The sequence below is a fragment of the Condylura cristata genome, unplaced genomic scaffold (assembly GCF_000260355.1).
Source record: "Condylura cristata isolate star-nosed mole 26May11 unplaced genomic scaffold, ConCri1.0 scaffold00001, whole genome shotgun sequence".
In the NCBI taxonomy this organism is placed as follows: Eukaryota; Metazoa; Chordata; class Mammalia; order Eulipotyphla; family Talpidae; genus Condylura; species Condylura cristata.
The window spans coordinates 68813229-68932679 of NW_004567102.1; the positions used below are offsets into that span (position 1 = coordinate 68813229).

A 119451-nucleotide genomic window follows, 5' to 3' on the forward strand; every position below is an offset into this window, starting at 1 on the left:
CCTCTCACCCTCCACATCTCTGGCCTGTACCCCAGTTCTGTATGAATAAATAAATAAATTTTAAAAAAATTTAAAAAAAATGCAGCTTCCATATGATTCAGCAATTCCACTCCTCAGTATCCTTTCCCATTCTATTTCCACTTCTTCCTTAAACAACATGTTCATTCCAGGGAAATGGGCTTGCTCCCTTGTGCACCTTTTCATTATGCCTAACATATTCCCACCATTTGGGTTACCTTTCCATTTTGTAAACTGGAACTTTCTCAACACTTCAGCTTGGAGGTGTTGGCCAAAGTGTAAAGACGATTGTGAAAAATTAGTCTAGTGAAATAAGCTAATAACTGAAAGACTTCTGCTACATATCAGACTAACTTATAACATGTCAGACCACCATTGACATTGATTTGATAGTGGAATTTATATATGTGGGCCATAGGCAGTCTGACAAAAGGGACATGATTGTCCCAGGAAGAAGTGACAGGAGGGATATTTGGGCGCAGAGTTTATGCTAGAATATAGTTGATCAGGTTTTCACAGAGGAAGATCTGTATAGTCAGTGTCAAACAGAGGATACAAACCATATCACTTGAACAAGGAAAGTTTAATTTAAAATATTATTAACTACAACAGAATAACTAGAAAGGGAAAGCCTGGGCTAAAGCAGTCTATCCCTGGGGTAAACAAACTTGGAAGGAGACCCCTTTCCAAGGCTTTTGTGGAAAGGACAGGCTCTTGACCTGTTAACTACAATGTGGCACACTGGAAAGGCTAAACACCATTCCTAAAAACTACTATGAATGAAATGACCCAAGTAAAGATGAAGGTCTTTGCTATAATTACAGGTACCCTTTTAGAAAGGGTCAATTCCCCCAATAAAAACACAATTCCTGGGTTGTTCTAGAACAGAGCTGGCTCACAGCTGGTCTGAGCAGAGGCTGGCAAGCGAGCAATTTCTACTGTGACCAGCATGCCAAGTACACTTTTTTGGAGTGGAGCTAGCAGAGCCTGGTAAACTGGAAACCCTGGCTGAGACTCACCAGGAACTTATACTTTGGGAATTCTACACCAGAAAGCAGCCAAAGGAGGTGCAGTACTGCCCTAGGTGAATCAGAAACAGGCGCCCCTGTCTCTTGCAGTGTTCCTCCTGCGCCCTCTACTGACAAAGATGAGCATCTACCATCAGCAAAAGGTTACAAAACCCAGCTCCAAAAAGAACAGTGGATTTAGAGTTGAGCAGGCAGTAAGGTTGGATTTAGAGTAGGGAGACAATAAATTAATGACTGTACCGCTGTTAAAACCATGCTCTGACCCTCCCTGGTGGCGCATTGGGTTAAAGCACAGCACTAAGAAGCTAAAGCCACTTCCACATGAGTTTGATCCCCGCCTGTCCTGGAGGTGACCCAGATGGATTGGCAGACCTCTCCTGATCAGTCCGATGCTCCCCTCAGCAGTGTAATTCGTTTGTCGGCCTGTTCTGCTCCCCATTCTGCCTCTGGTGAATCCACTCACCGCCCCTGTGTCTCTGGCCTGTACCCCAATTCTGTATGCACAAATAAAATAAATCTTTAAAAAAAAGAAAACCTTGCTCTCCCTGTGTTTTTATTTTTCTTTTCTTCAGACAGAATGGAATTGTAAATCAACGTCCCAGATAATTAATCTTGGAGTTTCTGAGACTGCTATCATTATCAAATATTCCAAACAGAGTAAACTTCATGTATTAAGATTTGCTCCAGAATAGATGCTTAAGTGCATTATCTACATAATGCAAAGTAATGTAAGCACTCTACTCTACACTAAGCAGTACATGAGTGCATGCTACTATTTTTATTTTAACATATGAGGAAACTGAAGCTCAAGGGCACACAGCTAGTAAAAGATGGCCCTGAGAAATGCAAGGGACTATGGTGATGGCACATGGGTGATTTGGTGATGGGAAACCCAAAGGGATTGCAACTGAGATGGAAAAATGCACAAAAATATGTAAAAATAAACTATTATAAAATTTAAAAAAAGAGAGAGAAGCTGACATGAAAATCCCCTCCCCCCCAAAAAAGAAGGCCCTGAAAGTCTCATCAGGGATCATCCAACTAGAAAATCAGTGCTCTGTTCACCATTTCAGTCTGAATATCTTACCATGCAATTTTTTTTTTTTTGATGCAGTGGACTAAGAAATCCCAGGTTCCAGAGAAACACATCACTGAGACGCCTTTTAGAAGCCCACTAGCAGCACCAGTTACTTTTAAATGACACACCTTTTCCAGGGGTGCCTAAAAATTACAGTAGAAAGTAGGTTTTCTTCATGACATTTCATAGCTTCATTGTGAGCGCACATGGGGTGTGCACACATCTCTGTGGCCGGGTGATTGCATCAGCCTATGTTCCAGCACCCAGTGAGCGCTAGGCCCTGTGTGATGCAGCTAGCGACAAGTTCCTGTGTGATCCAGCGGTTAGGTAGAACTAGTCCCACTTTCCAGATGTGGAAACTTATGAATGGAAGAGTCAAGTATATTGACCAAAGTTACCACTTGGGATTTCCATCCAAATATGTCTAGCTCCAGATCTCAAGTTCTTGACAACACCATGCGGGAAGCACCCATCCAGTTACCCTGTTTTATATTTTCAAATATTCTTCATTATTGTTCCAAAAATATATAATGATGCTAATTTATTCTTCAGCTGTTTTCAGTTAATAAAGGAGTTTGCACCTCTGTGGTGGTTAGGTTCCTTTAAGATGTTAAAGTCTGATGGGGAGAAGCCCTGGTCTTACCCGTTAAGGCCCCTAGGCACACAGTTGCTGATTTGGGGTCCATGGCTCATTCTCAGCAATCCAGTAATGTAGGGCAGACCCATGGGTACTTGGTATGAGCCATTAGCAAGGTAAGCATAGCCATTGCGATTGGTAAGATAAGAATACAAACTAATGCAGTAATTTTTTTGATGAATTTACTTTTTATTCCCTTACTTCTTACCCTACACCTGTTTTCCAGAAACATCACATCCACAGAGCTGACCTCTATATAATTCAAACAGGAATCCCCTGTGCCTCCACTTTATGTTTAACCAGAAATAGACTTCAGCACACATTTCTGTGGCTGTCTAACTGGAGCAAAACTTATGTAACCACTTAAACAATGTATTAAAATTTAATATTTAAATATTTGCTTTGTTTAGCATTTATTAAATCTTATTTAGTTAAATTAACTCATTGATACAATGTTTTTCATGCTAAAAGGATCTGCTGTGAAAAAAGATAGGACCAGAGTTTTAAGAATATAATACACTATGAAACATTATTTTACTTTATTTGGTTTTATAAAATAAATGCCTGTGTATACAGACCTGTATTAAGGACACAGACATGTCCCTAAGAGCCTAATGAATCTCTCTCAATCCGTGGACATCTATCAATTATATATTCCTGGGACTTCCACAGCTAGATCTATGGCTGTGCTGAGAGTTCTTGAGATAGACCTGAGAGAATTCCACTTCACTGTACATACCACTAAGTTAATCATAACAACAATTGTGACAGTTGCAATTAGCCGTATAATTACGGGATATTCACCTTGCCGTTTTTCCAATTGTTCCTGCTATTCAAGTTTCACACCACACGGTGGCAGCCTTGCTTCTCATTTTCTCCTGTGTTTCCACTGGCAGCGAATTTCATATTTACAGAGTCGGTAGTGGGGTTCAGAAAGGAAACAACTGATGCAGAACCATGTTCCGGAAGAAACTAGTAAGAAAAATAGTGTAAGCTTGATTTTCTTATTTATAAAACTGAGTGGTTCGCCTAAGTCCCTTTCCACTCCTCAGCTGATTTGACGCAGAACCTGTCTACTAATATGGTGAGAAGATGATAGTGGAAGAAAACCATGAGCAAGCAGAGCAAGCAGAAGACAAAGAGTAGGAAATAGGGGGAAATGTGAGAGGTGAAGAAGCTCATTTTTCAAATGGCAGATACGAAGGCAAACCTCGTTGAAAGTTTGAGGGTCTTGGGGAAATGGATGGTTATATCAATTATATATTCCTGGGACTTCAGGCAATTCCACAGCTAGATCTAATGGCTCTGCTGGGAGTTTCTGAGATAGACTCAAGAGGATTCCACATCACTGTACATATCACTAAATTGATCATAACAATTGGAAGAATGACCTAGAAAATATGGGTTACGCATGTGTAATTTGCGTAACTAGAAACGGTGCTAAAACCAGCCCTTACATATGAAACTGCCATCTCACAGAGGAACACTAGAAGGAATCCACTCCTAAGGAGCCAGAGGAGAAGCAAAAACATTACAAATCCAGTCAAGGCTTGGTTTCTAAGTGGGGAACCAACCCCTTGTAGATAACTTGAACTTCTCTGAAGAAAAAAAAAAATCGACAGGAAGATGACAGCCTGCACAGGGAGACAAAGCAGAATTTGAAATGTCGAATTTGAAATGTCTTCTGTAGCACTGCTCAGTACATACACGACCCATATGAGGGGCTATACTTTTATAGAAGACAGATACCATTCGATAATGCCTGCCATGGAACAGGTTTTTTTTTTAAAGATTTATTTATTTGTGCATACAGAACTGGGGTACAGGCCAGAGGCTCAGGGGCGGTGAGAGGCTTCACCAGAGACAGAGTGGGGAGCAGAACAGGCAGATCAACGAAGTACACTGCTGAGGGGAGCAGTGGGCGGGTCCGGAGAGGTCTGCCACGCCATGTGGTCACCTCCGGGGCAGCCGGGAATCGAACTCTTGAGGAAGCGGCTTTAGATTCTCAGTGCTGTGCTTTAACCCGCTGCGCCACCCGGGAGGGCCGGAACAGGTATTTTTTTTAATAATGAAATTTATTTATTTTCTTACATCGTTATTTATTTTGTCTGGTGTTCGATTTCTTCCCTCAGGTGTAGTTCTCCCACCACAGTGGAACCTGTGACCCAGCACTGTAATCCCTTGTGCTCTTCCCTCTGGTTTTGACCCTACTCTATCCTTCTGCCCTGCGGTATACCTCAGATCTATGGTCAGCGTACAAGTTTTGTCTTTATCCTAAATTTTGGTTCCATTTCTCTATACTCTATGTCTAAGTGTAGCCATGTGATATTTATCTTTTTCCTCTGACTTATTTCACTTAGCATAATCCCTTCCAGCTGCAACCAGCTTACCATGAAGGCATGAGTTTATCTTGTTTGATGGCTGATTAGTATTCCATTGTGGTGTGTATACACACCACACCTTCTTAATCTATTCTTCTGTTTAGATTGTTTTCCTTGGAATGTTTTGAAGCATTTTTCTTTGGAGAAACTTCCTAATCACCAGTTATGTCCCAACCTAAGGTTGGAAAGTTTCCTGTTCAACTTTGTATGATTCAGTTGGAAAGTTTCCTGTTCAACTTTGTATGATTCAGTTGATACTGCTCTACCCTTCACTTAGTGAGGACATCAAAATTCTCAACATTGGTAAGTGCTTACAAAATGCTTTCTGATATTCAATTACCTGTCTCGATTCTTCTTTATTCATTTTGATTTTATAATATATTATTTCTCTTTTTAGTATTTTTGAAAGAAAATTTTCTAGATGCTTCTTCCAGGATTTTTAATGGTTATCATTTAAGAATTGGTTAATTACCAGAATACAGAGATTATCCTTTTCTTCTTGTGTCTATATTGATAACATATTTTTTAGAAAGCCATCCCTTTCTTCAAATTATTCACTTATTCTCATAAAGTTCTTCATAGTGTCTCTTGATCTTTTTAATATTTATAAACCTACAGTTAAAACTCCCTTTTTTATTTCTTTTTTTTTTAATTTGGCCTTTATTTCTTTTTCTTCTTCTTTTTTTTTTTTTTTTTTTTGCTCAGATTCTTGCCAGGGTTGTCTGTCAGTACTCTTAATAATTCATAGAATCTTCTCCATTTTCTCTGTATTTTTCGACCTCATTCATTTTTCTTTATATCTTTTTTTTTTTTGATTACTTGGAGTTCCTTTTGCTTTTCTTCCTTTAATTTCTTTTCTATAGACAGAGTGGGGAGCGGAACAGGCAGATTGACTGACATGCATTGCTGAGGGGAGCAGCAGGTGAGACAGGAAAGGTCTGCTATGCCATGTGAGTCACCTTCCTGAGCTAGGATCAAATTCAGGCCTTAAGTAATAGTGCTAAAACTTAGCCCCTAGGCCACCAGGGAGGTCATCTTTCTCTAATTTAAACTGAATACTTAGTTCATGAGTTTTCAGACTTTCTTCCTTAAAGCATATAACAAGATGTTCCGTTAGTTATAGCTTGTAGCCCTAAATCCAATAACTGGTATCCGGAAGAGGAAGAAGAGGGGCATTTGAAACAGAGACCCACAGAGGAGCCGATGACATGAAGGTGGAGGCAGAGATCAGTACCGAGGATTCCAGGCAGCCAGCAGAAACAGGGAGAAAGACATGGAAAACCGCTCCTTGAAGCCTCTCAAAGACACCAAACCTGCCAACACTGATTTCAAAATCCTGGCCTCTGAAACCATGAAAGAATAAATTTCCATTGTTGTGAAACAAATTGTATACTTTGTTACAGCAGTTCTAGAAAATTAATAATAACTCTGACAACCTGAATATAAGATAAATAAGGGAAGGAGAAAAAGGAAGAAAGTGTTAGTGGATATAAATAAACATATACAGATAATAAACAATATAAAATATGCAAAAATACTGCAGTCCTTATTTGTGTAACTGTTCACAAAGCCACAGTTTGTACCTATGGCTTCTATTGTCCTCTATCCACTCTATTTAACCTCCCTGAGTCAGAACCTCAGCTATTTGGGATTCTTTGCTTGATGGAATAACCCAAATCTTTATTTTCAAAGAATCTGAGACCTCAAGCTCTCTGAAGTTTATTTCTGTTGCTATAATTTTTCAGTAAATTTAATATTTGACCTGAAAGGACTAAGAGACTCTTCTTAACCATTATCCCCAGTTCCATCATGCAGAAGCAAGTCAACTTCACCTTGGTAATGAAGATCAATCACTTCAGCAAGTAGATTAACCCCCTAATTTTTCTTCTTGCTTCAGAGAGATAAGGAATCCCAAATGATCAGTTGGTAGTCTCATTTTCCAATATAATGGAACCATTGTTCCATCTTCTGAAGACAGCATTCTCGTTGGGTAATAAGTTTTTCAAACATCTTCCAGGTAAGAGGGGAAAGTTCTGACAGCAGGTTATTAGGGTGAAAATCTGAGAAGAGCCACTCACATTCTCATACTTTGATTAAAATATATTCTGGTCACAGAAAAGAGAGTAATATACAAAAGTCTATGATTCAAAACATATCCCATAAAACAGAACCCCATTTTTCCATGGTATTGCTTCCCAACTAGGTTATAACTGAGTCTTCATTAGGTCATTTCATTGTTCAGTTAAGACATCTGCTTCCAAGTGTAGTGTATGTGGCGTATCAGTTAATTCCATAACCATGGACCAATCGCTGCACTGCCTTTAACTGTGAAATGAGTTCCCTGGCCAGATGCAGTGTTGTGTAGAATGCACTGATGGAAGATAAAGCATTTTTGTGAGTTCACAGATGGCACCCATGGAAATGTTATGAGTAGTAAAGGCTATTCCATTTCCAGAATATGCAAATATTCCACTGAGGATGATTTTTTGCTCCTTCCCTGAGGGAAGAAGTCCAATGTAATCAGCCAATCATCAAATGTCTGGTTCATTCCCCTGGGGAGTGGGGCTACAGGGATTCAATATTACCATCTGCTGTTGACAAATTAGGCATTTGATAGGAATGTCGGCAAGATGAGCCTTGGTAAGGGGAAATCCAGGTTAAGTACCTGCTTTGCCTGTATCACTACCACTATTTATGGGCCCATTGAATTTATGGGAACAATGTTGGCTGAACAATGTGCCACTGTTCACCCACAGAATATTCACTCCAGTGGATACCTTTGGAGTACATTCAAAAGGACTCAAATATCATCACAGTGTGTGCCCCTTCAGAGGAACTGATCCATATACCTCCTCCCCACACTTTCTTGTCACCAGTCTTCGGACTCAAGTCTTTATCTGCTTATTAAAAAATGGGAAACTTCCCCTTAGAAGATTTACCTTCACCTCTGCCTGTCCTTCAGACTCCTAAATGGGGCTAGAGAAGCCACCTCTGCTGTAGGAGGCAGATTCCAGAAAGCTGACCGTGCTTCAGGAGACTAACAGGGGAGCACACTCAAACTGGGGAGCAAAAACCTTTCCTACAAGTGTTTCTCTAGCACTTTCTACTAACATACCTTAGCAGTGTGATAACTCGCAAAAGAAAAATACACTTAAAGGGCCCAGATCCATTTTCACAGAGCAGACACAAAGAGTGAATTTGGAACAGGAAACAATAAATTAAGTTCAGTAGAGGAACTATAAGTTGCGCCAGCTTTGCTCAGAAACCCACTCGTCTACTAACCTCTGTGGCTATTTTCGCTACCATTTCATTGGACAGAGGCCAGGAGTCAGAGTACACTTCCCAAAAGAAGAGAGAAGTTCTGGTCGAACAAAACAACCAATGTTTCTTACACCATTTGGTTGTTCAGAGCATGCACACACCCATAGACTCCTCACGGCCACCTCCACATACAAACAAACACTGCTTAACACATACTGACTTTTCCGTACCTGTCGTTCTTCTTAAAATAATTACCCTATATGCAATAGAAAGTGTTGAAAGAATAAAACTCAAAATCATGTCCAGCCACTGAAATCAGCTCCAAATTCAGGATTTTTGAGGGTAATCAATCCTGGTAAGGTTCAGATGTGGCTAAAAGGTGAATAATGGATTAATTTATCTCCAATCCGAAATGTACAATAAAGGATGAGGGGGTATGATAACAAAAACTGACGAGAAAGGGCAAAAGTCAGAGATGTTTAATGGCTGTAGGTGTATAGACCATTTCCTGTGAGACAAGAGTAATCGACATAAAGACCTTTTTTCTTCAGTACAAAATTGAAATCATTGATCAATCAACAAGTTGTCAAGTTTCCCGTTGTCCATTATCTCCCAAACCCCTGTCCTTAGAGGGATAGTGAGAAGGTACTTTGTGAGGCTGACTAAACACCCAGATTCATCTTTCTATAGGATGGGAACTGGGTGATTGTTTTTGCAGTACAGTAGATGTCTTTTTCTGGTTCAGGACTTTCTGGTAATACTTTAAAATTTACTTGGCTGTCTGTCAGTCATTTGGGGGAAACCCATTTGCTAGGGTTGTTATCACAGTGTCATTGAGACACCAGCTTTGAACATGGACTCTGCCCTTCCTGCTGCTAGCTCTTGGAAATTGGCCTGGTAACTCTCTCAACTCCCTAGTTCTTAATGCAGTATCTTCACCATGGACTATCTGAAAGCTGGAGAAGGAAACTTGCTGGGGCGATAAAGCCAGGTACTGTTCTGGATTTCTCTCCTAAGCTATTGACTGCTCAAATAGCATAATGGAATTATCTTTTTCAATTATAAAGGTGCACAGCTAAAGATATTTGGGAAGAACTGAGAAGAATGAGATATCTGATCCCCTTGTGTCTCTGCATTTCTAAATAGTGTACTACCTATGAGGCTGAAGAGTTAGTTTCAGTGGGCAGAACAGGTATTATCTGGTCCTTATCAGTATAATTAAACCACTGGCAAAGATGATTCCTTTTAACAATGTTTCATAAAACTTGCCTCTTGTTTCTTTGAGAAAGTTTATACTGAACATAGCCTGCTTCTCTGAAATCACTAAGGGATGTAAGAATTCTAGCCAACATATTCTAGTAGCCTGATATTTTTTAAACCAAGTTCATAAAAAAAAAAAAAAAAGCTAAAGCCTTTATGGGTGTAACAAATATTATACCAGTGTCTCAGGCCTTGGCGGTGTAGAATCCATTTCTGTTTATTTTTATTTTACCATCTCATCACAGATAACTGTTTTCATAAATACAAAATTGGACACTTACATATCACAGAATCATCAAATTGTGAAAATTCTCAAAATGCTCCTCTCAATTCCTATTCCTATTTCATTGCTGTTCAGTACATTTTCCAGTCTGGCTTTGATCTGACATCATATTTTAGCACTGCTCTAACTGATTCAGTTCACCACTTCACTGACCTGGAATCAGTGGCTCCTTCCTGCCCCCACGACACCTTGACTAAGCCAGTTTTACTCTTTATGGCCAGATAATTCAGTTTGCTAGTTCCAGGTATTAATTTCTGTATTAATCCAGAAACTTGGCTCAAAATATATACTTTGTATTCAAACTTACTGACACCTGAACTAATGGAATACATTAGAAGGTCAGTAAAACCCATATGCTTGATATCATTCATTTCTTAATTCAAATGAATTCTTTGGTATGATATATGGGTTGAAGTGATAGTGTATAAACCTCCATTAAGTCTATAAAGAATGGTGCTTGCAGCAAAATCAAATCCATTTGCAGAATGGGGAACTATTGTAATTAATCAGATTGTTGATCATCTATGGCAAAATAGAACCCAAAGTAACTGAAAATTTAGTAACAGGTATCTTGTTGGGCCCCTGGAAGGAGGTTGCCTGATGAATTCCTTAGAATGTGGTCACTGTTGCTGTAAAAATAACTTTGTAACAGCTGTAATATCTCTGGAAAAGAGCATTTCCCTGGTCCAAGTCCTTGGTAAATTGCGAGACCATGTTACACTACCCTACAAACATTCACAGTCCTCTACACTTGGAAAAAAATTCAAAGTCCTTCTAGAGTTGACAAGACATTGAAAGTTCAAGGTTTTAACTTTTTCCCCACTTCATCTTGTGTACCTCTTTTCCTTGCTCTGACAGGATACCCCAGCATGCTGATACTCTTAGCATACCTTTTTCCCTCTGCCTGGAACATTGGGCAGATGCCTTCTAGGTCCAACCCTTTTCCATACCAGCTGAAATAGTAACCTCTACAAATCTGTTCCTACTGCTACATAGATAATCATTTTCTAATAGTCTCTTCACTTTCATTATACTCAACACAAACTGTAACACTTAAGATAAATTAGTACAGCATGTGAAAACTATTTAAAGGCTATAGTTCTACAGCTTTTTGAAGTTCAGATAATTTTCCTGTACACGAAGAATGGGAAACAAAATAAATAAATAAAGATACAGTCCTGGAGACCCTGTAAATAAATATCCAGCTGACCTATTCCCCAGGCCCCCAGAATTCAACCATAACTTCTCTTCCAAAAGGAAGTCGTAGTAATATTTTCATTGACAATTCACACCAGAAACCAGGTACTATGGAGTCCATCGCGGTGGCTTTTTTTTTTTTTTTTTTTTTATTAAATTTATTAAATCAAAGATGTCCCCTGGCCTCATCTAGGGCCGAAGCCTGCGCGGAGACGCCGGAGCAGGTCTGGCTGGGGGCTCCTGGCGGCACCGCGCGGCTCCATCGTTGACTTATGACCCCAGAGCCGTTACCTCGAGTCTCGTTCCAGCTCGCAGCACATCTCCCACCACCCCCGCGGGCCCCGCGGTCCTGCTCGGCCACAGCGCGGCGGTTCAAACTGGCTAGTGCGCGCCCCTCGGGGCCCTGATCATTGCAGATTTGGGCACGGAGCCGCGGACAGGTCTCGGTCCCCAGCTGTTGATGTGAGCACCCTCAAATGCCCCACAGCTTTTTCTTCTGCCACTTCCCCACCTTCGTGAATCTGCCTTTGCGGCGCAGCTTTGAGGTGTCTCCAGGTTACCAATATAGAGTTCCGACTGCAAACCCAAGTTGAGTAAGGAATATCGAAAGGACAGGAGAGGGGAGTGTGACTTAAATTCTCTGCTGTCTATCTATCCATCCATTCATCCGCCCAGCCGTCTGTCTACCTCTCTTATATCTTTTCCATCTGGCCACTCAATGTCCATTCATCCTCATCCATCATCTATTTTAGTTCTAGGATTAAAATTTTTTAATGAAAGCTTTATCACGACGACGTAAACTAGTACATTTCTTCTAAATGAAAAAGCGAAGACTTTATCAGAAAATGTCTATGAAACTAAATTTAAAGACTAGTTAATGATGTTAAATGGTGAAACTTTTCTATAACTTGAATGAGCTAACAAGGAAGTTCCAAGGTTTGGGGGTGGGGGAGGGAGTCCATTTATATTATAATTCACTCCAGAAAATACATGCTCCTGTTTGCAATATCACCGAAAAATGTATAAGGCATTGACAGTTTGGTCGACATCTACTAAAGCGTTTCTCAAGCGGGGGGATGGGGGCGACAACAACAAAAAACCCCTGGCCCAATAGCACCCAGCCTCCCCATTACGCCCACCTCGCCAAGCTCGTGGGCAGGAGGGGCTTGACTGGAGGACCAGGAAGGAGGAAGGGAAAGTGGGGGAAGGGGCGGAGGAAAAGTGACGGGAGCAGTGAGAGCCGGAAATGAGTGGCTAGCGAGGAACCTACAGGCGGCCTGTCCGGCGGCGCTCTAGCCTCCACGCTCAATCTCTATGCTCCCCCGCGTCTCTTCTATTTATTGTCGCGGGGAAGCGGCGGCCGCCCTGTACCCGGAACAACAAAGCACGAAAGACGGAGCCCGAGCCTCGGGGGCTCCTAGCAACGGGCCGGGGCGGGAGTTCCATGGAGACTGGGGAGCGCGCGCGCTTCATCATCATCCTTGTGCTCCAGCTTATTCTTCGCGTCCGACGCAACCGGCAGCAGCGCTGCCGCCGCGTCCTCTGCCGCCGCCCCCTCTTCCCACGGTAACCCCGTAGGCGACCGGGGCGGGGGCAGCGCGGGCGTCGGGGCGGCCTGAGTGCCGGGTGTGCGGGGCGTCTCGGTTCTGGGCAGGGGGTAGCGGAGCCGGGCTCTGGGTGGGGTGCGCGGGGGCAGATGACTGGAGCAAAGAAGCTCTGGTGGGTGGAATTAATCTAGGGGCCGAAGGAGGTCCAGTTCGTAGGAGGACATGGTAATATTTGGGGATCTCACTGGGGATAACGGGGTGGGGGTGGGGCGTCGCTCCCTGGGAGCTTTATGAGCGGGGTGTGGGGTAAGAAAAGAGGGCTTTTATTTCTCGTGTATCCACTACTGGGGAAGACTGGAGAAGGGAGAGTCCCCATCTATCTCTTCGTAGCCCTCACCCAAGGGAATGGGAACGGTGCGAAGATGCTCGGGGTCCGTTGCTTCCGGAAAACTTCGGCGGCCTCTCTGCCTCGGGCGGAAAGGCTCCCAAATAGCAGCTTCGCCCGTTCCTGATTCTGACAGTACCAACAGCCTGCGTTGTTACTATTATTGTTATTATTATTAGCTATAATTAGATTGATGGAGAACTGAGGTAGATGAAATGTGGGAGGAGGACTCAGCAGGGCTAAGAGTGAAAATAAGCGATCAGTAATAGCTAGGAAGAACCTTAAAAGTAAATTTATCAGAGAATGACGGTTTTTGAAAGTCTTTTCTCTGCCGAAATGTGCATCTGCAGGCTCTGTCAGTGTGCTAGTTGCAATGAGACTCTGACTTCAGCCAATCCACAGCTGTGAGCTAGCTGACTGCATCTGTCACCTGCAGTTCCAAAAAAACACTGGCAGTGGGCTTGTGTATGGAGGGGAAGAACGGTGCCTAAAAATTGACTCAAGTAAAGAAAGGGCAACAAGCTTGGTGTGATTTTTGTGTGAAAAGCTGTAATAGATTCTCTGGGAAATTGAAAAAGAGGAATGTAAGCCGAAGATCCAACTCTGTTAACAATAATCAGCAGTCTTGTTGAAAGTGAAAAAATGGTATTTTATTCAAATTGAGAAGGGACTATTTATCTGTTTTAAAAAGTAGTTCAGTTTGCTATGTCCAGTTAAAGGCACATCAGTTTGTGCTATCTCTTTAAGCCTTACATCACTCTTTGATGGTTTTAGATTTTCCAAAACCATTCTGGGTCAGTAAATGAGGTTTTCTTGAGGTACACTCAAAAGGCCACAATATACATACTGCAGTAATACAGTGTTTGTATCCAGTAAGAGCAAAGCTCTATATGTTAGTTAAAGTTTAAAGGTGAAAGTAGAACTGATAAATCACAGAACCACTATGTCAACTATAGCTTCTGTTTGTTACCATCTTTTTTGCTAAGTCTAGCTTTTCTCTTAAGCTAAAAGATATTATCCTTAACCCCAGTACCCTTTCTTTGTACTCTCCGCCCTGAAAATCATTTTCAGAAGCATGTAATGATCTGCTTCTGTGTGCTCTTGACTGACTGATACAAGCATTTTAAAAGTAAGCATAATATATTGGAAATGAAGTTTATTATAAGTCTCCTATTAAAGGAAGTTCAGGTGTGTGCAAAGAGATGGACAGGTTCCTTTAACATTGAAAACTTAGAATTGCATTTTAAGACTGAAGAAAAACCCATTGTTGTCATCTTTAGGTTAATGGATTGAGAATGTGCTTGGTCTTTTCTCAATAGCTTTTCTCCCATGAGTGATTTGGCAGGGGATGATCACACTTGAGGCTGTTCGATATTGAGGCCCAGGATTTTCATAGTGCACTGAGATGTTATGTATTCCCTCAATCTCAGGGTTGCCATCATACCTAGACCTTAATGTGTTGTTTGCCTCTGTCCCTTTTTGTTTGGGGGGAAGGGGAGGGGTTTGTGAAACCCTGGCTTCCACTTTTGCTAACAATCCAGTTCCTACTTTCCCTGCTGTCTGCCCCAACACTTGCAACCTTTGGTATTGTTGAGTTCCTTTCCTAAATTGTGGTGTCCCAGTGAAAATGATTTTCTAAGTTATTTGTATTATTGCTCTTCCTTAATGGAGTTTTCAAACTATGTTCTTGACCTTTATATCCTTTTCATTAATGTTAATATGTTGCATTTTCCTTTTGTATCCCTCCCTTTTATTTTTGGAGAATTGAAATGGTGATGTTACATTAATACATGTATTAATTCTGAACAAGTGTTGGTTGTATGGTACAACAGGTAAGAGATTTGTGCTGAACATCAAGACTGTTGAAATAGAACACTTAAGAATATTTGATCTTTTAGAATAGTGTGTTTTAAAAGCCCAAGTAGTAGTAATACTGTAATTGTAGATTTTTTTGGTAAGAGTCAATTTTTTAGAGGTAAAAGAGTTTTATAAGTCTGTTGTGTGTTTTAAATTGAAAGTTTTATTTATTTTTATAATTACAATTCTAAAAATCTCAACATCATTTTCATTTGATCATTTTTCACTTAAATATTTACTAAAATTGTTTTTGAGGTAACTAATTGATTTCTGCAGATTTTCATATGGAAAATTACCACATGAATTTGTGTGTGTATATGTGTGAATATAGATGTGTAATGTGAAGAATTTGCTAAAAAATAGAACAAATGAAATATGCAATCGAACTTTTTGGAGAATGTATTTCTCATTATGGAAGTGCCATATTAACATTTTGCATATACTGTGTACTCTAACTGAGTGGGTGTAAGTGTAGCTTTTAGATGAAGCAGGCCTCATAATAACCCAGTGATTGATTTCTTTCTGTTGCATCATAGACGATGTGATGAAATTATTATTGATATGAAAATTAGTTTAAATTGATTTTAGAATTTATAGAATGTTTCTATAACATCTGGATCAAAACTTGTAGTATCTTGAAAATTTAGCTGTATTGTGACACTTGAATAAACATTTTCTGAAATTTATACCCATTTTTTGCACTTTTTTTTAATGCCTCATGCCACATACAGTGTACACAGCTGGGTGAAAGATTTATGTCTTCAGGGCTTTTTGTGCATTTATAGGTAGCATAGAAACCACATATGTGGATACCAAAATATGGCAGACCTAAATTTGAATTTTAAGTCCTTTATTCCATACTGCCTGGTCCTATGTAGTTATTGTGTGGATTTCATCATGCCCACTAAATTAGAATTGTTTTGAGGCACAGGGCTATGAGTTGCCGTCATCTTGTGCCTTTACCCATTGTGTGTGCTTGAAAGAGTCACATCTTAATAGGATGATGTGTTTTTACCATTCTACTCCTGGGACTTAACCTCCTGGATAAGAGAGACTTTTAGGCATCTAAATCAAATTAGGGATCTAATTCAAGGTATCTAAAATTACAGCTTTTTATACTGGGTGAGGGATGCAAGTTATAAGTAGCAAAACTTTGTCAGACATGCTGAAAGCTTTGCATTAACCAATTCAAACACTAAAAATAATGACTTACTGGCTTGAATAGATACTGTATTTGCTTTTGTCGCATGATTACCACTTCAGGAAATTTCAAAAGGGTGAAAGAATATATGTGTATCTGAGTTCTTTTTAAGCCATTTGATTTTTGCATTGTGACACAATCAGCCTTTCATTTAGAAGAGTGATAGAGTGTTTGTATAGATGTGAAAAAAAAACAAAATTACAGAAAAATATCAGTGGAAAGGAATCTGGCCACAGAAGATAGTATCATCTGATCTTGTGACTCAAAGGGCGGCAAATTCATATTTTGGTTTAAAATGTACACTATCCTGAATTCTGACGCAGGCCAAATCTCTCGTCTAACTTCAGGTGGAAGTCAGTAATGAAACTTCTCCAATTTGACTAGAAAATGAAGCATAAGTTGGGTGATTTTTGACACTGCAGTTGAAAATCAGATTGTATTATGTGTTTTTCTCTAGACAGATGTGTGGATGGCATTAGTACTTTGTGTTAGCACCATATTTCTGTAGACATTTGTTCACGACACATTGCATTTTAACTCCCTAAGTGAAAACTTACCATATCTTAACAGAAGCAAAATTGTTTTCACTAGTTATATGGTTCCAATAAATCAGGTGATAACCTTCCTCTTCCTGATAAAATACAAGTGTTTTCATTGTGAGACATGGTTTTGATCAAAATCAGTTGCACTTTCTTGGGATTAGAGACAGTACAGCTAAAGAGTACATGGCCTTTGTCTACAAATTGCCTCTATGTGGCAGGGTGTCTGTGTTGTTTTTTAGAGGCATGGCCTTGAGCTAGTTATCTCACTGCCCTGATCCCAGTTTCTTCACCTACCGCGTGGGGTTAGTATTAGTACTGCCTCACATGATTGCTGTGAGAAGTATCTAAAGCACCTAGAGTAATACTACCTAGCTGGTGTGAGTAGCAGTGGTGTTGGCTATGGGTAGATATTTCATTAAATGTGGATCGTTAGGCCACTTGAATGCTTTGTTTCTTAAATTTGGTGACTTTCTATTCAAACTTTGAAATTCTTTGTGATCACTGACTATAAGATTCCTCTCTGCTGTTAGGTTGTGGGAGGGGAAAGTACTTTTGTTTTAATTTTGAATTGTCACGCTGGTAGCTAGGTGTCATTTATAGCAGAAGGACAAAGTAAAAAGAGACATCTCTGTTTTTTGGAAAATGAAGAAAACGTGACCTGGCACAGTGCAGTAGCTATTGAAATGCTGTTTCCCTATGGACTCCATTGCTTGTTTGCTGTATGGGAATTCTGAATAAAAGGAATAGCCTTCAACAGTTCAGTTTAGCATATTATTCTTTCTTCATAAGACACTGTTTTCACTTTTATAGCTTTAAACGATGGTAAACTTGAAACTTGCTGAAGTCATCAAGACATTTAACTTGTTTTCTGTGTCACTATCAGTGTTGTATACAGTAGTTTTCCTGTAATTTTAGAAGTGGCTGAAACTGCTACATTGCTCCCATATCTCAAATGGCTCAAGAATGACTGCCTAGTACTGCAGAATTATTTGTGATAAGCCTAACACCAAATGTACCTTCCTAAATCAGGGAAATAATTTGATAATTATAGCTTTGTTTCAGTGGCCCTTGAAATGGCTAAGTTCAAATGTTTTAATATACTTTGTTAGGAAAAAAGAGTATGATTTGCTTTAGATGTATAGGGTAAAGTTTTATAATTTCCTTTTTTTCCCATGCTATGCTTGTTTTGTTGTGTTAGTTTTTAAAACACACACAGGAAATTGGCAAGTACACTTATATTTAGAGGAGTGGCTTTTGTTTTCCTGTTTGAAGAGTGAAGTCTAACTGATACTGTTTATTTAGTTGAGTAATAACTGCTTTGGATAGAGGGGATTTAATATTGATAGAATACTGGTAACATTATTCCCATAGGTATCACACATTCAAGATCTAAAAAATATTGAGATAAAAGGAGATATGGTATTTTATATATGAGCTTAGGTGTGTGTCTGTGTGTGAGTGTGTCCATATACACATAACCTTTTAGCTATTCTGGGGCTTATGGGACAGTTTTAGGAAAATAGGTCTCCAAGGTGTCAATACTATTGTCTATAATAAAACTTGTCCATTGTGAATTAAAGGTCTGTCTGACACATTGTTAATGTTTCCCTAATGTTCTTTCCAGCACACTTCTTCAGGAACAGATGTTGCTGTCCTTCAGATACTAGGATAATAAATGCAGTGCATAATCCAAAAGTGCAAATATAAGGATGCATATTTGTCTTATGACTGTGGTCAACATTTATGAAGTCTATTATTGTATAAACCTCAGCTAAGATTCCTGGTGAACCTGAAGCTTTTGTGGAATAAGAAACCACCCCTTGTTTTATAATTTGCCATACACATTTGTTGAGCTGCAAAGCCTTTTTTCCCTTTCTTGCTTATGCTACAGTGAGCTTCTTCAGTATCTTTAGTTACTTGTGCACATGTACAACCTAGTAAAGATTTAATAGTGATCCCCTTAATTGCTGGTGAGTTGATCACATCCTAGGATCTCTGTCTCAGATTAAGGTATGCAACCCTGTCTAAGACACGATCACCAGTTCATTAGACCTTCTCAACACAGACTGGATATGCTAATCTCAAAGGTACACTGAATTTCCTACTTTAGTTCTCTACTCTTTTGATGGTGGTGGTGGTGGTAGTAGGTTCTGAGATAAGGTTCGTGACATGACTCACCTCACAACTGATAAAAAGCCTTATAATTAATACTTTAATGATCACCTCAACAACTGCTAGTGTAAATCTTTTGGTCAGTGAGAAAACCTTTGATCAGTGATCTTGAAAACTCTTATCAGCTCATAGTATAGAACTGCTTGTATAATTGTGTACATTAAAAGCCTGTACCTTTTGATTTACTGTTTCATGACATTTTGTTTGAGGCCTGTTAAAGGAAGAGTTTCAAATGCTCTGACATTAAATTCTTAATTTTAACCATACCCTCACTCTCACTTTGTTAGAAAAAGCGTAATGGCCTTAATGGTAAATCCTGTCAAATTAGATGGTTAATATGTAAAAATGACTCACAGGGTAACCATTCTGTAATCAGTTATGGTGGAATGACCTTAGGCTTTAAATGAGTTAGGAACTTGAGGTTGATGTGTAGACATTCTCACTTAGGGGAGCAGAAGGGGAATATGTACTGAAAAAGTGCTAAGGATCTGCGCATATGTTTTAATTAGAATAATTCTTTCGTAAATTACATCAGAAATCTAAGGGATTATATTTTCTACTTTTTAAGAACTTTTAGAACAGAGTTACCCTTAAGGATTTGGGGATTTGAAATAAAGCTGTAAACAACTTGTTAGTTGAAAGCACACTGTATAGAATAGGCCAGAAAATGAAGTAAGGAAATGATAGGACATTGTGAAAACAAAGATTCTTATTGTTACTGTGGAATAAATGTACTCTTCCCTCTTACTCTGCACCCTCACAATTCTTCCTGTTGTTCTGAAAGTTTTCACTTAATTTAGCAACTATGTATATTGAGTTTACCAGTGTCAGCTACTGAGCCAATTTCTAAGTAAGCATTTTAAGTCAACAGTTCTCTTCAAGGAATTTGGTGCCTATAATCCAGTGAACAGTTAGAACACAAATAGTATCTTTGTATTTGCTGTGCCCTCTGCTTTTGGCCTTGCATTAGTGACTCCTCTTCAAAATCTCACTTTAAGAATATTTTATCGTTTTTGAGCAATGCCTTCTTGATCATTCCTCCTAAAATTTCTCTAGTGTCATTCTTATATAGATCACATTGTCTGATTAATTGCTTGTGTGTTTGCTGTTCTACTGGAATATAACTGCCATGATGGTCCCTTATCAGACCATTTTGTATGAGCTACATTCCCAATGTGTAGCCACAATGCTTGAGTCACTTCAGATGCATACTGAATGAATGCAACTGTGAGTAATCATTTGTTAGATGAAGGGAAGGGCATTCTGGACAAATAAAATCAGGAAAGGGCCTGCAGTTATAAGAGGAACGGTCACAAGTAAAGACTTAAGTTGTGTTGAAGGTGGAAGATTTGGTTACAAAGAGTATGTATGAAGAATTGAGGTTCACTGTCTTCTGAGCCAAGCAAATGAGATTTTATTTTGTTCCATGTAAGAGAGCTAAGAGATGTTTCTTTAAGCAGGGGTGTGGCACAGTAAAATAATTTTGGTAGTTTGTTTTTCAGATAGACTAGATTGTGGAGACGGCAAGCAGAAAATTCCATGTGAAGGCTGTATCAGATGACATTTGCAAATCTAAAATGCTGGTGCTTTGAATGCAGCAAAGAAAAGTCAACTGGGTATAGGAGAAAAAGAAGAAATAGATGATTCTGATATTTCTGATTGGGTTGAGAGAGTGTTAGATGACTAAACTAAAGAATCATAAGAACGTGTATTTTCCTTAAACCTTTCATATTTGCATTTTATAACAACTTTATTATTTTGATATTTCCATTTTACAGCTTACAAAACTGACAGAGGCTAAAATCCTATTTCTGAAGGGATTACTTAGTTTCCGATGTATTGGCTTGATTGAATAAATTAACAGGAATATGGATTCAGATCTCTGATTGGTCATGGTTGACATAAAGAGACATTTAGTAACACTCAAGGATCTTGAATTTGAGAATATGAGGAAAACAGTTGGCTGCAAATACAGATTCAAATTTATGTGTATACAATTCAGGGGATCCCTTGCTCCTGGAACCTCCTCCAGTGCTTGGCAAAGACTGTTGTGGGCTTCCAGTGGAGGAGGCAGCAGTAGTTGAGATGGGAGGAGAAGCTCTTAGGATAGAAAGTAGTGAGGGAAGAATTTTGAGGTCCTGTTGGGAGGGAGTTTTCATCTGTGATATTGGATTCAGCAAAGCATTATTTGCAGCATTTCACAGCATGTAGAGGCAGAAGGCAGATTGTGACAGCTTAGTGCATGAATCCAAGTTAGGAAAACAATGAATGGTAAATAGAGTACAGAAATGTTGATCATCTCTGTGATCACAGTCCTGATAACATAGCCCATTGTAAGCACCTACTGAAAGGGAAATTCCATTATTTTGATGACCTTTTATGGCATTCAGCCCAGTGGTTCTCAGCTTACTGACCATTACAACTGGGAAATGTTTTAGAAATTAGGGCCCTTAAAAGGTTAGTTAATCAATATCTCTTGGGATTGAATCTCTTGGTAGTTTTTAGTCTTTTCTGTGGTAGTTCAGAACCAGTGTTCTCATCAGAAAATGACCGAATCACTCTTGTGTTATTCACGTGAGCCTTTTACTTGTATGTTATTAAATTGCTCAGTTTATTATTGTGCTAGGTGGAATCTTTTAGTCCCTCTTACAAACCTTAGTTTACAAATTTAAAAAATGTATGGCTTTCTTAGCTTTAGCCAAGTTCTTCATGTTTATCTTTTTTTGAGTGATACAACCCTCCATCACTTACAGGGGCCTGACCACTTCTGTGTAAAACAAGAAGTTTTTTTTTTTTTATGCTGTTTATATGTGGGAAGGGTATTCATTTGGTAATCCTGTTTTAAGTTTGTTATATTTTTACTTTTTTTATTAGAAAAGCCTGAACTCTATAACTACTTCCACAAAGTTAATGGCACACATACTCTTACCTCCCTGTTCTTAAAAGGGCAGTCATGAAGGACACAAATGTTAAACAGTTTGCCTACATTTGCTCAAGGAAGCTATCAAAATAGGTCATTGCACCTGTTGTTTTTGCCTTGCAGTATCTTCTTTCTATTAAATTCTTTATGAACAGTGTTTGAACTTTATAGTCATACCCTTGAAATAAACATCAAAAATGCAAAGAAGCTTGAACTTTATGCATGACAACCTTGACACTAACCAGAAATGGAAGGAGGGTTTATTCCATTTCTTTAACTTCCTGCTGAATTAACATTTACACTTACAAATGAAAATAATATTGTGAAAATGATGCTGTTTTGTTAGCATCCGTTTAATGACTAAGGTTAGCCTTACAAAATATAGTTACTTATTCAGGGTAACTCAGGACAAATACCAAGCAAGATTTTATACAAATTTTTAAATATCCTAGTTTTTTAAGTAACTCCTAAAATCGGAACCCAGGTAAGAGCTGTTGAAAGAAAAAATGACACCTTACTCTTTAAGTGAGATGAATAGATAAACAGGTTTTTTTGTTGTTGTTTTTTGTTTTGCATTTTAATATCCAGACCAGTTTCATTTTGTAATATATAGTAGACTTGATTAGTGTCTTTTTCCATTTCTTCCTGTTTCCCTTCTCCCTGCCCCCCATACTTTGTTTTTGTTTTTTTTAAATTGTTTTGAAAAATACTAACTTACCACATACAACAAAATTATGCTCTTCTATGCCTTCCTTTTTGTCTTGGAGGAATATGATCTGTTTTTGTGTCTAAACTTGAGGACCACACAGAATAACTGGAAATCCTTTCCATTTTTGAGCATTTCTCTAACCATGGAAAATGAAGAGGCGATAATAATAGTAACCATGAGAATAACTAAATTTGAATGCTTACCATTCTGAGTGCTTTGCATGGAATTTCAATTTTGGTGACACTCTGTGATAGGTTGTTATTTCTTACAGATGAGGACAGCAAGGCATTAAGGCATTAATTTAATGAACATGACTACCTGGTAGATTAACCCAAGTAATCTATTCCAGAACCTGTGCTCTTTAGAGACAGTGTGTTTATTTGTAAATGCTGCTCTTTAATAATATCAAGCTAACAAACTCTTAACAGACCTTTATTGAATGTATCTGGTGCCTCAGGAACTGTGTCAAGATCCAGGTACAATAATAAGATTTGATACTGTGTCTGAGGAGCTTATTGTCTACCCTGGGGATATCTATAAATAGAAATTTCACTAGAGAGTGGGGAAATAATTTGATAGAGGCACAGTAAGCCCACTAATGGAAATCAGCATGAGGATACTCTGGTCAGTCTTGAGGAATCAGGTGTCTTTAGTTCCTTTGGTTTTTTAATCTACCCATTAAGGTTACAACTGTCTTCTGCATTGGGGTTTGCAGAACTCACCTACAGTCTACATTTAGACTTTTTCTGAGCAAATGCCTCTGACTTGATTATCTGCTCTGATTATTTCCTCCTCAGTGTTACAGAAGAAATTCCTTCATTTCAACATATCCAAACATTCTTAACCTGAAGAATTTTCTTTTCCCATCTTCCCTGCAAACTGTGCTTCATCTAGCGTTCCTGTTTCATTAAATAGTGCTTTGAGCCACAAACTTGGAGTCCTCCTCCATTTCCCTTTCCCTAATCCCTATACAGTCACAAAGCTCTTTTCACTTCTCTCCTAAAAATGTCTCTTCCATCTATTTCCATCTTCATTCTTTCTGGTCACTACTGCTATCGCTCCAGGCCTGCTGCCCTAAGCCCTAATTCTTACTCATTCTCATCTTCCAGTTGGTTCTCTTGTTAAAGAAGCAGATAAGTTGTTGTTTGTTTTAAAGTAAATGCATGTCATTTCTTGCTGCTCTTTTAGCTCTTGGCTTAAATACAGCCTAGAAGACATGCTTGCATCTTCAGCCTGGCTTTGAGTCACTTTCCCACTCAGTCTCCCCACTGTCGCCATGCTGATCTTCCTGTAGGTCTCAGCAGCTCATAGTCTTGCCTCCAGTTTCAAAGTACCTGCTGTTCCCCACCAGGTCTTGTTCACTGTTGAATCCCCACCCCTTAGACTGAGGCCTAACACTTCAATTTCTAATTTATTGTTACAGAATTGATTGAAGAAGGTGGTGCTGAGCTATAGAATAAGAAGTAAAAGTGGGCCAGGTGTAGAAGTGGGGATAGATATTTTTTTTTAAACAAGAAACCACATAGACACAAACTTAATATATTTTTAAAAAGATTTATTTATGTATACAGAACTGGGGTACAGGCTAGAATTCGTGCAGGGGCAGTGAGAGGATTCACCAGAGACAGTGTGGGGTGCAGAACAGGTACTGACGAAGCACACCACTGAGGAGAGCAGCGGGTGGTTTAGAAGGGGTCCGCTGTGCCATGTGGGTCATCTCTGGGGTAGGGGATTGAATTTGTGCTGAAGTGGCTTTAGCTTTTTAAGACTGTGCCTCAACCCACTACGCCGCCAGGGAGGACCCACAAACTTAATATTCTTTATATGTAGGAGCCTTTGTAAATTTTAAGAGATCTCAGATGGGAAGTGAACAATTAATGTGAGACAGTTAAAACAGAAGAAATCCAAGAAATAATATTTGAAAATTTAACCTCCTTAAGGAAAACCAGTCTATTCAGTATTCCTATTGTTCATATATATCAGATTGTCAAGATATTATACAAAATCCTTTCTTGACTAGCTATAATAGCATATGATTATAGTTTCAGTCTTGTTTAATATACACAATTACATGCCTGGATTTAGCAGTGTAAATACATATGCTTTTGAGGAAAGGGGGGGGAAACAATTACCACTGCGGTAGGATCAGATGGGTCAGTTTTTTGAGTATTTCTTATGCAATCAGAAAATTACATGCTGTCTTCTTTAAAAAATCAGTATTAATATTGGCACTGAGTAATATGGCATAGCTTTAATAAAGCACATTATAATTTATAAAGTACTCATCTCTCAAAACTATCAGGAGAAGCAAATGTGGTACTTGCATTTAACAAATAAGGATAGGAACAGCTCAGTTATTAATCGTTTGTCACAAAGGAACCAGAGCTAATATCTATGTTTTCTGAATTTTATACAGATACATGGTAGTAGTACATGTGGAAATAATGAAATGTTTTGACATTACTATTATAGGATGGGTATTAAATTATATAATATTCAAAATACTTCATTTTTCAACTGGAACTTTCTCATGAGAGTGGTAAACCATTGACTTATCTTGCTTTAAGTACTTTTACAAAAAATCAAAAATTAAATCTTCCTCCACTACCTTTAGGTGCCATTACTGTTTTATTGATTGAAACATAAAATACATTCCCCTTACCATTTTTTAAAGTAGATAATTGTTGGCAACCTTCAGAGTCATTAATTTCCATAAATAGCAGTATTTTTGTAGTTTTCTTAATAAATATTTTTAAAATTACAGTAATTTATTTCTTTTAATGATTTACTTATTTGTGCATTCAGAACTAGGGTACCGGCCAGAGGTGCAGGGACGGTGAGAGGATTCACCAGAGACAGAGTGGAGAGCAGAACAGGTGGACTGATGAAGTACACTGCTGAGGGGAGCAGCGGGCGGGTCAGGAGAGGTCTGCCAGACATTTGGGTCAACTCCACAGTGGGGATAGAACTCATGCTGAAGTGGCTTTAGCTTCTTAGTGCTGTGCTTTAACCCACTGTGCCACTAGGGAGGGCCCTACAGATACTCATTTTTAATATAAGGTATACACATGAATATTATAGCCTTATTAGTCTTTGTAATTGGTGCTTAAAGAGAGTCAGAGCTAGTAAGTTAACACCCATGACCAAGATTTTGACTTAATGTATTGGTTGTGTTTGCTTTTATACTTAAAAAGCGCTTGTTAAATGTTTTGTATAATATTGGTAATATATAATCCTTTCCTTTGGAAAATACAAGAATTTTTATTGCCAGACAATAAAATTTTCATCAAAATTGCTAAATTTGCAAATTACAAAAATGCCAGCTAGTCCTCAGGACTGGCTCTGAAACTAAAAGTTCTTGGGCCTGTACAAAAATGTCCTCATGGTAACATGTTACCTGACAAATAGTTTAAAAGTGTTGCAGTTCTCATTGACATACACCGTTACCGCTTATTATATGTAACATTCTGAAGACAGAATTTGCCCCTTTGAATACAAATGCATGTTGAAGGCAAATATCAATTTCAGCATTGGGACATTAATTTAGCTAAATAAATATAATAGCTTTAGAACCAAAGTTAAAATTTAGTATATAATTCCTAGTTTGTCTATAGTAATGAGTTCACCTAAGATATTCAAATCTTGGCATGTTAGAATTTGATGGGATCTTAGAAGTCATGTATTGTCATTTCCCACCTTGTAGAAGACCTCTGTAACATTCCAGCCACAGATTAATCCCCTAGCCCTACCTTCCATTTTCTTCTCATTTACCTACTTTGACACCAGCTACTTCACAGATACTTGGGTTCTAGTATAACTTAATGAAATCTGCTTCTGTGTTTTAAAAGTTTCCTTTTTATACAAATATTTGCGAACTGCATCTTTCCTTTTTTGTGCTTAGGTCCTGAGACTTTACTCACAAAACTATTTTTATTATATCTCATGCCTTCCTACTTTCCCCTAGATATCAATGTCCTCTTTAAATGGTAAGGTCAGGATATTCTGGATGTTTCAGTGCAAAAATTTTATCCCTTTGTTCTCCTGTCTAACCTAGGGCTTTTGTTTTTTTTTTTTCCCTAAGTGATATAAATAAGTTCATGGTATCTTAATATGATCTATTGTGAAAGTCTTAAACATTTCTCAGAAAATGTGAAAAATTTCAGACAGATAATGTAGGTATAGAGAGTATTGTAATAAATACCTGTGTATCTTGACACTTAGATTTAACAATTATTAAGAGTTAAAGCAGTGAAATGGCATTTTTTGGCCTAAAAATACAATTTACTCAAAACCCACATTTACTTTGTACTTTGAATAGCTCATCTAGATTTGTTTGGTTCCTGTGGCAAGATTCCAGATACTGATGGAATTGTGTGAAACTTTACCCAAATCTGTCACTGAGCTTAAATAATGAAAGATAACTGTATTTTATCATAAATTACAGGCATGACATTCCCCTGTAATATTTCTACTCTGTAGCTCTAGAAAAAGCATTTGTGTCTTCATACGCATCCTTTTGTTGTAACTAACAAAATTTATATTAATTCCCTAATATCGATAACTCAGATCCTTCACATCTCTTATAAGTGTTTTATTCAAGCTAGGATGCAGTTCAGAGTCATGATACTCAAAAATAACAAGCATTGTTGCTCATTTTAATAAAAATGTGAGCTTTATATTTACCAACATCAAATTTCATTGATAATGCCTCGTTGGGCTAGTCTGTGAATCAGCAAACTTGCTTAAAGGACTAGATAGTAACTATTTAGGCTTGTACTGAGTTTACTACCTAGTCATTATTCAATCCTAGTCATTAAGCATGGTGGTAGTTTGATGAAATCTCTTCTGGAACAGACCATGTTACCCACTGGTTTTAATCTGCTAATATGTATCTAACCTATCATAATAGTGTTTTTCTTCACCTCTTGATGTGACTATGCTCAAGTTTTGCATCAAATATGAAAATGTGCTATTTGGTCACATTATTCAGTTACTTGTGAATTTATCAAACAGTAATACCAGTCATTTAATAGCCATATGATACATGCTGTGTGCTTGGCATAGATAATCATATGACAGTGCAGTGATTTTTAACACAATTTTCCAAAAGAGCTTTCCAAAAACTTTAAAGAGAAAGTTAACTTACTCAGTTGTTACATATTAAATAAAATGTAAACACACTGGATACCCTGAAGGTGGTTGCTATACTATTAAACAGATGTAAAAGAGCATCATTCTTGTGGAGAAAAAGGAACTCTCCTGCATTGCTGGTGGGAATGCAAACTAGTACAACCACTGTGAAAAAATGTTAGGAGGTTTCTCAAACTCCTGAAAATGGAGCTTCCATATGATGCAGCAATCCCACTCCTAGGTATCTACCCAAAAGACACAAAAAACACTGATTTCAAAAAGACACCTACACCCCCTCCCATGTTTATTGCTGCTTTATTTACAATAGGAAAGACATGGAATCAACCCAAATGCCCAAAAGTTGATGACTGGATTAAAAAGATGTGGTACATATGCACTGTGGAATATTACTCAGCAGTCAAAAAGATGAATTTATGCCTTTTGCAATAACATGAATGGAGCCGGAAGGGATCTTGTTTAGTTAAATAAGCCAGAAAGAAAAAAAATACTGCATGTTTTCACTCATAACAGGAGCATAAGGACTGGGGGTAAAAATAATAATGAACAGCTACATACCAGAGACATTTTATGGGGGTAGAGTGGGGAATGGGATCAAAAATGGTGGGGGCTGAAGGGGTTGCATGGGACTATGGAGATGGCACACGGGTGATTTGGTGATGGGAAGTCGTCAGGGATTACAACTGAAATGGAAAAAGGCACAAAATGACATAAAAATAAGTTATTATAATAAAAATAAAAAGAGCATCATCTTTCTAAAAGGCATAATGTTCTCTTTTCTCCTTGGTGGTGGGCATAGACAAAATGTCTTATTCCCTAATCTGCTATTTAAGGAAATAAAGAACATGAGATTAGTTTAAATGGTTACACTTGCTTTTAGAAATTCGCCATTTTTAGAAGATCACTTGGGTTCATGCTGTTTTCGCAGATTAATCTATATCCAAATTTCCCTTCTGCCATTTCTCAAATCACAGATGGTAATTTTATGGTTAAACCCTTTGAAGCATACCCCTCCCTATTAGGTGCAATGTGAATACACTTAAAGTAGCTGGAATATACTTTTCTGCAGTTTCTATTTATTTAATTTTGTCCTTTTGACTTTTAGTTAGACGTTAAGAGTTATTTTTGCTTTGTTTTTATGATAACTGTTGTGGAGTTTTCACTTTAAATGTCTCCTATACTTAATGGGAACATTCAAAATTGGATGCAATTTGTCTTAAAAGCCAGGAGGTGGCACTGTTTTCCAGGTACTGCAGTTTGTGATGCCTGCTGAAGAAAAAATTTTGAATACCACTAAAAGGTCCAAAAAACTTAAAAGTAGAGTCTGTTCTTGTCTGTATAGTCATTGAATGAGGAAGAAGCTGCTACAGCCTCAATAATGCATTTTAATGGAATGATAGAAACATGACCATTCCTGAAGTTAGGACACTGGCAATTTTAAACTGTTTATTAGTGAAAATAGTTGACAGGCTCATACTAGATAATATAATTAAGAAGCAGGATAAAATACCTATCTTACTATTAAGGCTTTAGCAGTGGAAAATTATTGCTAGATTATATGTAAATCAAAATGTAGTTAGAGCTTTTTGGTATATTTATGCATTTTAGAAAAGGAAACAGCCCAGATTCTTCAAAGCCATAGAAGAAATGCTTATTTATTTATAAAGTATTCAGTCATAATGGTATAATATTATGCTAAATTCTTTAACATTCCCTTCTAGATAGACATGTATGTTTCTATTATTAACAGAATTGCAATGTATAATCCTAATTCTGGTCATTTGAATTATTGTTTGAAATAACATAATGCCAGGTTACCTCCTATAGAAAATTTTTGTGCCAATTTTTAAGAGAATGCTAGTTTACTCACACCTGCATCAACACTGTTTGATATTAAATATAGTATAATATGTATACATCTCATTCTTTCAAGTTAAGTAGTGAATTTAAACACCACGTATTTCTAAAGGCAAAGAATTTTTAAATCAATAATGTAAGAAGAAAAATAATGAAAATTTAAATGTTGTTAAAAGCAAGGGGTAATCAAAACATTTTAAAATTCAGCTTCAGACACCTTTAATATCCTGTAATAGTCATCTTGAATATTCATAGAAGAGTGAAAAAAGTTCAAACCTGAAGTATTAAACATCGAACTTCTAATATAAGAAATTAGAAAATGATCCATAGAAGGGAAAATGATGAATTTAGACTGAAAAATTAATAAAAAGGATCATCAAATAACTGCCAATAGTTTGTTCTTTTAAGTACTCTAACAAAATAGCAAAACCTCCTAGTAAGAATGATGAAGTATGGGGGGAAGGAATGGGTCAATAATGTAATGAAAATGATAAGTGTACTGTAGAAACGGTTTTTTAAATGTATAAGAAAACTATGATGAATTGTATGCCAGAATACTTCAAAATTTAGAAAAATGGAAAATTGTCAAGAAATTTTAATTTAGGAAAACTGACCCAGGAATAAATAGAAGACATCAGTTAACTTAAAAATCTTTAATTGATTGAGTCTTAAATTCTCCAACCAAACAAGAAACAAATTCAGCTAATTTTCAAATGAGGTCTTCCATATATTGTCTTTCAGAGAATTCAAAGAAAAAAAGACAGAAACTGCACTAACTTGTCTAACGAGTCTTGGTGTTCAAACTGGATAAAGATATCCAAGAAAGGAATATTACAGATTAATTCTATCAATGAACATAAATGAATAGTGTAACAAACCACATACCTCATTGTACTTTTTTAAAAATCATGATTTATTTGGGTGTAGGGATGTGATATGTCATAAGTTTCAGAGAAATTATGAGATTGATAAAACACCAATTCAGAGATATGTTCCTAGCTTTGGCAGGGAGAGATGAGAATTGATACTGTGTGGAGCAATATCAATTGTACTGTGATGTTTATAGTTTAAACTGGTGGTGGTGTAGGTGTGGGTTCTTCTAGCCCTTCTGTGCATCATAACTATTTTATACTATAATGTTATTAAGCTTAATCGTTTTTTGTATTTAAATGTCACTTTCAAGTATTGTTTTCCTGGTGAAGTGGCTTAGATACATCCCCCTAGGAACTGCCAATCAGTAAAATAATTCCATATTAACTTATAGTGAAGGATCTATACACTTTCATGAATATTATGGTAAGGGACTTGTAGGAAGGAAAAAAAGGCTCTCGTTAATGCTTTTGCATTCAAATGAAAAGTAGGCATGATAAATTTAGTTTTTTCCATGATTGGAAAAAAAATTAGTAAAAGAAATTAGAATTCTAAGTAGATGAGGAATTTAACATAGACTGAGGTTGAAACATTTGGTATTCTAGCATTGATATTGAACATTCTCAGAGACTGAGTGTGTCAGTTAATATTAGGTTTGATTAACTAAAACAAAATTCCAATGTATAAGGTGCTTAAGATAAAAGTTGATTTTTTTTTTTCTCACGATCATAAAATCGAAGAAAGAATTACAGGGACAGTGAGGAGTTTCTGATTATCCACGACTCTGGCTTCTTCAGTCTTCTTATTCTACCATCTCTTTACTTTATACTTGCATGATCAAAAATGGCAACTTGAGCTCCAGCTCTCTTGTCCATTTTCAGGTAGAAGAATGTAGAAGGGCAGGAAGACAAAAGAGGCCTTTACTGCCTTATTTCAGTCCCTTTAAGCAGACTTCCCCAAAGACATAAAACCATCTCGTTTCACATCTCATTGACTAGTACAGTCATGTGGTTTCTTCACTGCATCTGTTGCCAAAGAGCCTGAAAAAACATTGTGCAGTGGGACCTTTTCAAAGCCCTTTCCTGGGGCTTCAGTTACCCAAAGTATATGCACAGCAAGATATTTTGAGAGACCACATTCACATAACTTTTATTACCATGTATTATAATTGTTCTGTGTTTATTATTATTGTTAATCTCTTACTGTGCCAATTTATACATTGCATTTTACTAAGGTATATATGAACAAGCTTCCTTCTCTAGTGGTTTCAGGCATCCTCAGAGAAGGGGGAATACAGTATTTTATTTTATTTCTGCTACAATATGTCCAACAAGACACCTGGCTTCTGCTCATTGTGAGGGAGGGGTGGGATAGATGCTGGGCTTGAAATTAGGATTCTCTGTCTACTAAAGTTATCACATAATTTTTTAAGAGGCTAGCCAAATCTCATGCTGTCTAGATGTCTCAATATTTGGGTTATAATATGGGGAAATTGTAATGCTAAGCAATCTCTGCTCTTCCTGTTGATTTGAACTTAATGTATCTATAACCACTGTCTTTTTTTTTTTTTTAATTTATTTATTCATACAGAACTGGGGTACAGACTAGAGATGCGGAAGGTGAGAGGATTCACCAGGGACAGAATGGGGAGCAGAACAGGCAGATTGACGAAGTACACTGCTGAGGGGAGCAGCGGGCGGGCCAGGAGAGGTCTGCCGCGCCATGTGGTCACCTCACGGGCAGGCGGGAATCGAACTCATGCGGAAGTGGCTTTAGATTCTCAGTGTTGTGCTTTAACCCACTGCACCACCAGGGAGGGCCCACCACTGTCATTTTTTATGGTATTTCCCAGATGTATGTGCTAAGTACTTTTTACACATTTTGTGTAATTCCACAATACTATGGTACTGTGGTATCCCACAATACTGTGGGATAGACACAACCTATCCCGTGTTATAGATGAAAAAACCAAGGCTTAGACAGACTGCATAACTTTGCCCAAGTTTTGAGCTTGCTGCTTAAATAAAACTGCTTCTGTCCTTATTAATCTCTCTACATATATATATCCGTTGTCCCCACTGCAGCTCCTCCCAACCTGTTATACCTAAAAATTCTTTGAGGTTGCTCAAACATACACAAAAAAATAAACCCAGCACAACAAAAAGAGAAGCATATTGATAGGAATAGGAGATAATAAAGTTGAAGTACAGTTAAGGCACAGAATTTGATGTTGTGTGATCTACAAACAGACTGGAAGTCTTGGTCTGAGTTCTGTTCTATCATATTTTGTTTGAACCAGCACCTTTGTTGTTTTAGTTATATAATAATTTGAACCCTTAAAAGGAATATTGGTTTTTCAGATTATGGCTGTAAGAAATTTAAAAATTAAATGTCTTAAAGTTAACTAGTCTAAAATCAAGTGTAGAATAAATTGAATTTAGTGTTTCTCAGCCACATAAACATGAAATTTTATAATGTATTTTAGCTGTAACTTTATTTTGGATTTTGAAGACTCATATCAATACAACAGTATTGTTACCATTTTCAGATTTTTTTTCTCTGCGGGTTAAATAAGCTTAATTACCATTATTTTTCAAGATGTGGAAATCCAAAGAGAAATTTTAGCTGGGTATGGATCACATGCTTTCTAAAACCTAGGGTTGCCTTTTTGCTTATTTGTAGAAGTGCTCTATCATAGCTTTGAGAGAACATATATTTTGGAAGATTGTTATCTTGATAAAAATGTACTGTGCAATTGGTTAAAGCCCAAACTTACGCTTACAGATTTGTAAGCTACCTGAGAACGAAAGACCTTGCCTTAATTATTTTTCCTCAGTATCATCAGTGTATGGGTGTTCATTAAGTGAATAAAGTATGAATAACTAGTAAATGAGAAAATCTATAATAATTCTGTTACTTCAAATGTAAATCAGTTATTCTTAATACAGATAAAAATGGGTCATCCTGTTTTTTTTAAAGATTTATTTGTGCATACAGAACTGGGGTAGAGGCCAGAGGCTCAGGGGCGGAGAGAGGCTTCACCATAGACAGAGAAGGGAGCAGAACAGGCAGATTGATGAAGTACACTGCTGAGGGAAGCAGTAGGCGGGTCAGGAGAGATCTGCCACGCCCTGTGGTCACCTCCGGGGCAGGCAGGAATCGGGAATCGAACTCATGCGGAAGTGGCTTTAGCTTCTCAGTGCTGTGCTTTAACCTGCTGCGCCACCAGGGAGGGCCCGGGTCATCCTTTTTTTATAGCTCTAGCAAGTTGTCTGAAGTGGGCGTAATACCATCAGTGGGTGAACACTGGGACAGAGTCCAGCCATTAAACATTGTGTTTAGAGATTATGCCTAATTTTGATGAGCCTAGAACATAATGGTTGTGAAGGCAAATAGCAAGAGATTAAGTCTGGCAAGCCCCTGATGTGTGTGAATGTTACTTATTAATTTTAAGGAACGTAACTTAGGTCCAGATTTGGAAAGGTTTTATATGACAGTATTCTTTGAAAAAAGACATTTTTAGTGGGGAACAGAGAGACATGATTTGAGTAATTGAAAAACAATGTAGATTCATTTCTTACGTTTTAAATTTCAAGCTTATTTGTGAAAATAAAGTAACACAATTAAGTTTAATTATTCTGTTTTGTTTCATTTCTTAGGATGTGATCTTCGTGGTGGGAAGCTAAGTTTTTAAACTACCCCAATGGATGCAGACAGTGATGTTGCATTGGACATTCTAATTACAAATGTAGTCTGTGTTTTTAGAACAAGATGCCATTTGAACTTAAGGAAGATTGCTTTGGAGGGAGCAAATGTAATTTATAAGCGTGATGTCGGAGTGAGTATCTGAATTTTAATATCTGTGCTATATAACCCAATTGTATAGTCCTCTGAATGTTACACTAAAATGTGTTCATTCTGTAGATAGTTTGAGTAGCTACATGTGCTGCTTGTACTGAACTCAACTGTGAGCCTAATGAAGCAGTGATCTCTCCTCATGAAATACCAGGTTTTGGAGATACCTATCTCCAGGTCTAACCAAAGAAGTCACTGATTGCTGGACATTTTTTTCTCTGTTTTCTTTGAGGGGGACTGTTATACTTCCATGTTTAGTTATTCAGTATAGTTAGAGTAAATTTTGTAGTGGTTTGTCATGCTTCTCGAATTAGCTGAGATAGTTGGTTTTCTTCAATAACAAATTGTTGGAAATGATGACTCGTATCCTAACCTGGATATTTAAAATTTTTAGTTATGTTAAACCTGTAATGCTTAACAATAAAAGCTGATAACTTGCTTAGTATTTTGAGATTAACATTATAAAGGACAATAGGTGTTCTTTTGGTTATTACAAACCAAAGAATAATTAGATATATACATTTATCAAGAAAATTAAAAACATAATGAAGTCTCTCTATTGTTGTTTTTTTTTTTTTTTTTAAGATTTATTTACTTATTCGTACAGAACTGGCGTACAGGCCAGAGATGCGGAGGGTGAGAGGATTCACCAGGGACAGAGTGGGGAGCAGAACAGGCAGATGGATGAAGTACACTGGTGAGGGGAGCAGCGGGCAGGTCAGGAGATGTCTGCCGTGCCATGTGGATCTCCTCCAGGGCAGGCAGGGATCAAACTCATGCGGAAGTGGCTTTAGCTTCTTTGTGCAGTGCTTTAACCCACTGCGCCACCAGGGAGGGCCTGACGTGTCTCTATTTTAGCTCTAAAAATCAGATTTCAGTATACCTAAGTAAATTATTAAGTTTTGGTATTAAAACTAAGTAAAGATGAATTAAATTCAGTGAAGATTTCATTGACTCACAATTAAGGATTTTTGTTTATCAGTAATGAATTTTTCACTTTAAATAGGTTTGCTAAAAAGTTTTAAGAGAGGAAAATGCCTAATGTGATTTTTGAACTTTAACATTGCCGTATGACAGAGAAGTTTGTTTTAGAAAAATTTTAAAAAGTGGATGATCAAACTCAAACTGTTGATTTAAAAAGCAATTAAACTCAGTTCAGTAGTTTCTCAGCCATATGTGCATATGTACATGATATTTTATCATGTATTTATTTTAGCTGAAATTTTTTTTTTGGATCTTTGAAAACTTTTGTCTTTCCAGCCTAGCTTTCTCTAGTTTGAAAACATGAGTAGTTGAAAAATTAACAGAAGTTTTTTTTTTTTTTTTTTAAAGATTTATTTATTTATTCATACAGAACCGGGGTACAGGCCAGAGATGCGGAGGGTGAGAGGATTCACCAGAGACAGAGTGGGGAGCAGAACAGGCAGATCGACGAAGTACACTGCTGAGGGGAGCAGCGGGCGGGTCAGGAGAGGTCTGCCACGCCATGTGGTCACCTCCGGGGCAGGCGGGAATCGAACTCATGAGGAAGCGGCTTTAGATTCTCAGTGCTGTGCTTTAACCCGCTGCGCCACCAGGGAGGGCCATTAACAGAAGTTTTAAGGAGAAACATTTGGTTCATTTGTGTTACATTACTCAGCAAACATTTATCTTTCTCACACATAAATAGGTAACTAATAAAAATTTCCATAAATGAAAAGTTGCAATGAAAATTTAAGTTCATGTTAACGTACTCTAAGTAATTTCATACAAAATCCCTTAGCTTTAAATGCTTTTTCATGTTCAAGCAATCTAAAATTGTATCTCCAACTTCATTAACTCTGCATTCAAGATTTGTATATTTAACTTAATATGTAATAGGCATCTCAGCTATAAGATGCAGTGTGAAGTAGTAATGATATTGTAAAGCACAATAAAGGAGAGCTGGGGAGTGGGGGTGGGGTTGGTTGTGTGATCAGAAAAGACCTGTATGCTGGTGACATCCAGTGAGAGGCTGGAATGAATCAAAAAAAAAAAAAAAAACTGTGGGAAGAATATTTCAGATGAAAGTAACAGCTACTGTGAAGTTCTTGACATGTAAACAGTTGATGCTATTTGAGGATCTTTGCAAATGACAAATTCCTGTTTGGGGCACAGCGGAATCAGAGTTTAAATGTTTAAAAACTTGTAGTAAGTACATTGATTTCACATACATAATGACAGATTTATATAGACCTTCAAGATTTTTAATTAAAAGTCTTTTTGTATTAATAAGTTTGTGGTTAGAGTGGTACTTGATTTTAGAATATGTGATTTGGAGAACAGTTATTTCAATCTTGAGTAACTGTGGAATAGTATTTAAGTATAAAATGACTATATAGAGCAGAACCGTATCTGGAAGCACTCATGTAATCAGTGCTGTTCTGTTTGTTTGTTTGTTTGTTTGTTTGTTTGTTTGTTTGTTTGTTTTGCAGAAAGTATTAATGAAGCTTAGAAAACCTAGAATTACAGCTACAATTTGGTCCTCAGGAAAAATTATTTGCACTGGAGCAACAAGGTAAATGTTCCTTGGGCTTTTAATTTTTATTTCTTAATTTTCCTCTAGTGGAAACATTTTCCTAGACTTAAAAACAAAAACACATATACAGTTTTGTCATGTTCCTCAGTATAAAAATCTATTTCCTGACATTTTTTTCTTTCCCAAAAATCATAGTGAAGAAGAAGCTAAATTTGGTGCCAGACGTTTAGCCCGAAGTCTACAGAAACTAGGTTTTCAGGTAATGTTTTCAAAGAACATCCAGACTGCAGGTATTCAAGGATTTACTTTGTAAAGTTTTTAATCTAGCAAACTAACCAAATCATCACAGAAACTCCTCTAAGGATGACTGTTTTTTCCTCATGTTGTTCTTCAGTACCTAATTTTCCTGGTAAAACTTGCCCAGAGGGTCTTCATCAAGTGTCTGGGCTTTATTTCTCCCCCCAGGTTCTTTCCCGTAGGGAGATAGACTTGTTCCCTTACAAATTAAAGTTTCCTTTCCAATTCCTTCAGCTTCATTACTTCTCACAGACTGTGTTTTGATCCCCTCAGAGTGACCTTCAGGGTGACAAGTAGAGAGCTGCAGCACCCCCTAACTTGTAGAGTTGAATAAAATTGATAAGTAGTCTAGACTTATAGTCACTTGCAGATAATAAGTAAATGAAAGAAAAATAAAGATGAGCTGTAGTCCCTGAAGTAGACCTAGCATATTTGGGGTTTGGGTGAGAAGTGGTGAGAAATTGAGAAGAGTCAGTCTCCTCTGAGGTGTAGGTGATGGGAAGGCACTGAAGTGCTTCAGGGGAGACAGGATGTTCGTGCTTGGGGAGAGTGACAATATAGGGAGCTGTGATGGATGGTGCTGCCAGTTTACTCATTTTAGACTTTTTGCAACTACTGCCTTGAGCAGATACTGAGTTGGAGAATAGTTCATTCATCCAGAATTGTGGTTTTACTAAGAACTTTTCAAAAGATTTCTTTTTGTTTGTTCGAACTAAAATTATTCAAGATATTGACAGCAGAAGTTGACGTTAGTGAAAGCACATTATTTTCAGCCTTGGCACCTCGTTTTCTTACCATAGCATTAGAAATGTTGAGGAAAGTCCCAGATAGTCAAAACACAACTTTATCACTCTCCCCTGCCCCCCCCCAAAAAAAACATTTAAATAGGGCACTCCCTGGTGGCACAACATATTAAAGCACAGCACTGTGAAGCTGTCCTCAGCCACTGCAGCATGAGTTCAATTCTTGGCCAGGGAGGTGACCCACATGACACAGCAGACCTCTCCTGTCTTTCCGGCTGCTCCCCTCAGCAGTGTATTGCAGTCAAGCTGCCTGTTCTGCTCCCCACTCTGTCTCTTGTGAATTCTCTCAACACCCCCTCCTGCATACCTCTGGTCTGTATCCTAGTTCTGTGAAAATAAATAAATAAAATCTTAAAAAAGAAAACATTTAACTAAACTTACAGAACTGCCATTTACCCACTTGAGTATAAAAAACAGACTGACTTTTGGAGCTCAGTGCGTGCTCACTTATTAACCTGGAAGTGCCAACTCTTCCATTTTGACTCTTGAGAAAGAGGACTGTGCTTTTCTTTTCTCACCCTGTGTTCTCTCATCTGCCCTAGTAGATACTAAACATGGGATTCAAAAGCCTCCATATGTACTATTTTAATTATACACATACCTCCGGTTTTTTTTTTTTAATGATGTTTTGAGCTTTTCGCCCCCTTATAGGGTTAAAGAGTGACTCATATCTTAAAATACTAAATCATCCATGCTTAAGATGTTTCTGTTTAAAGATTAAAAATGATTACATATTGTCTAATGAGCAGACCTTTTTGTTTCAAAATAATTCATTGATTTTCACTTCTCTCCTGAAGGTAATATTTACAGATTTTAAGGTGGTTAATGTTTTGGCAGTGTGTAACATGCCATTTGAAATCCGTTTGCCAGAATTCACAAAGAATAATAGACCTCATGCCAGGTGAGTTGTTGAAGAACCAAGATAACTTATCACATTTCACATTGTTTGGCTGGCTGAATATATTTATATTAATTGTTAATTTCTTTGTGCGTAGTTATGAACCTGAACTTCATCCTGCTGTGTGCTATCGAATAAAATCTCTAAGAGCAACATTACAGATTTTTTCAACAGGAAGTATCACAGTAACAGGTATTTTATGATATTGAAACCAACTTGTCATTTATTGATATAATGAGTTAAGAGATGACCATTCCAAATGGAATAATGCTTGATTTTCCCCTTTCAGTCATTTGTGCCCTTCAAGGGGAACCAATCTCCTGACTTAACACTGTAAATTAGTTTACCTGATTTTATATTCCATTTTTACATCTTAAATGTACTGTTTTGTATGTCATCTTTTACTCTTCTTTATCTTAGTGAGATTCATTCCTGTTGTTCCATGTTGTTGTAGACCATACTTTCTCGTGGTCTGGCATCCATTGGATGAACATACTGTCCATAGGCATTTGGATGTTTTCCAGTTTGGAGCAGCTAGGAATATCATAGTATATATTTTCATAGTATGGTTTTTTTGTTTATGATATCTTGAATTTAAAATACAAGAGATACTCATTTTTTATTCTCATAGGAGTTTTACATAAGCAAACTACTCAAATATAATTGATACCTATTTTTTAATGTTTATTTTGTTAAGTCTTTTTAAGTATTTGGGGGGGGGGTGGTTTTAGAAGCCTGGATGTATGATATTGAAGGGTAGCACTGGCATGCAGGATGATTTTGAAAGGTACAGTGGTAATAATTGTACACAGATGGTACTTGGAAATCAGGCCCCGTATTAGACAAAATTGAGTTAAGGAAAATTTCTTTAGTGCCTTTGGATTTTTCATTTTATTCCTTTAAGGGAAAATAAAAATTACTAACACCTTTAATAAATAAGCTTTAGTTTTGACTCATCCCATGGATTTTGTATCTTCCTTGTAGATTGTTTGACACCTATTGTCAGGGCCATGCCTGAATCTTAAAACTTCATTGGTGGGAACATGTCTGTCTGTTCTTCTTCCAACTGTCTTTTCTATACTTTGGAGCCCAGACTTCTGAGAAGGACCCTAAGTCTTGAAAAGTCTCTGTTAGGCACTGAATAAAGTGATACACATATAAAATCTATATTTTTGGGGTTAATAGATAATTAAACAACACAATAACCAACTGAAGACAACCATTGAAGATAACCAATGATGTGGTTAATTAGAGCACTCTGTATACTTACATCTGAATAGCCTGTGAAATGTGAGCAAGTTAGTGACCACACACTGAATAGTTCCTGGGGGCAAAATACTGGCCTGTGTGGAGGTGTTTGGTGAGTCATTAAGGGGTGAAAAAGGGTCATAGGTGGTCATGAGTGTGTATGTTTGTTGTCAGGCTCTTTCTAAAGAGGTAAGTGTGCATTAGAGAACTTTTTATTAGGATTTTTTCTTCATTTTCTTTTTTGTTTTAGCTGTTTAAATGAAAAATTACATTTAAGTTTCTTGGCATTATATGGATGAATTTATCTCTTATCTTCTCATTCCCTTGTGCCTGCTTGATTTGTTTTTTCTACTGAGTAAACTGTGAGAGTAAAGATGGCCAGATTAGTAGTAAACATAAGTGCCAAGTTATAAATTTGTGAGAGTTTTTAGATGTATCATTTGTGGGAAATAAGCCCTTATAATTCCCAGTATTTTAATTAGCCTCATCTTTGACTCACACTGCTGACTTCCTTGATAAGTCTTGCAAACTTCGGTGATAGCCTCATCATAGGCCAGACCACAGGGTCAGAGTTGTCGTTCCCTCCTTTAACAAGCATATCCTCTTGGTGGTTTATGTGCAACTTTGAATGTAGATGTTGATGAGTAGCATTTTGTATTTCAGACTTCTAGGAAAATGTTTATTCTCGTATAATGACTCTGTGTAATTATGTAAGTGTAGATTAAAAAAAAAAATAGTACCTGATACTTCAAATGACTTGAATGTGTTTAATTCTGGGAAATTGCCTTTTCCTGGTGTTCTCTCTTACTTCTTTTCACCTCTCCCTCTGTTGTGTTTGCACAGGTCCCAATGTAAAGGCTGTTGCTACTGCTGTGGAACAGATTTACCCATTTGTGTTTGAAAGCAGGAAAGAAATTTTATAATTCATCACTTATTTGGTTAGAAATCTTAACTGAGCACCTTTTAAAACCTGCTGCACATTGGACTCAAAGCAAAAGGAAAACTGGACCAACAGTGATTGAGGAAATAGACTCTTTTATTCATTCACGGCTACAGTGTAAGCTCCAGACCCTTTGGATTTTATTTCAAACCTTGCTGTAATATAAAAAGGAAGTTTACAAGACATGACGTTGCTGCTTTTACAAAAGGACATTCTATTTATTTTCGCAGTAATTCTCATGTCCCGATAAGCAGAGCTGTCAGTGTGCACTACCTTAAATTTTTTGTTGTTATTTTTTTCCAGTTTGAGCTAATGTGTTTTATTTGTGAATAGTCTTTTACATTTTTGTATGCTAAATATGGGCACCAAAGAACCTGTAAAAGTTATCTTTTTCAATTGAATGTGCACAAATAAAAGTTTGGAAAAGATCTCTTCATATCCACTCTATAACTTTTATTCCCCATTTTTCTATTAACAAGAATTGTATTCATTCTTTTTTTTTTTTTAATCTATGCAAGCTTAGACTTTTGCTGAATCTTGTGGGGTTCTTTTTTGAAGTGTATTTTGTAAATTTATTATGCCACGTGTGTACTATCTTTTAATGCTGTGTTACCAAATATTAAATAGGAATTTTCCTTGCAGATTAGAAACATGTATATAAATTATAGGAAATGGGAGTAGAGCTTCATAGATTAAGCATAATGTTTTATGTTGCTAATTTAATGTGATAAAACATGCTGAGTATCTTAAAAGTTACAAAACTGTAGTTTTAAAAAGAGAAACCTCTTATGGACAAGTGGATATGAGAAAGAATCTGTGATGAGTTGTACCTCATGTACTTCTGATATTCTTGGAAGGACTACTCTGGTCATAGGAGAGTCATAACCTTAGATTGGTGCTCAAGGCTAAGCTGAGTCTTGTCAGGAGTTAACACATTGTGCTGTTTTAACAAGTGCCCACAATCTGCCTCTGTGCCACAGTTATAATTATTATATAGTTCAACTTGAACTCGAAAGCCATTTTGCAAGATATCTTTCCCCTTGCTGTGTCTTACTTCATGGAGCTAGAGAGTGACCATTCAGTATCTGGGAGTGCTACTCTGAAAGTTGTAAAAATATGCATTTGTAGAACAATGACCATCTCACCCACCAGCTCCAAAAGGTGATGTGGGTTAAGCTGCCACACATCAGCTTTGGTATGACCCACGATTTTACTGCGGAATAATGCTACGTGGTGCATGTATAAGCCTCTCGATAGAAACGTAATGGAGACCATGTTCCAACACAATCTTCCACTAAACCCTGAATTTTCAAAATGTGTTGAATGAAGCCTGAGAAAAATCACAAAATCTTAACCTCCATATTCTAGTATTTTCCTTACCATAGTGTAAAAATCTTAAGCACTGCACTTAACAGTACATATTTTTATCTTAATACCTTCCCCTGCCCTGCCTCTCCTTCCCTCATAAATGGGGGCAAAGACTTATATTTTCTTTCTTGTGAAAGACTTAATTGTGATATTCAGACTTTTGTTCTTTTTTTTTAAACATTTGTATTTTATTTGCTTCATTTTAAAACCCAGTAGAATAGGTAACCTCATAAAATACAGAGAATAAAATGCAACAACTGTGGGCCATTTGAGATTTTCCACTTAGTTTTAATTAATAGTAACTAAAAAATAGTGACCTCCTATTTTGCAGTGTTCACCAAAAAAAAAGAAGAAGAAGAAGAAGAAAGGGAAAAACATGGTTATATGGCCAGTGTGCAAAATTAGATATTGTAATACTTTCAGTATTGGAGTGACTTGAAGCTGGTTAGATCAGTAGTTTATCAAAATGCTTTCTCAAAAAAGAAGACAAAAAAGACAATCTGACCAGGTCTGGTTTCAGGGCTGCTTCATAAGCATCACCTGGAGAGCGGCATGGCTAGCCTGCTAAACTTTTTAACAAAACTGGTAAGAAGTGAGTGTGTCTGGTGTCTTCTGCTGGCTTTTCACAAGTGCTGTAAATTCTTTTTATAAATAAAAATTGTGAACATATACATACAAGTGACTAGTTTCCCCCCTTTTTTTTATTTTTGAAAAGCAGAAAGTATCTGGGGGCATACTGGGTAAAAATTACAGACAGAATTGTTTATAGACTCTGAATAACAAGAGTATATTTGAGATTCTAAAGTTGAAATTCAGATCTCCTAACTTCTCTTAACAATTTTAACTTGGACAGTAATTTCAGGACCAGTAATTTCTCCTCAGTCTTAGATAATACACTTGTTCCGGTGCTTACATAGATTTATAATCTTTCCACTTTGTTCTAAGGGAATGTGGTTGGTCATATGCCTACATATCAAATTGGAAGTCTGTTAAGGGCCAGTAGGAAAATTCCAAGCCACATAGAAAGTTTTGGCCTTTTAGAATTTTCTTTTCTTCAGGGTAAATCATACTTTTAAAATTATTTTTCAAGTTCAGTTGTTCATGCTGTCTTAAGTTTTATGTGTAACTCCTTAGTGTATAAAAAACAATTTAAGGAACTGCTGCTATTCAGTGGTTTGATATTCTTTATTGTAGATTTTTATATTATATCCAAATTCTATTAGTAAAAGTCCTTCAAATCCTAAAATTTGACTGGAGAAATACAGAAAAGAGCAATCCGTTGTGGATGAAAACCCAAGTTTCTTGTACAGTTGGCCATCTCTTTCATCATAGAGGAGAGCACAGTGAGGGAATTCTGATGGCTGACCGTCCTAACCTGCAGCCTTCTGACGGCATCTGTTAGAGCCTGTGGCATAGTCTGAGGTAGTGATATTCCTGAGGAGTATGAAGAATTACAGAAAACTGTGGATTGCTCTAAAGTTATCATGAAAGTCTTGCCTTCTAGAGAGAATTTTCATGAGCTTGATTTAATATGTCAAACTTTATTACTTAAAAATTTAGATAGATAATGTAATGGCCTGACTCCTTTCTAAATGTAATTACTACTAAGTAAATATAGCCTCAGGATTTTTTAATTGTCTTTTTCTATTCATACTTTCAGTGGGTGGAAAATGCTTTTCTCAACTACTACCAAGCTTTTAATACTATATTTTTACATGAAAGTAAAAGTGGGAAATTTTATATTAAATTGTAGTTCATCGAGTAAGCTGTATCACCCTTGTACTTGTTGAACTAGTTCAGAATCATCACTAGAATCCCAGCGAGGGCCCTGCCCTAACCTTGCACTCAGGAGTTGTCCACATTGTGTCCTCTGTACTTGTGCACATAGTATCCAGTGGGCTGTCACACTTACGTTAAGGCAAAAGCTGATTGCATCACTAGCTCCAAGTTTTTGAAAGGCTGCTCCTCTGTAAAACAGGAAGTACTGAACCAGCCAGTATTTTTTTTAACCTGATAACTTTGTTCAGAAAAAGATCACTGAGGAACCCGTACCTCATTTGCTTTCTGAGTTCCTTTTGGATAGTTGGAGGTGAAAGGTCTACCACTCGGGGTGCCCCATGACACTGAAGAAGAAAGAAGGCATGGGGGGGGGGGAGTGGCGCATGTGTCTTGGTACAAAGACACCCTACTCTAAGGGTTCTTACTCTGATTCGAAATGTGGAAGATTTCAAGGCCATTAGGTCTCTGGAGAAAGCTGCTTTGATGGCTCCCTACCACATAGCTTTTTACACTCCAAGAGCTGCTCTTGGGGATTTCTTTTTTGAAGTTGTTTTGGCACTAATTCCTCTTGGTGATGACTCATAAAGCAAATGTTGTTTTTCACATAGTTCCTGAAAGAGAAGGAGGCACTAATGAAAATGTCATTCTTAGTTTACAGTACTTAAAATATGCAGGCTAATGTTTTAAAAAAAATCACCCTGGGGCTTTAATTTTTTTAGCTACATACCTAAGAAATGTTTATAGCAGACATTCAGTGTGTGATGAAATTCAGAATACCACACAACTTTGTTCAGTTTCATGCAAAGGGTGAGGTGGATGTCTTCTCAGAACAAAATCATAGCATTCCTGGCTTCAGGGAAGGATTCCAAGGATATTTATTATATAGAACTACTGGAGATATCTCAGATCCGCTCATATATTTTCCAGTTCTCAAACTATCAAACTATCAACATGCCTAAATTTATTTGCACATATTCTGTCTTCTGTATTAATAGGATTTTTTCCCCATCAACATAAAGATAGTGTTCAGTTATTTTACATTTATTTAAAAAAAAATAAAACCTCTAAACTTAAGCCTCCTACTAAAACCTCTTCCTAAAATCAGTAACTCTATCAGCCATAATAGGCCTGCCGCTATGGTAGGTGCTGAGGATAGGGTAAATTAAAAACACCTGCTCTTAGGAGCTTAGGTTTTAATAGAGGAAACCAGGAGAAGCATAAGTTTTAAGTACTGAAAGTGTGATCTCAACAATTCATGAAGTGAGGCCATGCTGATGGATACTCATTGGCCTCCAGATCCCGGTATGGCCTAACATTTGTTGACGTGCAGGTACATGAAAAAGTGATCTGTGACGCAGAGTGATCACAGGGTGAGTAGGCGACTAAGTGGAGCAGTGATTCGTAGGTAATAGTCTAGATATGAGCATCCTGTTTGTTCCCTGAAAAGAGTAGACTAGCTGGTGCCCTCACAAGCTTCCACTCTTTCGTCAGCTTTGACCTCTTAACTCCAATGAGCCAGCCGGTGCCTGCACACCCTGTGGTCACCTACGTGCTCGGGCTTGCAGCAGTAGTCAACGCCTGCCAGTTCTCCCTCCCTAGAGCAATTCTGTGGGCTCCAGCAATACTTTACACCCCGGCTTTCCTCATGCTGGCTTCTTTTCGGCCCTTAATACTCTCCTGCTTAACCCTTAAGTGTTGCCTAAACAATGGCTTGGTTTTGGTGCTCTCTCCTTTCTCTCTGCTCTGACTAGATGATTTTATCTGGTTGCATAGTCTTATACCACCTATACGTGGATAACCTTCCAAATCTGGCCCTAACCCTGCACGACTCCAGAATTTCAGACTTTGCCATCTAGCTAAGAATGCATAAATCTAAAACAAGTCTGTTCCCCTCACCCACCCCCAAGCCTGGGACCTGGTCTTCTCAGGCTCCCTTTACTCACCATCTAGTTTCTGAAACAATGTTCATGTCATCCTGACTACATTGTCTTACTTTTCTATTGTCCATTCTTTTAGCAATGAATTTCAAATACTTAGCAGTTGTTTCAGGTGATGAGAAACAGCAGTAAGTAGAATGCAAAATTCCCTACCCTCTGTGAGTTTAAGTAAATGTAGTGAGAGAAGCAAGCAAAAGAGCAAGTACCAGTTTTGGCTAAAACTGAAGTAGGAAGGTGGAAGAAAAGTTCGTCATAATTGCCATCTAAATAGGTGACAGGAAACATCTAATGAAGGTAAGGCAGTGAAACAAGCGGATATCTAGAGAGAGGAAGCAAGTGCCAAGCCTTGATTTCTTGTCTTTCTGGTGTGTTTGAGAGAGAACAAAAAAGCCAACAAATGTGACTGAGAAAAGATGGGGAGGAGTAAGTTCTGCAGGACCTTGCAGGCCACTAGAAGACATGCATGTACTCAGACAGGATCCTGGCTGCTGTGCTGGGAACAGATCAGAGAGGATGAGGGTGGAAGCAGATCAGAGTCAGCAATACAGGAGATGAGGGCACCTCAGATCGGTGGCAGTGGGGAAAGTGGGCTCTGGATCTATTTTGAAATAGGACCAACAATTTCCTGCTACACTGAAGGTGGGGTATGAGAAAGACTCAGAAAAGGCTGACTAGGCTGTGGCCAGAGCAATGAGCATAAAGTGCTATCAACTGTGGTGGCCAAGACTGACAGTGGAATAGGCTTGGCAGACATCGGGGTTCAACTTACAACACGCTGAGTTTGAGGTACCTGTCAGACATTTGAAAAGCTACTGAAGCAAACTTAAGTAGACAAGCTTTGTACTTAGGAGACATTAAAGCTGGAGATGTAAATTTGAGACTCACTGGCAATGTACAGGTCATAAGTGCCAGAACTTTGAAATTGAGCCAGTGTGTATGGCAGAGAAGCAGTCGGGGAAGCCCTGCAGCAGGCTGAGGAAGGGTGACCCGCATGGTAAGAGACAGCAGGAGGTGGGCACAGGAAGTCAGTGGAATGACTGTTTCCGGAAGGAGGACATACCTCTGCTATATGTGGGAAAGTCACCCAAACAGCCACTAAGATGAGAAATGAGAACTGAAAGCTGGGTTTTGCAACATGGGGGCTGCTAAGGAGAGAAATTTCAGAGTAGTGGCCACAAAAGTCCCATTGGAACAGGTCCACGAGAGGATGAGAAGAGGAAGTGATGACAGTGAATATAGCCCACTTCTTAGGAGAAATTTGCTGTAAGTGGTAACCATTGTTGAGATGGGCGGGAAAGTCACACAGGTTTCTATGCTGGTGAGGAGTAGAGAACCAGGAGAGGTAAAATATGGGTGATATGGGAGGGTGTGGGGAGAGTTGGAGGATGCCCTGGAGAAGGGAAGGGGAGAGGACGCGAAGTGATGGGTACACAAAGGAATGAGAGGTTAACAGCACCCAGAGGATGACAGTGTACTTGACTACATGCTGATGGGTTACGGGGAATGTGGCAGGAGCGTCCTTTTTCACAGAAGTCAGGATCCAGACCGCCAGCAGGACTGAGGGAGTGGGGAGGTTTTCAGGCAGAGAAGGTGATATGGAGCAGTTGTGTAGGACAGAGGCAGTTCATGGACCAGGAACTCGTGTGATGGCCACTTGAGGTCAGTGTTTATGATTTAAAATGAGGCATGAGGTTTGTGTGCTTCCAGTGCAGTGCACAGCTTTGACTGCAGCGCTCCGCGCTCACTTGGCATGCCTTGACATGTAAATCGGATTATGTCACTCACTCCCCTGCTTAAAATACTTCAGTGCTTCCCATTTTACTTAGAATAAAATCCAAACTCAACCTGCAAAGTCCTACACACCAATCTTCTGCCTTTCTAACTTAATCTTGACGATTGCAGCCTCCTGGACTTGTTTTGGTTTCTGAAATAGGTCCAGCATGCTTCTGGTTTTCCTTTGTGCTAGCAATGCTCTCTGTGAATTCTGTATCCCCCACTGCTGAATTCTGTATCTTGCCCACTGCTCCCCTCAGTAGTGTATTTCCGTTGATCTGCCTGTTCTGCTCCCCACTCTGTCTCTGGTAAAATCTCTCACACCCTGCACCTTTGGTCTGCACCCCAGTTCTTGTATGCATACAAAATCTTTTTTTAAAAGAAACCTCAGAAGTTATGTATTCACAAACCTTGTGGGGTTTCTCTGTTTCCACTTAAACTGGGGGAAAGAATAAGTCACAGTCACAGCTGAAATAGCAAGTATGCCAGGCATCCCATTTGAGTGCATGGCTGTCAGAGCGGAAGTTCAAAATAAAATTCTTACAAATTATATTATTCTGAAAATCTCATCTGATCTCTCAGCTGCAATGCTGAAGAAATTGAACCTCAGAGGAATAGCTGTTTTTTGAGACATGTAAGCCCCCCATTATCCACACTTTTGCTTTCAGTGATCTGCATCCACTGCAGGCAAAGATACCAGTACAGTAAGATAGGTTGAGAGAGACGGCATTCACTTATCTTTTATTACAGGGTATTGTCATACTTGTTTTCTTTTATTATCAGTTATTGCTGATGTCTTGTTGTGCTTCATATAAAAATTAAACTTGGTCGTCAGCATGGGAGTCGGGGGGAGGATAAATGAAACGGGAACATATATATGGACGTGTGATGTTGTTACCCCAAATTATGTATAGTTATGGAAATGACATTTTTTACAAGTTAATAAAATTTGAGGGAAGATAAATCCCATTCAAAATAATAACTAAACCTGATAACAGATGTGTATGGATAGGAAAAAGTAGTCTCATATACAGCCTGGGACCATGCTAGCTCAGGCATCTACTAGGTTGTTGGCATGTACCCCCAGGACATGGGGGTCCACTGTAAATGAACCGACTCCAAATATAAGAGAGTAAAATGTTGAGCAATGTTGAAGTAATTTGAGGTGATAGTAGCTTTTTTAGGTCTTAGAAAAACTCCTAGGGAACTACACAGTAGAACTGTTTACCTGGGTGACAAAAGCGGATTCATTGTTTCACTAACTCCTGAATTTGCAAGACTCAGCCCAGCAGTGCCCTCTCTCAGACTTCAAGCTCACGTACAGAATTTCAGAGTTCAGTTTCTTGTACTAGCAACTTCCCTGATCTTTCAGCAGCCTTCCACCTTTGCTTGGCTAGCTTGCACACTTTCCAATACCTTATTTTATTTATACTTTTGTCTCCTATATTTTTCTTCCAGGGAAGCTTGTGTAACATATCTATTTCATACATACTTGGATCAACTCACAATTCTTCTGCTTACCTTTTCATTTTGAAAGCCTTTGCCAACCTGTAGCTCCGAGCTAAGATAGAAGACCCTCGCTCTAATATTTCACAAATAAGAGTTAGCCAAGTTTTCTGGAAGCAACTTAGTTTCCTTTTTACCCTCAGAACTGGGCTTCACCCAGAGACACACCCCTCCTCCATGCTGCTGCAACTCCATATATCAGATTTAAACGCACAATTATCTAGCCTCTGGGTCTTTCATAATTCTCTCCCTCAGTGTCCATTTCAATTTTTGTTCTCCCACACCACCTAAAATGCAGCTAGTATGTAAAGGGACAAACAGTACTTTGCTTCTCTCTTACTGTAATGTTTCACTTTCCTAGAGGGGCCTGGATTAAAGTTTGAGTACTGTATGATTCAAAAGTAACAGAAATGTGATTCTTCCAAAATCGTTTCATAATTTAGAGTTTTATTAATTTAGACAGATTCCTTCCCCACCCCAATTCCAGAGTAAGTAGATTTTGTTGAGCTTTAGATACTCATATTTTTATATTCTTAGGAAATGCCTTATTTCAGAGGTCTGCTTGATAGAAAGACCTATTTTTTAAAATTTTTCTTTCTTCAATTCAAACTTTCATTTGGTTTGAAGCTTGATTCTATTTGAAAGCATCATATGAAAAAATAGACCCAAAGACTTATTATCTTCATTCATACAGAACATTCCAGTTTCAAGTTAGACTTGAAAAATAAAAAGCAGGGCAATAAGGAGTGATAACAGAATAGGCCCTTAATTTTCCTCAATTAATTGCTACTTTCTCCCTTCCTCAATGTTTTAATTAGTATTGCTCTCAAGAAATTTAACAAACTGGCCCTCCCTGGTAGTGCAGTGGGTTAGGACACAGCACTGCAAGCTGGCCACAGCCACTTCAGTGTGAGTTGGATCCCCGGCCCTGGAGGTGACCCACATGGTGGGCAGACTTCTGTCTCATCTGTTGCTCCCTTCAGCAGTGTATTTTGTCGATCTGCCTACTCTGCTCCCCTCTCTGCGTCTGGTGAATCCTCTCACAGGCCCTGCACCTCTGGCTTGTACCCCAGTTCTGTATGCATAAATAAATCTTTTTTTTTTTTTTAAGAAATTTAACAAACTTATTTTTCAGGAATTTTGTCCCCCAGCTAGTAGATGAGTGGTTCAAAAGAACATTGTTTTATTGAGGTAACATTTGTTTACAATATTGAATATGATTTAGGGGAACAGGTTCACACCTCCTCTGACGTGTGTATCCATACTCCACGCACCACCAAAGCACCCAGAGCCCTTTATCAAAGAGGATTGGTCTTTGCTTCTCTTTACTCCCAGAGCACCCCAACTTCTCCTAGTAGCCTCAATTCTGTAGTCAGATTTCTAAAGATAACACCTCACTCCTGCAAGAATGGTCTGTATAAAAATACATATATATACAAAACCCAGAAACAACATGTGGAGAAAATGGAACTCTCACATACTGTTGGTGGAAAATCCAGCCCTTATGGAAAGCTAAGGAGGGCGTCTCACCTGCAAAGCACCCTCCAAGACCTACGTAGTCATGCCTGGTTTTCTGTTCATAACTTACATTAGTTTTTTTCTTAAGCTTCAAAAGCTTAGATTCACAAAATGTAGATCTACACATACTTAGATTCTAATGTAAACTCACACACCCGCTCTTCCTCCTCCAGGTTTACCACAAAAAATGTCCCCTGTATATACTGAGTTATCCTCTAAGTTGGAGAGAGATACCAATTCTTTCCTTTCCCAAGTAATATAGTTTCTATCTCTGCACCCCTTCCAGCTCAGTTTCCTGTCTGATTCCTGAAATAGACTCCTCCTAGGTCTCTGATCCTCAACATCTTCCCATTCCATCTTCCATCTCTTGCTAGTGCTTCTTTTAAAATTGGGTTACAGGGCGCTCTCTGGTGGCACAACAGGTTAGGACGCAGCACTGCAAGCTAGCCGCAGCCACTTCAGTGCGAGCTCGATTGGCCACCGGCCACCGAGCTGATCCACCCAGCGTGGAAGATCGCTCCTGACTAGCCCGCTGCTCCCCTCAGGCTGCCTACTCTGCTCCTACCTCTGTCTCTGGTGAAGTCTCTCACCGCCCCTACACCTCTGACTTGTACCCCAGCTCGTTATGCATAAATAAATCTTTAAGGAAAAAAAAAATGGGTTACTTTCCTCTTTGCCCTCTTGTTTTTCAAATACACCCTACTACCTTCAAAGGCACAATCTGAACAAGCAATTCCTGAAGCGGTGGTGAAGGGGATGGTATCATATTGCTAGGCGGTTTCACTTTTCCCTTCCTTCTCCATTTCTTTAAGGAGGCAGACATGACCCTTCTTCCCTGCCCTTTGCCTTCTGTTCTGGGTTCTTCTCTCCACCTCAACTCAAAACCTGTCCTCACAGTACACGATTGATTTGGTCTGCCTTCACTCACTCCCACACAGCCCTGTCTGCCCAGGTCACTCCCTCAAGATTCAGTTAGGTTTTTCTCTCAGGAAACTCTATAAGTGAAATCCTCCCATAAACATGACCTTTCTTTATGCTATTTATCAGAATGCATTGCTATCGTGTGTTTTCTTCACTGCCTGCTTTAACAAAGAAGCTATGAGTCTTTGTTCCCTGGATCTTCAGTACTTTCCGAGGACAGTATCTGGTCCCTAGTGGAGAGCTGGCCAAGTGTTGAACAAATAATGCTGGAAGTGGTGGAGAAGGCTAGATGGTTTCACTTGCCCCATCCTTCTCCATTACTTAGGTTCTCAGACATATACATAGTGTTGTAAACTAATGTTACCTCAATAAATAAAATGTTAAAATGATTTTTGAAAGAGGTGGGGTAGGTTAAACATACTTTTAAAATTCTTTGTCATGCACACTTTCAAGAGAATCAATTGCTCTACCTCTTGAAACTTGGGATTGACACGGGAGGTAGAAAATGGCATACAGGATACATAATGTAGCTTCCAAAAAGGAAACCTGTGTGGTATTTTTGGGACCTACCTGTCTGAGTGACGTGCCTGCTGATGTAGCCACCTGAGTGAGTCCATATGGGGCCAGCAGAGCACCCCCAACCAGCCAATCAAAGAAGCAGGGGAGGCATCAAATTGTTCTAGTGCTGTGATACAGGGGCAGGGAAGGCTGAGCTGTGAAGAAAGGCCAGTAGACTGGAAATAGAATCTGTCAGAAATGCTTCCAGTTTACAGATGGGTACACTGAGTCATCAAGGACTAAGACCATGAATGATCTGAATTGTGCATTTGTAATTAATAGTCTTGTTCTGAGTCTGTGCTTGCCAACAAAGCCAAACACGTAGCTTCCCTTTATAAGAGTCATGCCAGGTGATGTGCTGGTGAAACTCCCGCTGCAACCAGCCTTCCTGGCATTGTATTTCTCTTTATAAATGAGCAGTTTATTTTTTTTAAGATTTATTTATGTATGCATACGTAGCTGGGGTACAGGCCAGAGGTGCAGGGGCAGTGACAGAGTGGGGAGAACAGGCCGACTGATCAAGTACACTGCTGAGGGGAGCAGTGGGCGGGCCAGGAGAGGTCTGCCCTGCCATGTGGGTGGGTCACCCCCAGGGTGGGAATCAAACTCATGCTGAAGTGGCTTTAGCTTCTTAGTGTTGTGCTTTAACCTGTTGTGCCACCAGGGAGGGTCCGAACAATTTATTTTTCAAAAATAAACAGGGTCCCATCTCTATCAAAAATTGGTCCTGTAATTTAGTATTTGAGGTATGACGGGAGAACACCGTTCTGCTTACTAAAGTAAAATGCTTTAAAAATATAAGCCATTGAAATATGTGGGAAATAAGAGGGAACATGTTCCACAATCCTACCTATGGTACACCCCGGTAGGTGGGACTAGGTACACATGTCTGTGCACACACACCTATCATTAGCAGGTTGACTCTTCCATTAGCTAGGAAAGCTGAAGAGACCCTATACCCACAATTTGTAGCAATCATACCTTTCTCTCTAATATATTGCAGAATTTAAAAAGAAAATCACAAATCATAAATATGTAGTTTCCTCCCTTTAAAACCCAAGAACAAGTGTTTCAACATGTTCAAGAATAACGGCGTAATCTGAGGAAAAACAAGTTCCTCTTCATTCCTAGTGTCTGTGCATCTCCCTACTCTGCTCTATCTGTGGTAAGAACTGTGAGTTCTGCCCTATTAAAAAAAAAGGAGGCATTTTCTACCATCTACTTCAAAGTTACATTGTTTTGACAATATCTCTGAGAGAAATTTATTTAACCAGTTCTCTAAATGCTTATTGATATAAAAAGTGATCTTTCTAAAATTGACTGCATGCCATTTTTAGATTAATTACAGATATTCAGGTCCAAGAGTTTCCCAGAGGATCTTCCCAAGTGTTCAGGCTGAACGAGCCCTACAAGTGAGATGGAGATGTCAGGGCTGAAGTCCACAGGGTGAGTGTGATGTTCTGGAAACTACCCCAAACAACCACCACAAACAACCTTCTATGTGAAAAGAACTTCGAAGCCTCACTTGTATAGACCACTGCTTATTCTATTCTTTGACTGAGTCACCCAAATAAAATACACAGCAAAGAAATTGGATTATGTTTTGAGATATGGTTTCACACCAAAAGGAATGTCCTGAAGTCATTTTATATATTATTATTCTGTAATTCTGTAGATTGACAAAAGCTGCATGTGTGACCACAGTGCTGTTTTGAGGGCAAAGCCTGTGATACTTTGATACTTACTGATTTGCAAGTTCCATCGATATTTGTTCCAAAGAGCATCCCTTTGTCTCAGGTATAAACAGAACAACAAAAGCCAGTGATGCCAGACTCATGATTGTATAGATGAAACACACCCACGGCAGGCCAATGAGATCTATGAAGGACAAAAGATATTGTTTACAATTGCATTTGTGTTGCTTTGATCCCACCTGTGAATAGTCGCTGCTTGGAGCATATATATATATATATATATATATATATATATATACATATATATATACACACACACACACACTTTCAAAAACATTGACAGTGTCCAGAGAAATAGTAAGCACAAATTAGAAATATAACCAATCTCTGAAAATGCCCTTTTTGCAAACAACCTCTTTTGATAGCAAACTTTTTTGATAAAGTTTCTGCAGTCTTGTAAACTCAATACCATCTTTTTGGTGAGCAACTTTTATTTCAAATTGGAAATGGATGAACTCACTGCAAAAAGTGGACTGCAAATGACATAGAACATATAAAGCAGAAGGCAAAAGACTCCTCTGCACAATTTCTCTCTTGGGAATCATTGTAGCAGTTTGATTTTTAGGTGGTGGGCATTTTCCAGGACATTTGTACAGTTGGGCTTAGCTTGAGTTCTCCTTTACTCTGGCATGAATAAAATGTTTCATGTTGGCAATATTTTATCATTTCACTAGCTGGCAGTGTATTTGTGATGCCTCTTCCTGGGTTCAGAGGGAGAAAGGGGCCATCATTCTAATGAAAGGCATGAACTTGCTAAGATGCACCTGCAAGGGTCCTCAGGGTTTTTATGGAGTTTACCTGGAAGTCTAGCTTTTCCACTGGCCTCTTCCAGTCATAGGTACAGTCCCTCTGTAGTTACTGACCAAGGTCAAGGTCATTAACTGGTGAGAGGTGGCCCTTTTGCAACTGAGCCAACAATCACTTATCTGTGCTGCAGCCCCTGGCTCAGCAGAAGAAAGTCCATTGTGGTGGAGAGTAGTGAGAAGGAAGCTGACTTTTGGGACATACGCTCAGGTCAGCCACAGACTCAAACAGTACAGATAACTCCTAGCAGTCCAAGTCACAAATCACCATAAGCTAGTCACAAATAACAGAACTGACCAAGCAGTCATCTACTAGGGTGATTTTGCCAATGCAATGCAGAAAAGGGTAAGCAAATTAAGCACTGCTCCCTCAATTGTGCTGAGGAGGGGAGAAGCAAGTGGCAGGAACAGCTCTGCAGTTTTGGCAATTTTAATTAGTCTGATCTCTCTGTGCTTTGCTTGCTGGCACAGGGTTTTGTTCTAGTAGGTGTTTCATAAAGTGCTTGTAGTAGTGGTCCTTCTCTCTCTGGGGCATAAAATACAAATTTAGTAAGTGAAAAAACAGTTCATCTCATCAAACCTGTAACCTGTGCGCTTTGATTACTTTCAGTAAGTGGGAGATCACCACTTTGCAAAAACTTGTTGTGTTTTAACCTGCCCAATGGATGTGTCAGAAATGGTTGCTTACTGTGATACTGTCATTCCTAAAAAATATACTTATGTATATACTTACCAAAAGGTAATTTTCATACATATTTGGTGTTCATCATAGTTCCTGGCTCATAGCTTTGAAAAGCCTAGCAATTTCCTAAGTGTTGAGAATAATAATGACTTCACTTGTTAATGTGAGTTTTGGAGAAGTAGGTAAGGGTGGAAACTTTTCTAGGAGAAACAACCTTGTGACAAAAGGTTGGAAATTCCAGTCATACTGGAAAACCGCTGGGGAGCGAGAAAGGCTGGAGATAGAGTTCATTGCCAATGGCCAATGAATACATCAACCGTACCCATGTAAGGAGGGTGGTTCAGAGGGTTTCCAGATCCAGGAACCAGAACATTTTGTATCCTTGCGCTGGACCCCAAGCTCCACGAGGACAGAAGTTCCTTTGTTTGGGACCTGGCACTGTGTCTCTTCATCTGGCTACCAATTTGTGTCCTTGGTAATAGGTTGGTGATCTAGTGAGTAAATGGGTTTCCTGAGTTCTATGAGCCACTTTAGCAAATTAGCTGAACCTCAGTAGGAGCCTCTAGGAGCCTCTGATTTATAGCCAGCAGGTGAGAAGCACAGATAACAAGTGGATTTGAAACAGGCGCCAGACATCTGAAGGGGTGGGAGGATCATGGGAACCTCTAGTCTGCAACCAATTGAGGGAACAGTCTGGGCTTGTAATTGGCGCTTGTAAGTGGAAAGTGGTCTGGGGAGACTAAGAGGGCTCATGTGGGACCTGACTCTCTTCCAGCTAGAGACCCTAAATTGAGTGGCCTCCATCTAAATAGCAATTTACAGAAAACACAAAGGACCAAAGGTCATGCAGAATTACCACCATCAGCAAAGCCAACCTAGAGAAATCTGTGAAACAAATGATGGGATTTTCTTGGTTAAAAATGTAAGATCTAGAGATAAGGAAGGGGAAATGGAGGCAAAAACCTAAAGATGACGAGAAATCTCAATCTATTGAAAAGGATGCATTTAGAATGTAATTCAAGCAAAGTATAAAAATAATTATAAAACAATTTGAAGAAGAGGGGTATAGACTGACTATTGGACAACATGGGATTGTTATTAATAGCTCTAGCTCTGATAGTGATGTTTTGGTCCTATTTTAAAATGTTTTTAGTTTTCAGGGGTTCATGCTGAAAATTTATAGACTGAAAATTTATAAAATTTGAATGATCTGAGTTATCATTCAAAATAATGGGGTGGGGGAGAGCAGATCCGATTACAAATGAATTCAGATTAGTAACTATTTGAGTTGAGTAAAGTGAGTTCATAGCCATTTGCTCTGCTTTTCCAGAGTGTTTAAAATGCCAACAATTAAGTGCTTTCCAGGTGACAGTACTTCCCTAACATCTGCCCTAAGAGCACCAATGCCTTGAGAGGTCAACAGAGAGTGCTTACCCGTCACGGTCAGAAACGTCAGCGAGATGAGCAGGTTGATGCCCCAGTTCATGCTGGAAGTCAACGCCATGGCTCGCCCGCGGATTCCGCCCGGGAAAATCTCACTGAGCACCAGCCAGGGCACTAGCAGAAAGAAAACAGTGGATGGGGAACAGCAAAAACATAACAAAACCAAACAAAAAAAGACAAAACCTTGAAACTGAGGGGCAGCCCACGGGCATTCCCCTCACCCCGCTGGTTTGCGGTTGGCTGGCTCCAGTCCTTCCTCAGCAGGAGAGAAAGAGAAGTGCTCCCCCCTACCCCCCCACCTGTTCCAGAGAAACAATGAGAGCACTTGACCATGGTCCTGGTGTAACAGGTACAGGTTTCATGGACTCCGCCTCCACTCCAGATACTGGAACTACTAATCCCATCAATAACAAGGAGAAGCAGCTAGGATGTGAGGGCGGAGCTGAGCAGCCAGGTTGGGATAAATCCAGACATGTGGGCTCTGGGGCTCTCTTGGCCTGGTGGTTCGAGGATGATCGTTTTGGCTCTCAATCGGTTTTCAGCGTGCCGGTGGAGTCCAAGTCAGCAGAACTGGTAGGACATTCTAGTTAACTTGTATTTCTCTCCCTTTTCTCCTGGGCTATTCCTTTAACTTTCTCCTTATAAATAAACCCATTATTTAACCTTTTTTAGTGTGTCCATAATATGATTGAATAGTAAGCATGGCTAAAGACTCACAGACAGGCAACCCAATTCACATTGGGGTGCCCTGTAACACTGGGGACCAGGAGGAGGACCTAAGACATGTTATGTGACACGTGCTGAGAAATGTAAATGGAAGGGGGCCGTGAGACAGCAGGCTTGGATTTCTGTCAAGCGTAGTCCCCAGGGCCCATTCTACCTAGAGGGCTGGGCCCTTTCCTCTAATGGACATGGCCCCTGACCTTGAAAAAGTTCAAGGTCACAGCTGTTGAGTGAGTAAGCAACAGAGCTAGGAGGGTGGGCAGAAGGAAGCCAGCTAGCTACTCTCACCTCTTCCACTTAGCCTTTCTGGCCTTGGGCACGCTGGGTGGCCAGACATTCTAAATGAAATAGAGTTCCAAGATCTGATGATTACGCCAGACTAAACATCCGAATTTCTGAGTGGAGTCTTCTTGGCACTAAAACTGATCAGAGCACTTTTTATTATCTGAGAGTGACAGGGAGCATTATGGAACCTGCCTGATGGGATTAGCAAGGGCAGGAGAGAAGCACATTGACTTGTCTTCTGCTCACAGCCTATCAAACCCAGTTTGTCTAATGAAGTAGCTATGACTGGGATGAGCACTTCACAAACACTGTCTCACTGGATCCTCATAAAATCACTACCAGATAAAATTATTACTATTCTCCTTTTAACGAAGAGGCTTAAAAAGAGCTAATTTGTCAGAATTCTCAGAAGAGAATTTGCTTAATTTCTCACATGAGAAATTGAGGCTTAAAGAAGTTAATAGTTTGGGAGGTCACAGAACTCACAGCTGAGGTGACAAAGAGTCTTGGCAGCGAGGCTCTGGAAGTCATGCTTTTTTTTTTTTTTTAAAGTTTTTTCTCATACATATATTTTTTAAGATTTATCTATTTGTGCATATAGAACTGGGGTACAGGCCAGAGGTGCAGGGATGGTGAGAGGATCCACCAGAGACAGAGTGGAGAGCAGAACAGGCCAACTGACGAAGTACACTGCTGAGGGGAGCAACAGGTGGGTCAGGAGAGGTCTGCCATACCATGTGGATCACCTCCAGGGCAGGCGGGGATCGAGCTCATGCTGCAGTTGACTTAGATTCTGAGTGCTGTGCTTTAACCCATTGAACCACCAAGGAGGGCCTGGAAGTCATGCTTTTTAATCATGCTGCTCTCTTAACAATGGTTCAATAAATGTTTATTAATCTATAAATGTGGAATACAAGCACCTTTGATCCCATGGAAAACTTAAGTTGCCCCAGGCCTGGCCCCCTGTTGGCTGAGGATTCCTGTGCTGGAAAGTGCGTTTTTATACACAGATCACTGCACCATTGTAGCCCAGAGAGAAGGTGGTGGGAAGAAGAGGGAAGACATTAGGAGACACCCCACCTAGGCAAAATGGAATTATCAGCTCTGCCTCTAATTTTATAATTTGCCACTCAGAATAAGATCATGCTCTCTAGAGAACATAGCATAAATTTGCTGGTTTTTTTTTTTTGTTGTTGTTAAAATAAATTGAGTTATATTAATACTATCCAGAGAGATGCAAACACTTTTTTCTCTTCATTATCTTCTCCAAGCATACCCATGTATAAAATAACCATGAGATCACAGAGCATATTTGTAACAAAAGGAACTGCTTCTTATTGTTCAACTTAACAGGGAATTTAAAAACAAAACTCCACAGCCCTTCTTGCTACTTCCTGCTCTAAAAGACTTTCACTAGGTTCTTGCAGATTGTATCCTATGTGAAATTACTTTGTATGTAATGTTATAAAAGTGCAATACTCAGGGAACCTTGTTTTAAGCTTTGCAAGTCTGGAGGTCTGGCTTCAAGGAGAAAGAACACAACATAATCCTGATGGAGCCTTTGTAATAACCTATCCTTGGATGAACACAAGATAAAATGATAGAAATACAATTCTTGCAAATTTTACAGAATCTTACAGAGCACTGTGTTCCAAACAAATGAGCCATAAAAGCCCAAAGCAAAAGGAATGGAGGAAATCTCTGCTTCGGTTCACAGAAGCACAGAGGTATAGATTATCACATGAGGAATTAATATGTTAATGTTTATAGTAACAGGTGGAAGTATTCTTAAAATCACTTATTTTCCAATGAGATGACCTAATTTCTTCCCAAGGAAAGTAAAATCACTGCAGGGAAGGAGTAGTAGCCCTCTCTGGGCATCTTCGTCAACTCACCACAATGGGCTCAGGGGATCTTTGTGCCATTTGCTCGTGTGGAGTCACCAGAGCATTCAGGGTCACAGTGAGCTCTTCTACAGTGAATTCAACTGCTGTCGCTTAGCAGGCTCTGCAACATTCTACCTTGACCCCTGTTATTCCACCACAAACCCCATCACTCCAGGACTACTGCAGCAAGCTTGTGCCCCTTTAAATGTCAGTGTGTGCACAGATCTTTAAATATTCTGTACACTGCAGGGATTGAAAACATTTGCACTTGCTGAGAGAGAACATGTCGATGACTTGGCAAGGTACAAGCAGTACACCTTGCTCTCGGAATCAGAGAAACTAAAATATGGATTTGCCTGAGAATATGTGCAATGCTCTCCAACCAGATGTTTAAATTCTGGACTCGTAATTCTCCAAGTGAATATTCTTTGCACAAAAGGTACCGCCCCCACAAGCCACCATCTCCAGCATCAGCACTGATGAGGTAGCTGTAATTTGTTTTTATTTTTATTTATAGTAGCTCACTTCCAGCTTCTAGGAATTTTGTTGATTCCTGGTCTCTTCCAAAATACTTTACTCAAGAATATTATCTTGGAATACTTAAAGAGCAATGAAATAAAAGCCTCAATGTTCCCTAGTATTTGTGTATTAATGATTTCTGGCCAAAGCTAACTGAAATGATTACATATATATTAGGGGAAGTTGGACTACGTGGAATGTCCCACAATAAAAAAAAAATGACAACATTGTAAATGCCAGAACTTTCTTTTGAGCAGATATCATTTGAGAATAAAAGGTATGACTGATCTTCAGACTTTTTTCAGTCTTTAAAATAATTAGGGAAAAAAAAGGTCCTTAGAAGGTCCTTTCCTTCACCTATAAGGCAACATCTACCATTTCTTCACCATGAATTTAAATAATAGCATAAATGCAATTTCTATTGAATTATAAACTATAAACATTTAAATACATCACTCTTCTAATCCTTCTCAATGGACTTTAAATAACATACTAATTGATACTCATCATCATCCATTAAAAATAATAGGAATAAAGTTTTTAACATAAATACTACATTTTTTCATCCATCCTTTTTCATCAACTTAGTATTTTAACATACTGTAGTGCACTTTTAAACTTGAAAGACATTTATTTAGGAAAAACTCAATTTTCTAAAATTCTTCTCCAACTCCCTAACAATAATATTGTTCCACTAGATGAAAGCACACCATTATCTGAGAGGAATCTTATGATGATACATACTCCAAAATATAAAAATCTTTGGAATACCAGTCAAAAAGACAAATAATTGGGGAAAAGTTGGAAAATAACTTGGAAAAAATTTAGGTTTCTTCTTATTTTCTCTAAGAGCTTTTAATATTTTTTCTGTTATTAACACAACAGTTTGTATGAAAAGGATCAAAACCATAAACACATATCAAGTTTGTAGAAATAACTTACATCATAAAAGTGAAAATAATGGATAGTACCTTGCTTAATGAAATGATTGGGAAGTTGCTTTTTTCCTTCTATGTGGTGAATGGCACTTATTTCTAGAATAACTTAAATTTGTAATTTTTAAGAATACTGAAAGTAATAGAGAAGTCAAGAAATTTTATCATAGCAATGTCACCCAGTTCTCTGAGTTAACAAAAGCTATTTAAATGCAGCGTCAGCAGGTAACTTCTATTATCCTCCACTTTTGCAGAAAGGGAATTATTGGCAGGATCTTCTCTTAAGAGAGGATTGTTATAAAAACACCACAGTCATTTTCCATACCACCTACACCAATATCACTAATTGCCTTTTTGATTAGTATTTTAAAGAGTTTTATATTTTGAAGTATGCAGCATTGTTAAGATGTCTCACAGATAATGGTGTGTTTTCATTTTAGTGAGACGACAGTTACCGCTAGCGAGGTGGAGTAGGAGAATTTTACACAGCAGACTTTTTTCTAACAATTAAGAAGTGGATTTTCTCAGATGTGTCATTGACGGAGCATTCTGGAAACTTCTGAATAGTGCATATTCTAATTTTCAGACTTCTGAGCTAAAGTTCAAAATCCAAAACAAAGAAGAAACTACAAGAAATTAGTATTTACTTGTTTAAACTGTAACTTGACTATGATGTCATGCTTCGGGTATAATATTTTATGTTGTATTTTTTTTTTTTGATTGCTGTTTTAGATTCAGTCAGAAAAGCGTCAGGAATTTTAATGTTGCAAATGTTTCTTGGAAAAATATTAACATTGTGTTCTCAGAAACAAAGTAACAAATTGTGTTTGTTATTTATTTACAGATTTTGTTTTTATTTATCCATGCATACAAGAACTGGGATATAGCTCACAGTAGCAGAGGGGGTGTTGAGAGGACTCATCAGAGATGGAGTGGGGAGCAGAACAGGCGGGTCTACTGAAAACACTGCGGAGGGGAGCAGCAGGTGCGACAGGAGAGGTGTGCTGTGCGCCTGGATCAGCTTCCTGGCTGGGAATCCCTGCCACAGTGGCTTGATAGCTTGCTGAGACTACAACCCCTGCACCACCAGGGAGAACCTGATTATGTTTATTAAGAGAGTGCTAACACCTCCCTGTTTTTCTTTTTAATGTCTTTACTCTCCAATATTCATAGTTTTCAAGGGCGTTATATATATGCTCAAGGACACTTAATTGTAGTACTAGACTGAAAGGAAGGTTTGACACTGGGTATTATAACCAGTTGCAGTGAATAAGGGAAGCTGTGTGGATGCTCCAAATTGCAGTCTTAGACTCTGCTTCTGGTAGGTGCTAAAGCTGCTCGGTCTAACTCTCAGCATGAAAAATGAGGTTTGACTAGCTACAGCCTATATTTTTTAAATATAAATGTGCTTACATACAAATTTAGAGTAGAACCTTTCAGATGATTTTTTTTTGTTCACTTTGCCTTATTTTAAAGGGTAAGACCAGCATATAAATAAGTCACCACTTTAATAATCAGATTGATCTTTACCTTAATTATCAGAAAAAAGATAGCATTACCTAGGTGAATATTTTATAAATGAAATCTAATATTTAAAGGGGAAAATTTGAAAAATCTTAACCACACACCCACTGAAAGCCATTATTTGTATTTGATTGTATAATGGATACATTTGATAATAAAACTCTCCTTTTTAACAAATAATAATTTATGCAATATTCTTCTCTACAGGTATGACATTATTCCATGAGAATGTTGAAAAAAAAATGAGCACTTAAAAAACCTTTGACTGTGATGGTTCCTAGTATTAGGGTCCTGGAGTCTAATGAGGAAACAAAGAAAAATTTTCTTGAAATATTTGATGTACATCTGGTCTATAAAGCTCTCTGTCTAAGCCCAGAATATCTTGCAGTGAAGGAGTTAAGCAAGTTTCCAAATTAGAACCTGCTGTTCTACATCCCTGGAATCTTCACAATCGTGAGCTGAGCCACATTTTCAGAAGTTAGTGATTTGGGTATAAAATCTAAATTAAAATGTGTGCAGGTTCTTAGACATCCTGCTGATTACCCAAAAGGCTAAGTGGATAAGGTCAAATGAAACAAAAATCAGGCTGCCCAGTCTTTGAACTTTAAAAATTCTAATTTCTTGTTTAAACCAGAAAAGGGACTTCCTTCGGATGTGTGAATTAAGAGACAACTCTCCAGGGGTCTCCTGAGCAAAGGTGTTGGCTGCACTGTTTCCAGGCTGTCTTTCTTAAGATGTTTGCACCAAAAATAGTCTTGGAAGACAGAGGGAGTATCTCCTTGCTAATAGGAGGTTTGTTTACACTTCAGTGATTTGAAGAAAACTTTGGCTTCAGAAGATAGAGCAGACTGGTTTATTGTCCACTATAAAGCATTTGGGTTCCCTAAATTGGGATTCCTTTCCTTTTAAAGAACTTAGTATGTGTGTAGTGATGGGGTTGGTGGCATCGTGTAAAAAGTGGTATTCCAGCTGTTGTCATCATTATGGAAATTGTCCTATGTCTTGGGCCAAGGAGTCTTTGCTAAAAGTTGTTAGCAAATCTGTACAACTAGTCTATAAACCTCTCTAAACCCAGTAAGTCTTGGAGTGAAGCAGTTAAGCTTCATTGGAAATTGTGATTCGAAGTAAGGTTCAATTCCCAGCGAAATTGACAGCTAATTTGTCAGCTTGCAAATGGGTTAAAATCTCAGTCTGTTTATAGCTTATAAGAATTTCTTTACTTGTACCTATGGTGTGCCTTTTCTAGAAAAATCTTTTATCTTCTTACTGTTATTAGTTTTTGGACTTCCCCTTCCATTTGAGAGATATTAAATCTCGCAATTAAATATTTAATATTTGATTCATAAGCCTGAGATAATCCCCTAAAATATTTCAATAAACTCTAATATTAACAGAGTAAGCATAAATAACCCCCAAATTCCAGTTCAGATTTCCACCTATTTCTCTAAGGAGAATCCTGCAAGAATTGCAGCAAATCTTTTTGTAAAGGGTCAAATTTAAATATATTCACTCATTAATCAAGGTCAGAATATTATATTCTAGTATGGCAAACATTAAACTTTTTAAGGAGGGGAAATGGAGAAAAAAATTAGAATTCAATATTTTGTCTAAAACCGTAATTCTTTAAAAAAATTTTTTTTATAACAGTTTATTTTTACATCATTTTGTACACTTCTTTTCCCATTCAATTGTAATCCCCTCGGGTTTCCCATCACCAAGTCACCTGTGTGCCATCACCATAATCCCGTGCATTTCCCTCCCCACCCCCTACTCCCATTTTTGGTCCCATTCCCCACTCCACCCCTACAAAATGTCTCTGGTATATGGCTGTTCATTATTCTTGTTATTTTCTCGCCTGGTCCATTATACTTCCGCTATGAGTGAAACCATCTGGTATTTTTCTTTCTCTTTCTGGCTTATCTCATTAAGCATGATCTTTTCCAGCTCCATCCAAGTTACTGCAAAAGACATGTGTTTCTCTTTTTTTGGTTGCTGAGTAATATTCCACTGTATATATGTACTACATCTTTTTAATCCAGTCATCTACTTTTGGGCATTTGGGCTGCTTCCATGTTTTTCCAATTGTAAATAAAACAGCAATAAACATGGGGGTGCAGGTATCTTTTTCAATCAGTGTTTTGTGTCTTTTGGGTAGATACCTAGGAGTGGGATTGCTGGGTCGTTGGGAAGCTCCATGTTTAGTAGTTTCAGGGACCTCCAAACAGTAAATCCGTAATTCTTTAAGGGTCTTTTAGTAAATTTAAATTATGAAATTTTAGTCACCAAATACTGAAAATGGCCATACATCCTCAACTGAGTAGCTTTCCTCAAAAAAAAAGTGAAATGTGCATGGATTTCGCACAAACTGCATTTAGCTTTCATTCCCTAGATAACTCAAATTCATACCAGAGATCAGATACTCGTACCCAGACTAGAGAGAGAATTGCCCTTTTATCACAGAGGCAGAGAGAGTCCCAGAGACACTTTTTTGGTTCAGTTCGTCTAATAAATACTTTTTGAGCCCCTTCTGTGGGCCAAACCCTGGGTCAGTTTCCAGGAAACAGCAATGAATAGAATGGAGTTTCTGTGCACACAGAACATATGGTCTAAATTAGTTGCACCAACTAGGAGAGCGGATATCTGGGTATTTCCCAATCAAAATCATACCTTTCACTTTTCACCAAAGCCTCAGGACTTTTCTGTAAAACCTGTTTGAGGTTTTAGAGATCTCTCTTCATGGTAGGTAGGTAACCCAGAATTGAATCTTACTTCAAGTCACAAATCTTTTCTCTTTAGTCTGTACCCAACTGGAATGAAGCACTTTAGGGAGGAGAGAAGGACCGTGAGGCCATAACTCAGTACAGGCAGTGGCGCCCTTCCTGTGTGTCCTGATGTGGCTTTAAGCAAAACGCCAGCTGAGGTCAGTACTGGCACTATCGGAACTATTTATCTCATGTCTAGACCGTGGCCAGACATTTAATAGCATTAATAACAAAGTGTATTGCATCCATGCAGCATGCCAGGTGCTGAACTAAGTATACTTTCTAAAGATTGCTTCATTCAGTCCAATACTCACACCTTGAGGTAGATGTTATTGCCCCATTTTCTCAACAAGGATTCTGAAGACTAAAGAGTTGAACTGACTTACTCAAAGTCCTACAAAGTCTTGTGGAACTGGGACTCAAGGTCAGGCAAGCTGATGCCAAACAAACCATGTCCAAATTCAAACACTACATTGTACAATTCAACAGGCTCTCTTGCTGTGCTCCTGAACATCCAATCTCATATGCCCCTCAAAGGCCTTGGTCTGCCACTCTTCCTGCTACACTCTCCCTCACAGTTCTCCACATTGCTTTCTTCACGCAAGTCTGAAGGTCACTACCTCAGAGGGCCTCGGTGACCATCCGCTTTGAAATGATCCTCAGCATGTTCTTCCAGTTGTCCTTCTTTATGTTTCTTTAACAGTCCAATCTCCACCTAAATTCCAACACTTGTCTCCCCCTGAAGTTGCCTTCCTGATGCTCCTTCAGGTTGAGGTCTGGATGTCGTCCATCCATGCCTGAGTCTGCCACACCTGACACCATACCTATTATGTCATGGGTGCGGGAAGAGCAATTCTCACTGCTTTCTCCCCCCTCCTCCGCTTGGTCATGCCAAGATGCTTTCTTGTTGAAAGTCCTGCCTATTTACTTGATAGAAGAGACTAGGGGAGATGGTTTTGTGTTATCTGCCATTCAGGCTGTATCATGAGGTTCCACTGGAGAGAGTGAACACAAAGACAGTTAAAGAATGACAGTCATAGTTTCATTGCTGGACTTAACCTGTGACTTGAACAAATTCCTTCCATCTGCTTATAATGAAAATAATCAGTAATTGAGAGAGGAGATTAAGTCATTAATCTATGAAACTAGGAATTCGGGGTTAAAAAAAAAAAAACCTAGTAACTATTGCCAGAAGAAGAACCCACATACTTTTCTGAGTTATGCTGATCATTAAAGAAAGGTTGAATTTGAGTTCTATACAAGCAACACCTCAGATGACTTAACTTTAGATTGGCTTAAGAGTTAGGCAAACAGAGAGCCATAAAGTAAAATGATGTAGGGCATACACATTAACCTAAAAATAGAAACATTTTTTGGCAGGAAAAACTATGCTGTGATCAAATGAAATTAAAGAATGTTGTTCTAAGTCAACTCACATTTAAGAAGACTTAATAGAGATGGTTTAATCTTGCTTTCAATTTTACTTTAGAACTGCAAATACTTTCCCTTTATACCACTATTTATACAAAGGATTTGTTTCTATTATAAGCAACAGGCTCCCTGCATGAAATATCCAAGCATTGATCACATCAGATTAATATGTTTTCCAAGGCATTCGGACCTGATGTGAAAATCTGCTCCTAATAAAAAAATCTTCTTTCAACTCCACAGGCTCATGTAGTTCATACCAATGCTCTAGAATACAACTTTGGTGACTAAATTGGAACTCTGATGCTATGTTTTCTTTAGAAAAGAAAAACTGGGCCCTCCCTGGTGGTGCAATGGATAAGGACGAAGCACTGTAAGCTAGCTGCAGTTGCTTCAGTGTGAGTTCGATCCCCGCCCTGGAGGTGGTCCACAAGGTGCTGCAGATCTCTCCTGACCCACCAGCTGCTCCCCTCAGCAGTGTACCTTGTTGACCTGCCTGTTCTGCTCCCCACTTGTCTCTGGTGAATCCTTTCACCATCCCTGCACCTCTGGCTTGTACCTCATTTCTTTATGCATAAATAAATACATTAAAATTAAAAAAGAATAAACTGAAGCATGGATATGGCCATAAGGAACTCACAGCAAGAAAAAAAGGAATTATTGAAATCCCTTCTAAGAAAACTCTAGGAGAATTGCTGCCCAGTGATTTCCTGTTCTCTTTAGAGGGCTGGTGGGGATTCTATCTGAGACAACAGCCTCCCCACCTCACACAGAAATAACCAACCCCATCCTTGGAGTTGCAGTTACAACTGGGAGAGACAAAAGGGTGAAGGGTTACTTCTATTTCTTATATTCAACCCCCCTTCAACCTTTAGCTTCTCATCTCACTAGCATTACTTTTTGCGTAGGAGTTCTCCAAAACACTCCTCTTCTTCATGTGGTAGCAAAAAAACAAAGGTGTTCTTTCCCTAAATCTGGGACAACATTTAGAAATGATATCTGAAATTCCCAAATAACTCTATGGCATAACAAAAAGAAGTCCTAAATGCCCCCTACTACCTATTCTCTATGCACAACTAACTTCCCTGGATCCCTGTATCTTTGTGCATACAGAACTGGGGTGCAGGCCAGAGGCTCAGGGGTGGTAAGAGGGTTCACCAGAGACAGAATGGGAAGCAGAACAGGCAGATCGACGAAGTACACTGCTGAGAGGAGCAGCGGGCGGGTCAGGAGAGGTCTGCCTCGCCATGTGGTTACCTCCGGCGCAGGCGGGAATCGAAGTCATGCAGAAGTGGCTTTAGGTTCTCAGTGCTGTGCTTTAACCTGCTGTGCCACCAGGGAGGGTCCAGAAAGAGCTTTTTAGAAATTATGTCCAAGTGTGGATCATCTTGTTTTGTTTTTTTTTTTTTTTTTTTTTTTTTTTAAAAAAAAACCCTCATGATGGGGTCTGGCAGGAGTGGACGTTTGTCTGGCCATCTAAAATTTCTAGCTTGCTTCGGACTTAGACTGACATTAGATAACTTGACACAAATAATTATGCATTCTTCCAGATCTTTTCTACATCTGCATCTAATTTTAAAATCTTTCTCTCCTTTCCCTCTATAGAAAAACAAGTGGGTTTCAAACAGGCTTAGCAGTGGTTGCTTGAAGGGAGAGGAGAAAAAATAATCAGATGTTGTTCCTTCCCTCAAAGAGCTTACAAGCTAACAACCATATACCTTACATCATTAAGAACTAAATTGTGTTATCACATGCTAACTTCCGTATGTATCTGCTCTGTAAAATCTGAAACATGTGCAGGTGGTTAGTTATGCCTAATTTATAGACAAGAAATAGCTTCAGAGGAGATAAATGACTTAAAGAGCACACAGCCAGTAGGTAGAGGAGCTAGGATTAGAACCCAGGTTTTCTGATTTTAAATTCAAGCTCTTTTAACCCCAAACTGAGCTACTGTACATGAGAAAAACATTAGTAGTTATAGTAATGAAACCTTCTAAGAAATGGTATGAACTTATAGGGGAGATAAGACTTTCATGGAGTTTTAAAGGTAGGGAGGATTTAGGCAGACTAGAGTGGAAGGCAACGTGGCCACCACAGAGCTTGATGTCTCCAGACTTGGGCTTAGAGCAGGTGATCACAAAGCCCAGAGAGAATACTGCTTCATGCAAAACACCAGGAGGCAGTGTATTCCACATGGGGTCATAGAAGCTCCTGCATGGTGGCTCTAGAACAAACCTCTATGGACTACAATGTAAATGGTGCTCACCAGTTTTGGGCAGATAGTTAGGTGAGGTGATGGAGGACTTTGAAAATCATGCCAATTTTCCCTCAAAGAAGGATGTAGTAAGGGCATCGAATTAGATTTCTGATGCTTGTGATTCAAGTCTTGAATCTGTGATTTCACTCTCTCAGTTTTTCATTTCTGTTCTATAAAAGGAAAATTTTGAACTAGCTAAATTCTAAACTCCTTCTCATCTTGTAAGATGTTTGACTTCCCTGAGGTGAAAGTAAGAAGCCATGGAAAATTTTTGAGCATTTGGTGACATGAAAGAAATGACATTTAAGGAATACTGGTATGGAGGATGAGTGGGCATGAGAAGGTCCTGGAACATAAGCAAACTAGAGGAAGACTCTCTCAGGAATTCAGAATGAGACAGTAAGGGATAGATGGAAATAGCAGATATGGGAAAGAAAGGATAAAGAAAGGCCATGTGTGTGAGGGAGTAGCCAAGATCATTTGATCATTGATCAGAGAGCATTAGTCCTCATGACCAGAAGACAGAGTATTTCTGGGAAGATCCCCTTCATCTAAGAGGGAAAAGAAAAAAAAATCAGTTTTGGATTTCTTGTGTTTGGCTGCAGTGAAGCATCGAAGTGGAAAAGTCCAACTCACTGGGAAAAAAGAACGTAGCATCATGTGATATGATAGAAGTGGAGATAAGTGAGAGTCCTTAGCTCAAGGAAGATAATGATTGTTCCAGAGACAACAAATGTGAACGCTTTGATAGTGCATTAGCAAAGGGGTGTTTTCAGTTTTATAGCTAAAGAAACCAAGGCCAAGATGCTCATGAAATGACCTCATCCCTTTTATAGAAGTAGATGGATGGAAGCTAGGCATACATTTTAACAATTCATATTTTTACTTAAAGATGTAAATATCTATAAAAACAACTAAAAAGAGAATTCAGGGCCCTTGACCTTCTGAAATATTTCTTTCTATGGTCACATCTGCTCTCTCTTAGTCCAGAGATAATTTTTACTGTGTTATACTGATAGTTTTGTACTGTGTCAGTTCAGCAAAGCCTTCAGGGCTGTGTTTCCAGAGGAGGCTGCATAGTTCTGGGTAAAGGCTAGGAAAAAAAATTCCCATAAGATTTAGAAGTGACACCTCAGCTTATGCTTTTGGGATCTGTGCAGGGTGTTGAGCACCGCTGCATTCTGTGAACACGGGGCAGATGTGCTCAGTCTCCTCAAAGAGCTAGTGAGGACAGACAGCTGTGGCAGGATTCTCGGAAAGGACACCAGCCTGCGTCTTCAGAGTGAATGAAGTGAGATAGGTGGGCTAATTTCTTCCCTAAGATTCCAGTTTGTCTTGGAGAGTCAGTAATCCTTGTTATCCTTGGTCTGCTGCTGGCCAACAGGGACTTCAGGCTGCAACCAGAGGCAGAGGAAATAACCTGCAGATGTCACCGTTTTCCCTTTGGGGTTCTGATTGGTGACTATTTCCTTTTGCTCTAATCATCACCTTCCAGACCTTTGCTTCTTTGGCTTCCCCTGCAATGGTGTGTGAGATGCTTCCTGTAAGAAATGTCTTATTCCCATAACACTTACATTCCTCTCGCTTGCCTGACACAATTGCTCTCCCACTGTCTTTTTATCTAGGCTTTTCTGTTCTCTCCCTCCCTTTAATTGACTAGGCTTTGTGAAGTTTACTTATTCTCAAGGGACCCACTATCAAGTGAAGGGTGATGAAATTTTAAAAGGCATCTTACATCTTAATATTTTTAATAGCCACCGTGATAGACTAAGAACCAATATTAAAGTGTTGGCTAGAATGAGTCCTGGGAACCCCATCTATAAAATTTTGGTACCTGACCTGGGACCCTACCTCCCCACCCAGCTTCCACAGTACCCAGATGTCTCCAGCTCCAGTTGTTAAGAGGGGGAGAGACAGAAATTCTTATTTAAGTCATTGCTATCTTGGTCTTTGTTATAACTAAGTTTGAATTCTAACCAAGACACCATGTTAAAAAATTTATCTTAATCAAGTTTTTGAAGTAAATGTACATCAAGAACTTCTGTATTCTCATTACCTTCCCTTTTCATTTATTACTTATTTTTAATTAATATGTGCTTAATTACCCCATAGGGCTTGAGAAAGACAGAGAGGGAGAAAGAGAGAGAGAAAGAGTCTCTGTCTTGGGTACAAAACCATGTGGCCCTTTTATAACCACCTATGATAGACCAGAGCACATTCTTTCATTCACTCTTAATTCCAGTGTATCCTCATGGAAAGGACTGAACTAAAAATAATTAACTTTTGCTACCGATACAAACACAAGATGGCCTAGTTTTATCTTGGATTAAGATTAAGTATTAACAATGAATTTCAGAAGACAAGAGGTGTTTTTGTGTATATGAGCAAGTCACTTAACCTCTTGAGATTCAGTGTTGTCATTTGTAAAATCTGGTGACTGGCCTTTCTTCACAGACTTGTGACAGTGGAATGAAGTACTCCCAATTATGTAAATACTATATAGCATGGGATTTGACACAATAGGGGTCAACAAATAGTACTTGAATTTAAAGTTTAAACTATATTAAAAAAAATCAGTATAGAATACTACTTTAGGAACACTAAAAGGCAAATAACAAGCATCTTTCAATAATGTATCTCCAAAATCAGACTGAACATCTTGCAAAAAGGGGCTCTTACTCTAATGCAGTTAAGTATCAAGTGATGTGTGAATGGCTGAAGATTTGTCAGTTTCCAAAGTTACCTGAAAACTAATGACAATAAGGTAGAATGAATTTAGGAATCTCAAGAGGCTGGTTCCAGAATTTAAGATTGAAGTCTTCACATTAGAAGGTATGTCATGTCATAATCTGAACCAATCTGAAAAGGTCACTGGACTAAAGCAAAGAGGATATCCCTTTATTTTTTACCAGACTTGTTTTACATTCTTAGTAGATTCTTGATAGCTCAAACAAGAAAAGTAATGTCATTATTTGTGCTATGAGGAATAAATAAGGAAAAAGATGCCAAAAAAAATCACTGGTGATTCAACAATGGTGAGTGGAAGTTTATCAAATAAGCAAAATGTATTTTCTTGTTACACGAAAGTGCACAAAGAAATTTAAGTTGTTCCCTAGTGCTAGATAGTACTTATATCTTGCTCTTCTGATAGATTTTACAGAGTGGAAATAAAAATGTAAATTAGTTGCTTGCTCGTACGTCATTAGCTTTATGTATCATAGTAACCACATCAGTATTACTAAGAACTGCGTGTTTGTGTCTCCCCTAAAGTTCTTATGTTGAAATCTTAATTCCCCTTGTGATGGTAGGTGAGATGGAGCCTTTGGGAGATAATTAATCATGAAGGTGAAGCATCTGCAATGGGGCTAGTGTCCTTGTATGAAGAGGAACAAAAGAGCTAGCTAGTTTCTCCCTCTGTGTCTGTCTGTCTGTCTGTCTCTCTCCCCCTATTCCCATATAAAGATACAGAAAGATGATTTCCATCTACAAGTCAGGTGCCAAAAAGATTTACCTACTGATAGAAAAGGATATCCTCACCAATAATTGAATTTGTAGTCTCTGTGATCTTGGAATTATGTCCTCTACATTGTAAGAAATAAATGTTGAGTCTACTTCACAAAATCTTTGGTAACTTATTATAATAGTACAAACTGTTTAAGATAAATGTCTTATAATTAAATCCTGAAGATAATTAAATCCTGAAATAATAGTAAAGACCCATTTCCAGGAAACTTTTCCTTAATATTTATCATTTGCAAATCTCAAAAAGCAAAGTTAGAATTGAGAATTGAATCAGAACAACCAGAAGCCAATGGTATTGTGTGTTCAATGCAAGAGTCCCTTATAGGGACTCTGTCCACCTAGCATGTCAGAGGAAGGGCCAATTTCAGCCCATTTACTTTCAGACTGTGTGGCCCACTGCTGCCACATCTGGTTAGACTAGAAATAGACCTGAACCTATGCGTGGCACAACCCAGATTCCTTCTTTTGCTCTGAAGTTGGAACCAGTCATCGTTTAGAGACTGATTTCACGTAAAAGCAGGAGCAGGCTGGGAGATGAGGAAGTAGAGATGGGAGAGAATCCATACCAGTCATGTGCAATCCAGTTATTAATTAACTGAGATAAGCAGTCAAAACTTGCCAGTTGCCCACCAGAAAGGAGAAAACAAAATGATTATAACAGAGCATTTAATATAATCTCCTTTAAGACGGAGCACGTTATCTGTCTTGCTTATTGCTATCTCATAAGCATTTACCATAGTACCTCATTTAAAAAAAAATACTTCCCGTATATATAACACTTGAAGGAATAGTTAGTGAGCTAACAGTGCATGACTGCAATAAGCCCTACAGTAACTCTCTTTCCAGAATCGTTGTTCCCAGCACCAGGAATCTACACTTGTCCATTTGACTCCCCTTCACCATGACCTATGTTGTCTTGTTGTTCTTAACATTTAATACTTCCTTTACTTGAGCAAACTTGATCCTTGTAAATAGAAGTTTCAATACCAACGCTGTAAGAAAGAGTGATGGAGGAAGAAAAGGTTGTGGGGTGGGGGAGGAAAGAAGGTGATGTAACTGGAAGTTGAATATGGTAGAGACTTTATTTTCTCAGAAAATTTACAGAAAACCCTTTACAACTTCCCTATAAAGTTTTGTATGAGGCCAAAAGACTAGAGTACTGGAACAAACTATTCTAGCAAACTCTTAGATCTAGAGTTTGTTCAAAAGAGGAACTTAAATCATTTAATTGGAGTCGATCAAATAAAACACCCTTGTAGCTAGTCCCTTGCAAACTGCTCTCTTCAATGACAGTAACTTGTTTCCCATTCTCTTGACTCACCCTGGGAATTTACTTTAGTTATAAAAAATAAAGTTAGAATGCATCTTCTTTCCCAACTTGCAATTAATTCTTTTCTTCATTATTATGGGAAAGCATTCATTAACATTTCTTTAAGAAAATCTAAACACTTTTATCCCCCCTTCCATTTCTATGAAGAAATTCAAAATTGATATGGAGGACATTGTTATCATAATAAACTTTGCTTTCATAAAAGAATATATTCTTTGGGCAATACATATTTTTTAAGGTCTGATATATCCCCAATCAACTGGTGCTAAAATATCCTTATCTGATGGATAATGAGAAACTAACCCTTTGCTGAAGATTGGCCCCATCTCTTTCTCAAGCAGATATATGCTATGCATATCCACACTAGTAGAAAAATCAGGTGCTGTTAATATTTCCATGCATGAGTATAAGATACTAGCTCAGTAAGAAGCTCTAAAGCAATACATCACATTCATAAGAAGAAAGAAGGAAGGAAAAAGAATAAAAATACTTACTTGGTCCTAGACCAATTGAAAAGGCAGCAACATAAACAAGCAAGCTGGCTAACGATAACCATTTCAAAAAAGCAGGGATGTCCACGGGATCAGTGATTGTCTGCTGTCCAGTTGGGCTCAGCCCAGCACTTGGAAAATATGCCAAAGTTGACTCTCCTCTTTTACGCATATCATTTCTCATGGGCATTAGTGAGCTTCTGTTAGGAGAAGTGATCTCCTTAAAGGACGCTTTGAGTGTGTCATTGCTGACTGACAGGTTTCCTGAAACATAAAACACAGACTCATCCGAGGACTGGTTGAGGGGACTATGGCTTCTGCAGATATTGGTGAAGTTCATGTCAATGTTGAGATTCACAATGCCCATGGTAACCAGTGAGGCTGCCATCACAGAAGAGCCAACACAGAGGAAGGTTTTGCTCCCAATGTGGTCAACAAGAAGGGTGGCTGGGATGGTACTGATGACCTTGACCACCCCAACCCCCGTGGAAGCAAGACTAGCTGCTTCATTGCTCTGGAAGCCAACAGACTTCAACACAGTGGATGCATAGAATAATATATTTGGCTGGCCAGTCGTTTGTACAAAAAATACCAAGGTCAGGCCAATCATGATTCGGGTCCTCATGTTGTCTTTTGAACGAAACAGGTCCCCAAAACTGTACTGATATTCATCTTTCAGAGAGGATTTGATTACAGTGAGTTCTTCTGTGGTATCTGAAATGTTCCTCAGTCTTCCAAGAACTCTGCTCGCAGTTTCCTCCTGTCCTTTCATCACCAGAAACCGGGGACTTGGAGGGAGAAAATACATGGCAATGGCTTGCAGAAGTCCCAAGGGAATAACAAGGCCAAACATGTACTTCCAGCCATGGGAAACATTGGCAAATGCATAATTTGAAATGTAGGCACAAAGAATGCCAATGACAATCATCAGCTCATTCAAGGACACAAGAAGTCCTCTTCTGTGTTGGGGTGCAATTTCTGCGATGTAGACACAAGTGGCAATTGAAGACAGTGAAATGGAAACCCCAATAGCAATGCGCCCCATGATAAGAACCGTATAAGATAAGCTGAGTATCAGGACCAGGCTTCCGAGTCCAAGGAGGCAGGAGGACAAGATGATGGCAGCCCTTCTTCCGTACCTGTCGATCAGGACCCCTCCCAGGAGAGAGGCCAGGAAGGCCCCTACGAGGAGGGAGCTCACCACCATCTCCTGCTCATGGCATGTCAGGGCTAGTAAGGCCCGTATCTGAAGGAGAGCCCCAGAGATGAGCCCTAGTTCATAACCCACCAGGAGGCCACTGACTGCAGCGGTGACTGACGTCAGGAGCGTGAACGTGCTGCAACCTGCAAGCAGAGGAGAGACAGGATCAGCTCTGAATTCTCACTGCACACATTTTATGGCTGAATGGAGACTTAGTCTTGGGCAAGTTTTTTACTGTGCTGAGTATAAGCATATGTTGTGGTATACTAAGTAAAAAGCTTAGATAGGGAAGAAACATCTTTTTTTCTTTCTGTTTTGGAAGGAAAGGTTGAGACTTGGGAAGTCGTTTCCTTCTGGACTGTTTCCTTCTAGGTTGCTGAGGTTGTTTTCAGTTTTGCAAGGTCAGCAGATGACAGGGGGTGACGACTGAACAAACAACAATATTGTTTAGTTCCTGTCTTGGCGTTGGATCAGAAATTGAGACAGCCAGGCTCCTCTAGCCCATGCAGTTCTTAAAGGCAAACGGTCAGGGGCAGGACAGGGAGAGACACCCCCTGTGCGACCCTGGAGTGAGGAGTTGTGACCTCTAGGAAGCCTGCTTTCCTGTGGTTTGGGTCACAGTCGGGCCAGTTAGCTTTGGGTGAAGACAGGAGGTGTGGGGGAGTTGGTATTTAAAGTGCTGGGAAGGCTTAGCGGACACAAGAAGACAGACGAGAAGGAAAGGAGATGAAGGAGTAGGAATGGCATAGGGGAAGTCCGCATTTAGAAGAGGAGGCAGCAGCAAAGGGAATGAAGAAGAGACAGAAGTGAGAAGTGTGTAAGAAGGATGAGAGCATGCTTGGGCTCATGGTTTTTGCAGACTGAGCCACAACCATTAAACCCTATCCTGGAGGTAGGGTAGGGGAGTGAGGAGGTTGAAGGTGTGAGTAAAAATACCATGTGGCTTAAGTGAAATGAGCAGTTCAAATAAAGGTGATCTAAATCCCTCTTGCCACAAATATTCAAGATATTTTGAATCTTTTGAGTCCTGGTGGACTATGGGAAATGGAGGTGCCAAAAACAAAGTAAAAAAAGCACTATTTAGATGGAGGAAATAAAAATGCAATAATCACAACAAACTACCACATATCAATGAGCATTGCAAACACAAATTATTAAAATTGAAATTAAATCTGCAATTTACTCAGCTAATCAGAAAACAAATATTTAACCCCATTATGTGATTGGCAGTTTCCTAGGTACTGGGAGGTACCTAGTAATGAAGAAAAACTATTGGTTACTTACCATTCCCCCCACCCCCCAAGAAACATAACATTCTGGTGATAGCTGTAGTATCTAATTTTTATTATGTACTGTTTTAGCTTTTACTCGCATACTGACCTGAAAGCACTTTCTTATAGGATCATTTATTTCCTGTTTCTACATGTTCTCTTTATTCCCCCAGGGGATTCTAAAATCCTCAACAACAAACTCCTCTACCCCAAGGACAACTGGGTCAAATTCTCACATTTGAATAAGAATATTATACTGCTTAGGATCTCTGCTTGCTCATTTTATCTATGTTTGATGTGTTGATTACTGTGCATATTTTGACAGTTGATCTTTGATATTTAGAGTAGAGAAATAAATGACTTTGGGGAGTTACAAAGTCTTCAGAGAAATGAAACACTTCAGGGGAGCAGGTTGGGTGAAGGAGATCAGAATGACAGTGAGGAGACCAGAGGGCAAAGGTGCTAGAGAGTAGACACCAGAAGTCTCCAGAAGCGGAACACTGTCCAGGCTACTTTGTCCTTCTCCTTACCCTTCCTAGTTTTCCCCTTTTGTTAGATGAGAAATAGTGTTTCCTTATAAAAAAGGAAGACACCGGCCCTCTCTGGTGGCACAGTGGGTTAAAGAACTGCATTGAGAAGCTAAAGCCACTCCTGCATGAGTTCGATCCCCGCCTGCCCCGGAGGTGACCACATGGCGTGGCAGACCTCTCCTGACCCACCACCCGCTGCTCCCCTCAGCAGTGTACTTCATCGATCTGCCTGTTCTGTTCCCCACTCTGTGTCTGGTGAGTCCTCTCACCCTCCGCATCTCTGGCCTGTACCCCAGTTCTGTACGAATAAATAAATAAATCTTTAAAAAAAAAAAAAAAAAGGAAGACACCTCGAGATATTGTAGTCTTTTCCTTTGATGCTCTGTTATCCCACTTTAGAATGTGGTGGATTAAGGAGGAGTAGGGGAAAGAGTGGCGGAAGTCACCAAGTCAGCCAGCTGCAGTCTGGGGAAAGAGAGCTAACAGAAGAGGCAGGCAGCTTCTTTTTCTGCTATCTCAGTGGGCTGAATACTTTTAGTCAGTGTTCGCAGTCATGTACAAACTGGGATGTGGGCAAAGGGCCTGGAAGCCACCCCAGGTTAGTGTCCCTCTTGAGACCTAGTGGCTAGCACTGAGTCTCATTCTTCAGAGATCCCATAACATTATTTCCATATAAGTAGATAATTTAAAAATAAAATTATTGCTAAACAGTATCTATCTATCCAGCAATTTGCCTTCACAGGCTTAAAAAACAGCAACAGGATTTTCCATGAACTTATTCCCACCTTGTAAGGGAGAAAGGGGTATACCAGCCTGTGTCATCTGCTGTAGAATTAAGTTTGAGTTGTCTGACTTTTGTTTGAGGAGTATGTCTTCCTGTTGTGGGTTTTAAGAGATACTGCTCAAAACTAGCTTCTTCATGCATCTCACGACTGCTATTTATTACTGCTCAAGTCCACGACAGTCCTTAAGCTCCCCATCCAGATTGTTAAATTCTATATAATTTATGTGTTAATATTTTACCTCATTGTTCACTTGCTGCTTGCTTTCTCCCCTCAAGTGTAGTCCCTGTAAAATTTCCACCACAAATTCACCAGTGCAGCATTGCCATAATCCCCAGATTATTAAACTTCATTCAGCATGGAAGGTAGTCCCTAATGCTTCCAAGATTGCAGCCCCAGGACACATTAGAATTTCCACCCAAGTCATTTTTCCAGTGCTAGTTTTTTTTTTTTTAGATTTATTTATTTATTCATACAGAACTGAGGGTACAGGCCAGAGATGCGGAGGGTGAGAGGACTCACCAGAGACAGAGTGGGGAGCAGAACAGGCAGATCGATGAATTACACTACTGAGGGGAGCAGCAGGAGGGTCCGGAGAGGTCTGCCACGCCATGTGGTCACCTCCGGGGCAGCCGGGGATCGAACTGATGCAGAAGTGGCTTAAGCTTCTTAGTGCTGTGCTTTAACCCACTGGCCACCAGGGAGGGCCTCCAGTGCTATTTTAACATACAAACACAATGGAGGCATACAGGAGCAGGCTTTTTCCTATGTCTACTTTTTGGATAATGATAATAGAAGCAAGCTATTATCCTATGTTCACCAGAAAGAGATAATTTTCCAAGGATCTGGCAGTGAATGAGGAAAGAGGACACCACAGGAAGTAGATCTGGCACTCGCCTACACACTGTGGACTGGAAGCAACTGGCCCCTAAGGGTGAGGACTCAGCCGCCTGCGGTTTCAAAAGGCAGCTGACCTCAAGTCCCACTGAACTCAAAGGTCAAAAGGAAGTTTAGCCACCCCAGCCACTTTGCTTCCCAAGGGTCCTTCCTTTACATTCATTTCCCTCCTAAAGTGCCTTGGGGAATGTTTGACTTTGTGCAGACACCACGGAAGCGCCAAATTCTGGAGTCCTGCAGGGTCCCCGCCTGTGGCCCCTGCATCTCACTTCTTTGCTAGCTAGGGGCTCAGCAGTGCTCCCAAACCTGAGTCTTTATGCAAAGGCGCTCTGGGACTCACAGCAAGGGTACAAAGGACAGGCAGCCCCACAGTCTCAGAGGACAGCGGCTACAGCCACAATACCGGCATTGTCTGCGCTCCTGGTGAGTCCTCTGAAACTACATTGTCACTGGCGCGCACACCAAACACTCTCTTTTCCACAATATTTGAGTTGCTGCCTGCTTCCCTCTTGTCTTTCTTCCCCATAGGCCTCGCACAGCCTATGTACATAATGGCTACACAATGAAAGCTTGCCGGCTCACTAAGTCCAACTGCAGACTGAAAAGCGTGCCCAGATATTTTTGGCAGGCAGCCAGGTAATTATACAGCTTGACCGGCTGTGAATGCTTCACAAACGTAAAAGACCCTCTACTTCACGTTACTGTTAGAGGAAAACTCGCATTGTGCGCCCTTCTCGGCTTCTTTCTCCTGAATACCTTTAATCTTAACCCATTTCCCAAGAGTTGTCTTAAGCGCTACCTTCCTTTATGAGAATCACCTGCTCGGTCATGTAGTAAGGTACCCCCACCCCCTCTACGCACCTTCTCTGCTCAGAGGGCGTTTCACAGCACCTGTGACATTTTCAGTTACTTATTTATCCACTTGTTTGGGTCTTACGCTCTTAGATGGAAAGTGCTTGAAGGCAAAAATCCTCCTTTATTTTTAATCCCTGTAGCTAGGTACCTGAGAACAGATTCTTGTAAGCCCTGAACGTACCAAAATGCCTGGATGCTTCAATTCCTACTCAAAATGGCATCGTATTTGCATATAACCTACAGTCTCTCCCCCTACGCTTTACAACATCACAACTAACACAATGTGAATGCTAAGAATGATATAATTTGTTTTATTGTTGTATTGTTTAGGAAATAATGATGGGAAGAAAGTGTGTAGGTCATCAGCCTAGATGCAACTGTTGTGGTAGGCTTCACTACGTCAGATATGTTTTTCCATCCTTGGTTGATTCCAAGCATAAGAGGTATTGTGGCTTGTGGCTATGGAGGGTCAACTATATCTGTATTCTCTCTGTTCTTTGGCACAAAGCAATTACACAACAAATGTTTGTTGAGTGAATGAATGAATGAATGAATGATAACTGCACCCTAAAACACTGCTTCTTGGTCCCCTCCCCACAATTTTATCAGCCTAGGCTAATAGCTGGCACCATGTAGTAGTCAACACAGAGAACTTTATATTTACATAAGTGTTTAGCATTTGAACAGCATGCTATTAACATTTCTATTAAGCTTCTGGCTCTATTATTAGCCAGTTAATATAACACCCTAGCAGGGAACATAGTGTTTCATTGTCACCACATATTTATACTTTATTAAATGCCCCACACATGTACTTGTTGTCTGGTGGTTCAGACTCTTTGTTCAGTAGTCTCCTGTCCTTGCTTCAGATTTCAGCTCCCACAACAGTCTTCAAGCACCGATTCTCCAACCCACATGACCCCTTGCTGTTTCTGGAAAAGTCCAGCACTTTCTCAGACTTTTGTGCCTTTCATAATACTGTTCTCCTAACCACATGTCTTTCCCCTTCTGTCACAGCTTAGGGAAACTCATTTCATCTTTAAAGAACCGGCTCAAATACCCCCTCTACTACAAAATCTTTCCAGAGCTCCTCTCTTCAGTTAGCATTAATCTCTTCTCTTGCTTGACAACTGTTGCCTTATAGCACTTCTGATTAAATTTAGTTGTAATTGTCTACTCTTAGACTGGTGTTGCAGAGTGTCTCAGGGGAGTGAGGTTACCACACAAGGCTGAAGCAAAGCTCCAGTTTGGTAGAGGCTATTGGGTGTTGAATGATGGGGGAGCACTGTCGAAACTAGAAAGATTCCTCGAGTCTCCCAGAGAAAAAGCATCTCCTGTGGACTGTCACCGGGACTGTGGGGAGTAATTCCAACAGCTGTCAAAGGTCTCAAAGGCAACCTCTTTTTCCCTGGATTATGTATAGTTCCCCAAGGAGGCAAATATCAGGCACTGTCTTCTAACCATTATCCCCTCCTCCCCTGCACCTAGGTCCTTTCTTTAGCATACAATGAAACTCAGAAAATTTGGCATCCTTCTTTCCCTGTTATTTGAGCTTTTTAGGGAAAAAGGGGAACTTTTCTTTCATTTTTATTTTTCAATCCCAGGTTTGTTTTTGTCATGTCCGGTAACAAAAGTTCCTTCCCCTTGCCTTGTTCAACCTTGCTCTGCTCCTGTTTACCTTTTCTTGCAGTCAGAACCAGAAAGGCAGGCAAAACTGGCTGAAACAAAGATGGAAATGGAAGACTGGGGTTAAGTCACAAGCCTGTGATCACAGTAAAAAGCACAACCACCAGCATCTACAGACGTGGTCAGGACTAAGCTTGGTCAGGACTAAGCTTGGAAGAAAAAAGGTATGAAAACCTGCCCTTGAAACCCCTGCCAGTTTCTCTGAAATCCCGCTGACACACACCCCTTCGCCTCTGCTCTTCCTTAGTCCTTCCCTGTATTAGTCTTTGCTTCTCCCCAGTTCAGGAAGATGGTCTTTGCCACAGTAGTCACCCATGTCCTCACTTTTGCTGGCACCCTGTTAAGTCGGACTCGCTTCCACCTGCTCCTGACTCTCAAGTTTGATTTAGCTACAGTGAATGGTCAGACCCAAAAAAAACTCCTGTAATATTTTCATTGTACTTCTACAAGTGAAACTAATCTTCAAATTCGATTTCCCAACATGTGGCTTCATTAACTGTCTTTCTCTGCCTGGTGACACATGTAACATTCAATTTTTTCTTTCTTTCTTTCCTTTCTTCCCTCCTTAAGCTGGAAATAGGCTGACTAGATGCTTGTTTTTTCTGTACTATTCCCCTACTCAGAAAAGCTTTCTTCTATATTTTGGATTCCTCTCCACTATTATTTGGCAATATAAATACATATTTTCTTTCTCACCTCTCTCTTCTTGCCCTTATAAGCATCCTAGAATAGCTTTTCATGTTTATCCTTCACATCACAGGTTCCAGATATTTCTGGTCCCGCTGTTTTTGTCTCCGAAGTCTCTTGTCATGTTTATGTAGGTCCATTGTATCTCTGTTCTCAGCCAGCTGCAGCTTTACCTTCATTCTGATCAGATACTGTCCTACATCTCTTTATTTACAGGGTCCATTTAAAAAAAAATTACGAAGACCAAAGATCAACCTTTCTGATATTTCTTCTCTCTATATAGAAAAATTAGGGCCCTCCTTGGTGCAACAGGTTAAAGTGCAGCACTATGAAGCGACTGCAGCATGAGTTCGATCCCCAACCAGGGAATGACCCACATGGCACAGCAGACCTCTCTTGACCCACCCACTGCTCCCCTCAGCAGTATATTTCAGTACATCCATCTGTTCTGCTCCCCACTCTTTCTCTGGTGAATCCTTTCACCCCCAGCACCTCTGGCCTGTACCCCAGTTCTGAATGCATAAATAAGTAAATCTTTTTTAAAAAAAGAAAATTTAAAGTGCATGCGTTGCTTTTGTTTTTAAAATGTACTTACCAATAACCAGATAGACTACATTCTCTTTACCTAGACCCCATATTAATTATAATATTTTTGATATTAAGTAGCCAAAAAAAATCCAAAAAACAGGACTTGAAACATAATGGTATTTATTATTTAATTAGCAGACCAAATTGAGTTTGGTGTCTCTGAGGACTCACATGTTCTCCCTCTTCCGGCCTCCCCAGAGGGTTAACTTTCATCTTTGTCCCCCTGTGTGCAAGGTGGCTGCCACAGCTCTGGGCACAAGGTGCCCTCCCAGCAGAGTCCATAGCAGGAGACATGGAAAGAAGGCTTAGAGCCAGGGCTGGTCCCCCACCACCTCTTTCCTTTTCCAGGGAGAAAACTTGGCATTTGCCACTCTTCTATCTGAAAGGTGATGGATTCAGAAAACAGGACCACCAAATATGATACCTTGGCATGCTGGGTGTTTTAGACGGAAAGAGTTTGGGAAAAAAGAACAGGAAAGTCAGTCACTCTGGCCCCTTGAGGTACTCCCACCCCCAAGCAGTTCATGAAACTCTCATGTGGGAGCTGTCCTCCTTTTACCCGAAGAAAAGAAGCTTCCTTATGGCCATCTCCAAAGATAAAGGAAAGTCAAGAAGAATCTAAACAAACAGGTCTGGAGGAATTTTTTCAAGTTTACTACCAAAACTCATATTCCTTACTCTATCTTATTTCTCTACAATTGTCTACATTTCACCAAACTTAACATAGAAAATACTCAGTTATAACTGTTTGTTTGGGTCTTCAGTTCCTTATGAAGGCTTCTCTGTCATGTAAACCTCAAATAAGTGTGGGTGCTTTTCTCTGTTAATCTGCTATTGTCAGGTTTTCAGATCCAGGTATGTACCTGAAATAAACTTACCTCCCCTCCCCCACGAAGACTTACTCTAATGACTCATTGACCAAAATTGGTGGGTTCCATGGTCAAACTTGACTGCAAGAATGACTAAAAAGTGATTGTGTGAATTTAGTTAACCAGAGGAAGGGCCAAACTTTAGAAAGGAGTTGAACATCTTGGGTCTTCAGTGTTGGGCACTCCTTTTTCTAGCTACCTGGCTGCTAGAGTCAAGAAGAAGTCAAGAAGAATCTAAACAAACAGGTCTGGAGGAATTTTTTCAAGTTTACTACCAAAAACTCAACTTTACTACCAAAACTTATAATATTATAAGAAGCCCTGAAAGAAAAATTGATGCACCCAGCCTAGTTTCTGATGCTGGGAGCTATTTTCCAGGTATGACTCCTTTGGACAGAGGAAGGAATTTTTTCGCTTCTACTTTTGGGCTCTCTCATTATAACTAAGGACTATCATTTTTTGATTTACTTAAAAAACAGCCTGTAGGCCCTCCCTGGTGGCTCAAGGGGTTAAAGCACAGCACTGTGAAGCCATTTGCAGCAACTGTGGCACAAGTCCACCCCTGGCCAAGGAGGTGACCCACATGGCTCAGCAGACCTCTCCTGTCTCACCCACTGCTCCCCTCAGCAGTGGATTTCAGTAGATCCACTTGTTCTGCTTCCCACTCTGTCTTTGGTGAATTTTTTTCACCCCCCTGCACCTCTGGCCTGTACCCCAGTTCTTGTAATGCATAAATAAGCAAGTCTTTAAAAAAAAAAAAGAAAGAAAGGGATCTTCATTATATCAACAGCTACTGAAAGTTGGAAAAAATAATAATTCAAAAGATAGATTTGCACTTCACGTTTTCAAACCAATATGGAAAACTCAATGTTCTAGTGGATACAGGATACCTTTCTGTCATTCTATTTTTCTTTTTTTAAAAAAGATTTATTTATTTAGTTATGCCTACAAGAACTTGGATAAGGCCAGACATGGGGGATGGGAGGATTCACCAGAGATAGAGGGGAGCAGAACAGGGAGATAACCTGAAATTCACTGCTGAGGGAGCAGCAGGAGAAAGGGGAGAGTTCAAGGGCACCATGTGGGTCAGCAACCTGGCCTGGATCAAACCAGTTCTGCAGTGGCTGCAAAGAGCGTCAGAGTGCTGAGATTTAACCCCTTGTACCACCAGGGAGACCTTGTCATTCTATTTTTTTTTCTAATCAATAAATGTAAAACTTTGAATATTACTATGTGAAAATTTGAAGTTTTTTTTTATATAAAAGGTAATCTGTGTACTCAAACGTCATTGAGAATAATAATTAGGGCTTTTAAATTTCTTTAATTAAGGAAATACAATGGGGAGAAAATAAATAATATTGGAAAGTATATAGATAAGTACCTCAAGACCCATCTGGATGTTAAGGGAGAAACTCCAGATCAATTGATAAGATATAGGTAGGTTTGTGAAAGAGGGAGGGAGAGTGAGAGAGTAAAAAAAGAAAGAGAGAGATACCATTAAAAAAAGGTTGGCTAAGCAAGTTGAAAAAACAGGACAGGTGGAAGAAAAGGTCAAAACAGACTGTCAAGTTGTTGGGAATGAAGTGAGAACACAAGGAGATAAGATGCTTATGGATTTTTTGAAAGTTGTTTTATGAGAAATTCTCTAAGGTAGATTTGACAACAGAATTTTAAGGCTGGATCTACCTAATATTTAATTGCACTACAGCCTTCTCCAAATCCTCAGAGAAAATCTGTAGTTTGTGTGAGTGGGATTTGAGTACATCCGGCAATAGAGGCTGTAATCCATTCATGGTTTGGAGCAAGGTTAAGAGGGAAGACCAGCTGCCGGAAGTGAAGGGCAAGAATCCAGTGGAAACAGGAAGTACAAAAAACAATCAGAAGAATCACAAACCTCTGAAGGTACACACTGTGTGTTCAGTGGAGAGTGGAAATGTGTGGAACAAGGAAGCATATGTGGATTTAACCTGTTTTTACTTAAATGTTAATAGAATGGAGATCCCATGAGCTTAAGGGCTGGAGACATGCAGATGAAGTTTTCTGTCACAACTACCATCTCTAAACAGTTACAATCTTTTCCTAAGAATTCCTCTCTTGTGGTACCCAGCACACAGTGGCTTCCATATATGGTATTTGCTGATGTCATTCTCCACCCCCCTTCCCTACATGCTCTGTGCTCTTATCATACAAAAATATTTGCATTTCCCTGAGTGTGCTCTTCTCTCTTCTCCAATGTTCTCAACAAGCTATTTTCTCTGTTTAGAATATTCTCTGTAATCCTACTGGGTTCACTCTTCTCTCCCATCGTCATCCCTTGTCACCCATTTGGCCCTTTCTCTCATATCTCCCTCGTAAGCCTCAGGGCTCTGAAGGTATATACTAATGTCCATTACTTTACATTTAAGGATTTTTCTTTACCATCTTGTTCATTAGATAAATGTCTAGTGTTTGTGTTTACCATCCTGACTTGTTTTACTACATATAACTCTATCAAACACCCTCCACTGTGCTGAAAATGCCTTTAAGCTTCCTTATAGCGTTTTTGCACCATCTTGACCCAATTATATATTGATAGAAATTCAGGTTCAGTTATACTATCTTGACTCTGCTTAGACAAACTGTCTTCCCAGTCCTTCAAAAATGAGCAAAAACTGTGCACTCCCATAGCATTGTATACCTGGCCACCCACTCCACCTGTGTTTTTCTGATTTTTTGCTTCTCTTCAACAGATGGCAATTAGCATTGCATGGAGAACAATTGTTCCTCATTGAAACCAAGTATCTTGTCATTTTCTTAGTAGAAACAAAATTTACTAAAAGTTTGGCTTGCACTTATTTAGATCTTATCATTATGATGAGTTGGTAGAATCCACAGCTAGGAATAATGTCCTAGATATAACTTCTTACAGTCATGTATTCAGCATGTGCCTCTCATGTGGTAGGTACTTGCTGTGTACTGCTGAATTTAAATGTTCTTTAGTTCAGGAAAAATACTTCTTCATTCATTTACTTAACAATCAAGGGTGTGACCTGTGCCAGGCCCATCTTGGGCACAGATGGCTGACAGATTCAGCAGAATGGACAGTGCAATTGGGGGTTATGATGAGCACTGGGCTGACATGTTTCTTAGGTTATATGTGGATTTAATGGCACAAATGGTGGCATCTGTGCCACATGCATGTGATCCCTGGTGAAAATGCAGAGAAAAAAGCATAGTTCCTACATCTTAGGAATTGCACCACACTTTCTAGGTGTTTGCAGTCAGTTAAGAGTTTTGATAGTCACAAGAATAAATATTTTACCTAAGAGCTTATAGTATCATCAAAAAAGACAGATTACAGGGACAATTAGGGAATTGGCTGAAACAGAAGGCAAGTAAGCCCTTTAACAGGTACGCTTCAGATCACAGAATGGTCGGACACACAGATAGCCATGCCAGATGATATTATTATTATTCAAGTGGGTAAACCCAGCACTGATTGTGGGATCATTGGATTCAAGTGCCTGCTGTCTAATATCTGTGCTCCCAGGAGTGAGTCACTTTGCTGCTCTCTATGATTTACCTGGCCTTACCAATGTAGGTACAGTGTGGAATTAGAGCGCCTGATGTGTGACTGACTAGACCTTGATATGTCTCCTAAACTTTCTTTCTCCCTGTCCTTCTGCCTATGACTTTCTTCATAAAGTTGTTGTGAGAATAAATGAGAGGGTAAGTGCCCAGTGCATAGTAGTAAGCACTTGGTAAGTGTTGGCATTGTTCTGTTAGCCTCAATTACCCTGTCTTTGAACCAGGAATATTATCATCTGAATGGGTTAATGTAAAAATAAGAAGGGAATAATAGTGTGGCAATGAGAATACAGGAATCTCATTTAAAGGTGGTTGTGAGGCTACAAGAAGTTTATGTGCCTGGAGCCATTCCCCACTACAGAATCCAACTCCAGGAGCCATCCCTGCATCTCCCTCAGGAAGTGATGTTGCTTGGCTGCCTCAGAGGAGGCAGCCCCCTTACTCAGCAACAGCTTGATCAAAGAGAGAATGCAATAACCCAACAAATGAAGGGCCCATATCCTTCGAACCTTCAGTTTCTTCCAAAAGACTCTGCATTTAAAACAGCTCCTCCAAAATTTCTTTCTTCATCCTGGGGAAGTATGGGAGTTTTATGCCAGGAGGCAGCAGGTTCCAAATAGCTTTTTGTTGTTACTGAATAACCCATTTTGCTGGTGAAATAACTGGCTGCTTATTTGTTGGAGGTCAACTACAGTAATAGAAGCACTTGGTGCCCATAATCATTCGACAAAAATTTGTTAGTCTGAATTGATGAGGTAAAATCTCCATAACACTGATGCAAAATTTTGAACATTCTCTCTTGCTGATGGCAAAGGAAATAAAATGATACCTTGTTTCCTGCAATAATAATTATGGTTTCCATAATTTCTTAAATGCCTTTGTTTTGGACAGTACCTACAACATTCAGCTGACTTCATGAAAAATTCTTCATGGACTTTGCCTTGGGGGTTTCTACAGTTTAGTTTCCCAACAGAGGTAAGACATTTCATTGGCTTGAGGTTATCTCAGTACAACTGATACCAATTGCTTTCCTCCCCACCTCCAGTCATTCTCAAAAAAGTCTTGCACACTGAAGATGCTGTTTCAGGCAGATCTCCAAATTAGCACTCCACATAGCTCAACTAGAGGCAAATCCAACATCAGCTTCTATAAAGTGTGCAAACAGGTGCATCCAAGACTTTTTGGATAAAGTAATATGGATGTAGCTAAAACTCCAGGATATAACCAAGCCAGGAAGACCTGAGTCATGAGTGTTTCTGAGAACAATTACTTCCAAGTCAAGCACAATCTAATAGTTTATACTTAGTCAAACAAATGACTGCATTTCTCTGTCTGATATTTTGGCAGGACAGTAGAAAGTGAGTCATTGCTCAAAAAGCATGAAAGCTCCTAAAATTAGAAAAATATAATAAATTATATCTTAGTGTTATTAATACTTCTCCCTAACTGGTATAGGAAAATTAGTATTTCGTGGTGGCATGGTCATTTAGTAAATGCATAGGTGAGTGTGTCGGGACATAGGAAGGAAAATGATATTAAGAGCAAACAACAACAAAAATAATAACTTTTGTCACTTCACTTTTTAATATCTGTAAAGCCTGGAATGATGAAAATGTCCCAGGTCTGGATTTTCCCAAAGTGTGAAACACTTCACACCATGCTTGTCTTTATCTATGATAAAGACAATACATTTGACTCAGTGTGTTTCAGTGGGTATTTGGGGGGGGGTTCCAGGTTCTGTGATTTTAACTGAGGTTGGGTACTTGCTGAGGGAAGATTGAATAAGATGTCTTCCTTACTTTGATATTTGGTATTTACCCCTTAGGGGAAAAACCCATTCAACTGCCCCCCTTTCTCACCACCATAACTTTGGGTCGTGCTGGTGGTTTTCATTCTTGTTTTATTCAATAATTCACCCTTTTGGGAAGACTGTTCATAAAAATAAAAAAATTGAGTTAAAAGGTCAACTCAACCTACACATCTTATAAAACCAGTTCTTGCTCATACAATCTGGACAAGTAGTGCTCCTACTCTTAGAATTTAGGCTCATTGTATGCTCACACCAGGCTGTTTGGAGCTCAGAGTGCTGAGGCTGAAAGTACTTGGGTTCCTCCAATGGAGAAAAGTCAACCGACAAAACCAGATTCAAGGCCTATTTTTGAATGAAAAATAAAATACCACATCTGAAGCAACTAAAGGTTGCATTTTAAAATTGATCAATTCATTGATGATAAATATGTGTACATTTGAGTTTCCTGAGGGGGGTGTAGATTGGAGTCATAGTTTTTGAATTCTGTTTCCAGTACTTAGTGTAAGCTCTTGACCACTAGAAAACACCCCCCTGAAGAACCTGTGGGTACTATATCAGGATGGTTTGCCTCAGTGTTCTGAGGGCCATCCCCAGGCCTGCTCCTGGGAACTCAGCTGCCTCAGCAACTCCTGGCAACCTCAACAGAGAGAAGGGTGATATTTAAGATGATGAACTACTGGGATTGGGGCACACATTTATCAGAACAGACACTGGCTGTAAAACCAGCTTGGGCACCCTGTTGTCTGCCGGCTAATTTCAGTCCTTCCAGATCATCTCACTGCTCGGCAGTTCCTTGGCCTGACTTCATCTATGTGCATGCTTGCCAGGCCCCCTCCAGAACATGTCTGCTGCTGCTGCTTTAGTAGCCAGAACACGAGTTGTGGCGAGATGCCTGTCTAGGTGACATGATCTAAAAGGGCATCAAAGTCCTATAGTGTAAGCCAGTCACCACCAGACTTTGTTGTGAAATACTTCACACCATGCTTGTCCAAAGCCTTTTTTCTTTTTCTAGAGTTTGGTCAAGCTTGACTTATGTCAAGCCCAGGAAAAGTTTAAAAAATTAAGACTTTGATGTGATTTCCAAGTGGGGTTAACCGTGCAGTCATCGAGAGAGCTGGCTGAGGTGAAAGGGGAGATGGTTGTCTTTAAAGCTGACTGTATTTCCAGTTGAAAGTATAGCCCTCACAAGTTCACCCTTATAAATTCTCCACTTTCTTGGGAATATCAAACTACACACAACAATCTGTTGTTGTTAAGCACATGTGATTTTAAAATAATAACGTTTGTCCCTTCACGTTTTAATATCTGGAAAGCCTGGAATGATGAAAGTGTCCCAGGTCTGGATTTTCCCAAAGTGACTGGTCTTTTGGAATCCTTACTCTCACCACCAAAGCTCTGATATCAGCTCAAGCTGGTTGACTTGACTTTGTCTTCCCTGGGGATAAATTTGTTCCTAAAGTCTTCTCAGTCTCTTGCAAGTAGATTTATCCCCAACTGCCCGAGGAACTCTCTTTTCTCCCTTTCCTATGGTTACCGACCTGTTTGACTAAAGACCATCAACTCAGCTTCCGTTTTTAAAAAGGCAGTCAGTTCCAAACAACTCCAAGAACAATTGTTGTAGGTGACTCATCTGGATAGCAGAAACGTGCATCTCTGAGACCTCAGACTGTGCCCTCTGGGACTCAGAAGGGCTGAGGAGGGAAAACACACAGCCCTGTCAGTTGGGTGAGTACAGTTCTGGTAATCTGGGTGCTTGGGTTTGCGGTGCTGAAATCTCGCATTCACACAGTGAATATTATTCTTGGTTTCTGCTTTTGGGTTGATCCAAGTGGAAAAGCAGTGCCACAGGACTCAAGCAGTGCCACAGGACTCAAGTGGAGAGGATCATTGAAGGCAATGCTGCTCGAGCTTTGAATCATGAAATGAGCAGCGTGTGGGGTCACTCAGCTTCTGGGATAGACAAGCAGGCATGGGCTCCGAGGTTAGAGACGGCCAGGGTCAGTGTCCCAGTGGCTGCAGCATGAACTTGAGCCAACCACACATTTCTGACCTCACCTTCCCTGTGTAAGATGCTCCAGATTTCACATTTCCCGCTTGTGTCTGCTATTGACTCTGGACATCAGGCTTTGCAACTGAACTTAACCCTGATCTGTATGGTCAATGATAACCGTCTGAGTCTACTAGCACATTTACTAAAAATACTTTGAGTCACAATTTCTTGAAAATGAATTTTAGTGTTTTAGTTGCTTGTCATTGGAACAGAGAATTCTTTCCAGTTTAAGGAGAAGTTAGTTGGCCAAGGAAGAGCTGCCAATATTTTTTACTGTGCACAATTGCATTAGGGCAGGCAAGTACAGAAATCATGGGTTTTGTTTTGTTCTGGCTTGCCTTTCAGTATCTTAAATGACTTAATTACCTTACCCTGGGCTGTATAATTCTTTCCTCTCTGTGCTTTAACTTCCATATAGGAATTAAAAAAAAAAGTGCTAATTCCAAATACAGGAATAGTATGATAATTATTCTGTATGTTTTAATGAATTTCCTGAACGAAACTATGGAAGCCTAAATGTAAAGAAGCCAACAGGAATATTTTACAAATAGTTCTTTAAACTTCAACATTTTATAAAACAGACTAAATTAAATCCCAATAAGAGAGGTTAATCAATTTGTAAAAACCATACAGTGAGTGAGCTATGTATTCTTTATATACATATGTAAGTGTAATCCCCTTTGGAGACACAAAGATATTTAAGACACTTTAGGGAAATTTATAAAAGTAATAATTTGGAAGACTTGTATTCATCTAAGTATAAACTGTATATGGCACACATCAAAGTTGTATTGATTTAAGATTTTAAGAAAATACTTAGCTTTTCTAACTACAAAGATTCATTTAAAATTAAATTTAAAAAATAATGTATGGCTTATTTATTTATCTTTACATCAACGTAAATAGTGGCACGTTAAATGGAACATCATGTGTGGATTCAGACTTTACAAGCATACACACATGTGAACCTGTGCAGCTTATCCTACTGTCCTTTCCAGAATACTGTATTTTCAAAACCATATCAAAATTAAAAAGCTAATTTTAAATGGCTATTGTGGAGGCAACTTCATGGCAAGCTTATTTTTCACCTTTGTGACAGTATCACTGGCTCTATTTAGGGGACCCTTTCATTGACACCACCACAACAGCTTGATCTTTCAAGAATCAGGGAGAACTTTGCAACCTTTCCCCTTTATTCTCAAATGCAAGTGCATGAGCCAAAAAGCACACTTAGAGAAAGGCACAGTTTTGCAAATGGGAGGGCTGAGCCATACTGAAAGATGACCCAGATTTTCTTTCTTGATTAGAAGTCAGGAAAGCAGGAGAAGGAGAAGGCTGAGCAGGGAGCAGAAGGGAAAGAACAGCAGTTTTTCAGTTCCCAGGGGGAGCTACTGCATGCCTCCCAAAGAGGCATGCGTTTAAGATCAGACAAATCCACAATGCCAACATAAGCATAGAGTTTCCTTCCAAAGCGAAAGGTAAATGCCTTTAATGTCTTGGATTATTCATGAATTCCAGTGTATGTCCAGGAATGTCTTATGTGATTAGGGGAGCAGAGTTGAGGGAAGCAATAGGAAGGGTGCTAATGGTGCTTGATTTTGATTTTATTCCACACCACAATTCCTTTGTATTTATTGAGAACAAACTAAATGAATATAGGAAGAGGCAAGCAAAGTGTGGAATGTATTTTCAGGAATGATGAATGTGGAAGAAAAGGAAAACATTTGGTTTAGCAAAGATAACTGAAATGAATGAAAATTCCCAAATATCACTTCTGGAAGGAACAATTATCAAATAGACCTCAAAATAGACCAGTTGTAAAGAAAGCAGGAGCAAATGAAGCAGGCTAAGGTTTAGGCTCTGAATAGTGCCACAAATGAATTACTAATATGTCAGAAACTGAAAAAGAAAGTTATGTTCATTGATGACATAACATAATTTCATGAAGTGCACTTGAACTACTGATTAAAACGACTTTCTTTGACAGACTGCCCATTGACAACAAGAAATGAAAGTGTGTGTGTGTGTGTGTGTGTGTGTGCATGGCCATGTGTGATTACCCCTATCTTGCTGGTTACTCTCTCCCATTGAAGATTTTACATTCCATTATGTCAACACAGGATGAGACTCCTCAAGCCAAGAGCAGAACTTCAGTGCTCACGTTAAAAAGCTCCTTGTCACTCCTCCCATCAGATCCTGTCCCCTTCTCTCCATGCGCCTAGCACACTCCAGTGCAAACACACACACCACACACACACACACACACGCGCACACGCACAGGACTCCAGTGCAGCCTGCTTCCAGCAGGTCGATCAGCTGCCTCGCTTTACCTCTCGCCCACGGAGGATGCCGGCGGCTGCTGGCTCTGGGGCTGCCTTCAGTCTCCAGGGCTCTGCCCTTCGGGTTCAGCAGGCTGGGGCCCTCTGTGTTTTCAACAGGTACCATGGTCACGTAGAAGTTACAGCTGCTCCCTCGGCACCAGACCACCCAGTCTTTCCCCACTGACAGGAGCGGTCACTTTCCCCATGGTCGCATGCTAAAGAAGGTGGAGGAAAAAAAAAAAAAAAAAAAAAAACTTCGGGCAAAGCCAATGTGATTTGTGACCAACTTTGTTTCTATTTCCGAAGGCTTTGCCCTTTTCGGTGACACAGGCTGTTGCTATTCCAAGCAGCCTATCACAGGCAGTGGGAGGGCCCTGCCTCGGAGGATTGTTTTTGCCTTCAGATGCAGACTTGGAAGCAAGGGGTTAAAAGGCTTGGGAATCAGAGCTCGGACACCGTGTTTGGCCATGAGCTAGGGCAGCTCTGGTATTTCTGCACCTTTGAAAAGAAGCAGAGAAAAAGAAACAGACTGCAACGCACACACGGAGTGTGAAGACGCAGAATTCTCCAGATTGTATCAGTGAATCTTAGAGAGGAGAGCAATTGAAGTAAAGACTTGCCAGCAGGAAAAGTGTCTTAATTTTTCAGAAAGGTTGTTCGTGACACTAAGAGTCGTGACACTTACCAGCTTAAGCAAAGCATATAACATGCTTGTGGTTTCTACCTGATTATTTTCTTCAAACTCTTGGAATAATCCAAGGCCGGCAACCAACCATACACACGGGCATAGGTTCCTTGGAGTTCTTATATCTTAGGACTAGAGCACAGTGATCTGGGATGTACTCACAGTCATCAGTAAGACAACACACTGGTATCCATCATGTTGCAGCTGTCGAATTTGAGGGGGAAAGTATTTCCAATTTCGAAAGGGCAGACTGAGGGTGCACTCTGGGGATGGCAAGCACATCCTCTGAAGCAGTGTCAGGGCCTGAGGAGGATTCCTTTTTTGTGAATTTATTTATATAAAAGAGCTTAGTTGTGATTTTTTTTTAACCTTAAGTTACATACTTAGCATATCATGTTTAGCAGAATAACTTATGGAGAGAATTGAGATCATTTTAGAAAACCATTTGGAATAGAAAGTAAAATTTATGGAATACTTAGTGTGTGCCAAAATAATATGAAAGGCTTTCAACCAAATGATTCTTTTGAAAAACAGTGGTGAGGAGAGACCCCTGTTACAGACAAGGAAATGGAGCTGAGTAGCTGAGCGAAGTCTCACAGCTGGCCCGTGATGGAGCTGAGATGAGGCAGCTTAGTCCCATCAATCTACATGCTGGCTGCTCAGCATTGTCCTTCAACTGTCTTGGCTTCCTTCACTTTTGGCCATTGTTGACCTTAAGAAGATGCCATGAAATAGGGCTTCTCCTTCTGGCCATTCCTCTGGACGGAGAAGAGAGCTTGTGTTTGTCTAGACAGAAGCTGAATCACTCAGGACTCACTTTCAGCATTTTGGCTGGATTGTAACAAAACTCTAAATGAACTTGGCATTTGGCTATCTCCTTTGCTCATCGCTAGATCCTCCTATATGTTGTTTTTTTTTTTTTTTTTTTTTTGTCTTTCAGGGAAACTGCTAGCAAATGGAAATGAACCTGAGATAAGTCCACCAGTGTTTATTAAGCACCTGCTGTGGGTCTGCTGAATTTGCTGGAAAATGAAAGGTCTCCAGGCACAGTCCTGTCCCTTTCTGATGGAGGTGAGTAGTTCAGAATCCCACAGATCAGCTTGTCCTTATTGAAGATTGTGTCATGCCATGAGTCTTCAATTTGTTTCCAGACTGTGTTAGGATTGTAGGCGCCGTAATCTGTCTGCGAGACACACATGCCCCATCCGCTCTCCATATTCACTTTGCTTCTATCTTTTCTCTGCTCAGAGTTGATGACCTTAGCTGACGCTTGTTCTTGTCCTGGGTGAGTCGTGCAATTATTCTGTTTAGTGACCTGGTGCCCTGTGTCTCCTGTACTTCTTGGCACCATGGAAATGTTGGGGTTCTTGCGTAGCCTTTGACTAAAATGAAAACTAACAGAATTTCAGAGTTCTTTACTGTTCTCATTTTGGTTTCTAACTGAACTTCAGAGACACTCTTCAGGCCCCATACACTCAACAATCAAAAGGGCAGAACAAACAATACAAGTGGCTTCTGTGTCTCCTGTGCCACCCACCTGTGCCTCGCTCTGCTGTTGGTCTTACTTGGGTGGCTGGCTACCCCGTCTCTGTTCTGGGCTCACTGTACTCTCTTAACTCAGTGAAAAGGTTGCAGGAAGGGAGTGTGGGTAGAAATTCTTTTCACCCAGCTAGAAAGGGGTAGTTTCTCACCTAATGTCTTTAGGGACCATGTACTTCACACTAGTTTGCTTATGTGCAATGTATTTATTATAGTTACTACATGCATTGATTTGATTAAATCTGCATTTTCTGCCAGATGGAAACATCCAGGAGAGTGTGGATGACATTCCTTTGACTCATTATGATATTCCAAGTGACCTGCAGAGAAAAAACACTCAGTAACTATTCACTAGCTAAAAGGAAGGACTGAATGCTGTAATTCAACCAATTTTAGCATTCCCAGAACATAAACTGTACCCCCAGTTCCTAGTACAATGCCAGACATGCAGTGTACCCCTCAATAAATATTTGTTAAATTAAAAAATGCTCACAAAGGGGGTTCCTAGTGAGCTGAATACTTTTTAGACATCAAAATCCACTTAACAATTGCCTGTAACACTGTCCAACCTCTTTCCTTTCTGTTTCTCCACTATGGAGTTCGAGTCACTACCATTGTTAAAAGTTATTCTTCCATGCAGGGAATATATAATCAACAAACAGACATCACTCTCCACAACTCCAATCATTTTGCTCCCAAACATTTACACCCCCTGCTCCTAGGCAAGGTCAGCATATTAAAAAAGAGAGAATCATGGCTTAGAAATTGACCAGGTAGCTTACATAAGAGGGTGTGAAAGAGAAGCAACAACATCACATGAACATCTACTGTAGACCATGCTTATTTTCATGACAATTTTTCTTTTCTTTTTAAAAATATGTATAATTTATTTTGTCATCTTATTCTTTATCACTTTAATAGTTTGTCCAGGAAGTTTACTTTCACTTTCTAATTATTATTTTTTTGTTTGGTGTCATTTGGTTTATAACATTATTATATAGGTTCAGGTATATACCTCTATCTAACTATCTCTATATGTACACATCTCTCTATAGACACATCTATATATACTACTTATGTTCACCATGAAAGCAATTCTGGCATTTACAATTGAGCCCTTTAATCTGATTGCCCATCATTTCCCCCCTTCCCCTTATAGGTAGCTAATTATTTGATCTTGTAGACTAAAATTCCAATGACAAGTGTTCATAAACTTTACAACTTTGTAGAAATTAAAGCTGAAAAATGTATGAAACTTGTCCAATGTTTTTTTAAAAAAAATCCCTTTTCCAATGCTTTAGCATGAAAATTTTCAATTGAACCCTATTTACATCTATTGATTTATTTTAATTTGTATGCTCTTCACAGTAAGTTGGAATACTTCAGTATATGTATTGCTATGTAGAATTCAATAGTTAGGTAGCATTTTTACTTTGAGGCAAATTTTTCATTCAGTAAAGTGCAAAATCCTAGAGATTTTATGAATTCAGAAAAGTACATGCAGTTGTAAAGTCCAGACTTCTACTGAGTTACAAAACATGACTATCATCACAGAGGATTCCTTTCTCTCTTTTCTGAGTAGATTTCCACCTCAACTTCTAAAAGTAATACATCTTTTTTTTTTTTTTAAACATTGGGCTTCTTTTGCCTATTCTACCTCTACCTAATAATGGGATTATTTTATAGGACTTCTCCCACTAAACACAATAATTTTGAGACTTAGTGGTTTTGTGTGTAGATTACTTCATTCTATTTATTGCTGGGTGATTGTGTACCACAGTGTGTCCATTTTTTTTACTGATGGGTAAATGGGGCTGTTTCCAGTTTGGGTTGTTATAAAGAAAGTTGTCGTAAGCATTCTTGTACAAGTCTTTTCATGGAACATAGCATTTCAAAGCACAGCAGTCCAAGTCTGTTTGATTCCAAAATCCACATGCCTTTCACTACACCCCACTGCTTCTCTGTGGTGTAGCCTATTGCGATATGTTTACATGGACTGTACCTCCCGAGTATTTATACTACAGTGGTTCCTTATAATATAAACACAAATAGGGAAGTGTTATCACTAGACAAAAATATCCAGGTACAAATTCAGCTCTCTGCTAACCATATTCTAATAAAATTACTCATCCTGGTATGATTTCTTTGACGGGTATTTGGTATTTTAGCTGTTTATCTTATCTAAATAACACTTTTTTCTAAAATGTTTAATATAATTCTTTCTACAGTGTTACTAATCATAGCACAGATAAGTTTAGTCCTCAACTTACAAAAGAAATATGATTAAGTTCATTGCATGTTCTCTTGATATAAAATTGTAAAATCAATCATGAAAATGACAATTTAGTAATTCAAGAAAAAAATGGTGTTTCTATTGTTTGAAGTGGGAAAATCAGAGTGGAAAACTGCTTGCTGGTGACCACTACAGTAACTTCCTAAGATGTATGTGCATCTTTTTTGTAAAGATTTTATTTATTTATGCATACAAGAACTGGAGTACAGGCCAGAGGAGTGATAGGTGAAAAGACTTGCCAAAAACTGAGTGGGGAGCAGAACCAGCAGATAGACTGCAAGACACTGCTGAGGGAGCAGCAGGTGAGGCAGGAGAGGTCTGTTGTGCTATGTGGGCCACTTACCTGGCCAGGGGGTCGAACTCTTTCTGCAGTGGCTGTGGCTAGCTTTATAGTGCTGCCCTTTAACTCATTACTCTACCAGGGAGAGCCGTGTATATGCATCTTGAAGGGACTGGAGAAGAACATGGAAAGAATAAAAATAACTAACCTGTGGGGGTGGCAAGTCATGGTGTGACACCTGCATTTGAAGAGTTGTGAACTTGTACCTCAACAACATACACAACTCTGGACGCTTTTACCTCAAAAAAAGGTAAATAGGACCCTCTCTGGTGGCACAGCAGGTTAAAGCACAGCACTAAGAAGCTAAAGCCACTTCAGCAGAGTTCGATCCCCATTCCTGGAGGTGATCCACATGGTGCGGCAGACTTCTCCTGACCCTCCCGCTGCTCCCCTCAGCAGTGTACTTTTCACTCAGCCTGTTCTGTTCCCCACTCTGTCTCTGGTGAAGCCTCTGGCCTGTACCCCAGTCCTGTATGAGTAAATAAATCTTTAAAACAAAAAAAAGATAAAGCATTTTTTGAGAGAACAAAGTGTTTTTTTTTTTAATGTTATAATATCTAATAAGTATAGACCTAAAGAAAGGTTTTCAAATTTAAGACTGCTACATACTGTTAGGCAATTTAGACATCGCTCAACTATAAGTACGTCATTCCCATTCATCATTCCTATTCCTAGACAGCAGAAGTTAGTTTATTTATCAAGTAAATATATCAGAAAATGGTAGTTAAAATGCCACAAAGAAGGGCAGCTTTTCAAATTGCAGAAAAAGTGTGTTTGGGCAATTGATGAGTCTATTCAAATCAAAATCTTGCCTTAAAGGACGCTGCCAGTTGGGTCTAAGGCTGCTTCCCTACTGGCAAGCACCTTTCTCCACTTAATTGTTTTTCCAAATAGATTACTTCTAATTTAGAATCTTCTTCAGTACTATCACCATGCTTTTGGATGGTGCCATCCACAAAACTTGTTCAGTGACGCAAACTGACCTCTCTGTTCGCCTTTCTTAGCTACCATGTTGTGATAACACTGGCTTGGGATCGGCCGCAGTCTGGCTTGACTTGGGGGCTCGGGCTCATCTTCTCTACCTGTCTCCTTAGGGTCAATGAGTTGAGCAGTGCATTGAACATCATTTTCCAAATACCAATAATCTGAATAACTTGAGAAATTTTCGGGGCAATGAGATAACTGAATGTAAAAGAGCAAGCTCAGTTTTGGGATAAACTACAACTTCAGCACTAGTAGACTTCCCACTGCTTGTATGGATCTTCATCATCCTTGCAGAATGCCCAGGATCTGAGGAGCCTTCCTGTTGGAGAACCCCCCTCCTGGGTAGAAGGACAGCCCCCCCCCCCACTGAAGCTGGAAGCCCCCTTTAGGACCGGGTTCAGTCAATCAGATCACACACGCTGGAGTGTGCATCAGACGCTGGGGCATGAAGTAGCAAGACACCCTGGCCCGCTCCACTGAAGTCAGTGGCTGTGGTTCTGGCTGTGGTGTCTGATGTCCCCTGATGCCACACATGCTGTGAGTGTTGTGCCAGGTGGCAGCGCCAGTTCAGAGCAAGATCCGAGAGTGACTTTTAACTTCAGAGCCTCCAAGTTGGAACTGGCTTCTGCATTCCCCTTGTCGAGTCCCTTTTTGTAAAGATTCATCATGAAGCTGATGAGGTAATGCTTCCGAGCCCCCCACTCACACCGGTCCTTTTGTGGCCCTTGGAGTGGCTCAGCAAAGCATGTCTAGGATCAGATGTTTTCGTAAAATTGACAAAAGTGAAATAGTTAGCCGCAAGCAGCAAAGACGACTAGTCTTTCCTCCTGACGCTGAATCCTCTTTGTCACTTTTCCCTTGTGTCAGGTGACATAGGGATGACGATGGAATATTTGGGATCCAGCTTCAGTCAGTGCAGTTGGAAAGATAAAGGCCACTATTTAGGGAGTTCATAGGCATGTCAACGTGGAGTTTGGCTCTTGCTAGCTCAACTGATAAAGGAAGAGCTTCCTCCTGCTGTCTGCTATGCCAACTTGCAGTGCACATTCTCACTCAGGGCCCACAGTGATGAAGACAGGCCTAGAGGCTGACTTTCACTGTGACTGTCCTTTGGCTCCCTGCTCCAAGAATATATGAGTCATGGAACAGAGCCTTGCAAGAGCAGGGCAGTTTCTTTTTATTTTTTCTGGAGAAAGTGATGGTTCATACACATTGTGTTGGGGAGAGGGAGGAACAGTATTACAGAGGTGTCTCAGGCAATCTCTGGATTTTGTGGTATATAAAATACCAAAGATTTTTAACATTTGCTATTTATTGGAACAAATCTTTACATTTATACCAAATTTTGCATTAGCTTTTAAAATACAAATCCTCTAATTTATATAAACGTCAGGCCCCACAAACTTGAATCTGACCCTGTGATTGGTTTAGGAAATAGAGTTCTTCCCAGATGACTATGCTTATTAAAAATCTCTCCGAGCCATTCCTTTCTGCCCAGGCCCACTACCACCCTGTAAATCGCGTCGACCTCAACACCTCCATGTGGACAGCTGTAGCAGCTTCTAATCAGCCTCAGCCTGCATTCATGTTCCTGGAAGCCCATTGTTCATACTGCAGCCAAGAAGCTTGTTTTTAAAATCTATAACCTTAAGTGACTTTTTGTTGTTTTAAACCTTTCATCAGCTTCCAAATAGTCTAAGGACTAGTTCTACACTCTTTGGGATGACCTAAGATCCCCTTTGTGGACTGGTTTCACTTCACCTCTCCCAACCATCTCCTACACTTCCTTTCTTGAACCTCCATCTGTAAAATCTAGTCCCCTCTTTGGCTCTAAAATAGGTCAATCTACCAATGACCTGATCCTTTTTACCCTAGTCTCACCCTCAGTACAACTATCAAACCAGAACAAGCTCTGTCATGCTCATGGAGCTAAATAAAGCCCAGGACCCTGTCTTTAAGATTCATTCTCTGTGAATTTAATTAGGGACTAGTTTTCAGCCAGAATTCCATGCAGAAAGGGAGTTAATGTAGGTGACTGGGTGCTTATAAAATCATTAGAAGGTTTGAATTATCAGATTCCAGTAATGACTCCCAGAATAATACAGAGCTGACTCATCAGCTAAGCACTTTCCTCTAGGGCCTTCTAATGGAGCAATGAGTTCAGGAATGCATCGCCTAAATGCAGGAAGCAGACTGAACTCTAACTGTGTTCTCCAGGAGGCTATAGGTGCTGGGATGTTGCCTCTGGAAAATCTCACATCTGCCCGATCCCATGAGCTAACAGAAAATCCCCCAAAGAGACAGAGAAAATCACTTTCTTCTCTTATCTATCTTCATGCAGATGTAACTAACTGAAGTGTAGAGTTTGATTACAAGAAAAACTGGGAAATTAAGTCTTCTAGCTTCCCTAATGACAGGAGCACCATGGAGGTTGAGACACCACTCTACAGTACCCACAACAGTGGTATCTAGAGCATACAGTGTAAGGACTGGGATCACAGCCAGGGAAAACCAAAGATTGTGCAAAGTGGAGTTATGATCAAGGGAACAAAGGAACTAAACAAAACCAAAAATAACAAGCAAAAGGAGAGCAAGACAAAGGAAAATCATGTGGTAAAGAAGAGCTGTAGAATGTTATAGCCCTGGGGAATGGCTGGAAGTTTGGTTTTCTACCAGGCCTGGCTGTATTTTATACTTGCCCTTCTGTATATGAGGGGTTAGGTGGTGTGATCTCTGGCATCCCTCCCCACTCCTAACATTTCTCTTGGCTAGATACTTTAGTCTTCTCTGACCTCTTTCCCCAGTCTGGGCCAAGTGCAGCTCCTCTCTGCTTCCATGGCACAGAGGGCCAGTCTTGAAAGAGGGTTCAGTGTAGAGCCCTGTAATGATTTACCAATCTGTTCTCCCTACTAGACTGTAAACTTTGTGATGGCAAGTTGTGACCACCTTGCTCACTGTCACTCCACCAGAGTCTAACATGGTAGCAGAAAACTTGAGTCATTCATACAATATTTGCTGTACTAAGTACAAGCAAAAGGGCAGAGAAGAGGGTATAAACAACTAAACTTCAAACTGACTTGTTGTTTCATTATAACATGACTTTGAAATTTAGCTCTAAAACTAATCTTGGCTTTTATTATTGCTCTGGAACCTCTTTATGCCTCATTTTTTCATCTTTCAGGTGGGGTAATAGCAGCCTTTACCTCATTAAAATGACTAAAAAATTAATATGCTGAAAGTTTGTTGAACAGAATCTGACCATAGTGATCTTCAATAAAGAAACTGTTGTTAGCCCAAATGTCCAAAAGTGGATGACTGGATTAAAAAGATGTGGTACATATACACAGTGAAATATTACTCAGCAACCAAAAAAAAAACAAACCAAAAACCAAAAAACAAAACACATGCCTTTTGCAGCAACATGGATGGAGCTGGAAAAGATCATGCTTAGTGAAATAAGCCAGAAAGAAAAGGAAAAATACCAGATGGTTTATCTCATAGCAGGAATATAACAGACCAGGTAAGAAAATAATAATAATAACAAACAGCTATATACCAGAGACATTTCATGGGGGTGGAGTGGGGAATGGGATCAAAAACTGTGTGGGGAGAGAAATGCACTGGACTATGGTGATGGCACATGGGTGATTTGGTGATGGGAAGCCCAAGGGGATTACAACTGAGATGGAAAAAGGCACAAAATGATGTAAAAATAAACTATTATATCATAAAAGAAAGAAAGAAAGCTGTTGTTGCCTCTAAGTGACACTACAGAAGTAAAGGTAATGATAGAAAAAGGGCTGATTCAAAATAAATAGAATATAAATTCTAACGTTGGAATTTTTGTTTATTATCCACATGACTTTGGATAATTTAAGTATTCTCTCTAGGTTTAGTTTCTTCATGTCTTAAATGGGAAGCTATGCTCTTGCTTTGCCTAAAGTCACAAATGTTTTGCTAAGCAGTCAAACCCATTTTTTTTTTTTTTTGCTAATATTCTTATAATTTTCTTTTGGGAAAAGTTTCTGCTGTTTTGTAAGTAATCTGCATATACTACCCACAAACCACTGAGTAGACTTGCAACTTTCTGCCATTTCAATCAGGTGTTCTGTCCTAGGGATGTGCGTCTTGAGAGGCGACAAAAGGTCTATGCTTCTGAGCAATAGTTACTGTTCTCAATCTTCAAACTCAGAAAAGACCATCCGCTAGTTTCTATTACCTATTTCTCTAAAACATTTCTGATTTTTCCCCTAAGACTTTGTTCTTATTTTTCCCTCTGGTTCTGAAAACCACTCCAAGTCTAATAACCAATTCATTTTTTAGCTCATGTTGACTGGAGACTAAAGATTCTCTCACATAAAACTTTGCAGAGGATTTTAGTTGAGATAAAGTATTTGAAAGCATCTTAAAACTGTCCAAGTATTATAAAGATATACTCTACTCACCAACACATCTGCAACAACTTAGAAGAGAATCAAGTTAATGCTCTATTTGTCTATCCATTCAAACCAAGCTCTCTCTTTCTACATCAGGACCGAAACAGCATGACAGTAGAATGAGAACTGGTATAAACTGGTGATAAACCAGAGAGGCCTAGCAATTTCCAGCCTTTACAATAGCAGCTCTGACTCAGTATTTCACAGAGCCACACACACAACAGGAGGCCCTGGTGAGATCTTTAACTCTCAGATGAAGACAAGGTGAGAAAAGAAAAGGTTAGTAAAAAAGTTGGAGATATAACTATATATTTTTAAGTTCCATCTCTGGAACATCTACTCTATAAAATGTCAGTGGTCAAAGATGTAGACTGTCTCTCCCTGTTGGCAAATACAGTTGATTCCTTAAAGTTGAAAGAATCTACTTTGCTATAACCCAGAATGAATTTTCTAGCCCAGCACTTCTGGATTCATCTTCACAGAGCTTCAGTGTCCCTTCAGATTTTCAACATGAATTCCAAGGAATTAAAAAAGAGGGAGCTCTTTCACTGATCAAAATGTTGGGAAGTTCTCCGTATATATATATATACTATCCCTGGGATACGAAAACACATCTTATAGCTAAGAAATGTTTCAGTGTAGAGATTCAGCAGTTGCACTGTGGCTATCTCTCAACTTCTTTAATTTTATATTCTTACTTTCTACACACAAACACACACACACATATTAAATTTTAGAAGAGTTTGAGAAATCTGCTTAAAGTCGTATCTGGGAATAAAGTGACTGCTCACAGCAGGCCTTGAACTTGAATCTGCTCTTCTCTGCTGCCCTCTTTTGATAGATGAAGGGAAGAACAGATTTCCAGTTGCAAGGGACTGAGGAGCCCATGAAGTTGCTGCCAGCGTCTAGTGGGGAAAGAGATACCACATCAGTCCTTCAAACTGTTCTTGCCAAGTATTTTGTGCAGTTTTTGTGGCCTCTGTGGCTGCCTGCTTATGTACTATTTAGGCCTGCTCAGGTATACTTGGGCCTGGGAGTAAAGATGATAGGGACGTTCATTAAAAAAGTTTTCCATGGTGGTAGTGGTGGTGGTGGGGTTTGTGTGGTAAAAAATACCTGAAAAGGGAGATCCTATATCTGTAAGTCATGTACAATAATGTAAGCCAATGTTATCTAATCAAAAACAAATAAAAACTCCAAACCTCACCCATACAGCCATAGAAATATTATGTGTTTACTGTGTACCTAGCACAATACAAAGCTACAAGCCTAGAGGATGAAGGAGGCACTCTTCTGGGAGAATCAAAGACTTTTACAGACTTTGACACTGATTGTCTTTGTACCTGACCTCTCTTTTGACTTTGGTATCTTTGCTTTGTAAATGTGAGACCCAGAGACTGGCACCTTTGATGAAGGTTGTTTTCTTCTGCACACATCTGATAACCATTTTTTTCATCATTTTCTAGAGCCCTAGTACCATTTAGTAATGACATTTACTTTTTGTAGATTACCTCTGTAGGTTCATACAAGGGATTCTTATTTTATTGTTTTAACTGATCTTTAAGGCAGAATCTGGGTTGAAGAATTTATCCCTCAGCATTAATTTATTCCTAAATGTTCCAGCATAGAGAAGGATTCACTCTGGGAAGAAATTCTAATGAATTTCTTAAGAAGTAAAAGCGTTATTATCCTGAGTATAGATAGCACCCAACAGATGAACCTTTTGAAATTCTCTAGAGAAACAAAAGTACTAGTATTTCATGAGGCAGTTTCTTCTAGCACCTTCTAGCTGCCTCCTGAAGATACCAGCAGATGATGGCACAACTGCTAGGTTGGGCAGGACAGTGGTGGAACTGACTCTGCCAGACCCTGTCCAGTACTCAGTCACCAAACCCAGCAGGAACTAGTGTTTGAGTTCACCACACAATTTCAGCTTCATCACATTTAATGGATAATTTGCTCTCATACATACAATTCTCTCCTACTTTTAAAATGATCCTCCCTCCTCTTAAATATTTGACAATAAAGGAAAAGAAAACATAGGTTCAAAGATTTGTACACCTAAGAAACAGAATGTAAAGGATTTAACAAGTATGTTAATTCAAAGATGGAGTGACTTTCAGAAAAAGACCAATGTCCAGATATTTTTATTATTGAATAGTTTCCCAAAAATAGGGAGATTTGCATTTTTCTGAAGTGTTCAACCAACAGATTGTCCTTTCTACCACTGAGGAGACATTTTTTTATGCAAATGGTTAAGGAAATGGATTTCCAATCATTTCTTTTCTTCAGTTTTGTAATGATATGCCCAAGTCTGAAAGTGACCCCAGAGACTATAGGGATTTCAGGGTGTCCCTTTAACAAGTAGAGATAGTGAGGCATGAAATAATTGCATAATTAACTACATAGTGAGTTACTCTGCAACTTCAGTTTATAAAGGACACCATTAATTTTATGAAATGGAATGATTAGTTTCATATTACTTTTGATCATTCAAATAATCAAAAAGCGTGTTGGCTCCAAATTGCTCGTGCTGCTAGACCTGACCTGAGATGCTGTAGAGTCCTGCACCCTAAATGTGCCTCACACATGACAAGGGGCAGGTCAGGAACAGTATGAAAATGAATAGCAAGCCCTAGGAAATATAATTTTCTGTTTCTTTTATGTCCTTTCTGTACACGCCAAAAACATTTGAACATCATAGTAGGGGACTAAAATTGTCCAAACCAGTCCTTTTTTCCCCATGGTCAGGAAATTAAATGATGAGTAATTTTTTAAAAGATTTATTTTATTTGTGCATACAGAACTGGGATACAGGCCAGAGGTGCAGGGGTGTGAGAGGATTCACCAGTGACAGAGTAGGGGAGCAGAATGAGCAGATTGATGTGGTACACTGCTGAGGGGAGCAGCGGGCGGGACAGGAGAGGTCTGCTGTACCACGTGGGTCACTCGCTGGTCTGTATTCGAACTTGTGTTTGGTGCCTGCGGCTAGTTTGGTAGAGCTGCACTTAAACCTGTTGTACCACAAGAGAGGGCCAATGATGAGTAAATTTTTTGACAAAGCATTCTGAGAAACATCTTACTTCAATCATCATCTGAGTATGCCCTATACACTTTCTTGCCTTTGTTAATATATCTAAAGCAAAGGTAATCTAAGGTTGGAAGCAGACGGAATATTTTGTAGATGATTCCGGGTAACGAGTGTACTGACGTGTGAAATATAAAGTCAACTTTGCTCCTTCATTCAGTAAGGTGGGTTTGCATTCCAGGAAGCAAGTAGAAATTACAACCATCCTGAGACCCAGACCTAGAAACCGAAAAATGAAAATCCCCAGATCAAGGATGACATTGGAGGGAGGGAAGATGTTTTCCTTTTGGACTCTGGAGAAGGAATCAGGAATGAGCGGCAGAGATGTGCACAGGGATACCCGCTGGAGTCGGGGCAGCAGGATGAGTTGGCTCCCGGACCTGCAGAGCTTTGGAAGGTGGAGAAGATAAATTGAAGCCAGGGCTGAATGCCTGAGCGGGAGCTCTTGGAAGTTATTCTTGGAGTTTACACTATCTACAGGTTTGGTAAGTCAGTCTCAGCTACATCGTGGAGCCTAGAGACAATGCTCAGTATATGTGCTCAGGACCTAGGACAGAAGAGCACAGAGGGGGAGCAGCAGAGCCTGAGTGAGGGGCCCTGGCAGGTGACTCATTGCTGACTGGCCTGCTGACTTTCAGGGAGGCCTGACAGACTATTATAAGTCTGATTATAAGTCCCAGATGATGGGACTTATAGAAGCCTCCACAATGACTATTGTAGGCTGATGACCAGAGGGTCCTTTTTAATATTGTGAATTGTGTGAAACTTCCACATCATTATCATACACTCAATCTGGGAGAGGAAGAACCCCCAGATAAATGAGACTGAATTTTCTGCCAACGGGGGCTTATAGTAATGATTTATAGGAATATGCAGAATGTGGTATTTATTACATGGCATAATATAGAATAAAATTCTTAACAACTGCATGTGAAGAGTTGTGCAAAATGTTTTTTGAATTTGTGTCCAATTCATGGCTGATTATAGCTCATCAAGTTGGTACCATAGATTTTTTTGACAAGGGTTTGTTTACCCCTTCTGGAGAGCTGGTGAACAGGGGTGATGAGAACACTCATTAAGTCACTGTTGACTTGTGGAAAACCAGTGGGTATTGAAATTATGCTTTAAACCCCCTATAAAATGTTTTGAATTTCCTGACAGACACTTGGTGCAATATTTAGCAAGAGGACACAAGGCCAATTCTTTAAACTCTCTCGTGAAGAGAAGAAATCAAGAAGACTGGGGCCTGTATTTGTCCCAAGGTGAGTGTCTTTGCTGTTGAATGAGCTGGCCCACAAGATTTGGCCTGTTCACACTCACTGAACCTTGTGTTTGTCATCTGCCAACCTTAGCAGTCTACTAAAGATGGTGCAAGGAAAAGAAGTGGGGTGAGGAAGCTTGTGCTCACTTCCTTAGTTCAACAGGGGCAAAGCATAGATGTGTTGAATCCCAAGGCCCAGATCTTGCCTGCTCTGATAGAGGGTAATTCACTAGGAGTAAACCAGGACTATCCTCTGGGTTCTGGGGAGCTTGGTGTGGGAGCCCTTCCAACGGGTCTCCTGGAAGCTGAGTGCTGAGGCACAGAGTACCCACAGTATCCTGATACCCCATCAATGACACACGGCTCATTCTTGGTTCTGGGACGAGAGTTCAGCAACCCGGGTGATGGAGGAAGTCCTCAGCCACCCCAGTGCTTAAGCCCATTGGGGGAAGATTCAGCAGAAACAACTGAGGGTAAAGGAGATCCAGTTACTCTGTGTCTGTTTATCTTATAGTCCTAGGTATGCAGGAATAAATGTTTATCTTATAGTCCTAGGTATGCAGGAATAATGTACAACAGAATAGAGGTAACTCCTGTGTGTTCCTGGTGAGTTCAGACACTGAGGGAGGAAGGAAACGATAAGATAGCAGACTCAGCTGAGGTCCATTTTCCTTTTTATTCCTAGCCACAAAGATACTAAAAATTAGACTAAGAAAAAAGCTTGATTCTGTGAGGGGGTCTGCTTGGTTTTGCCTAAGAAATGATTCTTCCCCTTAAACTGCTTTTAAACCAAATATTGCCCCCCACCCCCACCAAAAAAAAAAAAAAATGATTTACTAGAGACTCCATCAGACTAGGAGCATTCAAGCCCTTAGATCCAGGGTGAGTTGGAGAGTTGACCACATCCACTTGTGGTAGACCCAGGCTCCCCTGTGGAATCCCCAGGACAACTGGGGAAAATCCCTCACCAACTGATGCGAGCTTTGCTGGGGGAAGCTAACATCTTCCTGGAGGGAGGATAGAGTAAGGAAGCCATTTTCTCTTCAGACTTCAAGACAGTGTCAGGGAAGTGGGAGGGAGAGAAAAATGTAAAAGCATTCTTTGAAAACATTAGTTTGTGTTTCAATCTTGCAGCGAGGGTGTGTTTAACTCCCCCGTTCCAGGCAATGGCCAGGTCTTTGTGTTCTCAGCCAGCCCTGGCGCTTTTGTGTGGCACCACAGGAAGTAGCGGTTGCCAGGCACCCAGAAGACAACCCTCCTCCTGGCTTTTGTTTTGCCCAAGCCTGGATTGTTGGAAGGGATTATGCTGCCTTGGCTGGAACGCCAATGGAGTGAGTGTTCAGGGTTGAAAAGATCCAGCCACTTCTGGGAAGAGAAAGGTTTTCTAGAGCTTTCCTCCAGAACTGGGAAGAGAATGGCAACTTTTGAGATTCGCACACCTAGAGAAGCAACACTTCCCACAGCTTAACATACATACGGGTGCTCTCTGAAGCATACTGGGAAGTGGCTGGCAGAATCTCAGAGGATTTACCGGAAGATGCTGCTCTTCCCTCCCTACTCAGCCCCTGTGGAAAAGAGAGGCCAGTCACACACCACACTCACACACCAGAACTAAGGAGCAGAGAGTAGAGTGCACCTCCTTCTCTTACACAAACTTTTCAGTCCTCCTCTGGCTTCCCAGTGTTTCTATTGGAGTTTTCCACATGCTTACAGTTATCACTGAACTACTGCCCAACTTGTATAGCTAAACTTATTTTGGCATTCTCAATATTTATGGCATTTATATTTTGATGCCTTTATGTGTAATTGATTTATTCATATTTTGTCTATAGATTGATTTCAAAACCTGGTGTTTACCATACAGCATTTACAATCGGAGATTCTGGCTATTGGGTTCACAGAGGAACTAAATGAAGTAATCATGTTCACTAAAAGCTGTGACCAGTGGGAAACATATGTCAAATGTTAACATCAGATTATTTTCTTGCTCTCTGTCAGTTGCTCAAAATTACATCATATTTGAGGACATTTTATACTTTAACCTAACTTTCTGACAGATCACTTTGTTTTTGTTTCACTTTTCTAATGAATTGCCTTTGTATTTTCCTAAGAGAAGCACATGCCTTAACCTTTGCACTAAGGAGGCCTAGTGCTGGAGTCCACTGACATTTGACTGCTGTGTTTGCTGAGCTGGTTGCTCTCCCGGCCTGCTGCCTGCCTACATGTAAGTTAATCTCCTCTTTCTTGACCTCCCACCCTTTTTCTTGGACTTATTTAAAATGTTTCCCAAATAATACATATGACATTTTTTTTTCCAGAAGGTAAAACTTTTGGGGTATGCATGTCTCAGAACATCTCTATTTTTCCTTCATGGTGGAGTGATAGGTGGGTTGTATATAACAAGAGGATTAAATTCTACTTTTAAAATATGTACTGAGGTCATTTTCGTTTTTACAGCACCATATACAGTTTAGAGACAGAGGGTCACATTTCTACAAATGTATGTTACCACATGCACCACCGAAGCCTCAGGAATTCTCTACTCAAGTCCGTTGGGCCCTCCCCTCTTTGAGCTCATCCCCTTGCCACCCCCCAACCTCTGAAGTCAGCTGGCAAGGGCTTGCTTTTGTCCATTCCTGTGTTTGGTTTCGTTATATTCCCCTTATGAATGAAATCATCCAGTGTTTGTCTGTCTATTTCTGATTTATTTCACTTGAATCTCCTCTGGTTCATCATGTCATGGTCTTTTTTGTGATTCCATTTAAATTTGAATTTTGAAGACAGCTGGCAATAGGATACCCACCTGATTCTCACTTCTTTTATAGAAGGTTCTCTTTAAAAATCTTTAAAGTACTGATATTTATTCCTGTTCTGTTGGAATTTCATATATATAGGTGTGAATTTAGTTTTCTCTACCTATTAATCCTGCTCAATGCTTTTCAATCAGAAGTGTTTCATTTTTCTTAATTTTTAGAAATATTCTTGTATTATTTCATTTACTATTCCTTGCCCTTATTTCCTCTATCTTCTATTTCTGACACGTCCAGTGATCAGAATTTGGGATGATCTCCCTCGATCTAGCTATCTCTTGTTACATGACACATTACCACAAACCCAACTGTTTGTAACAAAATACATGGATTATCTCACCGTTTAGTGGGACTGTTGTGTCTGCACAGCGCAGCTGAACATGCTGATTAGAACCTCTCCCAAAAGTCTCATCTGGAAGTTTGACTGGGGAAGACTTTGCTTCCATGTTGGCAGAGCTTATTTCCTGGAGGTCCAGTGTCCCAGTGTATTGATTGTTGCTGGCTGCAGGCTGTCCTTACTTCCCAGAGGCCACCTAGATACTTACTATAAGGGCTCCTCAATGTTGCTATTCTCTTCTTCAAAACAAGCAGAGAGAAAGAGAATACTTCAAACAGCTTTCTAGTGAGAAAGGGTCTTATAGAAAGTGATGACTGCATCACCTTTGCCATAATCAACTCACACACAAAAAAAAAAAGTCACAGGACCTGCCCACACTCAAGGCCAGGGAGTTAGACTATACACTGGGTCTTAGCCATCGTGGAGGGGTCACTGCAGAGTAAATTGCTGCTTCCCAGTTTTCTTAATCATCACCTCCTCAGCCCCACATTCATGTTTTCATTTATAAATAATTTTTAATCTACGTTATGAAAAATTTCTTCTCAATGTATCTATTCTCCCGGAGAATAAGAGACCCATGACTAGGAAAAATTAATTTACACCACTGTGATGTCTTGGGGGGTCTAGTGAAGGACATGTTTTGAAAAGGAGGGAGTGGTTAAGAGTGTTAAAACTCTATTTTATTTGGTAGTGAATCAAGGAAGAGGAGGACTCATGATTTACCATTAGATTTATCAAAAAGGATCATTGCATCCTTGGCAAGATTAGTTTTGGTGAGGTGATTAGTGCCAGCATCTACTTGGAGTGGGTTCACAAGATAATGGAAGGAGGGGACTATAGTCAAAATACATTGTCTGGTGCATAAAACTCAATGGAGGAGTTTTTTTTTTAAGAGATGCATAAAATGGGACAAGAGTTGGAGAAGGATTCAGGATCAAGAGAGATTAAGAAGTGAGATGTTATTGCATGTTTACATGTTAGCATCAGTGTCATAGGAAAGAAGAGCAAGTTGAAAGGGATATAGGAGAGAAAGGGGGAAACGGCTGGGGTGATAACTTTTCATAGATAAGGGAGAATATGACCAAGGTGCAAGGTTGGCCTTAGATGGAGCATAGAGAGTTAATAGTAAGATAAGGACTGATAGTTGGACAAGGAAAGGTTAATAACCTGAATATGACTTGCTCCCCATTGAGGGGACAGTAACGGGGGAAGGCTCCCTTCAATGATAGCTGATTTTAATCAGACCTTTTGTAAATATGTTAATGATATTTAATGACATGGTCATTAAATATCAGACAGACAGTAGAGAGCTGCTAGATGTCAAAACAGTAATTTAAGACAACAGAGATTATATAACAATTCACATCATTACTCCAATATGAAGGTAAACTAAAGGCATTTCAGACATACATCTCTCAAAATATGTTCTATTATTTTTTTTAAGATTTATTTATTTATTCATATAGAACTGGGGTACAGGCCAGAGACGCAGAGGGTGAGAGGATTCACCAGAGACAGAATGGGGAGCAGAACAGGCCCACTGATGCAGTATACTGCAGAGGGGAGCAGCGGGCAGGTCAGGAGAGGTCTGCTGCACCATGCAGTCACCTCTGGAGCCAGCGGGGATCAAACTTATGTGGAAGTGGCTTAGGCTCCTCAGTGCTGTGCTTTAACCCGCTGCGCCACCAGCGAGGGCCCAAGATGTTCTATCATTTATTCTTTGGGAAAAAATTGAAGATTTACTTTAGCAAAAGTTAAAATGAATCCCAGGAAGAAAAACGTATCAGATCAGGAGCGTTTCCTGGAAACAAGCCCAACGTTTATGGAATGATGTAGCATGACTGACTGGGTTATGGATTGGGCACAAGTCACTACACACATTGTTCAGAAACTAGTTTTATCTGAAAGCAAAATGCATTCTGATGAGGCGAAGGAGACATGTTTTGAAAGGTGAGTCTGACAAATTTGCCTTGTTGCCAAAGAAATGCCACATCTGTGCTGGGTTCTTGCTTGTAACTTTGAATCTTAGTGATGTTTGTGCTGGTAAGAGCTATGATTCAAGTGAGCTTGCTTTGACAACTCAACTCTTCTCCTTTGAAGGCAGATGGGTAGGCAGATAGAGTAGGAGTTGAAGGACACACTCTCTTCTCTTTGTTTTTTATTTTTTTCTTATTCTCTTGGATTTCCTGGGTAAATTTTGATTTCTCTAGAATTAGTCATTCTATTTATTCCTCTTCGTCCTTCTCTTTTAATTACTAATTTTGGGAAATCACTCTTGGTTACCTAGCAACATGCTCCTAGACTGTTGGTTCATGTCTCTGAGAGACAGAGCCTGGAAAGGTTGGTACCCCAATTCAACTTCTCAAGGTAGTAGTGCCCCTCAGATACTCCAGATGTGTACTGACATTTCCCAAGAGGTTCCTAAGTAGCTGACACTTAAGCGCAGAGTTTGTATTACTCCAGGTCCAGATATTTATTTCTTATACATAAATGACTGTTCTGTTCACTTTATACAATGGAAATCAGGACGTCCCTACAGGAATCCAGCTTCACAATGTGTTTGCAGATTAAGTACACCTCTCTGCAGGTTGAAACCAATGTTCTCCCAACTTCTACCACAGAGACTCTGGTGTTTGTCCAGCTCCACTTGGTGGTGTTTGATGATCCTTAGCTTATTTTATTATTTCTGTAAACCAAGTTAGACTAGTTTAATGAAGGTGGTCAGCATGGTTTTCAAAGCCACTGTGATGATGTTTCTGAAATGGGCTTGTGGTTTGTGTGTGTGTGAGTGTGTGTGCGGGATGTGCATGTGCATGTGTCTGTGTGGATGGAAGCCCTGTAGAGAGCACATATGTTAATTTTGTTGAACAAAAGGATAAGACTTTACTCTGATGTGCCAGTGTCTCTGACAGCCTTAAATCCAGAGCTATCGGTCATCTCCTTTCTTTAAATACATGTATGTGCCTATTTTACTTCTTTCCCATCCTCATAGAGCTAAAGATAGTAGGGACAGTAGCTTGCTAAGTGAGAGATTAGGGAAGAAGGACAGATGTATGCAACAGTGTTCTGTAGAGAAGTTTCCAACTTACATGGCCCCTCACTTCTGAATCTATATCTTGACCCTGCTGAAAGCAATCTTGGTGCCTCCCTGGAGCCTCTAATACCACCACCTCTACTGTAGCCTTATCTTCACCATGCTCAGGTGACTTGTCATTCATTACTTTCCAATCTTACTTTTGTCTCCTGAAATCAGCCAAAGTTTCTATCCATGTGTTGCCTGGACACTGCATGTTTTTACCTGTAACACTGTAGACTCATTCAGGATTTCGAATCAGAAACAACCTCTTTGATTAGAGAAGAGTCCAGGACTGGAACAACAGATTACTATGAACCCTGCTTTTTGGGTTGTTAAGGTAAGACAACTTTGCTTTAAAATGTTACACCAGTCTGAAAAAGTTGTGTGGAACGTAATAGGTGGCAAATGTTCCTATACCCCCAACAAAATCTTACACATCTATGCAGGGAGAGGAAGGGGGGTGATGAAAATTGTTTCAATAACCCTCTTAGAGGAGGTTGAAGAAGAACTTCCTTTGAAATCAATTCTAGCCAAGGGAGGCAATTTTCTTCCTCCAACTCCAGACATTGGAAAAAGAAGAGGACTGGGCTTCAAAGACATTTGGATAGTTTGATGAAGCTTTTGTTAGAGTTTGGGAATGGGTTTAAATTATGCCCCTTAAACCAAACCTAAAAAGGCAAGCTAAAGCCATGTGTGAAGACAGAAGAGGAAAGAGGAAGTTTGTGGAGTATATTCAATATTCAAGAATGTTTGAGTGTTCTGTGGGCCAAGTCTACAGTAAGGATTGTAAATGGATCCATCTGGAAGGAGGTTTACACAGGAGAACTGGCAAGTCAGATAACCCCATCAATATCAGAAATCGGGAACTCCAGCCCTCCCTGGTGGCTCAGCAGGTTAGAGCACAGCACTGCAAGCTGGCCGCAGCCGCTTCAGTGCGAGTTTGATCCCCCGCCCTGGAGGTGACCCACAAGGTTCAGCAGACCTCCCCTGTCTCGCCCTTGCTCCCCTCAGCAGTGTGCTTCGACAATTTGCCTGTTCTGCTCCCCACTCTGTCTCTGGTGAATCCTCTCACAGCCCCTGCACCTCTAGCCTGTACCTCAGTTCAGTACATATAAATAAATAAATTTAAAAAAAAATCAGGAACTTCAAGGGTACAGGGTCACCACGTCCACATCAAGGGCACATCACCATGTCAAGGAACTGAGCAATGTGAGGCCTCTTAACAGCCCTTTGAAAGAAGGTACAAGTTCTCTCAAAGAAAAAAACTTGGCACCTCCATAGTACTTACCCAAATAGAGCTCAGATCACTTAATAGAAGAAGCTTAAGAAAACAGAAAGAAGATTGATCATGGCCCCCTTTCTGATTACAAGTTTCCATCCCAACAGAAGCCTGAGTTAGGTATAGAAGGTTTCTCTAAATGCAATTTGGAGTTTTTAACTTAATGGGCAACTATGTATATTAATTATTGGGGTAAAAGCTGTTACAGTGACTAGAAGCAAGAGAAGGTTCTTTTTTAATTTTTGAGAGTTAATATAAGATTCTTGGGGGCTTAGACTTTATCCAACAGTCAGAGAAGAAATACATCCATGCGTCAGATTTAAAAGGACCAGTTAAAGAAAGAATAAAGCTGTGGTTTTCTCAAAGGAAGTCACATTTCCCTGCTGCTCATCAGACCCAGTTTTCAAGGCATCTTTTGGAGAAAAACAACGTTGGAATTTACAGGTGGCAATTTAGATTAATGGAGACACCACATAGGCTATACGTCCTGATGTGAAATATTAATTTCTTACTAATACACCAACTGTAAATCAGCCTCCCTGTGCCATGTGCCATGACCTGAGCAAAGTATTGGGGATACAAAACTGAATATGTATAGCAAAACTGAAGTCTGTGCTATATGATTTTTAATCTGGTGGGCAAACCAGACACAAATGTCTGACATGTAAATGAATAAGTAATGCCGTTATAATGCAGACATAGAATCATAGGGTAACATTTTCATGTCTTATTCTGTTCATCTGCATTTCTTATCTTCAAATTAAAATTCATTTGTGGGGAGCCCCTCATCTTAAATTTGCAATTTTGTATTAGGGAAGTCAGGGGGGCCCCTGATTCAGGGGAAGAGGGAGTGGAATAGGTCTCACATCATAGGGACAAAGACGTGGGTGACTTTGCCCAGAGCCAGAGTTTCTGGCCAAGGAACAAGTTTTATTCAATTGAAACCCAACTTTCAGTGATGAGGGCTTGGTAGAAATTGGCACAGTGATAGGTCTTTTTCTTACCACATATTAAAAAAAAAATCTTAAGTGAAACAATTTATTGCACTTGACTTTTGGATTTGGCAAACATATGGTGAATGGTAGAAAATGGAACATTTGAAGTGTTTTTGGCATAGGGCTCCAGTCAAAGGCAAGAATTAAAAGCTGAATAATAATTTTAACATATTAGGGGCTTCAGTTTTTTTTTCCCTTGGAGATTCTGAAATGAGCAAGGCACAGAAATGCAAGATTTTGGTTTGTTGTTATTCTGTCGTTTTCTCTAAAATATGGTATTTTGGTCATCCAGCTGTGTAAACACTATGTTAAATCTGACAACCATTGAATTAGCATACTTGGATTTATTTCTCTGTACAACAACTTCAACTTTTTTTTTAATATGGAGAGAAAAGAGAGAAAAGTTTAGCTTTTATTTTATTTTTTAATAATGCTTGACCTTTCTGAGCCTAACTTATTATGGCTAGGATCTTTTCCCCTGAGTAATAGAATAGCTTTATGCAAAATTACTACTAGTGTTTACACTGGTTTCCTCTAAAACACCTTCCAAATCTCACAATAATCACTACTCTTTCTAAATAAATTATAATTATTAGTAGCAATTGTGGATTTGATCTTCAGTAATTACTTGTGGAAAATATTGTATAATTTTTTTCTAAATTAAATTTAGTCTTGTTTGGGAGGCATCACTAAGGACCTGATGTTAATATGGCACCCCCAAATAGAGAAAAGGCTTCTAGGTCACAGAACATCATTCACATGGTTGAGACATCCATCTGTCATGTTGCTCCTGTGGAGAACTGTGCTTGGCACATTGTGGGCAGTTCAGGTGTGTTGGAGAAAAGAATGCTTGCCTGCCGTGCAAAGTGGACAGTAGCATCTGTCACCTGGGTGCTGTGTTGTGGCTTTGTGACCTTTGTTTCTGACTTGAGCTCCAAGCCAGTTGAGAGGTGCAGGTACACTGCAGATGGAGAGCAAGAACCATTTCAAACTGTTCAACTGGGTGTAGCAGGATGGCCAACTGCCTTGGTAACACTAACCTCCAAACAAAACTGATTCATTTCCCCATCTTGACTGGCTCACTTACCTGGCCAAAGCCACTGCAGCCCTATACTGGGACAGAGCCTGAAATAGTGACAGGGCAGAACATGGAAAAAAGAAGACGACCTGGGAGGCACAGCCCTGTTTTATTCTGTCTACTCATTTCATAAAGCAGTTGCTTCTCCTCTCCTGGGAGACTAAGAAATATGAGTGGAGAGAGGTCAGATGCTTTATTTCTCTGGGGGTCTCTCCACATGGGAGGAATCATCAAAAAAGGGAGTGAGTACATCTACGTGACATCAGTCAGTTATGAGCCACCTCATGAGGGAGTCATGTGTTCTCCTGAGACATGAGTGCCCATGCATCATGAGCCCCAAACTACGCTCTCTGTTGTAGGCTCTGGAACTGCAGGAACCATCAATGCACCCTTGCTGGCCAGCCCTAGCTCTACCCACGTTGTCTACCTCCCCCAATGGGCTATACTCCCAGAACTCCAGGCAAGCCAGAGGGCTGGTGGGAAAGGAAAGGGTTTATTCCGAGTGCCTTCACCTTCTGTTCTGTAATAAAAATATTTCCGAAGCCATGGAACATACAGTCAGAATCTACTTTCTTTGGATGTCAAAGGAAGAAAAACTACTCTCATTCTTTTGGCTTCCTACAGAATTAAGAATAAAGTGCAAATAAGTACTCCAAAAATTTTTTGTATTCACCTTGTTAAAATAGCATTTACAATTTAAATGATAGTCAGTTTTGGTGGGTTAGCTTAAAATTCAGCATTAATAAAGCAGAAGAAAGATAACAGAAAAGTTAACTCTTCCTTTTATGCTTCATTGAAGTTCACACATAGTTCAGCAAATGTCTGTTGATAGAAGCTGGAGTCTGGTCAGTTATAAAACAGTCAATTCTTTTTTAAAAAAGATTTATTTATTTGTACATATAGGAACTGGGGTGTAGGCCAGACATGCAGTGGGGGTGGGGTGGGGGGAGGGGATGTAGTGGTGAAAGGACTCATCAGAGACAGAGTGGGGAACAGAAAAGGTGGATTGACTGAAACACACTGCTGAGGGGAACAGAAGGCGAGTCAGAAGAGGTCTGCTGCACCATGTGGGTCAGCTCCCTGGCCAGGGATTGAAATCATGCTACAATGGCTGTGGATTGCTTCACAGTACTGCAGCTTAACCCCTTGTGCCACCAGGGATGCCCACAAATAGTCAATTCTTAATGCTCTCCTTCAAAGTCAGCTTGCTGGTAGCATGGGTAGCTCCCTGCTGAAAGAGACAGTTGATTCAATAGAATTTTCAATGTAGTTCTGCCCCTGGGGAAGTGAGACTCAAACTGTAACTATAAATACAGCAGTGGTCAGGCTTTCTCCATGGACAGGGATGAGGAAACAGGTCACCCAGATATCTTTTGCCACAATGGTGTTAACACAGAGGGGAGTGAGATTTACTTTATTATGTCCTGTCCTATTTGATTCAACCTTTATTATGATCTACCCTATTTTAAAAAGCGAACTGGTTCATAACATCTAAAGTTAAAGAACCACTTCATGAGGCAATAAATTGGATAATAAAACAACA

At 39.6% G+C, this 119451-nt stretch overlaps 2 protein-coding genes across 2 annotated transcripts; one reads left to right on the top strand and one right to left on the bottom strand.

The window, feature by feature from the left end:
* The first annotated feature begins 12452 nt into the window (after nt 1-12452).
* On the top strand, nt 12453-41318 carry TBPL1 (TBP-like 1). Its single transcript, XM_004673868.2, has 7 exons — nt 12453-12709; nt 34011-34189; nt 36660-36742; nt 36899-36962; nt 38601-38704; nt 38799-38893; nt 40793-41318. The coding sequence occupies exons 2-7, from the start codon at nt 34055-34057 to the stop codon at nt 40870-40872; spliced, it is 561 nt and encodes a 186-aa protein (XP_004673925.1). The 5' UTR covers nt 12453-12709; nt 34011-34054; the 3' UTR covers nt 40873-41318.
* Nucleotides 41319-42423: 1105 nt separating this feature from the next.
* SLC2A12 (solute carrier family 2 (facilitated glucose transporter), member 12) lies at nt 42424-93904 on the bottom strand. Its single transcript, XM_004673869.2, has 5 exons — nt 93717-93904; nt 74597-75937; nt 56923-57045; nt 53995-54127; nt 42424-44647 (listed from the first exon to the last, which is right to left on the bottom strand). Exons 1-5 carry the CDS (start codon nt 93829-93831, stop codon nt 44494-44496), a joined length of 1866 nt encoding a protein of 621 aa, XP_004673926.1. The 5' UTR covers nt 93832-93904; the 3' UTR covers nt 42424-44493.
* Between the last annotated feature and the right edge of the window lie 25547 nt (nt 93905-119451).

Bases quoted from the DNA above. Each gene is read 5' to 3' on its own strand.
- TBPL1 (XM_004673868.2), top strand. From the start codon at position 34,055: ATGGATGCAGACAGTGATGTTGCATTGGACATTCTAATTACAAATGTA. The intron at 38,705-38,798 runs GTGAGTTGTTGA...CTTTGTGCGTAG, and splicing joins AATAATAGACCTCATGCCAG to TTATGAACCTGAACTTCATC. The intron at 38,894-40,792 runs GTATTTTATGAT...GTGTTTGCACAG, and splicing joins AGGAAGTATCACAGTAACAG to GTCCCAATGTAAAGGCTGTT.
- SLC2A12 (XM_004673869.2), bottom strand. From the start codon at position 93,831: ATGGTACCTGTTGAAAACACAGAGGGCCCCAGCCTGCTGAACCCGAAG. The intron at 57,046-74,596 runs GTAAGTATTTTT...TCTTTCTGCTAG, and splicing joins TTCAATTGGTCTAGGACCAA to TGCCCTGGCTGGTGCTCAGT. The intron at 54,128-56,922 runs GTAAGCACTCTC...TGTCCTTCATAG, and splicing joins GACGTTTCTGACCGTGACGG to ATCTCATTGGCCTGCCGTGG.